At 49.2% G+C, this 141,937-nt stretch overlaps 4 protein-coding genes and 1 pseudogene across 9 annotated transcripts; 2 read left to right on the plus strand and 3 right to left on the minus strand.

Annotated features, from left to right (window-relative positions):
• Positions 1-2,173: 2,173 nt before the first annotated feature.
• On the plus strand, positions 2,174-42,617 carry SNPH (syntaphilin). 6 transcript variants are annotated; one of them, XM_019755185.2, is made up of 7 exons: positions 2,174-2,358; positions 2,605-2,711; positions 29,330-29,357; positions 30,143-30,781; positions 31,397-31,603; positions 34,769-34,918; positions 38,297-42,617. In XM_019755185.2, the coding sequence occupies exons 4-7, from the start codon at positions 30,600-30,602 to the stop codon at positions 39,468-39,470; spliced, it is 1,713 nt and encodes a 570-aa protein (XP_019610744.1). In that variant the 5' UTR covers positions 2,174-2,358; positions 2,605-2,711; positions 29,330-29,357; positions 30,143-30,599; the 3' UTR covers positions 39,471-42,617. The 6 variants fall into 6 exon arrangements, with proteins under 6 accessions (XP_019610744.1, XP_019610745.1, XP_019610746.1 ...); XM_019755189.2 differs by having other exon boundaries at positions 2,178-2,358; positions 31,496-31,603; XM_019755186.2 differs by lacking the exon at positions 29,330-29,357.
• Positions 42,618-43,196: 579 nt separating this feature from the next.
• SDCBP2 (syndecan binding protein 2) lies at positions 43,197-60,241 on the minus strand. The gene is made up of 9 exons (XM_019755207.2): positions 60,115-60,241; positions 52,119-52,191; positions 51,407-51,476; positions 50,612-50,712; positions 47,076-47,234; positions 46,330-46,505; positions 46,080-46,251; positions 44,017-44,108; positions 43,197-43,720 (listed from the first exon to the last, which is right to left on the minus strand). Exons 2-9 carry the CDS (start codon positions 52,170-52,172, stop codon positions 43,666-43,668), a joined length of 879 nt encoding a protein of 292 aa, XP_019610766.1. The 5' UTR covers positions 52,173-52,191; positions 60,115-60,241; the 3' UTR covers positions 43,197-43,665.
• Positions 60,242-82,209: 21,968 nt separating this feature from the next.
• Positions 82,210-106,935, minus strand: FKBP1A (FKBP prolyl isomerase 1A). The gene is made up of 5 exons (XM_019755192.2): positions 106,782-106,935; positions 106,653-106,700; positions 88,499-88,611; positions 85,213-85,382; positions 82,210-83,291 (listed from the first exon to the last, which is right to left on the minus strand). The coding sequence occupies exons 1-4, from the start codon at positions 106,816-106,818 to the stop codon at positions 85,254-85,256; spliced, it is 327 nt and encodes a 108-aa protein (XP_019610751.1). The 5' UTR covers positions 106,819-106,935; the 3' UTR covers positions 82,210-83,291; positions 85,213-85,253.
• LOC109460109 (large ribosomal subunit protein eL15) lies at positions 93,600-94,367 on the plus strand (annotated as a pseudogene).
• Positions 106,936-118,404: 11,469 nt separating the features above from the next.
• On the minus strand, positions 118,405-141,275 carry NSFL1C (NSFL1 cofactor). The gene is made up of 9 exons (XM_019755196.2): positions 141,116-141,275; positions 138,259-138,356; positions 132,771-132,845; positions 130,144-130,309; positions 129,414-129,506; positions 127,873-127,982; positions 127,335-127,472; positions 120,671-120,835; positions 118,405-118,886 (listed from the first exon to the last, which is right to left on the minus strand). The coding sequence occupies exons 1-9, from the start codon at positions 141,218-141,220 to the stop codon at positions 118,724-118,726; spliced, it is 1,113 nt and encodes a 370-aa protein (XP_019610755.1). The 5' UTR covers positions 141,221-141,275; the 3' UTR covers positions 118,405-118,723.
• Between the last annotated feature and the right edge of the window lie 662 nt (positions 141,276-141,937).

The following is a 141,937-nucleotide window of genomic DNA, read 5'->3' on the forward strand; positions in this document are numbered from 1 at the left end:
TGGCCTTCTTCCCCAACTTGCCTGCTAGGATTTTCTCTTTAGAATCCTCAAGCAGTTGCTCCCTGCATTTAGCTCAGGTTTTATTTTATTACAACATTCAGTGGGAGGAGTGTGCTTACCCAGAATTGGAACCAAAATTGCTTTGAAACTAAATAAATGTAAGTATTTCCCAATTAGTATAAAACTACTGATTTCTTTAGAATAATTTTGTTTTACACTTAAAATCCTAATTTGTCGCAATTTACATTATAACTAAACACTAGTTCTCTTCTCAATCACATGCTTTATGATGCTGAGGAGAGAATTCTTTACAAGTTAACACCATTCCAGATGGTAGTATTGTGGATGGAGGTGCTCTCTAGTTTTGAGGAAGTTCCTTGTGGAGGTTTCTGGGAAATGTAGTCTTCTAAGTACCAAGCAAAAAAACATGGGAGACAAATAAAAATATATACATATTTTTTAATGAGGATCTCAAATTATCTCCTGATAAACAAGCAGTAATTACATGACTTCCTTTGCTTTTGCTTTAAGTGTAAAGAAGTCACTTATATAATTATGTGGGCCTTAGGGAGATAAAACATTTCATCAATTAACTTGCTAATATAACATTAGTTTTTGTTTAGACAGCAGGCCTTATTTCCCATGGCTTTTTCAACTACAGTTTCCTGTTCCTAGTACAATTGTTCTACCATGTTTTCCCACAAAGCATAGTATAATGATGGTCATCTGACAGGAAAATTCAAGTTAATTAAATAGAGGGAAAAATATAACCAATGCCAAAAAAAAATGTATAGGCCTTTATTGCAAAATTATAGGCATTGTTATTGAGTGATAGATTTACCACAAATCAGAGCTACAGAGAAAGATTTAACTCTGAAAGGTAACAGTTAATTTAAAATCATTATTTCTTCATGTACTTTATAAATAGTCTTTCTCACCAGGCCAGTATTGCAGTCATGATACAAAGTCAGTGAAGTCACTTTACAAATTCTTCTCTTGGAAAAGTCCGCTTAGAGTAGAGAGTAGAGGGTACCAAGTTCAACCTTGCCAAAAGAAAACAGGCTTAAAGAGACCAGGATGGCATCTGGCCTAGTGTTCTTACAGAAGATTTGGGCCTGGCACAATGTGTGCTTGCTTTGTCATTCACTTTGTCAATATTTATTGAGCACCTAATATGTGTTAGTCTATTATTGTAGGCTCTGAGGATATAGTAGGGGACAAAACAGTTCCTTCCCTCATGGAGTATACATTCTAGGGCGGGTGATAATGACAGACTAACAAATAGTAAATACACAACACATCAGCTGGTGGCAAAATACAGCAACACTAGAGCACAGGGAGTGGGGGAGACAGGGGTTACTGTTTTCTTTGGAGTGGTCAAGGAAGGCTTCCCTGAAACTGTGACATTTGAGCAGAGACCTAGAAGTGAGGGATGGTTTTGAGCAGAGGAATGACTGATCAGATAGGGCTGCTTCAGAAGGAAGCAGCCCCTTCCCACTGCGCCCCACTTAGGAAACTGTGACATTTGATAACTCTTATGGAGGTAACTCATGGAGATACCACTTGTTGCATGGCTAGAAGTGCAAGGACTAGGCAGAAATACAGTTTTCTGGACTTTTCCTCTCTTGTTTTTCCCCTCGTTTCCCCTGTGATCGTGATAGAAGACAGAAGGGGAAGGTGTTTCAGGAACACTTACTTCAGGTTGTGTTTGTTTAGCTTTCCACCTTTCCAATGATTCACCATCTTAACTTCCAAGAAAAACATTTTCATTTTCAGACATTTAAGAATCTTGCTCTCATTTTTCTTAGTAGTTCAAGCGCAGGTTGCGTTAAATAACCCCGGTTCTCAGAGGTACGTAGTTTGGGGGGTGAAAAATGTTCCTAAGGAATTCAGATCAAATTACTATTTAACGTAAGTTGTGAGCCAGGCAGCGAGATTACTGTCACCACTCCATATTATAGACCAGAAAGCCGAGGCCCAGAGAGGGGAAGGGACTTGCACAGGTTCCCACAGTCAGTCCTTCCCTGGACCCACGCGCTTTCTGCGATGCCCCACGGCCCCCTCTACGTACAGGCTGGCGGGAGGGGACCCGGCTTTGCGTGCTCGCATCTCGGCTCCCACGCCCTCCGGAGCAGGATGCCAACTATCTCTTTAAGAAGGAAAGTGCAGACCGGCCGCTTACGCAGCTGCCGGCGAGCCGCCGACTGGCTCATCCCTTCCATCCACCTCACCCTCCCCTCCCCGCCCTCCCGGCAGCCCCAGCCCCGGCGAGCACCCGGTTAGCCTCCTCCAGCAGGGACTCCGGGGAGCAGGTCGGCAGCCCCGGCAGGGCGGCTGAAGCCATGGAAGCCTCCGCAGGTGATGACAGGGACCCCGGGGGCCTCCGGGCCCACCGCCCAGCTGCGCCTGCCGCAGCCCCGAGCGCCAAGTTCGGGATGGGGGGGAGGGGCGGCGCGGGGGAGCGGACGGGGCGCCGGGCAGGCAGCCTGCTGCCCCCCAGGCTTTCTGGCTGCGGTGGCCCAGCTGTCAGCGGCCGTGGGCTCGGCTGCCTGGGTGTCCCCGCCCGCGTTCACCCGCACCTGTCTTTTTTCCCCACCGCCGCAGGTTGCTGATCAGGGCCAGGCAGCTGCAGCAGCGACTGCAGACGCGCTGCGCCAAGCCGGGCCGAAGTGGGGCGAGCCGGCGGGGCTGCGGAGGGCGAGTGGACTCAGGTGAGGAGGCCGCGGCGAGCGGGAGGGGGCCCTGCGCTGCACCGCGGCGGGTGGGGGCCGCTTGCTGCGGTAGAATCCTCAGAGGGCCCCGGCCGAGGAGGGGTTAACTGTGACTCATTCTTACCCTTCCCTCGTTCCCCTACATCCTTCTGACTGCACCCCCACCTCCACCATGAGATTCACAATTAGAGAACGCTGATCACAACAGGGAAAATGCCCAAGAGGGGCGATTAGGAGCATTTTAGGGACCACCCCGTTCCTATTTGTCTGCCACTTCCAGCATATGGCAAGCATTTAAGCCTCTTTCCTGTTGGCGGAGGAGCAAGGGTACCTGGGGGTGGGGGAAGGATGGAACCCCACATCCAACCCAAGGTCAAGTGCCAGTGACTGCCTCCTTCCCACCTACCCCCTGAGAAGCACCAGGGCCCTGCAGCAGATACTGAAAAAATGCCCATGACCTCTCGAGTGGGAGATGTGAGCCTCAGTCTCCCAGGAGCTTCCATGGGATATGATGCTTTCTCCTTCCACTGCCCAGCAGGGAGCTGCCTTGTTTGGAACCCCTAGCCTGATAAGCCAGGTACCTGCTTCCTCAACCCTGCAGATGAGAAGAGGCCTGGCCAGGGCTGCCTGTTTCCTCTGCCCCTCTGGTGGTGTGGGGTGGGCTGGAGTTGCTTCCCAGAAAACGGTGATCTCTGCAGGCAGGGTGATGCAGGGAAAGTGCCAGAGAATGAGGTTCTAGTCCTTTAGTTTGCTAGTAGCCATTTTAAAATTCTTTAGGTGTGGATGTCTGTCTGCTCATCTGTTCAATGTGGGTGTTGGAATAGATGGTCTGCACAATTTTAATATGTCACCCAAGCATCTATTACACGTCAGGAGGACCCCTCTATTAAAGCAACCCAGGATTTAAACTTGAGTCTATGAAATATTTGGGGTTTCCTCAGTGGAATTCCCAAGTGTAACATTGACCTTGTGGGCTTCCTGGAACTGGAGACACCAGACAGCCCTACACGGGCATCCCTGCGCCATCACGGGGGTGACCTTTGTCAAGTAACTTCCCTTCCCCAAACTGCAGTTTCCTTATCTGCAAATCTGGGAAGAAGGGTACGTGTCTAAGAGGGTTGATGTGAGGATTAAATGAGATGTGTATGGAAAACCTAAAATCGTGCCTGTTCCTGGCACATAGTAGATTCCCGGGGATGCAGGACTCTGGGAGATAGACTGGAGAAGAGAGGAGCTGCTTTGAGACTTCTCCTCTCTCCACTCCCCCACCCCTCCGGTCTCTTCCACATCCCTGCTTGTGATGTCCCTGCCAGGGGAGAATGAATGCTGGAGTGTGTTGGGCTGCTGGGCTGAGGGCCTAGGAAGCAAACAGGAGGTGCAAACATTTCCACTGCAAGGGCTGTGACATCCTTCTAGCAAGTGATGGTCCCAAGGAGGCATATATAGTCCAGTCCTGGGTTTGGAGAATCTTGGCATCTGAGGGCAGAGTCCCTAAAGGGGCAGGAGCATGAGAATCGTGTTGGGAGGGGGCAGGAGGGGGCAGGGACCAGGGATTCTTGATTTCCTGGGGACCTCACTGCTGCTCCCTTGCCCTCCCTGGAGTCTCTCACTAGAATCTCCCTGAGACAAGGCAGTCAAGTTTTTGGTGTCCATATTTTCTGTTCTTTATCTTCCCTCCTGCTTCACATTTACCCTTTCTTGCCCCGGTTTATTCCACAGATCCCTTCTGCCCCTTACCGGCCTGATAAAGAAGCCTCCCCACAGGGTGGGGCAGGGCATTTTGCTGCTGCATCATTGGGGCCAAAAGAAGTTGTGATGTCCCCACCTGCCCTACATCCCCATTAGATTGTGAGCTCCTCCTGGCAGAGGCCCTGTCTTTTTCCTCTGTGTCGCCAACCTCTAGCCTGTGGCAAGGCACAAAGTAGGTCCTCAGTAAGTTTGAGGAAATGATGTCCCTGAGCCAGCTAGGTAAGGGAGAAACTGCGGGAACGTGTTGACGGTGTGAGTGAAATCACTTTTAAGTATAGGGCACTGGGCAGGTTGTTGGTGGCCGTCATTATTGCTGTTACTGATACTATAATTACTATTGCCAGTGGCCAGTGGTGGTTTTACCGTCTCCTTGAGTCAGGCTTGAGGGGGCCAGATGTGCCTGGGAGAGTGGTGACGATGATGCTAAGATGAACGTGAAGGAAAGAGGGTTGGGAAGCGTGTGAGCCCAGCCACTTGCTGTGTTTGGGGAGGAAGAACGGCAAGGAGAATCAAGTGGGCCAAAAGGATGCACAGGAGAAAATCAGGAGACCCAGTCCCAGGTCTCATTGTGTGACCTTGGGCCAAGCATACCTCCTCTCAAGACCGCTAGGTCCCCAGCTATAAAACGAAAGGTCTGGACTACATGATCCCTCAGATCCCTTCTGGTTCTGACATTTTGTCAAGTGGATTTTGTTCAATAAAAAGGGAGCAACTGGTATCACTCTCAGTATCCTTTATGGGCTAGACCAATCCCTAGCTCGGGTAATACTCATAACACATTATACGTATTTGAAAGATGGTGAAACTGAGGCTTAGAGAGATTGACGTGCCTAAGATTACACACCTGGAAGCGGCAGAACTGTTATCTGACACCAGGTCTCGCTGACTCGTGCTGTCTCAGAAGTCACCACTGTGAGTTGTGTGTACACTGCATGCGTAGGAGTTTGGAGAAGGGCAAGCTGTGAACGATTCCTGACTCCCCAGAGTGATTGCTGCAGGGCACTTGATGGGGTGACGAGTGTTTAAGTCAGTGCTGAAAAGTTTTCCTTTCACAATGAGCTCTGCTTTGCTGGTGGGTGGTGGGTGCCCCTTTACCAAGAATGGCTAGGAATGAAGGACAGTCGGACAGACACACTTTTTGAGCACTTCCTCTGTGCTGTGCTGTTTTTCACAGGTTCACTTACTTACTCCTCAGACAATCCAGTGATGTACACACTATAACTTTACTCATTTTATAAGGGACAAAGCCAGGTCAGAGAGGCAAAGAGTCTCGCCCAGAGTTACACAGCTAATGTGTGGCAGAACCTGAGAAAGTTTAGCTGGAAGCTCGCTGTACTGGGAGTCAAAAGGGTTGCTTTTAGTCGAAGCCCTCTCATTGACTGCGCGTGTAGCTTTGGGTAAGCCAGTTCTCTCTAAATGCCAGTGTTCCCGTTCCCCAAAGAGACTGGATGCGTTCCCCAAACAGACTAGCTCTAAAAGGCCCAGGTGCCACCTTGTCCCGGGATAGGAGTGGAGGGGATTCCTTATCTAAGCAAACATCAATCAGCTTGGGTTATTGTTTGTTAGCCAGGCCCTGGGATAAATGCACGGGATACAAGAAAGAGTAAGAGTTGCTCTTTAGTTTCAAGAAGCTCACAACTGCCACAGGGAGACACATACCTAAACATGTAGGTATGATAAGCCATCTAGGACCTGTGATAATAGTGAAATGGGATGTAATGGGACAGGGAGAGGACAATGGTCTTTGCTACTCAGAGGTCAGGAAAGCTTTAGAGAGACGATACCATTGTTATCTCCTCATCTTCAGCATTGAGTTTGTAGGTATGACGATGATGATGGTGATGATAGATGTTCTACCCAGCGTAGCACATTCCCAACAGTTGTAAAGAATTGTTGGCGCTTGACCTCAGCGACCCAAAAAATGGCCACAGAGGCTGGGGACCATTCAGGCTCACTCTTGGCACAGTTCCAATGGAAACATCCATTTGTCCCAGGTAGGCCGGAAGCTTTCCTGTACTTAGAGGCTTCTAGAGGCAGGACTCAGACATTGCTCTTAGACGGCCTATCTAGTACCTACAACCATCCAGTAGGCTTGGGGAATTCTTCCCCGTATCAGTTCTCAGCATCCCTCCTGTCTGGAGCACCTAACACCTGCAGGGGTGAAGGCATTTACCCAGGATTACTCAGCAAAGCTGGAATCACGACTCTGGCCTAAGGGGGCCTGCATTTCTCAGCCATATGCGGTCTTTCTACATCCAGGTCACCAGGGGCCCGAGGGGCCATTTCTTCATTTGATGGGCACCTCACACAGAGTGAAGGTTTGATGCAGGTGATATGAAGCCCGAGGTGAGGGTCCTTGGAGAGGGGGAGGCCTGTGTTCCCTGGGCTGCTTTGCACCCCTTAATAGACAGATATTTATGAAGTGTTTGTCACATGCTCAGTATTGTCCCCTGAAATGAAGTGCTGAGTCAACCAAAAGGGAGTGTCTGGGAAGCCGCCTGGTGCAGTGGAAAGAGCCAGCACTGAGGAGTGGGGAGACGCACCTCACCTCGCTCTGCTCTGCCATCGACTCCCTGGGTGGCCTGAGACAAGGCCCTTTGCTTTTCTGCACCTGCAAAATGAGAGCCAGAAGTGTGGGTCTCTAAGGGCTTTTCAAGCTCTGACTAGCTGACAATTCAGCAACTCTTTCTTCTGTTCTGTAACCACTTTGGGGGGTACAAGAGTGGATAGGATACAGACAACTGTAACTTGAGGAAGAAGGAGATAAATATAACAAGAGGCATGAACAAGTGCTCTGTGGGTTTGCTGAAGGGAGGGGGCTTGGGAAAAGCTGAGTTCTAAAGCCACCTCTCCAGAGATAGGATGAGATGCTGATAGAGGTGGGTTGGATTTTTTGAAGCAGGAGGGGTAGCAGAAGCTGTCGTTCTGGGACAGAAAGGCTGGCTAGCAGGGCGGCAGTCCTCAGATTTAGATTCCAAACATCAGTACATGTGGGAATCTATCCTAGGTTAGCCATCTGTTTATTTTGCCAGATAAGGACATTCAAATGACACTTAGAGTCCTGTTTACTACCACTATCATATATAGAGAGAAAGAGCATTTTGACACCTCTAACTCCAAAGAAAGAAGGCTATACTATATCAGGAAAAAAAGGTACTCCTTCAAATTGAATGCATTAGGTTTTATTAAAAACTCACTGCATCGTCTGTATTTTGCTTGTTTTGCCACAGACTAGTATCCTCGTGTTTGGCTCTGGAGTCAGGCTGCTTGCATTCGAATCCTGAGCCTCTGTTTCCTCATTTGTAAAATGGGGACCTCGTAAGGTCATTACAAGGTCTGTTTGCCATAATAAAGCTTGTAAAGCTAGGGGCCTCAACCCCGGTTATCTACGGAGGCAAAACAAGTTGGGCTGTTTGGGGGTTATAGCAAATTGTAAAGTGCTTGCTTGAAAGAGGCAGCTGCTAGCCTGCTCCCGCCATCCTTGCCATGTAAGAATGTGGGCCCGACGTTGTCAGATCTTCCGATTTATAAGACAGACATCTGGATGTTCGTGACATCTCTTGAGTTTATAAATGTTGTCAACTAGGCAGCATTTTTAAATGCGCATGTTAAAATAGGTCTGTGGCAAGCCATCAGTCTGTGTCCTCTGATGTCAAGTTCTAGATGCCAGGCACACACTAGTGCTCAGTAGTTGTTGGCTAAGTGTGAGGGCGGAGAAGGGACACAAGGCTGGGACGGTGGCCTGGCCAGGGCATGCCTTGTCTGCAAGCCCAGGTAACACACTACTTTGGCAGCTTGTGATCTGCTGCTGCTGGGCTGCCAGCTTCAAAGGCCCTATTTGTGTTTCTGCCCTTTCAGCAGCATTGTCAGGATCGAGTCTCTGGGGACCAAGGCCCCCAGACATCTCTGTGCCCCCTTGAAGTTGGCACTCGCTGGGCCTCCCCACCTCAGAGTCTCTGGAAGTCTGGTCGGCAGCCTCAGAAGAAGGAACTTGGCTAACGGCCTGTGAAGCCTGGCACAGCCACCACTTTTGAGGGACCCATAGGAAGAGTGGCTCTGGCCGCTCCTGTTCTCTGGAAGCCAGGCTTAGGAGGAGGAACCCCACTTATATGGTTTCAGGGCATCCTGGGATTCAGACTAAAGCCGCTCATGACCTTTTACGTTCTTGTAGCTCCTGTTAATCAAATATTTATCAAGCACCTACTGTGATAAGGGTTGATGCTGGCCGCTGTGGGGGAATGCAAAGAACTGTGTTTACATCCATTCATTCCACCAATATGTACGGAGTGTCTACTCTGAGGCAAGAACCAAGATGTGGTCCCTACCATCAGGGAGCTTTCTAACCTGCTAAAGTTACACGGATGGTGCACAGGCCCTGGCTCGCAGAGGTGTCACTAGCAGCTGCCCTTGGCTTGTGTGCCTCTGTGCGTGAGGTGCTAGCACACAGTACCTTTTAGAGGGTGGATGTGGGGATTGGATGAAGCGCTTAGCACTCTGCCCAACACACAGGGATGCTCAGTGAGAGGGTAGCTGCATTAAATAGTGTTAACCTGGAAAACTGGGCAGATCCAGGAGAAAGGCCAAGATGTACATGGGTCAGCGGGAACAAGAAGAAGCAAAACAGTTCAGGCCCATTTAGCAGATGTTATACTCATTTTACAGATGAGGACAGTGAGGCTTAGAGAGGGGCCGTAGTTTGTTCAGTTACACAGCTGTGGCGTAGCAGAGCCTGCACTTCATGGCTGGTCTGTTTGGCATCGAAGCTGTGTTCTTTCTTCTAAGCCTTCTTGTCTCTAAAGAAGTGACTGATGAGCAAAATAATAAAACTACCACACACGCCGGTGAGGCACAAAGCTACCTGGTGAGGTAGGCAGTTTTTATAGTTGAGGAAACTGGGACTCCTAGAAAGAAGAAATTGGCCAGACTTATATATGAAGTGGTGGAGTCAGGACCCCAATCCGGGTGTACTGGACGTGGCTTCCCACACTGTCGGGACAGGGTAATAGTCTTCAGGACTTAATGATAATTGTCTACAGATACTGAAAGCACAGTCACGGGAGAGGCTTCCCCAGGCTCCAAGGGGCAGACCCCAGACCAGTACTTACAAGTGCCAGCCAGGGAGACAAATTTTGGCTCTGTTCCAGGAAGAACATTCTAAAGTGAAAAAGCATCTAACAGTGAAACAGTATGTGTTGAGAGCTAGTTCCTCATTTCTGGGCTGCTCACATAGGCCTGGACATTCAAGAAGGAATTCTTACAATGGGACAGAGTTTGGAATGTCTGTGTTTGACAGTCTTGTAATCCTAGTAGGACCGGTCACAGGTGATACAAGCAGTGGGTGCTCCTGGCGTTCCAAGGAGAGAGAGTAACTGCAGGCTGGGGCTATCTGGGAAGACTTCCTGGAGGAGGAGGAAGAACCAGCACAGGATCTAAAGGGCTGGCAGAGTAAGGGCTGGGGAAAGGGAGAGGCGTGCGACTGAGTAAGATGAACCAAGTCCTAGGGCAGTGAGCCCACCAGTCTCGCTGGTGGCCCTCAGCAAAGGGCATTCCCCTGTTCTCTTGGGCTTTTTAAATGGTGACAATGGAGACCCAGTGCATTCTAGGTCTTTCCCAAAGCCTCATTAGGAGACCGCTTTGGTACCATTTACCCTCCTGCCACCCCCACTTCCCTTTGTTGTATCACTCACCTACCTCCCATCCTCCCTTTCAGAAGTGGCAGACTTTGGACATTGAGCTTAAGTAGGAGAAAGTCATGCCATACTTAGCCTCTGCAGTGAGGTGAGGGCCCTGGGGCAGCCGCAGGCGTCTGACCATGGCCACCTTCCATTTGGGGCACAGAGCCAGAGTGGGGGGAGCCTTGGCTCCTCCCACTGAAGCAGCCCTGGGCCTCCTAGGAGCTACTTGCTGCTCGGGGTGAGCAGTGGCTTCAGAGTCAGGCCTGGCTCATCTCCAGTTCTGCGGCTTATTAGCTTGGACCTCAGACAAATTGCCTTAACCCCTGGGCCACGTTCTCATCTACCAAAGAGGTATCGATGGTTCCTCCCTGAAAGGAGAAGGGGTGATGTGCTGAGATCCTCTGTGGAAGGGCCCGGTGGGCAGCAGATATACCCAATGTCCCTCTTCTCTACAAGCCTCTGTGGCTTCTCTGGCCCTCGGAGACCCAGCTCTCGTCCAGGTGAATGATAACAGCTACGCTACACACCAGGCACAGGGACATGTGGCCTTGTAGCATCCTCTGACAGCTCTGTTGAGGAAAATATTGTTATAGAAGAGAAAACTGACTTACAGGGAATCTAAGCAACTTGTCCAAGGTCCCTCAGCTATTACATGTGGTTGAGCTACCAAATATCTGATACCAGAGCCCACGTTCTCCCCGCTCCCCTTTTTCTCCCTTTGTTCTCTCATTCCTCTCTCTCTTTCTGTCCTCGTAGGCCTGTGAATGTCCATTCCTTCCTCCTCAGCCCTTTACTGGGCTATTAAGAGCAAGATTAGCAGCCCTGGGCCTGATGGGAGCAAGCCGGACTAAGAACTACAGAAGGGCACTTTGAAGCTTTGTTATTTCAGAAATATCCCTAAAGGGGACCCTTAGATGCGTTCTACCCCAGGTCGGCATTATTTCCTCCATGGGCCATTCCTTTTCACCTCAATTACTTTTACTCACCGCGTTCCCTCTGCCTGAACTTTTCTTCACACCGCTACAGCTATCTCCCCACGTTCCAGTCTATCTTAAGGCCCAGCTCAAATGCCATCTTTCAGGGGCCCCTCTTCTGACTCCCACAGCCCCTTCACAGGGCCTGGGCTCGTCGTCACCACTCCACGCTTTGTGCTCAGAGGACGGAGAGCACCTGACCCCTTTACCACCACCCATTCCGTGCGCCGCAGAGACCGGGCCATGCTGGGTGGCACCCGGGGCTTAGATTGGAGCGGTAGGTCCACTGGAGCCAACTCCCTGTTTTGTGGCTTCCTTCTGGAAGGCCCCTCTCCATCCCCGGTGGAGGGGCTCCTTACTCTGAGGGCTCAGTGCCTGGGAGAGACTGGCAGGAGATCTCTGTCCTAAGGAATATCAGAGGCCAACTTCCCCCTGAGGGAGAGCAGAATCTAAGCCCGCACAGCAGGAGACCCCTCGACCTCCTCTCTGAGTGGGCGGGAATGGAGAGCACAGACTTTGGAGTTGGACACACTTGGACTGCCATCTCAGTCTCCACCATAGCCTTCACTCTGTGACCGGGGGAGCAAGTCACCTGATTTCCTGACCCCGTGTTTCCTCAGTAGTAAAGACAGCATCATAATCATGATCCCAGCCTCACAGGAGCAAAGCTGGCCTGAGAATTAAACTAGATTAGAAATCTCACACGTGTAAAGCCCTCTGCACAGGGTGGAGGACACAGTAGGTGCTTAATAAATGCCAGTACCCTTCCATGCACGGTTAGAAAGGAAGACCTTTATAACTTCTCTAGTTTTCCAAAGAGCCAATGCATCTTCAGTTGGTAGTGAGCTCCCTTCTCACTGGAGGTATTCAAACGGGGCCTGAGGGGCTGCAGAGCAGGAATGTTGTTGTTCAGAGAAATGGAGCTTCAAACAGATGGATGTTGGGCTTTGAAACCCTCAGATTCTTTCCTGCCCTGAATTCTTGTGACTCTGCAAAGACTTGACTCAGATCTCATTAGTCAATTATTAGAAACCAGTTGGGCTTCTGCTTGGATGTCTGTTTAGCACAGATAAAAGACAGAATTCTGCTGGAATTGTGGGCTAATTGAAGGCTTTCTCCCAAGAGGTGGCAAGGCTAGAAAGAAAAATCAGGTCCGAGAAGACCTCTAATTCTGTGAAGGGAGCTTGGCTGGGGCGTTTGGGGCATGGGGCTAAATTCAGGTTGGATTTTAGGACGGCTACACCACGGCGGATAGAATGAACTGACTAGGGCGGGGACTGTGTGTGATTTCCCTCTGAACCCCCAGCGCCCAGCACAAGCCAGGCACACAGGAAGTGCCCTGGAAAAATAAAAGGAGCAAATGAAAAGTAGCCTGGTGTGCCTCGCAGATAGGATCCTGGGTTGGGAGATTCTTAGAGCGTCCCTAGAGGCCACATGGCAGTTTCATGCTCCACGTAAGTCTGTGAGTGTGGCCTGGCTGCCTCAGAAAGACTCATCCTGCCAGCTGCTGCTGCTCCTTCCCCTTCCCCTTCCCCTTCCCCTCCTTCTTGTTCCAGCTTTATTGAACTCTAGTCAGCATACCACAAGCTGAACATATTGAAAGTGTACAATTGGTAAGTTTTGACATAGTATGTAACCCACGACACCATCATAATGAATAATAAACGTATCCATTATCCCCCATAATTGCAAAGGGGCACGTTTCCTCTTGCCCCTTTGCAATTCTCCCTCTCGTGCCTTCCCCTCCTCTCTCACCGCCAGGCAACCATCACTGTAGATCGGCTTTCCATCACTATAGATTACTGTGCTTTTTTTTTTTTTTTTTTTTTTTTTTTTAGAATTTTAAATGGAATCATACAGCCTGTGCTTGTTTTTGGTCTGGCTCCTTTCACGCAGCATGATTATTTTGAGATTCATGTTGTATATGTCAATAGGTGATTCCTTTTCATTGCTGAGTAGTATTCCATTGCATGGAAGGATAAAACATGATTTGTTTATCCCTTCATTTGATGGACATTTTGGTTGTTTTTGCTTTTAGAAATAAAGCTGCTGCGAACATTTGTGTATAAATCTTTGTGTGGGCATATACCTCCCCTTGGGTAAATACCTAGGAGTGAAATGGCTGGATTACTCGGTAAATATATAGTTAACTTCTTAAGAAACTGCCCAGTATTTCCGAAGGGGTTGTCCCATTTTACCTTCCCCTCATCAATACGAGAGCTCTGGTCCTCCACACACTCACCGGCGCTTGGGAGGGTCAGTCTTTTAATTTCAACCATTCTACCAGGTGTGCAGTAGCAGCTCCTTATGGCTTTAATTCGCATTTTTCAATAAGTTATGATGTTGAGCATCTTTTGTGTGCTTGTTTGTCACCCGTCTATCGTCTTAGGTGAAGTGTCTGTGCAAATGTTTTGCCCACTTTTAAATCTAACCATTGGGTTGTTGGTTGTCTTATTATTGAGTTGTGAGAGTACATTTTGGATACAAGTTCTGTGTCAAATACATATTTTGCAGATACTTTCTCCCAATCTGTGTCTTGCCCTGGAGGGCGCTGGGGGAGTTTCAAATGCTGTGCATATGTGTGTGTGCCCGTGTGAATGTGTGGGGCTGAAAGGGAGAGAGACTCAGAGAGAGACTGGTTTTCTGAGGGACTCCTGCTTCTGAATTCAGTTCTTCCCTAGTAACATCTAGAATCACAGAAAGACAGTACCCAGAGGTACTTCAAGTTCATGCCTCAACATCTTCATGTTGCAAACAAGGAGCCCGAGTCCCTAAGATCCTGTAGGGTGTAATGTTAGAGCCCACACAGACCTCTGACCTCTAGCGGAAGTGGGCCCAGAGCTCGGTATCTCGATTCCTTTTATGCCTGTGATCCTAGGAGAGTCAGGTAACTTTTCTGAGCTTCTCTCACCTTGTCTGTAAAATGGTCTCAGCAGTGCCTTCCTAGGAGTGGGAGGCTAGAGCGGAGCTCTCGAGCTGACCATCCCAACCTCAAGGATGAGGAATGTGTGTTGGCACCATCTATTGCCATCAAAAGGCATTTTGGAAGCAGAGGAGGGGGAGCCATGGATTCATTAAGGCAGGTTTGCTGAGCTCCACACCGGGCAAGGTTTGGGGAGGCACCGGCTGGGCAGCCTTTTCTGTTTTGCTCTGGGTTGTGTGGAGCCTGGTTGAGGCATCATCACCTCTTCTGCCAGAGCCCTTTGCAGCTCACCAGCAGCACACACGCTGCTTAAGCTAAATGCCTGTGTGTGTAGAAACCCTCAAAAGCTGGAAGACTGGGGTCCACAGCTGGAGACGTGTGCAAACAGCCTGTGTCCTGTCGCTGTAAGAAGTGCTCCAGAAGAAGCATGTGCAGTGGGGCCACCATGGAGGGAGCCATAACTCTGTCTCCTGGGAAGCTGTGCCCAGGTATCCATGCTAGAATTGCTCTTGGAAGATAAGTAGGTGGAAGAACCATGGAAGGGTTTTCCACACAGAGGGCAGCACACAGGCAAAAGCGTGGTGAATCCACAAAGTGAGCTCAGTGAAGATGGTTGGGAAGGTGTGATGGGAGACAAGCTGGCAAGGCAGGCAGGGGTCAGGTTGTCCCAACAGCTCTGTGAGGTGGGTGATGTTATCTCCATTTCATAGATGGGGAGACTGAGGTACTAAGAAGTGTGCCCTTAGGCCTGTGAGTCTGTGGCAGAGCTGAGAGTCCTGGATCCCAGACTGTGCTCTGTCTGCTGTGTCCCGGGAGAGACGGGCTGTGGAGCTCTCTCAGGGCCCCTTTGCCTGGTCCCTAGACAATGAGTGGAGTTCCCAGGACTCCCAGGTCATCTGGTTGCCTGCCTAACTTCCTTCAGTGGGTGTTTGCTAGGCCTTGAGTCTCGATCCAGCCCTTTCCTGGCACCTCGGACGACTTGGAGTCCCTGAAGGCATGATGCCCACCTGTCCTAGGGCCCTTGCAGGCTAAATGACAACTATCATGATTCGTAAGCCCCGGTGCGCTCTCAGCGCACAGGCCAGAACTGCCGCCGTCACTCTGGGTACCTGTGTGTTTTAAGCTGATACAATATATTGCCAACCTTGAGTGAAAATGGGGTTCTGTCGTTAAGGGCAAAGGGGGTGAACTGCACATGGGGTGCGCAGTGATTAGTGTCCATCACCCCCAACCTACCCAGAGGCCTGGGCATCCGCATGGTTCTTCCCTCTCCCGCATTCCCCACAGCCTAGCTCTTTGGAAGCTAGGTAGGTAGAAGAGGGTTGGAAGGGTTTTCCACGCAGAGGGCGGCACATGGGCAAAAGCGTGGTGAATCCACAAAGGGAGCTCAGTGAAGAGTCTGCCTCCTCCATTTTTCTTTAATCCACCTTTGCTTCTCTCACGTCCTCTCTTCTACTCCCATCTTAGCTCCCCTGGTGCCTCTCATCTCTTCCCAGTCCAGTCTTAGCAGAGCTGCTGCAGGCCTGTCTTCTATCATGTAAACCTGGCCTTGTCATTCCTCTGCCCAGAACTTTTTTCTGATGGCACTCCCCCAGCACCCAGCCCTCCTCCCTTCTCCCCTCTGTCCCCACACTGTCTGGTCGCGTGGTACCCAGCCCCTTGTCCTCCTATTCTGCCACGCCTCTGCCATGGTAACCCTGCCCACTGCCTTGAATCTGTAGTGCTGTTCCACAGACAACTCTGCAGCCCATCCTTCAGAACCCTGCTCAAGGATACCTCCTTCTGAGTTCTGCAGAGACTCACTCCTTCCTCTGCCCAACCCCTCCCTGACCTGTGTGGGCTTCAATTACTGGGACTGTCAGGGGAGGACACAGCACAATAGACACTTGATAAATATTGACTGAAGTGGCCCTGCCAGAACTGCCACACAGATAAGAAGTGCTATAATTAGGAGAGGGGAGAAGCTTTAGGGGACTTGCTCTCAATCTTGGAGCTCAGGCCTGAGTTTCCCGCTTTGCCACAAGGCCGAAAAGACACAGAAAGATCATCTCGGATAATTCTTGTGTCTGAACTTGAACTCCTGGCCTTTTAGGAGGCAAAGCTATGTACCAAGGGTTTTAACAAGTGAAAAACACAGCCGATACGTGTATGTTATGGGAGAAGAGAGTCAATTGGCAACTCAACCCTTTTTGACCCTATAAATCTACTGGGTATCCATCCTGAGGAAATAATTCTAAATAAAGAAAATAATTATTTCAAAAATATCTATTTTAGCATTCTTTTTGATAGGGAGAAAGTCTAAATGTTCAACAGGGGAGACGTTAACCACGATGGACCCATAAAAGGAAATATTATGCAGCCCGTAAAATACTTGTTATCAAGCATATTCCGTATCATGGGCAATTCTTAAACCATATAAAATGTTTTAAAGATATAAAGGTGCATATATGCCATGGTTATAACTATATAAAACAAACATCCTGCACCCCAGCCTCCCCAAAAAGGTTTTTTTCTGTGCTTATAAAAAAAACTACAAGGGGCAGCAATAAAATTAATCCATGGTTTTTCTTTGGGTAGGAAAACTGGAGGTTTTTCAAAAAGGGTGTGTGCTACTTTTAGAACTATAATAAGTACTTTCATACATGTAAGTCTATTTAACGTTTAAAAAATATCCAGTCAGAGCTAAGGGAGCCCATTTTAATTCATGACCTTCGTGGGGTGAGTTATTCACTTGTCTCTGGGCCTTGGTTTATAAAATATAGGAAAGAAGCGAGTGTTCATTGAGTAGGGTGTGCCAGGCTCTTCACAGACATTATCTAATTAAACCTTCACAATGAAAACACTGCGTTTCAGATGTGAAAGCTCAAGTTCGTGGTCAATCTGCTTAGAACTAGGTTTCCAGCTGGGCCCTGCAATAGGACAAAGCCCCTGGTCCGCAGGCCAAGCCTGGGGCCCCTATGATTATGAAGAGCTCTGGCTGCTCTGGGAACAGGCGAGAGGGAGGGACACCTGAGAGCACTGTGTCAACAGAGCCCGTGCAGGAGTTTATCTTACAGGGTGGGGGAGGGCAGTGTTTGCCAGCAGGTGGGTAGAAGAGAGCTTTTTGCTGACGACAGCCAGAGCTGGTGTTCTGTGCTGTACCTCTCCCACCTGGCAGCCTTTTCCTGCACAGGACGTCCCCCTCGCCCAAGTCCCCTAGTCTGTGTTCCCAGCCTCCTTGTACATCCCAGTGTCCTGGATTCAGAGCTGCCAGCCTGAACTGAGTCCCAGCTCGACCACTAATTTACTGTCCACCCCCGACCTCAGAAACATCTGCCTATAAGATGGGATTGACTAGACTAGAGATTCCAAACTCCAAAGCTAAGCAGCTAACAAAACAGCCCAGGTATAAGAGCGCTGGAAAGAACGCTGGCGAAAAGGAACCACTTCTCGCGCCAGCCCAGCATTGCCATGCAGGCACGCAGACACAGAGCCGCTGGATCTTTTGGGTTGTTTATGACAAGCCAGAAATCTGGATTTATTAGAATATGAAATCTCTCTGTTTATAAATGTTAACTGAATTGAAAACATATACACATGCAGGCCAAATGAAAGTGGTCTACAGGCCTGACCGGGCCCATGGGCCTGCCTGTTTGGGACCTCAGAGAGCCTTGTGGCTTTGACCCACTGGACTTCTGGTCTACAAACCAGAAGTGGCTTTGACCCTCTGGACTTCTGGTCTACAAACACTGCTGGCGATAGTGCTGGGCAGAATGAGGCCCAGGCCTGCAAGGGCAGAAAGGTCAGGCTGCTAAGGAGAAGGAAGCCTTACATTCGTTTGGCTCTCCTCCCCCCCCCCCCCCCCCCCCCCCCCCCGTACATGCCCTAGGCAAATACATAGGCCTTAAAAGGTTCTGTCCTGCTTCCTGCCAGAAACACTTTCCCAGCTGTGGCTTGTGGCTTGTTGCGTGCTAGGTGCTGTGCTTGGCAGTGTGACCTGCACTACCTCACCTCATGGTCATGACAATGATTAACCCTCACATACATCTAAGGAAATTGGCCTTGTGTGTGACTGGCCTGAAGGCACACTACTCCCTGCTGTGCTGGGATTGGAATGCAGCAGTGTCAGACTCTAGCCCAGAGCTCTTTTGCATAGTCATCACGCCTCCTCCTCCTTGGAGGGGACTGCTGGTGGCGGTGCGAGTGTCAGTGTTTAGTACACACAGCAGAAAACACCCAGATGAGTGTGATAATGTGTGCACACTTGGGCATAAACACAACTAGACCTAGTGTGTGTGAATCTGTGTATTGGATAGCTGTGCTCAATACAGTCGATTGTCGTGATTTGTAATAGTTATGTTCTATAAAGCTGCTGCAAACCCTGTGTACTGAGCCATTGTGCCTAAGGCTAGGTTCCCGGGAGCCCATGGTCACGACTGTTTCTCTAACCGATCCATACATAACACATCCCTGTTGTATGTGTGTTTCTGTTTGAAGGCACCTTCTTTAATATATATTGTTCATTCACTCACATTGAACTCATGCTGACAGCACTATAAGTCCTACCTGAAGAAGCTTATCTGACACACGTCCCAGGCTCCTTGCGCATAGGAACGCTACACAGCATGTCAGCACTACACTTGTGGGCCATTTTAAACAGCAAAATCAGCAAAAAGCACAGAAGTATTACTAAACAACATTTATATTACTAAATATCTAAGTAAATATGGCACTAAATAGACCACATTAAGGACGCTTTTTTACAGGATGAGAAATGAAACGAGAAGGTTGCCTGGTCCCACCTCAGCTGAGAACGTGAACATCAGGCAACTCAAAATTTTCACTGCTCCACTCATGTGCAAGAAGGAAGGTGCAAGAACTGCGAATATTGATATGGAGGCTACAAATACATTTTAGGGAGTAGGTGAATTCACAAATACAGAATCCACAAATAATTAGGACCCATTGTAACTGTATCGTTCAACTTTCTCTGGGGCTGCTGTGAGGATTTGGGTTGTCGACACAACTAATCGGATTTTCTGAGTGCGGAGATATCATTTGGCGTCAGTTCTGAGTTCCACTCTCAGCATTGCCACCTACTTGCCACGCGCCCTCATGCAAGCTCACTGGCCTCTGCAGCCTGAGCTTCCTCCCAAGTAAAATGGAGAGAATACCCTTTAACCTGCAGGGGTGGGGCGTAAGGGTGAGTTGAGAGAATAGATGACGAATACCTGGGACAGTACCTGTGAGCCGATGGCAGCTTTAAAATTGTGCTTTCTTTTTTTTTTTTCCCCTTTCTTTCGCCTCCCCCTGACCCCACACTCCAGTTCAAGACGTTGTTTCTCAGTCTAGTTGTGTAGGAGACAGCTCCCTGGTCCACGCTGGTGTTATGAGTTTGCGCTCCCCCCGGGCTGAGGCCATCGGTGGCCAGTCGGCCGCTCACAACAGCTCATGGCAGCTCTTGCCGGCTGCCGGCCACTCACTGGCCGCTTATGGCAGCACACAGTAGCCCACGGCTCCTGGTAGCCCACGCCAACCCCCAGCTGCACACGGCAGCCCAGCTGCAGGGAGAGCTGTTGTTCACAATCTTAGCTGTAGAGGGCACAGCTCACTGGCTCATGTGGGAATCGAACCTGCGACCTCGGCATTAGGAGCCCGGCGCTCCAGCCACCTGAGCCACCTGGCCGGCCCTAAAACTGTGCTGCTTTCATGCTTTCCTTTAAGATCCAGTTATTAAGAGTGTTGTAGTCAAGACCCTGCTAGTACTGAAGATTCAGAATGTCTAAGACCCTTTTAGCTCATAATCCAGTGGGAGAGACAAGCCCACCTAAGTAGGGTACTGTGTGTAAAAAGACTATAATATAAACAAAGTGCCACAGAGTTTTGTTGTGCTGCTTTTTTTTTGTTTTGTTTTTGGGGTTGTTGGGTTTTTTTTTTTGCCCTTTTTTTTATTTGCTAAGAAGCTTGCACTAACTTGGGTGGTGACATCAATGAGTGTAGACCTGCATATTCATTCTGCAAATGTTTATTGAAGGCCTATGGTGTACTAGGCACTGGGAATTAAATAGAAAAATGGGCAAATATTCTTACCTCTCTGGAGTTCATATTCTAGAGACAACAAACAAAATAAATACAAAAATATATATTAGCTGTTGCTAAGGACTGTGGAGAAAGTAAAGCATGGGAAGAAAGAGAGGGAATGCTGGGGAGTGAGGGTTGCAATTTAAATAAAGTATTTAAAGGATAGTCCCTGAGAAGGTGACATTGTAGCAAAGACCTGAGGGAGAGAGAGAATATTCTGGGCAGAGGGATCTGGGAGAACATTGCAGGCAGAGGAAGTAGCATGTGCAAAGGCCCTGGGTTGAAGTGTGCGAGGAAGCAGTGTGGCTAGAGCAGTGTGAATGGGGTTGGGGGTAGGTGAGGTCAGAGAACCAAGGGGGATGGGCACAGGATGAAGGGCTTTACATCAACCAACGTAAGGACTTGGGCTTCTATTCCAAGACGGGACCATTGGGAAAATTTTGAGCAGAGGAGTGACATGATCTGGTTCATATCCTAAAAGGATCCCTGTAGAGGTTGTAGGGGTTCCATCATCCAGGAGAGAGGTGGTGGCTTGGACCAGGGAGGGAGCAGTTAAATGCTGAGTGGTGTCACATTCAAATCAGGAGTTCATATTTTGGGCATATTGATTTTAAGATGCTCTGTTAGATCAAAGTGGCAATGTCCTGGAATTCTGATGTTTAGTAGACAATGAGGGGTTTGTGATTGTTTTAACTTTTAAAAGTGTTTTGCACTTAGACCTAAGTAGATATAAATGATTCTGTAGTCAAGGACCCCTGAGATACAAACTATTATAATATTTCAAATTAGGATTTTGGAGTGGGATAAAGATATTAATATATATGAAGAACATTACGAGTAAGACTATATTTAGCTGACTAAATAATTACTACTGTTTATGGAGTGCTTGCCCTATGCCAGGACCTTGCTGGGCATTTAGCATGCGTTATTGTTTACCATGCCGGTATTCTTGCACAACTGTAATTAGCCGCATCTTACAGGTGAGACTCAGGCTTAGAGAAATGAAGTGTATTCCCGCTGTCATAAAGATAGTGGGTGGTGAACTTTGGAATTCAAATCGAGGCGCATTTGAACCTAAAGCCATGGTTTCTTTCTGTTAGCTTAGTCGGTGAAAGGGAAAATCTCATTCTGAGACAAAAGGGCTTTTTAAATAGCACATAAATATTTGAAGAATCTCCCTTTTAAAGCATTTTTAAATGTTTACTTTAGCTGAATTAAGGCATGGAGCATCTTCTCCAGAGAGGAAAGACTTCTTGGGCGAGGGGTTTATAATTACCCACCTTCTTCCAGCAAGCATGCGCCATGTTGGGCCCTGTCAAAGGCCCTTAACGAAGGCAAAAGAATTCAGCTAGGCATCGGAAATGGCATTGGAAATCAGCTGGGCAGGAATCAGCTGCTGAGGATGGCAGGGAAGCTGGCGGCTGGAGAAGGAAAGAGGATCTGGGAGGGGGGATGAAGGATGCTGACGTGGGATCAGCATGGCTCCTGGGCAAAAACAGGAATGGCTGGGTGAGCTGGGCAGGCATCCCCATGCACAGCCTCAAAGAGCAAGATGAGACTTGGCTTCCAACGGGAGCAGCGTGCCCAGAGTGGTTGGCGGGACGGGAGTCAGCTGGCTTTCTGCCTCCCCTTTCTCCTATAGCTCACACTGTGGCCTTTGGCAAGTCCTCTGTTCTCTGCTTAGAAAATGTGGCAGTTGGATTAGATCGTCATGAAATGCCAGGAGAGAGAGAGAGAGAGAGAGAGAGAGAGAGAGAGAGAGAGAGAGAGAGAGAGAATAGGAATATGAATGAGAGGCTATGAATGAGAGTGAGTGTATATGGTTCCCTGTTTAGGATTCCCAGAAAGACAGACGCTCTCTGATTTCAGGTTGAGTCACGGCTCTCTCTGTGGAAAGGGGCAGTGATCCCAGGCAGATCAGATGACATCTCCACATCCCCACAAGCCCTTTGGAACTTGTGTTCCAGGGGTCCGTCGCTCTCCTGTCAGCACAACACACACAGGGTGACTTGGGTGAGCTCTGAGGGCACCGTCTTTTCTCTATCTGAGGACCCTCCTTGCAGGTGCCTATTCCCTTACAGCACATCTCATGCAAATGTGTTTCTTGTAGCATTCATTTTAGGGAGGTCTTTATTTCTCCTGAAGAATTAGTCTGCTTCCTGCTCTCCCTTAACCATGAGAACAAGAAGACCGGGCATAATTTCTCTTTTTGCATCGGTGGCCAGGAAGCTCCGAGTCAAATCTGAACCTTGTTATTGCTGCCATGTTTGTGTCTGTGGTCAGGCTGTGGTGTTCCCTTCTTCCTGGGCCTTGGTTTCAATGTGTATTTTACTGCATGTCGTTTGTGAGCTGCCTTCAAGTTGGTGGGACTTCTGGGTTGCCCCTAGACTTTCCTTCCATGACTTCTTTACTCAAAAAGCTACCCTTTGTTCTTGTTTTACTGAATTTTGCCTGGATTCAAGTGCAAACGAGGGGTGGAGGCTGCGGTGCCTCCTCACTGGGTCAGGAGTTGAGTTCCCAGCCCAGGCTGTCCCCCACTTGCTGGGCAATCTCAGACACATCACATGCTCTCTCTCGTAAAATGATGGGCTATGACAAAATCTACCCAAGATCCTTTCCATTCTAGAATTCCGAGAGCATGTTAGCCCCTGTTGGTACTTGGGATAAATGCAGGCAGGGCATTTATGACTGAAGGATCCTAAGAACCAAGACAGAGATCTGGAAAAAAGGGAGAATCCATAGAGATGGAGGCCTCATCTTCTTCCTCTTCCTGTGATGGTTTCGAGCTGGAACCTCGGGAGGAGGAACAGAGAGAGACACTGGTTAGAGAGGACACATGAAGAATTTCTTGCTAACAGTCTTCCTTGCCCTGCTTACCTCCTGTTTCTGTGATGTCTGTGTGTACGGAAGCACGGGGAGGCCAGGATGTAGGGATGCACGGAAGCCCTTCATCTCACCATGGTCTCAGAGTCTCCTGGGAGAGTAGATTTTCCTCTTTTCTGCAGGATAATGATAGGGGTCCCTGATCCCTTGTATCGTGAGACCTCCATGATGCAGCAGAAATAGAGGCACTCACGACCTGGAAGCTCAAGGTGGCTCCGTGAGTGATCGTGCCACCTCTGCAGCCTCAGGTTTCCCACGTGTCAGATGGAGTAATCTCTACCTGGCCTCCCTCCACAGGAAACTTGTGAGAATCAGATGGGGTGTGGACTTGCCCCTTCACAAGGGGCAGCCTCAGTTGCCTGTGTCCTCCAGGCTGACCCAGAATCAGGAACATCAGGGAAACTCCCTGGGCCCGGCTGCCTGAGTCAGGCAGAGCGAGAAGGGCTGGTTTGATGAGGGTGGTGCGAAAGTCTTTGCGGTTTAAAAGGTTAAAAATAATTGCAAAAACTGCAAGTACTTTTGCACCAGCCTAATAGCTCCTGTCCCGTTGCAGTTCCCTTCCCCTTCTGGCACCACGCCTGTCCTTTTACAACTGTCCATTTCAAAAATAGATTATGTAGGTTTTAATTTGTTTTGATTGAGATATAATGCATGTACTGAAAAATTCACCCTTTTAAAATGTACAATTCAAGGGTTTTCAGTATATTCACATAGTTGTGTATCCATCACCACTACTTAATTCTAAAACATTTTTAGCAACCCAGAAAGAAACCTCATACACTTCAACAGCCATTTCCTGTTCCTCCTTCCCTCAGGTCTTGGTAGCCACAAATCTGCCTTCTGTCTCTATGGATTTACCTATTCTGGACATTTCATATAAATGGAATTATACAATACGTGGCTTTTTTTTTGTCCGGCTTTCATTTAGCATAATGTTGTCAAGGTTCGTCCATGTGGTAGCAGATGTCAGTATTTCATTACATTTTTTTTTTGGAGATTTTATTGGGGAAGGGGAACAGGACTTTATTGGGGAACAGTGTGTACTTCCAGGACTTTTTTCCAAGTCAAGTTGTCCTTTCAATCTTAGTTGTGGAGGGCGCAGCTCAGCTCCAGGTCCAGTTGCCGTTTCTAGTTGCAGGGGGCACAGCCCACCATCCCCTGCGGGAGTCGAACCAGCAACCTTGTGGTTGAGAGGACATGCTCCAACCAACTGAGCCATCTGGGAGCTCAGCGGCAGCTCAGCTCAAGGTGCCTGTTCAATCTTAGTTGCGGGGGGCGCTGCCCACCATCCCTGCGGGAGTCAACGAATTGAACTGGCAACCTTGTGGTTGAGAGCCCACTGGCCCATGTGGGAATCCAACCGGCAGCCCTCAGGGTCAGGAGCACAGAACTCTAACCGCCTGAGCCACCGGGCTGGCCCCATTTCATTACTTTTTATGACTAAATGATATTCCATTTTATATCACATTGGTTTATCCATTCATCCGTTAATGGACATTTGGGTTGTTTCCTCCTTTTGGCTATTGTGAATAGTGCTGCTATGAAGTTTTTGTTTGAGCACCTATTTTCTATTCTTTGGGGCAGCACCCACCAGTGGAATTGGTGGGTCATGTGGTAATTCTGTGTTTAACTCTTGTTAAACCTAGGAACTGCCAGACTCTTTTTCACGGCAGCTGCATTATTTTACATTCCCCCCTGTGATGCATGAGGGTTCCCATTTCTCTCTACCCTCGCCTATACTTGTTATTGTCCATCTTTTTTATTACAGCCATCCCAGTGGGTGTGAGCCAGTATCTTATTATGGGAAATATGTGCTTCATAGACTTTAACCTGCCAAACCCTTTTTTTTAAAAAAAGTCTTGCTTCAGACCATCCATATGTAGAACAGGTATAAGAGGAGCCTATTCAGATGAAGTGGGAGACCCACCCCCTCAGCCATCCCAGAGGCAAGTTCTCTGGGTGGTTTGAGGACTGCTGGCCTCCATGCTGTCCAAGCTCTGGAATCCCAGTGTGACCACCAGAGACTTGCTATGTAGCAGCCACCTGAGACCACAGTCCCATCTTGGTTACCTTGGGAAGCCAGGCAGCATTTGGATGAGTTGTGGGTCTAGATGCCCTGCCCCTGTCCTGGGGTTGCCACAGCGAGAAGGAGTCCCCTCTATGGTTCCTGCTGAGGGAAGCTTGGGCGGGAAACAGGAAGCAAGCTGGAGACATACCCCCACTGCGTCCCTTCCCAAGTCCAGGAAGAAAGGTCCTGGGTGTCACTGACAGTGCAGAGGAGCGTGGTGGCAGATGAGGTTGTGAAGCCAGTGGAAGGTTTACTGAACTCCTCAGCTGTCAATCACCCTCATAGCACTGATCCTCTGAGATCCAGAGTGTGGCTGCTAAAACACTCCCAGCTCGGTCTTCCATCTCCCACTTCTCTCCGCATTAGCATCCTAGGAGCACCAGGAGCTCTGCTATTTGACAGGTGGTATGCTCTGCATTCTAGTGTCGTCTTAGCAGAGAGGTTCCCCACCCACCCACCTCAAGTTCTGTTCTGTTGGTTGCAATGCTGTGCTTCCCACAGCTGTCAGAGGCTTGAGTCATCAGACACAGATTGTTCTGTTCCCTTGGATTTTAGGATAGCTTTCTTCTTTTATTGATGGCTAATTCTTTGAAAAAAGATAATTGATCGTGTATGCAGGGACTTTCACTTAGCTAGAATATTAGATTGACCCAAGTACCTGGTTTCTCCCCCGTGACTTGCTGATGGAGTAAAATGCCAGAGTGTCTCTTTAAAGAATGCAGCTTCCAATTTTACAAATGTGGAAACGGAGTCCTAGTAATTGAAGGGGAAGAAGGCATCAATTGGACATTCATCATTTCATTAACAGCCCTAGAATTATAGAATCAGAGAATGTTGGATCCAGAAGCATCTTAGAGACCATCTAATCCAACCCCTTGGTCTGTCCAACGTGCCTCTTTAAACCATCGTGTTACTTACAGTTGTGTGTGGATTGTGTTTATTTTTATGAAGTTCCCCCAGAGGGTGGTGTTTTACCACAAGACATGGCATGTTAAGTGGTCGAGACAGTAAGTGACGGGAGAAGTCCCAGAGTGTGATGTATGTATGAGGGCAGGGCAGGGACGGTGCTGCAGGGCTGGACAAACAGCCAGTGCAGAGATGTGGGAGCAACGAACAGCGCTTTCCTGAGGGTTCAGTAGGCAGCAGAGAGCAGACTGGAAAACGTATAGAAGGCAGGGCCTTGAACGCCAGGATCAAGACTTTTGCCCCGATTTTTACTGATGACTTTTGAGGAAGTTCCAGACCCTCTTCTCCATTGCTCCTGCGGCTGCCTGACCTGGGCCTTCCTAATTTCTCCCCTGCTTGTGTTTCATAACTTCCTACCTCTGTTCTTGTCCCTTCCCAGCCACACTCCACAAAGGCCTCCTACCCAAGGACTTTCTAAAATGCAAATCTGATTATGTCCCTCCACCTTTTGAGGTCCTTCCATGGCTCCCTGCTGCCCACAAAACAAGATCCTGGCCCCTGGAGCTCTGTGTGGTCTGGCCCCGCCCCCTGCTGCAGCCTCACCCCCAATGTGACTCTGCCCTCACCACGCCCCTTAGTTTCCTGAGCAGCTGTGCTGTTGAATCACTCACTGCCTTTGCCCAGGCTTCTTCCTTCCCACTGGTGAACTCCTATTCACCCTTCAAGACCCAGTGTAAACTTCTTTTTGGAAAAGCTTTCCTTGACCTTCCTGAGGCCACCATTATGCCTTGAATGCATTTCTGTTTTGAAGTTCACATTACAGTGCAATTACGTACTTCCAAAATACAGTGGTACCTCGGTTTTCTAATGTAATCCATTCCGGAAGACCGTTTGAGTTCTGAAATGTTCGAAAACTGAGGCACGGTTTCCCCATAGAAAGTAATGCAAAATGGATTAATCCGTTCCAGACCTTTAAAATCAACCCCTAAAACTGCAAATTTAGCATGACTTTTACTATCTAATGATACCATAGATCCATAAAATTTACGGCATTCGTAAACCTAAATGTTCGTCAACAGAGATGTTTGAAAACCGAGGTACCACCGTACTGGCAATACCCATGTTTGAGTGTTTGTTGTGTGATGGGCACAGGGCTAAGCCCCATGCATGCTTTATCCCGTGTCATTCTCACAGTAGCCATATGAGGCGCATTCTGTCATAGCCCCACTTACAGATGAGGGAGCTCAGACTCAGAGAAGTAGCATGACTTATCCAAGGCATGCAGCTGGAGGGTGACAGAGCTGAGATTTCAGCCCAGGTCTGTTGGACTCTATCTCTGCATCTTCCGTCTCTTGTTCCCTAGATCCTTCTGGATCCCCCGGAGCCCCATAGGTCCTCAGGAAACGCTGAGCACGTGAGGGACTGATCAAAGGGGTAGATACAGCAGGGTTGCCATGGTGTGGCAGGATGGGGAAATAGAGGGAGGCTGGAGTGAGAAGGGGCGGGGTCTACGACTACTCTGGGGCTGAGGTGATGAGAGACTACGAGCAGTTTCCCATAGCTAAGGGTTTCCTTTCTAACCTCCATTCTAAGTGGCAGCCTCTGGCCACCTGGGGACAGGCCTGCGGGACTCCAGGCCAAGCAGGCGGCATGGTGACAAACACCATGGCAACCTGTTTCCTCTCTGGGGCCTAGAGGGGAGGGAAGAACTGAGCGAGCACAGGCCCCACACTAGGTTTCGCCGCGTTATTCTGGAGAGGTGGCTCCCTTTGGCCTGGGTGGCTTCTGCCCTCCCACGAGGGACCCCTGCCTGCAAAGTCTCCGCAGGGGAAATGCCACTTCCACCTCCGTCCTGGATGAATGGCTGGCTCTGGCCTCCCAAGAGACTGTTGGCTCCATCCAGGTATAAACACCATCCCATTCCCACCCCCAGATCAGAGAGGAAGGAAGAGGGAGCTCAAAAGGAGGAGGCGTGGGATTGCCAAGCGAGGTAGGGGCAGGGACAGCGGGGACAAAGCCCTCATTGTACCAGACCCACACACAGCTCCAAGGCAAGCCAGGCATCCTGCCTGCCTCCCAAGACCTAGGCCTAGAATTCCACCTGACCTTTCCTACCCTGTTTCCCCAAAAATAAGACCTAGCCAGACAATCATCACTAGTGCGTCTTTTGGAGCAAAAATTAATATAAGACCCGGTATGACTATATTATATTATATTATATTATATTATTATATTATATTATATTATATTATATTATATTATATTACCCGGTCTTATATTACAGTAAAATAAGACCGGGTCTTATATTACAGTAAAATAAGACCGGGTCTTATATTAATTTTTGTTCCAGAAGACACATGAGAGCTGATGGTCCGGCTAGGTCTTATTTTCGGGGAAACACGGTAGCTCCTTAGCAGCACTCGCCCAAGCTGGCTTGGAAGAGTGAGGCCCATCCTCAGATCTGAGTGCTGCCTCTGCTGAGAAGTGCTCCCAAAGGCACAGCCTCCTCTTTGCATCCTCTCAAAAGCCGAAAGGGAGGGAGTAGTGATGGGAAGACACCAGTGAAGCCAGGCTGACGGGGGCTAGAAGCCAGGGTCTGTTAGACCTGCAGCTGAGGGCCCCTGGCCCAAATGTGATAACAAATCCTGCCTGCCTTGAAGGATTGATATTTGAAGAAATGGGCCAGGGCACACAAACGTACTCCGCGTGGTCGCCTGGCCACGAAAAGGCTCAGTCAATGACAGGTGATCCCTGAAGGCCTGGCCCACCCATGAGGAAGGACAGTCACCCTGCCCTGTCCCAGCTACTCCCTAGTCCAGCCCCCCCTGTGCTCACGAGGCAGGAGGCCATGAGCCATGGAGGGGTTTTCTTGACACAAGTGTGGGGGCGCCCTTTCGCCCCAGCCCCATCCCATGGTTCCTCCTCAGGTGCCAACCCTATAGTTCCAGGAGGCCCTGCCTGGGTGATTGGGGCGTGATGGGTGGGATGCATGGCCAAGTGGGGGCGAGCTGCTCAGGTGACAGGCATGGTGTCGGCAGCTCCTGTACCGGCACCCGACACCTCCGGGCAGACAATACTGGCTGTGTCCTGGCCCTCCAGGGGAACAGGCTGCATCTGTGTCACAGCCAGGAAACAGGCCACCTGAGTAGTGCCTTTGTCTGCTCAGGAGGCAGCCCTAGCACTGGCCAGGATGACCAGGCTCCGCAGAGGCCCTGACATGGGAAGGGGTGGTGCCCTGGGCTGGGGACTCCACGGTTTGCGATCCAGCCCCTCAGCATCTGGTGTGGGTCCTGCCACAGACGGGGGATGTGTCTTGAGCAAGTTCCTTCCCTCTCGGATTCCTCCTCTGTAACAGGACTAATCACAGCACTTCCTTATAGGGTTTTTGGGAGGAGTCGGTGGCATAATGTATGTAACGTGCTTGCGTTCTGGCATCGAGTGGGGCTTGGTGAATGCTTGTTTCCCCGCATGGAGGAAGGTCTGGGGTACAACGTCCTCAGCTCAGTCTCCTGTCACCCAGGCTATGGTCCTTAGTCCCTGCTCTGAGCAGGGAAGAAGGGAACTGGGGTCCCTGGAGCTGGCACAGGACTAGCATGGTGGCTACAAAGAGCTCAGGCCCCTCCACCTCGGACTCCAGGAGTTCTGGGCTGATGCCTAGGCCAGGCCTCCTCCCCACAGCGGCCTACACCCAGCCCAGCATGGGGCCTCCCCTCCTTAAACCCCTGTAGGGCTGCCCTTGGAGCCCAAGTCCCTTCTCAGGAGTGGGGCTTAGGGGTCCTGGGCAGGAGCCAAAAGACCTGAGTCCCCCTACCCACTTGTCCAGAGCACCAATGATGGGTCTCTGCAGATACGGTCCCTTTCTACCTGGGCCCAGCCCACTGAGACGCCCCCTGGGGGCGGGCTTCTGTTCCTACCCCTCCCCCCATCCTTCATCTGCTATGAGCCTGTGCCCCGAGTCCGTGGTGCATCCTGTCAGCATGTGCTTTTCATGGATGGGCGCTGGCCTGCCTGTGTGCCGCACATGTGCGGGAGGCCCAGCTGCATGGCCTGCATGGTGGACAGGCCCCCTGAGCACGAGAACTGTGTGGCATGTCTTGGAATGTCAGGGATGTGCTGCCCCTTCGTGATCATGTGTATCCATATGTCTTTCTACACGTGTGCTGGTATGTTGGTCTGTCTTGTCTCCCCTGTAGACGGGAAGCCCCGAGCCACGCGCCAACGGGCACTCTGGGAAGGTGACGTCAAGACTAGCCCAGCATAATTTGGGGTTCCTGGTCCAGCTCCAGGAGTCCTCCGGCCTGCAGCCCCCACCGAGGAGGGAGGATTGAGCAGCACAGGGGTGGGGGTCCGAGTGTCAGGGACCCAGGGGGCCTGGCTCATAGTAGACAAGGCTCAGAGCTGCGCCGCCGCCAGTCAGGAAACTGTCCCCATACGTGTGTCACCTTGGCAAGCTCTTCGCTCTCTGTGGGGCACATCCACTCATCTGGAGAACGCAGGGCTGGTCTGGCTGCCCTGAGACTCTGCTGATCATTTGAAGTTGGGTGGCAGGAACCTGCTACATTGGCTGGTGGAGGCAGCTGTGGCCAGAACCTGGCCTGCCAGGACCTCCCTCAGTCCTGGGTGTCCTGCCGAAGGGTGAGAGGAGAAGCCATGCCGGGCAGCGGCCCCAGCGAGAGGATGACGTGGCCCGGCCCAGCCCTCCCCGCGGCACCCCCAACGCGCCCTCTTTCCTCAGCCCCAGGGACACCACTCATCCCACCACTCACCCGGACCCGCAGCCTCATGGCCATGTCCCTGTCGGGCAGTAGACGGGCCTCTGCTGGATCCCGCAGGTGAGTCTTCCCCTGGCCCAGAACCTTAGCCTCGGAGGGTGGCAGGAGGGTGGGTCTCTGTCCCCACTCTGCCACCAACCGGCAGAAGGTCTTTGAGCAAGTCGTTTCCCTAGTTTTCTCATCTTTAAAATGGGCTTGCTGACATTCACCTCCTCCTGGAACTATTTAAGGGCTCACATGACACTGGATATGAAGTTCTCTGAAGACGTGCCCATTGCATTCCTGCCATCATCAGCGTTGTTGTTTGAGCTTCACAATTACGGGAGGGATGTCGTGTAGTACTCCACTCGGGTCACCTGGCCGACCTTGATTTTCACCCCTGCTCCTCTTTCTGTCCTGATACCTGCCTGCCCCATTCTCCTCCACCTCTGTCTCAGCCCATGAAGCGACCTTCTCCTCTGTGCTTGGGGGACCTGGAAGTTGAGGCCTGTTGGCAGGGGCAGATGGGGCCCCACCCTGGGCCTGCAGCCCTGCCCAACCTCCACTGTTGTCCTGGGGAGCCAGGAGGGCTGGACTCCTTCTGGGTTTCCATCTTGATTTGCGCTGTCTGTTCTGTCACCCCTGTCTGTGCATCCCCCTCCCCCTTCTGCTTCTCTCTCGGCGGTGACCCCGAAGTGGGGGCCCTTTGGGCCGCAGCGGCCTGGCGGTGTTTGCCCAGTGTCCGCAGCTGCCCACCAGCCAGAACGAGCACCTGCCTCTTCTTCCTGCCTCCAGGCGCACCTCTCCACCTGTGAGCGTGCGGGATGCCTACGGCACCTCTTCTCTCAGCAGCAGCAGTAACTCGGGCTCCTGCAAGGGCAGTGACAGCAGCCCCACACCCAGGTAACTGGCCCTTCCCCTTGGCCCCGCTGTCTGGAAGCTGCGTCCCTGGGGAAGAGAGGAAGGTGGCTGTTCTATCCACCCCAACACTCACTGGCTGTGCGACCTTGAGCAGGTCACTTCCTCTTGCTGAGCTTCAGTTCCTGCCTATAAGATGGATGAGATCCTTTCCAGCTGCACATAACCAAAGTCTGTAACTTAGACAAACTAGGGGTGGTTGCTTTTAGAACAAGGGGCCAGAGGCAGGCAGCTCTCTGAAGTGTCAGGGACCCCATTTCCTGTCTTTGTGCGCCACCATCCTTGGTGTGAGCTTTTGTACTTGTCATTACAAGATGGCTCCTACACCTCCACAGAGCAGGTTGATGTCCAAGAAGGAAAAGGGTAGAAAGCCCAAAGCCTCCCAGCCCCCAGGCCCCCAGGAGCTCACGTTTTCTGACAAGGGACACCTTCCCCAGGAAATTCTTTCTACACCTTCCTGGCAGGACCTGGGTGATGTGATTGGGACTGTAGTACGGGGACAGTTAGTGTTCTCCCTGGTATGATGTCACCCCACACAAAATTGGGGTTCTGTGGGGTAAGAGGCAAGAATGGATATTGGAAAGTAACTCGCAGTGTCTGCCATGTTGCTTTTCTCAGGGGGACACTTTGAGGGTAGCAGAGATGGAGTTGGTCTGGAAAGCAAAGGGTGTTACAAATGCAGCATATGCTAAGTTGTGCTCTCAGGGAAGGTGGACCCAGACTTAAAAAGCAAGGTAGGGTAGAGGAAGCAGGTAAAGGAGAGCTGTGGATCCTCCAAGACCAGAAGTTAGAGCTGTACTGACTGCACCATCCTGTTTTCCTGGAAATACAAGTGGAAGTAGAAGAATGTGGCTTGGGTGGGTTGATATGTGTAGGTGGCCCATAGCTGGTACCTGCCGTCATTAGGTCCATTTGGTCCAACTTGAGAGTTGTGGGCAAGAGGCCAGGAGACTCTGGCCTGCAGCTCCCATGGCCAGAGGACCCCCGAGGCAGGCTTGTCTTGCCCTTTCCAGTGGAAAGGGTATCATTTGTGTGAAATGATCTCTGGATGGTGCTGAGACAACAGTTCTCAGAGTTTTCCACCATGACACATGTGGTGGATGGGTGACGTGTGTGGAGGACCCATGCCCCAGCCTTCTGTCTGTAACCGCATCGCAGAACACAGGGGGCCCGCGTGAAACTGATGTGTTAACGTACATGTTGAAAAGCATATGCTTAATGACTTTAATACTTTTTCCTTAGTAGCAGGTTTTTGTAATGCATGTCATAACTACAGCCCACGGGGGGGCAGTCCCAGGCCTGAGGTTGACAATGACTTCCACGGCAGGGTGTTCTTGCCCATCATGAGAGTGAGGCCTCAGCTGTGGCCTCACTGCAAATAAGCAGGCGTCCCAAAGCATGAGCAGCTGAGAGAATCATCAGAGTCTGTTTTCCTTCTTACATGTATATAATTTTCCCCCACAAAGACAGAGCTATGACAGCAAATGTGTGAGTGTTAAATGTTACATTGGAGGAAAACACTCATGAAGTAAATGGGAAACGTTAAAATCGTTCCTTGCTCTCTAATTCTCACCTCTTACTAGTTTAATCCTGGTTCCTCCACCCCTGGGCATGGGGAGAAGAAGACCTTCTTTTACACCACAAATCGGCGCCCCTCTAGCCAAAGTCCTTGCAGGTACCAGGATGTCTGCAGGATGAGCTCCTGGGGCGTCAGGCCATCTGGGGTCCACAGCACTTGCTGGCTTGCTTCTCTTTTGGAAAGAGGGTTTTTAGAGCCCACCAGAGAGGGCACCCCAAGCTCCCACCCCACGCCACATAGAAAGCCCCTTGCCACCTAGAAAGCAGGCCCACATGTGACTTGACTGGAGTTAAACCTAGTGACCATGAGGTGAGTACGTAGAAGAGAATCATTTCTTTCTGTCCGTGTCTATTGCCGCTTTCTCTTCAACAATTTACAAATACTTTTTCCTCAGTAAACATTAAACAGCTTCCACAAAGCTTTTAAGCTTGCCTCCACCTTGGCTGCTGCAGCAACGGGCCTCACCAGAGCCTGTCTTTTCCGGGCCCATAATACGTCATTGCCCTTCTGTTGACCTGGGGTTCCCTGTCCCCTAAAGGAGCCGAGTTGGGTGGCAGCAAGGCTTCTGCCAAGTTGTGTGAGGTGTTTAAGCCAAGATGCAAGGGGGTTTCTTTGTGAACAGAGCAAGCGACAGGCGGGAAGCTGGGAGTCGAGGAGGCCGGGATATGATCTGTTGGTGGAATTGGGGTGCCCTCCTTCCCTGGGTGAAAGCCTCCACCCTCCTCCCTCCACTGGGTGGGAATTCTGCCTCCTCTGCACCAGGGGGACCAGGGTCTGCTCACTGCACATGTACGTCTGTGCCACTCCGCGCAGGGGAGCAAGTGGCCTCCAGAGCCGTGCATATGCAGCCTGCTGCCACCTCAGGGTACAGCTGTTAACGGGTTGGTGCCCAGAGACAGCAGTGTTCATGTGCGTGCTCACATGTGCCCCAGAGTAAAGGGTTTGCATGCATTTTGTGTGAACACATGCGTGGGCTGGTGTCCTAGTACATGAGAGTGCCTGTGGGGATGCACGGGTACGGGTGTGTATTCGCACGTGTGGGCATGCGGGCAAAAGTGGACCAGCAATAAGTGGGCTCAGATGTGCACTCGAAGTAAGCAGGTGTGCAGGTGACCGGGAGGGAGAGGCCCTCCCACCCCAGCCTCCAGCCCCAAACTTGTTCTCAGCATCAGGAGACGGGACACCGGCGCTCTCTCTTCGCAGGTACCACTGGGGATGTCGTCATCATTTGTCTACAACGATGGGGTGGTAATAGGTAGAATGCCCGGCATGGTTGTCAGGCGCGTGCTCTGTAATAGGTCCCCCCACCCCCAACTAGAGGAGCCCCGAGATCCCCACCCGGGTGCTGTGGTCTTCAGTCAGAAGAGGTTTAATAAAACGCTCCTTCCAGAAGGGCTGAGTGTTCTCATGCCCGTGTGAGCCCTGACTCCTGACGGGAGGCCTGGCCTGCAGCCCTCTGGTGGCTATGGGACCAGGATGGTGAGGCTGGTGTCCCCTTGCCTCCGGGAGGCACAGCACCTGTGCCTTGCTGTCCTTTCCATCCCTCCTGGCTGACGAGCATCCCCTTACAGGCGCTCCATGAAGTACACACTGTGCAGCGACAACCATGGCATCAAGCCGCCGACCCCCGAGCAGTACCTGACCCCGCTGCAGCAGAAGGAGGTGTGCATCCGGCACCTGAAGGCTCGGCTGAAGGACACGCAGGACCGGCTCCAGGACCGGTGAGCGGGCAGCCAGGGACAGCCCGGCGCAGCCCTGGGGACACGCCACCAGCTCCACACTCCAAGGAACTAGGGCCCGGGGGCATCTCTGGGAGGAAAGAGGGGCTGGGGGCTCCTTTCCTAGCAAAGTCCTGTGGGAGCCCATTTCCAGAGCCCCCACCTGCCCTTGCTCTCCCCTCAGCGGCTCCCTTTGATTACTGCACGTAGCTGCTGGGACCAGGCCGGAGCCGTTCGCCCTGTGAGTGCTTGTCAGACTTCCCACCGAGAGCTGCACTCTTCCAGTTTTCGCCTGGCAGCCCCTTTTGGCCACTTCTTATCCCTGGCTTCTTTCCACCTGGGGAGTAGGAACACAGGGCATTCTTCCTGGCTTTCCTTCTCTGTGGGAGAAACAAGCCATTGGCTCAGCTTTGCTTCCTCCCAGGGAGTCAGCGGGGGGCTCTGGGCCCCCAGGAGCCTTCCTTCTCATCTACTTGTACGTGATGTACCATCAGGAGAAGACTTTCACTGAGCTCCCACCTAGCCGGGGTCTCCCAGCAGCCCCTTCAGGCCTGTGTGAGCACATTCGTTGGACCTGAGGGCCAATCCTGATGCTCCCAGCCTCTCCCTTCCCAGGCTGGTGGCGTCATCTTTATGATGGAAGCTTCAGGGCTGCCCTCTGACCTCTTCCTCATCTTAACCATCTTCTCCAGACTCTGTCATTTCAAATATGCAGGGGACTGTGAGCTACAGGAGGTGCTGTGCGGGGCCCTGGAGGTCGAGGCAGGCCACGATAACCACATTTTCCTTCTTTTTTTATATAACCGTTTTATTGAGCTGTAATTCACATACCATACAATGTGATGATTCTCCTTATACTCGTGGAACGGTGCAACCATCACCAGTATCTAATTCTGGAACATTTCATCACCCCAAAAAGAAATCCCACTCCCAGTAGCAATCACCCCTCCGCACCATTTCTCCCCAACCATTCCAGTGCCTGGCAGCCACGAATCTTTCAGTCTCAATGGATTTGTCACCTCCGATGTGGCCAGTAAACGCTTGTCCACGTCTTTCTTGACCAGAGCGCTGCCAATCAGCTTGAATTGGTTGTGGGTTTGACCTATGGGGGGTTGCACGCGGCGTTCTGTGGGCCTCCTTGTCTGTAGAGCGAGGGTTTCTATTTTTGTTTCTCCTCGTCCTCTCAGTGATGCCCTGCGTCTACTTGGCTCTTTGCACTAATGTCCTCAGGAAGCAGACGGCCCATCTCCCAGCTTCCTTTCTAGGGCTGGCCCTGCAGCTCAGAGCCGGCCATCTGCCCTGTGTGGTTTGGGCAGGATGCCCAATCGTGGACAAGCCTGCATCTCAGATCCCTAGCCACTCTGCCTGCTACCGTTTCTGGGACCTGTGGCAGTTCTTTACTTGCTATATGGTCACACTCGCCATGTATGCAGTTTGATACGTGTCAGTCTCGCAATAACCTACCTTCTCCTCGAAATCCTTTTACACTCTGCTGTCGTATGCCATGTCCCTACTTCCTATGATGCCCTTTCCCCATCTTGCTTCCTTGGCAAACTCGTCCTTCAAGACTCAGTTCAAATGTAATGACCTAGGCAGGGCTGCAAAGCCATAACTCCCCGGGGTCCTGGTGGCTCCAAGGAGAGGGGCCGAGCATGCCCAGTTCCTTCTTCCAAACGTACTCTTCCTCTCATGGCTCCATGTGTCAGTGAGAAGAGTCACCCTAGAGTGAGCCCCCACCCTGAGGTGGGAGGAGCGAAGAACAAGTGCCCTCATACCTGTCAGCATGTCTGTTGCCGTCAGTCTGAGCAGCTCTGGTTCCCGCTGCCGTCCCAAGCTCTGTCCTGTCAGCGGTCCATCCCCAGCCACACAATGCCATTGCTGACTTCCTGGCCACTGCAGACTTTCTGCCCAGGCCCTCCCCTGTATTGTGACATGAGATTCCTGGGCCCATTTCCTGAACTGAGTTTCCAGTCTGACTGAAAAGTACATGGTGCTTAATCTGGGACCATCACTCTGCTGGGCTCATAAACCCCGAGGTGACGTTGTGCCATTTGTGGATTTTATTGACGTGAATGCAGGGTTTGGGCTGGTACGGTGTGGGCCGTATCACCGACAGGTGTGCTGGAGGATCCCCCAGCATGCGCTTTCCAGTCTCGGGAAGGATTTTCCTCCTTTCTCACTGCTTTTAATCCGTCCTGTCCAGTTGCACCTTGGTGTTACCTCTGGCTTGACGGCATCTTTTTCTAACTGGCCTCCTTCCCCTGTGCCCTTGCCCCACCCTGGATTAATCTGTGACTCATGGATTTAAAAAGCCTGAGAGTTTCTGGACAAGAGTCTGCCAACTGTCTGGTTTGCCTGGCACTTGCCTCTCCTTTCAGGTAAGGTTTCCAGGCGGGAATTCCCACCCGTTCTCAGGAATTTTTTTTCGCTTTCCCGTTCCCAAATTCCGAGATATAAACTGTTTTCTGTTCTCCACGATGAATTATTTCCACAAAGTGGCGGCCGATACTACCAACCACCAGGGTTCAAGGAGCCGATTTTCCCGATTTCCTGACCAACTTTTCTCGGGATTTGGAAACGGGAAAGCGAAAAAAATTCCTGAGAACGGGCGGGATTTCCTGTCTGGAAACCCTACTCTCCAGGGTAGCTCTGTGCCTTTTTCATCCATCATTTTGACTTTCCTCTTTACAGTAGATACCAAAAAGAAACCTCTGGCCTGAATAAAGGAGGGCCACCCTGTTTTCGTCATTCTCCTCTGATTCATCCACCACTTCTCCCTCTACTTGAGGGAAGATGGAAAATTATCAGCTTCCCCCCACACACACACACTGAAGGCGGTAGTTTCTCTCTTAAAAAGTAAGTGGGCCACCTCCTTCTTCCCAGGGTCTCTGGCCAAATATTGCCCCATTTAAAATTTCTACAACCAGCTTTAGTAGGAGGCCACATCCCTTTCCATAGAGCAGAGATTTCAGGTTTCATTTTTATTGTTTTATGTCAAGATTTTAATATGGCTGTATCAGGTTTTGATAGCAGTAGCATTTTAAAGCTGAGAATCGGTATTGTCTAGTCTCTTCCATAGGTAACGGATCTAAATTAAGCCAGGGGTCGATGGGGGTGCCATGTGTGGTGTCTGCTATCGCCATGTCTTCTGCCCCCACCCAGGAGGAGGCCTCTCCTCTCTTCACCCCTCGGCCCCTCCCCCCACACCTCTCCTCCTGTGGAATAAAGAGAAGGAGGAAGGGACATTGAGTTGTTCCTTTTGGTCTTAGCTCTGAGTGGCAGCAGCACAGGCCCTCTGTCCTGGGGGCAGCCTGCTCCTCGCCTGTCCTTGGTGGCTGTGACAGGCCAGGCAGTGAGCGTGTGTGTCTCGTCTGCTCGCAGGGACACGGAGATCGACGACCTCAAGACGCAGCTGTCCCGCATGCAGGAAGACTGGATCGAGGAGGAGTGCCACCGCGTGGAGGCCCAGCTGGCGCTGAAGGAGGCCCGCAAGGAGATCAAGCAGCTCAAGCAGGTCATCGACACGGTCAAGAACAACCTGATGGACAAGGACAAAGGGCTGCAGAAGTACTTTGTGGACATCAACATCCAGAACAAGAAGCTGGAGACGCTGCTGCACAGCATGGAGGTGGCCCAGGACGGCACGGCCAAGGAGGACGGCCCTGGGGAGTCCGCGGGCGGCTCTCCCGCGCGCTCCCTCACCCGAAGCTCCACCTACACCAAGCTGAGTGACCCCGCCGTCTGCGGTGACCTCCCGCCTGGGGACCACCCTGGCTCCTCCACTGAGGATGGGGCTGACAGTGGCTTCGTGGCGAATGATGACACAATGAGCCGGACGGACGCGCTGGAGGCCAGCAGCCTGCTGTCATCAGGGGTGGACTGTGGCCCTGAGGAGACCTCGCTGCACAGCTCCTTAAGCCTGGGCCCCCGCTTCCCTGCCAGCAACACCTACGAGAAGCTGCTGTGTGGCATGGAGGCTGGCGTGCAGGCCAGCTGCATGCAGGAGCGTGCCATCCAGACGGATTTGGTGCCATACCAGCCTGACCTGGACACCATCCTGGAGAAGGTGACCAAGGCCCAGGTCTGCGGGACAGGCCCCGCGTCAGGGGACAGGTGCCCGGAGCCAGATCCCCACCCTTCAGGGCCCAGAGACCCCAACTCAGCAGTGGTGGTGACGGTGGGTGATGAGCTTGAGGCCCCGGAGCCCATCACCCGTGGGCCCACCCCCCATGGGCCTGGTGCCAACCCCAACCCCGGCCTGTCGGTGAGTGTGGCGTGCCCCATGGAAGAGGAGGAGGAGGCGGCCGCAGCCGAGAAGGAGCCCAAGAGCTACTGGAGCCGCCACTACATCGTGGATCTGCTGGCCGTGGTGGTGCCGGCCGTGCCCACGGTGGCCTGGCTCTGCCGCTCCCAGCGGCGCCAGGGCCAGCCCATTTACAACATCAGCTCCCTGCTGCGGGGCTGCTGCACCGTGGCCTTGCACTCCATCCGCAGAATCAGCTGCCGCTCGCTGAGCCAGCAGGGCCCAGGCACAGCCGGCGGCTCCCAGCTCTGAGGAGCCCCATCGGCCAGTGGCTCCGGCAGCTGATTGTAGGGGTGCCGTCCTCCCTCTCACACATTCCCGTGGGGCATCATCTTATTTATTTAGTTTTGGGCTTGGAAGTGGTTTTTTTCAGGATGTTAGCAGTGTCAGGGAGCTGGGAGCCAGCGTTGGGGAAAGGCATCCCCAAGCTTGGACAGGGGAGAAGGGAGGAGAGACCCGGGGCAGGGAGGCACACTGGTTGGACAAACCACAGGGAGGGTAGGTGGTGAGGTCCCGAACCCAGCCCCCACCCACCTGGCCCTTCACAAGGACAGCCGCTGCTCAGGAAGTCTCCAGTATGTTGATTTGGGGAGGCTGGGCCCAAGTAGCCTCCCCTTCCCCCCCAACCCCATATCCTGGCCAGTTCCCTGCTCACTCCAGGCCTTCTCTCCCAGGCCACCCCTTGCCCTCAGCCCGGCTCCTGGGCCAGTATTATGTCCTCACATGGAGGCAGCTGCAGTCCAAAGTACAGGCCCCTGACCCAGGACTCCAAGCAGGGTCTGGAACCACTGGGCCTGGGCTGGAGCTCCAGCCTCCTCAAGCTGCTCCCCACTTTGGGATTCAGAAGCATAGTCAAGATCACGGGCTGGAGGAAAGACAGTGATGGGCAAGAGGTAGCCGAGGGCAGTATGGGTCCTACATGTGTCTGTTCATCCCGGATCTTCTCCACGCTCCACTTTCCTCCTGCGCTTCTGGGTGTGTCCGATAATTCTTCCTGCGAGAGCTAAGCCGGACAGGCTCGTCGCTGAGGTAGGAATGCTCCCTTCCAGAGAGTCTGCCAGCACAAGGAGAGGAGGCAGGGGCTGCAGCTCCGGGGCTCCTCCAGCCTTCTGAGGTGAGGCTAGGGAGCCAGGGCTGGACTCAGCAGTCCTCAGCAGGTGTGAAAAGCCGGAGGCCACGATGGCCCCTGGAGCTGGACCCGTTTTCCCAGGGGCTTCAGCCCAACTTCTGTTTTGCACTTTGTTCATTTTGGGGCTTGGTTCTCACACTTCCCAAGATCTCCTGTGAAGTGGCTGCTTGCTTTCTAGGGTGATGGTTCCTGAATCTTAGATCTATCTGCCCGGGAGAGGCGGGGCAAGATTCAGCAGGATGAATGGCAAGATGGGGTACAGAAGCCATGATGTTATCTAGGACAAAGCAGGGTGCCCTGGGATGTGTCCTGAGCAGGGACAGGGTAGGGACAGTGGGAGCCCTACAGCTTCCCTGCTCCCAACCTGAGCCCAGTTGGCCTGGGAAAGTTCTCTGTCCCCCCTCCTTCCCTGGGACCATATCTGGGCTCCCTGGCAAAGCTGCTGACATTTTATTACCATTGTTATTTTACAAAGTAAATCCGCTCCTCTTCTCCTGCAGGGTTTACACCCATCTGGTCGTCCCACCTACTCTTCAGAGTTAGGCCCCACATTTTAGGGGGTTGGTGGGACCCTGTGTCCTACTCACCCCTCTGGCCTAGGGGACACTCTGGTTCTCTGCCAAGGTTGCTTGCCTGCCCCTGCTGCTCCAACAGCCGTTGCCTGACTCATGGGCTCTGCCCTTCCTCTCTGTGCCCTCCCTTTGAGACAGGGCACCTGCATGCACTGGGAGTGGGCAGCCAGCCCAGCCATCGGGGCCACTGCCCCTTCTGCCACGCGCTTTGTGCCTCCAAAGCTCCCCCACCTCGGTCGGGGCCTCAGACCAGCCATCCTTTGTGGAGCGCCCCCTGCCCCAGCCGAACCAAACCCGAACTCCTGGGGGCTGCCCCCAGGACACTGGGGTCACGACATGGAGGGGCCGTGGACAAACCCAATCCAAAGCCAAGCCAGGACTGGCCGTGGACCCAGCCTCCTGTGCTGTGTACTCACGGAGCTGCGTAGTGAGTGTCTCCTTAGAAATAGTCAAAGCTTTGCCGAGAAAATAAATGTATGACTCTATTTGACAACCTAAAATCTATATATTTTTCACCACTGGAATTTAGTGGAGCTGCGTAGCCCCTCTGCTCCTGTCCGTGTCTTGCTGTCTGTGGCCTTCCTATTGTGTCTTGTGTTTTGGTGGACGTGGTCAGGGCTGGGGCCACAGTCCACGCCGTCCCTGCTGCTGGAGAAGCCGCTGGTAAAGGGCTGTCCTGGGCCTGGACCCAGGGCCTCTGGATGAGGTGAGTGGGGCCGGCTGCCGCCCTTCAGTCCTGCTCTGGCCCGAGACCTGCCTGCCTATCTGGGTCACAGGGGCCCTCGCCCACAGTGCTGAGGGTCCTCTCTTTGGGGAGTCCAATTGGACCTTCCACAGGCTTCTCTTCATGTCAGTGGAGGAGGCAACTCACTGGCCAGCCCTGGGACGGACCCTGGGAGACCATTTGGTTGGTGGTCCCGGGGGCTCCTACGTGTGTGCATGTGTGTGCTCAGCGTCCACATCTATGCAAAAGGTGCAGCGCCAGGAGGCAGAGGCATGGCAGCCGGAGCCCCTGTCTATGCAGGGCACAGGATGCGGGGCTGCAGGGCAAGGCCAGGGGCTGGGCCATGGAGTGCTCAGCCTCCACATACCTGCTTAATACCTCCTCCTGGTGGCTGTGACCTTTCCCTCCCGCCCTCAGCTTCTGGAGCAGAAATCTTTGGGGCATCCCCACTCCCCAGCCTCTGGCCAGAGCTGATTAGATCCGAAGAGGCCCCTTGCAGCTCAACAGCCAGAAGTGGCCTCTTAGCTGTAGGGCCCGGCGCCCGAGTGGCCCTGCTGCTCCCCTGATCCAGACTCCGGCAGGAGTCAGAGTCGGGGGCCAGGACTCTGCACACAGAGCTGGCCTCGAGCGGAGTTTACCAAATATCTCCCAAAGGGATAACTTAGCTTTTCACTGAACACCCTTCCCAATCACCACGAGACAGGGGCATCTGACAGCCCCCTGGGGAGGGGTGGGCACATGACAAGGTTCTGAGCAAAGGCCCACTGAGGGGCCTCTGCCTGGTGACCTCCTGATTCCCTCTCTGACCTGGGCACAGTGCACTCTCATATTCGGCCATCCCCTTGACAGAAGTCAGGGGATTCAGGAAGGAGGGAGGTGGGGAGGGGTCTTCACTTTGGTCTCCTTTGTCTTTTTGTTCAGACAGAGTTGTACCTACAACAGACAGCTCTGAATTAAAGCATGAAAACACACAAGACCCTCAGCCTGTGTTCTTTATATCGTCTTTTTTCAGGGGGAGGGGTGAAGAGGGCTCCAACTGTCCCCGCCTGCATGGGACACATCATGTGCACGCTGGAAAAAGCCAAGCAGCAGCGATCTCTTCCAAGGTCAAAGGAACGAGAGCTTCATGCTGGTCTAGTTCTGCCGTGCGGCTGATGTGGGCAGCGGGGCCCACGCCCCTCCCAGGGTTAGACAAAGGATCTAGAAGCGTCTCCCTGGGTCCCCCTGAGTGTCAGACCCTCTAATGTCATGCATTCCCTCCTCTCCAGCACCCGTGAGGTGGTTCTCAGGCCCATTCTGCACATGCAGAAGCAGTCTGTGGCCACTGAGCAGGGGTGCTCAAAGCCAGGGCCCCCGCTTCCAGAGTCTCACACTGGCCCCCCACGCTCGTCATCCAGATTGGCAGGCAGCCTGTGACAGTGGCAGAGCCAAATCACTGCTCTCAGAGGCAGTGTGTAGAAAAGGCCTTGGTCTCGCGATTGCTTAAAAGAAAACCAGCCCTGGCAAATCATGGACTGAAACTCTGAAATTTTCAATTACTTTTGAGGAAGGAATTTTATTTAAAATCAAATCTTTATTTAAAAGAGAGCGTGGGATTATAAATATATACAGTTTGTGACAAAGATCAAGTAGAGGAAAAAGAGAAAAATTCTCACAAAGAATGTATTTCTGTTTTCTCGAAACATGGAACTGTTTTTCTGGTAGAGACAAAATCTTGTAAGGGACCCAGCTGTAACTTCAAGAAGTGTTTAGCCGGCCTGCCTATGTGCCCAGCATTTAAACCAGCACAGAGAACTGGCTGCCTGTAGGCCCTGCCACTGCCTTAGTCCAGTGATGAGTCTGAGGCACTGAGGAGGCCTGTGTTATAAATGACAGGCGACGTGATCTGATGTCACCCCACCTGGAATATGACCCCGTCAAGACATCCCCACCCTGAGACAGCAGGCCTCTGCAACCTGTCATCCTTGAGGACTCGCCCTTTCCTGCAGGAGGCGGGGAGGATTGAGCTGCCATCCAGTGGCTTCAGACATCTGGGATGGAGTGGTCCATGGTGTGGTGAAGCAGAGTCGGGGACAACCTGGATACAGCAACGATGACAGTGGCCAAAATGAGCAATGCCTTCCCCTCTTCCCCACACCCTGTGCATCCCATGTAGGCACATCAGCTTTTATTTCTAAGACTTTCAAATCACCAGAAGCCACCAGCCACCCTGAAGGGAGGGGAGGGGAGAGGAAGGAAGGGGAAGGGAGGGGAAAGGAGAGGAGAAGGGGAGGGGAGGGGAAGAAAAAGGAGGGGAAGGGAGGGGAGGGAGGGAGGGAGGGAGGGGGGGAGGGGAGGGGAGGGGAGGGGAAAGGAAGGAAGGAGCAGCCTTACTTTTTGACCATGTGCTCGTAGATCACAGTGGGGATGACGGTCAGGGTGACAACATTCCCGGCCCTGGCCAGAATCTCTGTGACTTCTTTATCCTGGAAAGGAGGTGAGTGAACTGTCACCCCGGGGGCCAGAGGCAACTCTGCAGGCCCCTCTGTGGAGAGGTCAGCATGGTCCCTGCTGAGGGACCTGATTGCAGGGGCAGAGTCCCAGGCAGACACCCAGGTGAGGCCTTGCTTGAGCAAGAACATGGGCCTCCGCCGGGACATGTCCTTGGTGAAATGAGCATGAAACGACCCTCACCTGGAGGGCCTGTCTGTGGGCCAAACCCTAACAGGGCCTCCCAAACCTTCCTCCCCTTCCTTCCCTCACAGAGCCCCGGAGTCTCACCAAGCCCACGTCTCCCTGACCCGTCACACTTGGGCTCTGGCCCCAAAGCAGGAAGACAATGACCATGGTGGGGGACATCAGATGTACCCACCACCGCTGGGCTCCTGTCGGCCAGCCAAGCTGAGCCAAGCCCACACAGGACCTCTTCCTCTTACATTTTGTTCACCCGTAAAAAGAGAAAGGCCTGCAGAAGCCATTGTATCCTGGGGAGCACAGAAAACGAAAAGTCTCTAAGTAAAGTGTGCCAAACAGTCCAAAAGCTAAACCATGGCAACAGGACATCCTTGGGCCATTATTCAGAGACCGGTGACCTTGACTTTGCTGGTGTCTCTAACTTGGTTTGTGTTTTCTTAGTTGTTCCAGGATAAATGGGAGAAGATATGCGAGATAAGACTAGAGATGGCCACAGAGTGAAAATAGATCAACTTTGAAAAGATAGATGACCTCAAGAAGCATAGCTATCTGGGGCCATTCAGAAAAGGGACAAGGCCAGTCCTAAGCACCTCCCAACACCTGCTTTGGCAGGGTCACCGGTAAGTGCACAGTGAGGCCGTGAGCCCTCAGGGAGGATGAGAGGGTCTGCAGCACACGCAGAGGGACTGCTCTCCAGAACAGTTAAGATCCAAAAACTGGAATGCTTTGAAAGTAGTGAATTCACTAGTATCTGAAAGAACCGGCTACTCAGAATTGGTATTAGTGTACTCAACGGTTTACGTGTAGTGGGTCCCCTCTGGATGGTCACGCCTGATCCCCGAGGGAGAGGAGACAGACGTGAGAAGGAACTTCCTGACCATAATGCTCATGAGCCACCGGAACAAGCTCCAGGGACGGTGGGGGAGACTGTCAAGCACAGGGAAGCAGATATGTGACAAGAATGGCTTGTGATGGCCCTTGTGACGGGTGGGGAATGGCTTAGAAGACTGTCAGCTTCGGCGGGATTGCCCCTGCCTAGGACACTTCTGTGGGGCAGGGTGGGGGGGCGACAGGGGGACCTGCCCCTTGAGACTCGAAGCCGCGGCTGCAGGAAGGAAAGGACCCTCACTCTGCGTCACAACTGGGATTGAGAAATACTCTCAGTCCAGGCGACATCAGGTCAGGACAAAAACACTGTCACTTGTTCAGAGACCAGAAGCCACATGACTCCTTCTCCGCGGTCCATTCCCTGAAGGCACGCACCCCTCGGGCCACGTTCACAGCACCGACACTAGAATACTTGCTCCTCCTCGTTTTTCCAAGGTAAAGCTCGCTGCACACACACACTCAAAAAATGAACATAGGTCAGGAATGGATTTCTAAATAGCAATTTTCTAAAATACGCCGATTAGTAAACATGATCCAGGATGCAAAGAGAAGCATCACACAGAGTAGGGAGGGATCCACGCAGCCAGTAGCCACCTGGGCACGTGTCCTTACACAAGTCCTCACACGCTCTCTTTCTGTCCCACCTCTGGCCTCCATGCAATACATAAATAGTATTTATTGAGCATTTACTATGTGCCTGGCACGGTGCTCAGAGCTCTATGCACCTGGCCTTATTGAATCCTCACAACGACCTTCCGATTGGGGAACCTGAGGCTCAGGTGGGGGCGGCAGCCTTGCCGCAGACATGGAGTCTCCCTCCACCCAGCAGTCCCGCCCCCCTCCCCGCCCCCGAGAAGTTCCGGCCACCAGCCCACCTTCAGCCCGATGACATTCTGCCCGTTCACTTCACACAGGTAGTGGTTGGTGAGGAGCCCGTTGCGGGCCGCAGAACTCCCTTTGACCACAGAGACCACCTTTCCCTTCTTGATGACAAAGCCAGCGTGGCCCGTGCTGTCCTTGTGCATGGTGACAGTCCGCTGGAAAGGTCTGACAGGAAGGGGGAGTTAGCTGGGCCTGGGACGTGGCTGGGGGTGGACAGGGAGTCTCTTGGGGCTGGCTCCTCACCTGTCGCGAACGACCATGACGATCTTCTCGGCCGATGCCTTCTTCACCGCCCGGTGGGCTTTGTCTGTGCTCCACCCGGCACAGTCACGCCCATCAATCTGCAAGATCTGGTCCCCAAAGCGCAGCCCCACGAGGGACGCAGGAGTATTGGCCTGGACCAGCTGCACAAAGAGCCCCTGGGAAAGGCCGGTCCCGGTCAGTTCCCTTCACCACGGCCCAAGCTGTTGTTTTCCTCCCGGTCCTGGCCGGTCCTACAGGGCACTAGGACTACAGCTCTGCCAGCAGGTGCTCGGGTTACCCGGTTGTCCTGGGGAGGAAGCATTCCAGGCCACGCAGCTAGGGAGCAGCTGAGTCAACGGTGGCTGGAGGCTGCACCCCAAACCCCTGGACTGCACGGCCTCTCACAATGGCATCAAGGCCCTGACTTCCACTGGGGGTGGGGGGGGGCGGGGCTCGGCGACAGGAACCCACGGAGGGGCAGGTGGCTTGTCCCTGCCACAACCCAGCGCCAGCCCTGGGGCCTTGGGGGAGGGGGTTGCGAGGAAGAGCCTGGGCTCGGGGGTTAGGTGGGCCTCGCTCCCAGTCCCTCTGCCTTCCATTCCCGCGTTGCCCCCTCTCGGGCCGGTGGGCGGTGCAGCCAAAGCCCTGAAGGCGCTCCGGCGGCTCGGGGCTGCTGACTGGCGCTGACCAGCACGCGCACCGCCCTCCGTGGGGCCCCTCCTCCCCAGCCCCGCCCTCAGCCCCACCTTGTCGATGGCCCGCAGCCGCAGCCCAGTCTTGCCACGCTCGTCCTTGCACAGGTGGATCTCGCGCACCCCGGGCTTGATCTCGGCACGCCGTGTGCCCAGGCAGTTCCCCGACACCGGCGCCACCACCTGGCCTGGCGAAGGGTCCGAGACCGCCGTCTGCAGGCACCAGGGGAGTAAGGTGTCAGCCGGCCCCTGGGGCCTCGTAGGGATGCGGAAAGAAGGACAGAGTGGTCCCTGGGGCCCACCCCATCCCCAGACCACACGCTTCTCTGCTGGGGTTGAGAGGGGACATGACTTCATGAAACCACTAGGGGGCATCAGAGTCCACGCCCCTGAAAACTAAGAACATGGGGAAAGAAGAGGGGTACACAGAAAAGAGGATTTCGTTTTCCAAGGCAAATTGGTATCAGAGACAGACCCCTTGAAAAGTCACTTAAAAATAGAAGAAAGATTTTACAGCAATAATGAGCAAAGGGGAAAGAGGGGCTCGATTTGATTTTTGTCTTGAAAGAAAATTAAGCTAAAAGTGTACGAATGAATGCTTTCTCCCTAAGACCCAGAACAGGGAAGATGTCCAAGGTCTCACAAGTATTGACTATAGTACTGGAAACACTAGCCAGAGCAATAATGCAAGAAGAGGAAATAAAAGGCATACGGCTCGGAAAAGAAGAAATGAAATGGTCCTTATTTGCCGATGACATGAGGGTCTACTAGAAAATTTCAAGGAATATACAAGTAAACTCCTAACTTACTAATAAGTAAGTTCACCAAGGTCACAGGATACAGGATCAACATCCAAACATGAAGTGTGCTTCTACATACTAAAAATGCACACGTGGAAACTGAAATTAAAAATGTAATACCACTTACAGCCACTCAAAAAAACCTTAGGTGTAAATCAAACAAAACGTGTAGAAATTGTATGCTTAATATCACAAAACACTGATAAAAGGTGTCAAAGAAGATTTAAATAGAAAGATATTCTGTATTCATAGATTGGAAGAACGTAGTAAAGCTGTCAAATGTCCCCAAATTGATATACAGATTTAAGGCAATTTCCATCAAAATCTCTACAAGATGTTTTGTAGACATAGGCAAGGTTAATCTGAACTTTATGTGAAAAGACAAAGGAACTAGAATAGCTAAAACTATCCTGACAAAAGGAATAAAGTGAGAGGAAACATTCAAACAAATTTTAGACTTATTATATAACTACAGTAATCAAGACAGTGTGGTATTGGCAGAGGGACGGATACATGGATCAATGGAACAGAATAGAGAATCGAGAAATAGCCTCACACAAATGGGGACAACTGCTTTTTCACAGAGGTGCAAGAGAAGTTCAATACAGAACGAATAATCTTTTCAACAAATGGTGTGAGAGCAACTGAACATCCACAGGCCAAAATATGAACCTTGACCTGAATTTCACACCTTATAAAAAAATAACTCAAATTCAATCATAAATTTGAATGTAAAACATAAAACTATAACGGTTTTAGAAGAAAATAACAAAACATCTTCAGGACCTAGGGCTTGGTGAAAATTTCTTAGGACACCAAAGCATGACCCACAAAAGAAAAAACAAATCAATAAATTTGACCCCATCAAAATTAAAAACTTTTGCTCTGCAAGAAACCCCTTGAATAGAATAAAAAGAGAAACTACACACTGGGGAAAAAATATTTACAAGCCACGTATCTAATGAAGGACTTTAGAATAAAGAATTCTTAAAACTTCAAAAAAACAATCAATTTAGAAAATGAGCAAAAGCTATGAAGAAACATTTTACTGAAAAGAATACACAGATGGTAAATAAATACATGAAAAGAAGTTTAGTATCACTAGCCATTAGGGAAATGCAAATTAAAACCATGATGAGACATCACTACACACTCTTAAACATTCATTTATCATACAACCTACCAATTGCACTCTTGGGCATCTACCTCAGAGAAATGAAAACTTGTGTCCGTACAAAAACCTGTACACAAATATCCAATATAGATTAATCTGTAATAGACAAAAACTGGAAACAACTAAAATGTCCCTCAACAGGTTAAGCAAACTGTGGTACATCCATACCATGGAATACTCCTCAGCAATAAAAAGGGATGCACTACTGCCTGACACACACGACAACCTGGAAGGGTCTCCAGGGCATTACACTGAATGAAAAAAAAAGCTCATCTGAAAAGGTCACGCACTATAGGATTCCACTTACATGACATTCTGAAATGACAAAGTTATAGGGACGGAAAGCAGACAAGTGGTTGCCAGGGGTTAGGGATGGTGGGGGCAGTGGACATGGTTATTAAGGGGCAGCGCGTGGGAGACCTTTGTGGTGATGAAACACTGTAGCATCTTGATTGCGCTGGTTACAGTATCATCTATGCAGGTGATCAAATGACATAGAACTATAGCTGCACATTGTACCAGTGAAAATGCCTGCTTTGATATTGTACTATTGTTACGTAAAATGTAGCCACTGGGTGAAGGGTACAATCTTCTCCACCCCTCTCTGTACTACCTTTGCAACTTCCTGTGACTCTACGATTATTTAAAAATGAATAAAAAACAATTAAAATTTGTAAATATTATAAAAATACATTCAGATGTCACATTTTTGTCAAACTCGGGTTAAATGTATTTATGTCCTAGTTATTGGAACAAAGAGGGATTAAATCAACGGATTAAAATTAAAGTATATAAACATGACGTTCTTTGCTTCATGTTTGTACTTTACAGCCTAAGTATCAAGGGGCTCATTTTAGAGAAACGCTCCAGGGTGTCACCAGCTTTTCTCAGGGTCCCACATGTCCTCATCCTAATCGATTTTCTCCTGTGAGATTCGTATTTGTCAGTGACTTTGTCTGTGGCAGCGGCAGTTCTTGTCACTTCCACTAACTTCGTGAAGTCCTCCAGCCTTGGCAAGATTTCCAGTTGCACTATGCCATTGATTTTCACCAGCTCAGCAAGAGGCCGACAGACAAAGACACTGAGAAATGGCCGGGATGCTGGAGCTCACTGAGAGGGATGGGGGTGGGGATGAGTCTACCAGTGAACACATGTGCAGGAGTGAGTGTTTCTGCATCAGGATTCCTTTTGCTCCCTGAGCCATGGAGAGCAGGAATCAAACAATGTTATTTCATATGGGGACCAGAGCTGGGTGACAAGCTCTGCCCTGCTCCACTCTGCCTGCCCGTGCAGCTGCTCTCAAGTCCTTCACGAGAAGCCCCCAGGCTCAGGTGGGGTTTAATGTTCTCCCTTCTCATCCAGCAGGCGCAGGCCAGCAGCCTAAAGCCAGAGGTCAAAGGGCAGGCCGTGGCCCTCCAACCCCAAGCCCCGCGGAACACCAGGAAATCCCACGGCACTTCTGATGAAGGCTCAAAATGAAAAGTGCCATCAAGAAACTGCTCCACAGGAATGCTGGGGAACCAGGAGATCCAAATCTGTTTCCATGGCAAGACCAAGCTGGAGGGAGAGCTGGAAGAAACATCTGTGCCCACGTCAGTTAAGAGATGAATACCTACACTGGTCCCTTCTAGAATCTGAGGCAGGTTCTGTTGGACTTCTTGGCTGGAGAGGGAAAGACCCATGTAATTTTCCAATTCTGCCAGGTTTGGGTACAAAACTGATGGGAAGGGGAGAAGGAAGAAGAAAGGTATTACTCAAGGGCATGAGTTTAGCCACACCTGCCTGGCTTCCATGTGGTCGCTCATTTTGATTAAGAAGCAGGGCCTGGAAATGCTGTCTATTCCCAAGAATACAGTGTCTCCCACGGGGGCTGTGGGAGACGAAAGCAGGGACACTCGCTGGTGTGGTCCTCTCCTCAGAAGTCTGAGGGGCAGGGGTCTGACTTCCTCCAGGAGCAGCCTGGGACCCCGAGTCCCTCATGTACCACTTTGTGCTCAATTAACTGACCTTATTTGGCACCAGCCCGACATCCAGCACAAGTACAGGGCTGGAGCTGGGGCCAGGAGGCCCTGCTCTTAAGAAATCCACAGGCCGAGGGAGGCAGGTGTCTGGCCCAAGGGCAGCTCCTGGGGAAGCGTGCCCAGTGAGGAGGGGAAGAGTACGCTGCCACAGGACCCGAACCAAGACCACCACGAACAACCCTAGGGGCTACCGCAGACATCCTGGTCCCCTCATGCCGCACCTCAGGGATGTCAGTGCCCTCACTGAGTCACAATTTTCTCCACATCCCCCTCAAAGGGTTCTGGTGACTATGAACAGTGTACAGCACAGAGGCAGGCAAGAGACCAGCGCTTGGAAATGGCCAGAAGAGGTCACTCTCAGTCAGGTGCACCCCCACCCCACTCACTCACCTGCAGGCTGGGAGGCAGCTGTCTCCTGGACTGGCAGGAAGGGCATCCTGGGTGTGACTTGGGCCTGTGCCTAGGGAAGGGTGGGGGGTTGCTGGTCAGCTATGGCATGAACACCCCAGAACCCTTAGAGCCTGGGCGTCAGGGCATTACGTATCCTGGCGTGCCTGAGGTGCGTTGTTCATGAACCTTCTAGGTTGTGTGCAAATGTGGCCTCTGCAGGTGTCCGTGTTTCTGGGGGGAGGTTCTTCTGGGGCCCACGGCCCACCAAATGTCATGACCCATTTGCTCCCTGAGGCAGTCAGAACATTGAGGCCCAATTCCCAATTAAGTTCTCAGTTGAAAAGTCCCAAATTCTCAAAAACTCTCTGGGACAACAGGTGAGGTGGAAGGTGGGAGGGAAGGAAGGGGTTTCTGGGGGCTGAGCAGGCCAAACACCATGCCCGGGAGTTGAGTCTGGAAACCTGCTCTACAGTGTGGGGTCCACTTGAACTTGGGTGAAAGAAGCGCTGGAATAGAGCAGCCACGAGAGAGGCCTGACTGCAGCTGTGTGGTCTTTGCCATCCCACTGCCTTGGCCTCTGGGGACCTGCTCCAGCCAGCAGGCCCTGCATGCCTGGGGCTCTCAACGCCCATCGCCTTCTGAGACCAGGCTACCATAGTTACCCTGGGCTGCCCCACCAGGGGTCCAGGCTGACGTGTGCCTGGTGGCTTACCTGAATGATCTGGTCCACCTTCAGGTCCTCCAGAGATGGGTACAGGGCCGACATGGCTGCTCCGTAGAATACCCTGCAGGGCACAGAGGGTAAAGGGTGAGAGGAGGCACAGATGCCCACCTCCTGCCCGCATGTGCCGCTCAGCACTCAGGATGAGAAAGATATCAACAAGGCATAATTATACCCATTTGGGAAATGAGGGAACTGGGATTTTCACCCAAGTCGGTTTGGTCCCCAAGCCCGTGATCTCCACCCCTGCAGAATTCCATCCCACCACAGTCAACTGATTCTGGGCTTTAGAACCCGGACCTAGGGGACCACCCAGGACACGCTGCCCAAGAAAAGCAGGACTAGGGGCCATGTCCTTCCGTGTTCTGTTTCAAAGGTCAGACAGGCTTACAAGGTCTGATCACCTGAGACCCACATTCAATCCAGGAGATGCGTAGTGAGTTCCTGCTGCATACTGACCTACGTTAGGGATTTGCATAGCATCGTCCCACAGCTACACAGAATTCCGTCCAGTGCCAAGTGGGCGGGGACTTAATATGACAACAGAAAGGCAACAAGCCCTTTAGAACTCCTTCCCCACCCCTTACACCTCTCTTCACTTCTGGGCATTTGAGTTCTTACTGTATACCACTTATTTCCAGCCTTGATCTTGGCCATGGTGAAGTAAGACCAATGGAAATTCTTAAAAACAGACACACAAACTGTAGCAGAATTTAAACACGAAACAGAGCATTGCTCCTAAGGGACGAGGAAATGGAGGTTTGGGGGAGCCATGAACATTTACTAAGCACCTTCTAACTATTGCAGGGGAGAAACAGTAGGACCTTGGAGCAAGGTACCTAAAGAAATTCAAAGGAATTACCTCACAAATCATGCTTTATTTCCTTCTATATGAAATGTGAGGAAGAAGCTATTTTCAGATCCTTGAATTAATCAAGTTTTTCCCTGTCTCCAGGCCTTTGCATGTGTTATTCCCTCTCTCTGGAATACTCCTCCCACCCCTTCCACTTCCCGCCTGGCTAACTCCTAATCATTTTCTTTTCAATATATATTTTTTATTTTTCAATTACAGTTGACATACAATATTCTATTATTATAGTTTCAGGCATACAACATAGTGATTAAACATATCACTGATTAGTGATTAGATGAGTATAACTTATGATCACCCCAATTAAATCTAGTACCCATCTGACACCATCCATAGTTATTACGTTATTGACTATATTTCTTATGCTATACTTTACATCCCTATGACTATTTTGTAACTACCAATTTGTGCTTCTTACTCTTTTTACCTTTTTTACTCCTAATCATTTTAAAGTTGCAGACCAGAGGACTCTTCTTTCAGGAAGCCTTCCTTGATTTGTGCTCTCCCCCCACACCCGTATCCCATGTCCTTATTCTTGTTTATTATTCACTATTTCTGTAGTTGTCTCTACTTGTCAATCTACCTTGTTCAATTGGGCATCCCTAAAGGGCAGAAACTGGGCCTTCTCATTTCCTTCCCTAGCCCCTAGTATGGACACTAACTCAGTAATATCGCCAGAAGCCTGGGCTCCCACTTTTCTCCTTTAAAGTAAAGCTCTGATATCTTAAGGACATCTACTTTCCTAGGATGGAAACAAGGCCCAGAGGTCCCAAATGTGTTTTGCTTGCCTCTTACAGTCTTGTTTTTTGTTTTCTGGGTGTTATTTGAATTAGTGCCAACATTTTTAAATATGGAAATATAAAATTCTTCACGTCTAACTTGTATTGAAAAAATAAAAATATTTGGCAATGCAAGAGCATGGCAACACTCACTCAGCCAGGGCTGAGTTGCAGCCTACCTCATAGATGGGGCTGCATGTGCTTTCCTATTTCCCGAAGCACCCATCCAGCCGATTTCGACTACCTGCTTGGCTCCTGGAGGCAGGCAGTTCCAGATCCGTGCCCTAGCCTGGCCTTGGGGGCAGAAATGATCATCTCAAGAGGACAGGTATTGTCCTAGGGGGCAGGGGGAAACTGGCTGACTTCCTTTACACCAGCTCGGGGTGGGGGGGACCCCTTTCTCTGTGGCCTTCCCCACTGTGTGCACACACACTGGGAGATTTTTATGGTACCTCAGAAGGTACCATTTGCCAAAAATATGCCCTGCCACCAGGATCACACATGAACAGCAGATGTGAAAATAAGAGGCCACCCCTGCCCTGCTTTTTCTAACCCTGAAGCAGCAGAGTGTTTTTATTTTTAGCAGCTGCCCTCTGGGAGAGCAGAATCGGAGATCCACTTCCTGGAAACCACTCTCAGGCCAGGCCCACACAACCCTTTCTCTGTACCTGCGACCTTTTCACCACTGCCACCTTCACTGGATCCCAGCTCAATTTTGGGGTCTGAGCAGAATTAGGAAGCAGGTATTCATTCCCCAGCCTTTAGGCAGTTCACGATATGGTGGGGACTGGCTCTGTCAGCAAACACGCTCTCTGTCTCATTCAATTCTCTATTAATACTTATTCACATTTGAGTGCCTACGGTGTGCCAGAGACCCGGGAGCTGTTTCGGTCATGCTGGTCCCTCTACTTGGCACACCATCGTTCCCTGGGTGGTGCACGTTCAAGGCTCAGCTCAAATGCTACCTTCTGGTTGGCTTTTTGAGGCCATGGGACCCCTGCTAGTAGGCTGGGTCTTCTTGTGTTCCTAACCCTGACTTTTACTGCCCCTATTGTCAAGCTATTTATCATATGATTACTATCTGGGTATTTACTCCTACGGGACCCAACCTCAGAACGGCAGGGGCTGTTTCCTGCTCACCACATTATGCCTCCGCATTAAAAGTTCCCAGCACATGAATGCTGGTAAAAATTGTTTGACTGAATAAATCAGTGGTTTTCCAAGGAACAGAGTAGAATTCGTGTGGGCCTTTTTGGGTGTCACAAGACTGGGGAAACACGATTAGCCTTTAGGCAGCAGGGAGATCAGGACCTCTCCTCATGCACAGATTAGTTCACCACAACAAACTGTCCTCTGTCCTGCACAGCTTTCAAATGTCCTACCAAGTTTCATGTAGGAAAAACGCCGGTTTGTAAATTGTCTTATATACAAATACGAGCTTTACCCCGGTTTTAATGTACAATTTATTATTATGCAGAAATGCATATACCAGATTGAGCGAAGTTATCCTTTGTTTTACCATTTTGGAAAATCATTGTCAATCTTTGTCACCATAGGTGAGTCACCAGAACACACCCATGTGTGTTTGCATTTGTAGCTGTCACAGTGATTTCACATCTGTAGACAAATACATTTAGCCTTTGACTTAAGATGTCAAATATAAATTGTTGGCAAAATTCACTTGAACGTTCTATTAAATCCAAACTTACTCGTTTTGAATTAGGTACAAGATCGGGTTTGATCCAGTCTGAGCTTTTACATAGTGAAATGTATATTCTCTTATTATAAATTATTTTCATTGCCCTCATTTCTCCTTTGTAATAAAGACAGGGCATCATACTGATTTTTTTTACCCAAGGGAACCTGCCCTCACCCTCAGCTTCAATTCCCGCTTTGTGAACTGGAAGCCGCCTGTTATTCACCCAAGGCCTCAGTTTCCCAATCTGTCACACCGTTCAATGATTTCCAAACGACTCCCATTCCGACCCACCCGTCGCTTCACACCCAGCTGGACCCGAGCTCTCCGTGGTGCTATAGGCCGAGGCGACTGCGCAGAGACCACCCACGCCGGGCCGCGAGGTCGCGCTGCGGCGCTTTGAGCGCATGCGCCTCACGCACTCTGGCCTGCGCAAGGCTCCGGGCGGCTCCCAGGATGCCCCGCAGCTGCGGGGTGAAAAATGGCGGCTTCCTTGCCACATGGGTTGCGGGCGTAGTGGGTCGCTATAGTCCACCTGGCCTCTCGCTTTCATCAGGCGCCTGTGGGTGGCGCCGTCGTCCACAAGAGATCAGGTAAAGCAGCAGGTAAGGGGGAGGAAGGCTCGGTCAGGCTCCGCATCCCCTCTTTACCGGGCTGGAGCCTGCGCGGGTCACATCGCGCTTTAAAGGGGCAAGTGTCCCTTGGCCTCCCCACGCTCCCGACTTCCGAGGGCCATTTACAGCCTCCGAAGAAGGAGGATGCTGTTGAGGAACCGCTGTACTAAGGCAGCTGTGGGAGGGGAGGAAAGCAAAGTCAACAGGCCTGCGCTCCCCGCCCCCTGTTGCTCGAACTTTAAAGGAAGCCGTCCCTTGCTCCCTACGGAAGCGCCTTCAACCCCCTGTTTCCTACCCTTTGTGATGTCAGCGTTCCTCCCGCTCTAACCGATTTCTTGCCTGGCCCTGACTCCTGACCCGGGTGCTGAGCTGCAAGTGCCCTCGCTGCCCCACTCCACGCAGATTTACCCTGAGATCCCACCGTGGAGCTGAATGATTTGAGCCCCTGCTGCCCGGGGTGGGGGACTTGTGGTTGGCTGGGCAGATCACTTCCCACAGCAAAATTGGACCCACTGCTTTGTAGAAGGGATTCAGGCAGTTGGGCCTGTGGGGCGGGGTGCAGGACAAAAGGCTAGGGCAACCAGGAAGGCCTCCTGGAGGAGGAAAGGAGACCCTGAGTGGACCGTGAAGTATGAAGGTTCAGAAAGGTAGGAATGGAATGTGTTATTCCAGGGATAGGGAGGCCCAGGCCTAAGAGTCCAGCCGCCTTCCAGATCTTTACTACCTCCTGAACTCGTTTCCCCCCAGCTTTGCTGCCCCTGTAACAGCAGCCGCACCAAGTTCACATGGTCAGAACCAGAAATCTGGCTGTTATCCTCATCTGCTCTTGAAGTCATACCCAGCTGCTGCCCTGAGAATAAATCTCAAACTTCAACTTTGCATACAAATCTCCATGACCTGACTCTGGGTACCTCTCTAGTCAGGTCTCCTCACTCTTCCACACTCACCCTCTATTTCATTCATTCCAGACTGCTTTCTGATCCTAAAACTCACGCAGCTTGTTCATGACTCCCTACTTTTACAGGTGCTATTCCCTTTATCTTGAATGCTATTCACACCTTTTCCCTCCTTATTCATCTGGTGAGCTCCAGTTCTAAGTTTCCCCCCAAATCCCCACACCCACAGCCTCGCTTCTCCAAACCACAGAATCTCATATTCACCAATTCATCATTCATTCATTCCACTAATGCTGAATAAGCACCTACTGTGGTCAGGACCTTTGGCATTTCCTGGGTTGGATTTCCACTGTGCTGTATTTCTTTCCCTGTTTCCCTCTCTGGTCAGGAATGTCTCTGATGTCTGAATCCTCAGTGCTGAGCCCAGTGCCTGCACCCAGCAGGCATCCAGTTACTGTTTCTTAAGGGAGTGGAAAAGCAGATACAGGGAAGAGAAAGCCCAAAAAAGTCCTTTGGAAAAAAAACCCTGGGCCTAGAAGGGGAGAAAAATCACTGCGTTAATGAGGCAGATTGAAAGGCTGGCTCCTACAATCTGACAATGGAAGAAAGCTCAAGAGTTTTCTCAGTTTGGTGCTGATGGGTTCCCGCAATTTGCCTCTGAAAGGAAAAGAACCCACCTAACCCATCTCTCTCAGAGAAATTTTCCTCTCCCACTTCATTTTCCAGAATTTTCATCCCTCAACGTCTGTACTTCTTGATATTATGAGCAATAACAATACCCAACCCAGCAATCAGGGCCTCAAAGATCAGCAGGGCTGAAGCGGGGTTGTCAGCCCCCATCGTTGGACTTGGAATGAGAACACGCCTCTGGAACACTTTGTTCCAAAGAGCTGAAACTAAGGGACTCCCACGTGTTCCTGTGGACAACTCATCCATCCTTCAGAAGACTGTGCGGGAGGGATGCGTAGGTTAGACTGTCAGAGGAATAGCTCCTGAAAGGCCAAATTAGCCCAGGGAAATGGTGAGTCGGAAAGAAAGAGGCTGTTGCTAGGCCACCAGTACATATCCACCACCTCCTCCCAGCGTGTACTGCCTGCTGGAGAAAAGCTGTGGACTTCTTCAGGGAATGCAGACACCCCCGAATCCAGGCCCCAGAGAAACAGCAGGAGCAAGGACCTTGGAGGGAGGCAGGGAGGACCGGGTTCAGATTGCTGCCTCTAACTTGTGAGAGCAAGCATGGACAAGTCCCTTTTGAATATCATTTCTTCTTTTGTAATATGGATAACAATACTTGCATCACAGAGTTATTGCAGAGAGTAAAAGATTCTTTAAAAGAGATAAGCAATAGGGGCGGCCGGATGGCTCAGTTGGTTAGAGTGTGAGCTCTGAACAACAGGGTTGCTGGTTCAATTCCCACATGAGCCAGTGAGCTGCGCCCCCTGCAACTAAAGATTGAAAACGGCGACGGGACTTGGAGCTGAGCTGCGCCCTCCACAAGTAGATTGAAGGACAACGATTTAGAGCTGATGGGCCCTGGAGAAACACTGTTCCCCAATATTCCCCAATAAAATTTATATAAAAAAAACGAAAAGCTATGTGTGGAAAGCACTTAGCCCCGTACCTAGCACATAAAGGCCACACAAAAGCCATGCAATAATCATTAGCTGTTGTTTAGCTGTTGTTCGTTCAGTACATTTACTGAGTGCCTAAGTCCCAGTACTGTTCTAGGTGCCAGTAATAAGGCAGTGAACTGGGGCCGGCCTGGTGGCTCAGGCGGTTGGAGCTCCGTGCTCCTAATGCCGAAGGCTGCCGGTTCGATTCCCACATGGGCCAGTGGGCTCTCAACCACAAGGTTGCCGGTTTGACTCCCACAAGGGATGGTGGGCTGTGCCCCCTGCAACTAACAATGGCAACTGGGCCTGGAGCTGAGCTGCGCCCTCCACAACTAAGACTGAAAGGACAACAACTTGACTTGGAAAAAGTCCTGGAAATACACACTGTTCCCCAGTAAACTCCTGTTCCTCTTCCCCAATCTGCCCTTGAGGAGTGTTGCTTTCTAGCTGGATAAATAAGTGTGTATGCTGTGTTTGATGGGGAGAAAGATAATGGAAGATGTCGGCCAGAGAGCATGGGGAGGTCCAGAGAGCCTCATTGCTGGGGGGTGATGGGTGACGAGTAAAAGCCTAAAGGGTAGGGAAGAGCATTCAGTCTGAGGGCAGAGCCACTGCAGCAGCCCTGAGGTGGGAGTAACTGCGTTTAGGGAACATCTGACCAGTGCGACTGAAGTCGGTGGTTCAGAGGGAAAGTAGCAGGAGAGGAGGTTGGGGAAGTAGTGAGAGGGGCCGGATCCTGGAGGGCTGTGGGTCATAGCAAGGACTTCGCATTTACTGCAGTGAGACGGGAACCACTGGAGACTTGAGCACCAGAGTGATGTGGTCCAACTTTCATTTTAACAGGCCCCCTCTGGCTGATGTTTGGGGAATAGACTAGAGGAGCCAGTGTGGATGCAGGGAGTCCAGGTGGGAAGTGACGGCGGTGTAAGGATTGTTCCTAGTTTGGGCCACTGCACATAAAGCAGCCAATGCAGTGCCTGCCTGGCACATTAGCCTTGTTCTAAGCTCTTTCTGGGACTCAGCTGTGTGGAGGGCACATACTGGCCCCTTATATCCATTCTCTCATTCAGTTCTGACGGGGGATATTTCCAGTCTCCAAATGAGGAAACCAGTTCTTAGAGAGGGTAAGCCACCAACCCAGTTCCCCAGCACGTTTTCCTTGCGTGGTAGGGAAGTGGTTGATAGAAACAGCTTCAGGCAGAGAAGTAGCAGGCTGGCACTCTCAGTTCCTTGTGAAAATTGGCTTTTTGCCTTTCAAGGAGCAAAGAAAGGTGGGTCCCATCTCCTTGAGCACCCTCAGAGGCAGTCAGAAGGAGCCTGGAGCCATTGTCTGAATAAATACCTCGCATCCCTCAAACCTGGCCCAGGGCTGGGATCAGAAGAGGAACCCCAGTTTACACATCACTCCCAGAGTGAAGCACCTTGAAAGGAAACGGCCTGGGAAGTCCCAGGAGGGTCCCGACAGGCTGAGAGCAAGTCTCATCTCAGCCCAGCCCAAATGGGGGCCCCGGATCTTACCTGCAGGCTACAGCTGCTGCACGTCCGTCTCCTGCCACTGCTGAGAGAGTCTGTCTCCCTCCCTGGAAGGTGGTGGCCCTTGTCCCAGCTGAGTTCCTGCTCTGGGAAGGGTGGTGCCCGCTCCCTGGTCAGCTGACTCACCCGGGACTGGGACAGGCCCAGGTAGTTCTCTGTGGCTGGGTACACAGCAGGTCACCAGGCCCAGAGGAGGACTTTTGACTTAGTCTAGATGTGGAGGCGGGGTAGCTGTTGAGAGGAGTTTGAGCTAAGATGTCTTGGTGTTGAGGAAATCACACTTGGATTAGACACCAGTCCTGAACATGAGGGCAGTTTTTTGGGTTTCCACAGTCTTAAAAATTGTGACCCAGCATTTTCTCTTCTAGGAATTCGTTACAAGAAAATAAACAGGTAGGCAGTGAGGTCCCAGGGCCTACCACCATGTTACTGATAATAGGGAAATCTAGAATCCCAAATGCCCATCACAGGTCTGGTTAAATAAGTGTCTGGAATACCAGCACAGCTATCAGAGTCATTTAAGGAAGAAGCCATAAGGAAATGGCCCCGAGACACTGGCAAGGTACTGAAAAATAAACATTGTGATACTGAAAAATCAACATTGTGATACTTGTTTTGTTTTCGTTGTTTGAAAAGTGGGTATGTATTGAAAACAGTCAGGGAGGGCATATACTAAAATGCTGAAATCTGGATGGCGGGATTACGGGTAGGGTTTTTGGCTTGTACTTTTGGATGTATTCCGAGGTGGCAGTGGGGGGGGTTGTTTTGTTTTGCTTTGAATGCTTATGCTTTTTGTAAGGGGAGAGCAAATTAAATTTAATTGTTTTAAAAAGGAATTAAGATTGGTTGTCCCCAGTAAGGGGAACTTAAGGGTTGTGTGCTGGGCTGGGAGGGGACTTTTTTTTTTAATAGCACACATTTTGGTGCCTTTTACATTTTGAAAAATTTGTATTATTGAGCCCAAAAAATAATCATATAAAATTAAACAGAAAAGGGGGAGGAATTTAATTTAGGTCCTGGTAGGTTTGGTTGTACAGAGGTGACTGTCACACTTGGTGCCTGGGAAGAGACTGGGACCACGTGCTGGGAAATCCCTTCGGAATGACGCAGGGCACCCCCACAGGGTGGGGTGAGTGTCAGGGCTGCTCAGCAGGCCAAGCAGGCCCAAGTCCCCGTCCCCAGCACAAGCCTGGGTGGAGTTGCACTAGCTTTGGGCATCAGATCCTGACCAGGGGCCCAGCTGGTGTCTGGCCCCACCGGAGGGGATAACAGGAAACACAGCAGGAACAATGGCAAGAAAGGCAGTTGCCACTAATTGAGCACTTTCTGCCCCAGAGCAACAGATCTGCCTCAGGTGCTTTCAAGGCATCATCTCCATGGCTCCTTTCATCCCTGGGAAGCAGGTGCGAGAGGCAGAGTCCCTCTGTGTTACACAGCTGGAAAGTGGCGCCAAGGTCACGTTTTCTCTTCTGTGAGACAAGTGCCCTTGAAGCTGAGGTGTGGACACACCCCAGGGCTGAGCCACATGGTCCTGGAGCATGAGGTAAACCATGGCGACAGGTCTTGAAGGCCAAAGAAAAGTAGAAAACAGAGACCCTGACAGAACCAAGTGACATACCAGCACCCCCCCCACACACACACACAGACTGCAATTCATTCAACCATGGTCTGAAAGTGCCTTTAAGAGAAGAAGAAAAAGGACTTGCCTGTGGTCAGAGCACATCCGCATAGATCTGGGACTAGGCCCCAGGGCCCCGAACCCCACCTGCGTGGGGCTCTCTTTCCATTCCGTGGTGTTCTAGCCACTCCCCTGACTTCTCCCTGTTCCAACCACCAAAAAGTACCTTTCATTGGGCATAACCTTGCTCAAAGTCTTCAGTGGCCCCCTACTAAAGGGTCAAAGAGGGCAGGTTAGGGTCAGGACTAAATTCCCAGACCTGACATTGAGGCCTCTGAGGTCCCCACCCCTCCCCCGCCCCTGTGGCCTTTTCAACCTTGTCCCTCCAGCACCTCTACCCCAGCCAGACTGGAATCCTCTCCACTCACACCCACTTCACACCTTCATACCTTTGCCTGGTGCTGTTGCTTCCAGTATGTCTCCCGCCTGCCCCCACTCCACCTAGCCAAGTCTTCTGAGCTCCTCTTCCAGGAAGCCTCCCTGGTCGTCCCCGTCGTGTGGCCTGTCCTGCCTCTAAACTCTGGATCAGACTTTACAGTTTGTTCTTCAGTGGTAATCACCTTGTATTCATGTAGACTGTAGGCTGCCAGCTAGACCTTAAGTTCCCTGAGGGCAAGGCCTAGTTATTAGATCTACAGTGGCAATTTTCAAAATAAAAATTGGAACCTGTGCTCTGACCGGGATGTATTTCTGCTTTCTTACACTTTTTTATGAACAATCTTCAGAAGTCTAAAACACGGGTGTCTACTATTCAGCCTACACGCAGAAACGCCCTAACAGCACCCCTGGCAGACCTGGGTAATCAGCCATGGTACTCTCCGCCAAGCCCAGGCCTGACTCAGTCCTCTCACAAGAATGTCACAGGCGGATATTGCCACCTGGATTTGGCCCATGAGGTGAAACCTCTGTGCCACCCGATGGGTGTTCCATGAGGACGGGCTTGTCTGTGGGGTTCTTACCCCTAAGGCCTAGCACACAGTAGGCTCAGTGCCAGGCACACAGTAGGCTCAGTAAGGCTCAGTAAGTCTATTGAACGAATAAATGCCCCTCCTAGAAAAGCCAATCACAGTTATAAACGTAATGGCTCGCTTATTGAGGAGATAGGCTGGGCTGGGCGGGGGCATCAGGTCTGAGCCCCAGATCGGACGCTGCAGTTACTACACCTCTGAGCGACAGTTTCCACATCTACAAATGGGAATATTGGCACCTGCTTTACTGACTTGTCCTGAGGATTATTTAGTCATTACAGCACCTAGGACGCAGCTGGCACTCAATAAATGTTAGTTTCCGACTTCATGGAATCAGTCCAGCTATAAGCTACAGAAATACAAGTTATCTGCAGGTGAAAATGCTCTTACCTGAAGAAGGGAGGATGAATGGTTGCTGCTGGGTAGAGAGAAGCACCAGCGATGTGCTCTTACCCTCTACGTGGAATCTGGATGGTGCAGCAAAACCCAGGTTATGTCACCATGGTTGTACCGTGCCATCAGATGATGACAGGGAGAGTTCCCCTTGTTGAGCTCCTTCTCCACGTTGGGTGCTTTGCTGGGGATGGGATGTACCCTGATCTCTGTTCACAGCAGCCCCACATGCAGAGGGAGGCAGCTTGCCCAAGGCCGCACAGCCCGAGTGGCAAGGCCAGGTCTTGACTAGGAACTGAATGGGGCATCCAGGGCTCCAGGAGTCTCCCATCGGGCACAGCTGGGTCAGTTTTCCAGGTGGTAGCCGAGGGCCCTAGTGAGCAGAGGCCCAGCGGGCTGATGGCCCACACTCCCTCACACGTGTACCCCACTTAGTCCCACCCGGTACCTCAGCCCCTGCCAGAGACTCCAACTTGTAACACCCTCACTGTACCCCAAGGTAACATCCTGAAGGGGGCACAGCTTACTGCATGGGCTGTGGAATCCCAGGCTGCCTGGGCTCAAATCCCTCCTCTTAGGCTGTGTGACCCTGGGCAAGTGACCCTACCTCTCTGGGCCTCGTTTCCTCACCGGTGAGATGGGGAGAATGATTTCATTTTGTTTTGTTTTTTTTGTTTTTTGTTTTTTGGGGCACAGAGAAAGTACTTGCTTAATGCCTGACTCATGGGAAGTGCTAACTAAATTTGAACAATTATATTTCCATCCACGTTGTTGGATTATTGCATTGTCCAAGTGAGAAAATGTATCCATTACTGTTCTAAATGTGATTGAAGATCAAACATACAGAAATTACCTGCATCCTTTCAGGATCATGAGTTTAGGTTGGACTCTCCCTGCGATGGTTACTGTAGAAGCTTCCAGCGAGAGGCAGGCTAGCACCCTGAGAGGCCCCACCACCTGGTGGCCCAGCCATCTGGGCCCTCACATCCTCCATCCATCCCCTTCATTCCCCCTCCATTCTTCTTATATTTCTCCAAGTGCAGTGGCCCCAGCCACCTGCGGCAGAGACCTCTAGGCAGGGGACACTTGTTAAAAATGCAGATCCCAGGGGCCCACCCGCCTTGCTGCCTCTGACTTACCTCTCCAGGTGACTCTGGTGCAAATATTAATAACATTCTGACCCAGTTTCTTCTCAAATCCAATGCCTACAATGTGCTAGGCATGGGGCAAGGGGCTTTCCATCCCTCACCTCCTTTAAACCTGCTGGAGCGTTGTGACAGATAAGGACACTGAGGTATGCTGTGGGCCCAAGACCACACCTGTAAGTCATGGAGCTGGGGTTCGAACCCAGAACCTGCCTGGTTTTCCCTTGCAAAGGAGTACCCCCAGTAATGTGGTTTGTGCGACCCTGGGCCTGGGCCTGGGTCCCATTTTGGATTTCCCTGGTGGAAGCCGGCCAGAGGCCCAGGAGGAACAGCTGCATCCAGCCCCCGGGGTGGGGGCAGGTCAGCAGTTAGAGAACAGCCTGAAAAGGCACTGTCAGCAGCATTTGGGCCTGGGAATCAGTGGGGGTTTGTGGTCACTATCAACAGAAACAGGCTGTGGGTGCCTGAAGCAGGAAAGGAACTTATTCAAAGCCAGTGGGGAGACCACAGCCCTGGGGAATCAGAGAAACCAGCTTGGCGGGCTCATGGCCTCAGCCCCCTACCCTAGGGCACTGACATGGCAGCCTGTCCCGCTGACACCCCGACTTGGTCAGTCCCTGCAGAACCTGTCCCCCAGGGCTCCAGACACCGGATGCAGGCACTGCCAGAACGGGTCTATATGTCCCTGCCTTCTTAGGTCATGGATTCCTCCAAAGGTCGGCGCTGGGGGCGTGTGATTGGTGGAGCTTGGGTCATGTGCCCAGACTCTCATAGCAAAGCATGCTGGTAAATTGGGGCTCCTCTATTGGAAGCATCATTGTGTGGGAGATTCACCCCACATAGGAAGGGGGTTTGAAAACAGGATGGCCAATAAGAATACAAATGTCCACTAAGACCAGCAATGCTGGGGGAAGACCCACCATTTAAGAGGGCTGCTATGTGCCAGGCAGTTCACATCCGTTGGTGTTAATCCCTGTCTACAGGAATAACGCCCAGTTTACAGGTGAGGAAGCTTAGGCTCAGGGTCACAAATACCCAGGTCCATCAGACGCCTGAGCCTGGACTCCTGACCCCCAAGGTGTGTCATAGCTTTTCGCTTCCTATGACGGGGACTAGTCCACACAGGCAGACTGCACACTTGCCTTTCCTTCCCTGCCTCCTGCCTGCCTCCCAGCTCAAAGCAGGATGGCCCCATAGCACTCCTGGGAGGGAGAGAGGGCCAGTATTATGCCTCCTTTTATAGACGGGGGACCTGAGTAGGGGTTGGGGTACATTGTCTAGCGCACAGAGCAGCAGTCACTGCAAGGCTGGTGTCTCTCCACTGGGCTTCTCTCACTCTTTGCTCCACATCTTGGGGAGTCCTGGCCACCCTTCTGAAGGCTGCTTGGAGAGCCAGCTGGGAAAACCCTCCCTCTTCCTACCTTTGCCTGGCAGAGAGCCAGCTTCTGAAGAAGGCTGTGGGGTGGGAAGGGTGGGGGTCTTGGGAGGACTTGGGCAGGAGAAAGAAGGCGTAGAGAATGCTAGAATGTATGTTCAAAGCCCCACTTCACCAGCTGTCGGAGTTGCTTTGCCCAAGAGTTGCCCTCCTTCATGGCTGGAGCAAATGTCCTCAGGCCCCCTCAGCCAATCCAGAGATAACTCTTGCAGGCCCCTGCTGTGACTTACCTGATACAGGAAGACTCCCCTAGCTGGGCACAAAACCACATCAGACTCGTGGCACATCTTCCATTTTACAGGAGATTTTATGAAGCATTTATTATATACTAAAACATCTCTGTCGTCACAGTTTGCAGGCTTACTGTGTATTAACCTGCACCACCCAAGATGGCTGCTGGTGCTGCAGACATGACAGCTACATTCCAGACATCAGGAAAAGGAAGCAGAAGAACAAAAAGTTGATTTCCCATTGAGTCGGCCTCCCCTAGCAGGCCCACCAGGAAGCCCAGGTAGACTTCAACTTAGGTGGCAGGAATTTAATCCCATGACCACACTGCTGCATGAGAGGCTGGGAAATGGAGTCTGTGGGCTGGGCACATTGTCAGATAATATTGGGGTTCTGTTATGAAGGAACAAGGGGAGCATGAATACCGGGTAGGCTGCAAGCAGTGTCAGCCACTCATGCCAAGATGTGCTAAGATCCAACCAAAGACCAACTCAGCCTTACCCCAGTGGGAAGACCCTTTGCCCTACTGAGCCCTTTGATGAATTTGGGTGGGCAAATTTGAGAGCAGGAGCTTGGCAAAGAAGGGCTTGAGGGCGGCAGGTTGGAGGGGGGCTTATTCTAAGACTGTGTGTGCTCACAGAAGCACAATATATTCCTAAGATGTCTTTGAGGTGACTATTTGGGATGGCTTTGGGGGAGTCAATGGAGATTAACTCCCCACACCTGCCGACATTGAAACTGGGAACAGAGCAATTGTTCTGTGTAACAGGGAAGATTTGGGGATCCATGTGACGGGTCACAAGACCGGGGAACCTAAGAGAGGAGCAGAAGGAAGGCAGTGTGATGGACAGAGGCCAGTAGGCACCATAACCTCCAGGGAAAGTCTCCAGGGAACCTGAAGGCAGAAGGAGGTACTCTGAGAACAGGGTTAGGCTTTGAAGTTGTGATGTGAGGTAAGCCCCAGTGCCTTCTCAAATCTTGAGTCAACTCCCTCTATTGACAGGAGGTTTTCTCCTGCTCCATGGACACTCGACATGCTGCCGTCCATGTCATGTCAAAGCCAGCCAGTAGACTCTCACTTCCCCAAACAGGGGGGTGGGAAGAAAACATATCAAACGCCAGGTCCAGGCCTGCCCAGCGCAGACAAACAGGCTGCTAGGGCTCGGCTTTACTCTCCAGATGTCTCAAATAGCCAGCCTCAGTTTGGTGGCACAGTTCCTTTTCTGAGCAGAGAAATGGGGAAGAGGGTGGCAGATGACAAAAGGAACATCTGGAGATCAGGAGTTCTCACATTAATCTACATACCATTTGCAGATAAGACAAACTGAGCAGTGGAGGGGTCAAACAGCTATCTCATTGTAACCTAGCCAGCCAGTGGTACAGCCAGAGGGAGGAGCCACAACTGCCTTTCTAAACCAATAGAGAGGGGACACTGGGGCCCAGAGGGGGAAGGCCCTTTCCAAGGTCACACAGCAATTCAGTAGCACAGACTATCCAGATCCTGGTCTGTTCCAGCTGCCAGCCTGGGAAAGCTGCCCAACCTTTTCACCCACTTTTTGCTTGGTGCTGGGGGAGGGAGGTTATAGGGGAGGGAGGTTATAGGGAGAAGCGGCAAGATCTTCCGAGAAATCTGTGCTGGCCGACATTAGGGGCTGAATCAGTGCCCCTGCACCCCAGCTGGGAGTGGCATTCTGAGAGCTGACCTGAGACAGTACTTCTGAGGACAGGTGCTCCAGGTGGGAAGCCAGGCCTGGTGCTCAGCCTCCTGCATATGTGATCTCACTGAACCCTCATTTGGCCCTGTGAGGTGGGCATCTCTGTGTTTTCTGTTTTCAAGAGAGGAAACTGAGGTGAGTAGGATTGAGGCCCCAGGACTCTCAGTTCAGTCCTCACCCTCCCCAGACAGGCAGGAGGGCCCTGGCTGAGTGCCCATAAGGGGGCGGGGACAGTTGCGCAGAGCCCGGGTGCTTTTCCAGCCTAGACTAGAGCTGCTCCCGCCGGATTCTGGGAGCAGCCAGAGCCGGAAGGCAGGAACAATGGGCAGCTGGCAGCAGTGGGGTGCTTGGTTCCGGAGCCAGGGTGGAGCCTGCTGGAGGAATGAAGACCCTGCACAGGAGACTAACAAGATTAACCACTAACATTGTTTGAGCATTTACTAAATGCCAGGACTGGAGTTAAATGCCTTATATGGATTATCTCATGGAATCCTCACTTTTCCTCCATTTTAGCCCCATTTTACAGATGAAGAAATTGAGGCATAGAGAGTTTAAGTAAAATACCCAAGGTAAATAAGAGGTGAAAACGAAATTTGAACCTAAGCAATCTAGCTCCAGATCCTATGCTCTTAACCACTGTTAATTTTACACACACACACACACACACACACACACACACTCATGCTATATATATTCATAATTTTCCTTTTTCATTTGTATTAACGGCTTTCTGTCATAAATATTGTCCTCTCAGTTATCATCCTTGTTTAAAGTCCTACCATGCTGGGAAGGTCTCCATGCACCCTGTTCCCACCCCATACATCTTCCCCACCAGCTGAGGGGTCTGGATTTCCGCCACAGGTGCCGTCTTGAATTTAGGTATGCTTCCTCTAATTTAAATTGGTAATGACGATGGTGGTACCAAGGAGTGGGCTGGTGGGTCCTTAATCCCCTCTTAACTCCCTCAGAAGACGCTCTACCACCCGAAAATGTGCACCTAGATAAAATGTTTATTATGCAAATGAAGCTTTAAGACAAGCCCCTCCCACCACCAATCAGATGGCTGCACCCAAGCCCCTCCCACAGAGAATTTCCCACGACATGGTGGCTTCATACTTGCTTGGTTCCGGCTTTGAACACAAGATGTGGAAACACTGTAGAGAAGTCTGGAAGCATCAGACTTAGGAGGGTTGACAGCGGGAATTGCTGACAGCCATCTTGCCTCCACTGGGAATGAAGCCATGGCAGAGAAGGCAGAGCTGGGGGCAGAGCGACCAGGGCCTGCTGATGCAGCTTAATCCGTTCAGTCCAGTTTGTGCCTGAAGCCAACTGCCTACCCTTACTTAGGCGGTTCAGGTTCCAGAGCCAATGAAATGCCTTTTCACTTAATTCAGTTTGAAATGGGTTTTCTGTTGCTCGCAACCAGAAGAATCTTGACTGTTTTTCTGGATTTACTTAATTCGATGGCACCATCAATTATAAGATGATTTTTAAAAGGAAGATATATCTATTTAATGACTTTTGGATGGAAAAAAAGCGTATCTGGGTGCCCCTTTAAAACACGGACAATAGTATGTTTTTATTCATAAAATTGCACATCACGGTCTCCTTTGGTGATTTGAATAATATTCTAAACTGTTTTTGATTGGATTTGGCAATTTTTACTTCTTCTAATTGTATTGCCTGGCCGGTGATAACCCTCGTACACTCGTAACCTTTTATTTCCACGCAGCATCATTGTAGAGGTCATTTTAGGTGAAACTTGGGATCTGGTAAAATTCCATCAGGCTTGATCACAGCCATCTGAGCAGTTGGATGGCAGACACTGAAGCACCTAAGTCACCCTCCATTGGTTGGCTGGTTGGCACATTCTTTTGGCATCAATTGTGGGGCACATCCTCATTCCAGAAACGTTAATATGTGTGTGTGGGGCGTGTGTCAGAACGAGTTGTGATCACAGCTACCATTTCCTGTGAGTCAGGCACTGAGCTCAGCAAAACAGAGGTATGACATGGGGCAAGTAACCTCACCACTCCTGTTCGCAAGTGCCACATCTGTGAGTGACAATAATAGCTTCATAGAGGAGGTGGGAAGGTTTAATGAGAAAAATTAATATAAAATTCTCAGAACAGTGTTGGCATGTCAGACTTGTCCAGTAAGTATCAGGTATTATTATTTTGTTGAATTTCACAACTACCCTTTAAGGTCAATACTGATGAGCCTACTTTATTGTGTAGGACACCGAGATTGGGGACAAGAAGTGGCATGTCCGAGATCACTCATCTGGGTAGGAGGTGGTGGGCCTGGAACTGCAGGCCAGGCTTATGTCCTTAGCCACGATGCGCTCTGGACTTCGATCTAGGGGCTGGGCTCCTAACTCCAGAGGTGCACGGGGTGGGGGTGCGCCCGGGGAGCTGGGTGTCCAGCTCTTAGACATGGACTGGATTAGGTCATACTCACCAGCCAAGCTCACTGCCCAGGGCACCACTGTCTAAGCCTGATCTGTGGGATCCTTTGAAAACTCCAGAGAGGGAACTCCATGGCCATATAGGTGGGGACAGGGCTTGAGCTGGAACCTCCGTTCCCTGGCTCCTCATGTCATCCTGATGCCTCACTGTAGACGTCTCTCCCAGCACCCCATCCTCCAAGAAGCCCTCCTTGACCGCCCTGCTCCACGTCCCCGTGTCTTGCTCTGGCAGGGTCTCAACACTCACTGGCATTTCGGACATGCGCTTTGGAGGCTGGCTGACCTTGGGTTTGAATCCTCCTTCTGTCAGTTATTACCTGGCAGAATCCTGGGTTCATTGCTCCCCATCACTGAGCCTCAGTATCCTCACTGTAAAAGGGGCGACAAAAACTCATCTCATGAGGTCGATGTGAAGTTTCCAGTGAAGTCAGCCTGACACGGAGTTAGCCTTCATGCACCAGCTGTTTTCTACCCACCGCCATGCAACATAATTATTTATAATCACAAATAATCATTAATAATCACAAAATAAAATGAGTGATAAGAATGACCAGAAAAATGCAGATAGTGAAATTTTTCCTTTATTGGATTTCACACATATATAATTGTGGCAGGGAAAAATAACTAAATACAATATAGTACAAAAAGGGAAAATAGTAATGAAGTAATACTTTTAAGTCACATTAATGTCTTTTTTTTTTTTTTTTTGCAAAAAGGAAACAACACATTAAGAAACACTCGCAAAAGAGTGAGCCCATGAGGTTCAGAGTGTGATGTGCACATGGCATGACAGCGTGAGGTCACTCCAGCTCTTTGCCTCTCACAACCACAGTGCTGCCATTGCTTATTTCACATGTGCTGTTTAAAGGCAGGGTGTGTGCAACACCGGATGGAGCAGCACCTGTGCCTGAAGCGAGTTTAACCACTCCAAATTGTTACCAAACTTGAAACAAATGCCTGTAGCTGAGTCGGGTGAGTTGGGAGCCAAGTGTATAATGAAGTTCTCCGGATTAACGACCATGTGGAATGCAGTGTTTATTACAGGAAAAGCAGTTTTATTTATTGTTTAATTTAATTTTTTTCAATTACTGTTGACATTCAATATTATTTTATATTAGCTTCAGGTGTACAGTGTAGTGGTTACATATTTATGTAATGTATGAAGCGATCCCCTCCAATAACGCTAGTGCCCACCTTGCCCACCTGGCACTCTGCATACTTATTACCACATTATAGGCTATATTCCCCATGCTGTACATTACATCCCCGTGACTATTTGTAACTGTCAATTTGTTCTTCTTAATCCCTTCACTATTTCACCCTGCCCCCCAACCCCCTCCCATTTATCACCCCAACAAATCTAGTATCCTTCTTAGCAACTTTCAAATATGCAGTATAGTATTTATAAACTAAACATGCTGTACATTACTGCCCTATGACTCACTTTTAGTTGGAAGTCTGTACTTTTTAACTTTCTTCACCCATTTTGCCCCCTGCCGCCCTGGCCTCTGGCAACCATCAATCTGTTGTCTGTATTTATGAGCTCGGGGCTTGTTTTTTTGTAGATTCCACATTTAAGTGAGATTATGTGGTCTTTGTCTTTCTCTGTCTTATTTCACTTAGCATAAGGTCCATCTATGTTGTGGCAAATGGCAAGATTTCATTCTTTTTTTTATGGCTGAATAATATTCCAATAATATCCCAAAGTTTATTCATTTTATAAGTGGAAGTTTGTACCCTTTGACCGATATTTCCCAATTTCTCCACCCAGCCCCTGGAAACCATTCTATTCTCTGTCTCTATGAGTTTGTCTTTCAGTGCATACTATTTTAGCATTTTTATGTCTTCTTGGTTTGGGGTTCACTCAGTTTCTTAAATCTGTTGGCTTGTCTTTTGCTAAATTTGGGAAGTTTTTAGCTATTACTTTTTTAGTGTATTTACTGCAGTCCACTCTTTCTCCTCTCCGTCTGGGACTCCAATGACGTAAGCGTATTTTAGTACTGTTCCACAGGCCCCGAAGTTGTTCATTTTTTTCATCTATTGTTTCTCTGTTCAGGTTGTATAATTTTCATTGGTCTATCTTCAAGTTCACTGCTTCTTTCCTCTGTCATCTCCATGCTGCCACTGTGTCCATCCAGTAAGTTTGTTTCTGTTATTGTATTTTCAGTTCTAAAACTTCCATTTTTTTTCTAAATTTGTATTTCTTTCTTAAAACTTTCCATTTTTGTTTCAAGAGTGTGTATAGTTACTTGTTGAAGCTTTTATTTTTCTTTCTTTTTTAAATTTTTATTATGATAGCTGCTTTAAAGTCCTTGGCAGCCAATCCCAACATCTGTGTCACCTTGACGTTCGCATGTGTTGATTGCCCTTTCTCATTCCAGTGAGACCTTTTGGGTTTTGGGACGACAAGTAATATTTGATTTTATCCTGGACTTTTTGGGTATTATGTTACAAGACTCTGGTTTCTTTTAAAGTCTTCTACTTTGGCATGTATTCAACTTGTTTAAGTTCAGAACATGCACATTACGGCTCACTTTTGTGCTCTGTGAATTTGAATGTCAATTTAGTTTCAAACTCAGTTATATTTTGGTCTGCTGTGCTTGTGTGCTACTCAGAGGCCAATCTGAAACCATGCAGTATTCCACATCACAGTACATTTGTCAAAGCTTTTGCTACGTTGATTCTGGTGGGTTCACACATAGGCACCTGGGGGTGTGCCCAGACTTCATACACAAATGAAGACTCTCTTTCTGTAGTTCCCTCTTCTCTGTAACCTTCTGCACACACCCTAGCTGTGCGGGGATGGGTGCTACCTCTTGGTTACCTTTGCTTAGCCCAGGGCAAGGATAGTGACAGGCTCCCACCTTCAGTCTCCATAGTGCTCTGTGAGGAGGGGAGGGCGAGGGGCAGCCCCTCTGTTCACATCAGTGCAAAGTGGAGCTGATGGAGCTGCACATCGGTCATCACCGGTAAGAAGTGGAGGGCTGCCCGCACATTAGTGCATCGTACGGAGGGCCAACAAGCTCCACACCAGTCTCTGCAGAGCCTGCGGAGAGGGAGGGCCACGGCTCCTTTCACAGTGTTTGCCTGGAGAAGAGCAAGTATTGTCAAAAGATCTGTCCTTGGGGCCGGTCCGGTGGCTCAGGCGGTTAGAGCTCCATGCTCCTAACTCCGAAGGCTGCCGGTTGGATTCCCACATGGGCCAGTGGGCTCTCAACCACAAGGTTGCCAGTTCGATTCCTCGAGTCCCACAAGGGATGGTGGGCTCCGCCCCCTGCAACTAAGACTGAACATGGCACCTTGAGCTGAGCTGCCGCTGAGCTCCCAGATGGCTCAGTTAGTTGGAGACCGTCCTCTCAACCACAAGGTTGCCAGTTCAACTCCCGCAACGGGTGGTGGGCTGTGCCCCTGCAACTAGAAACGGCAACTGGACCTGGAGCTGAGCTGCGCCCTCCACATCTAAGACTGAAAGGACAACAACTTGACTTGGAAAAAAGGCCTGGAAGTACACACTGTTCCCCAATAAAGTCCTGTTCCCCTTCCCTAATAAAATCTTAAAAAAAAAAAAAAAAAATCTGTCCTTCATTGCTTCATCTTCCCAGTCCTCCGAAACAAGAAAGCAGGCTGTCCTTGGGACTTTGTGCCTGGTGGTAGTTTTGGGTTGTGGTTTTCTCTAGTGCCCAGGCTGGGATTTAGGAAGAGGTACAGACATTGAAGACCCCCAGCTAGGTCATCCCTTGAGACCCGAGTTTCCTCGCCAGTCCACCTTCTTTTTTCCACCATCAGAATACTCTAATAGCTAGCTGCTTTATGTATTTTGTCAAATTTTCAGTTGTAATAAGTGGAAGGAATACGGTGGAATCCATTTACTACATCTTGTCTGGAAATGGAAGACCCAGATGTTTTCTTTAAAAAATCAACTTTTTATGGTAGAATTTACATGCAATAAAAAGTACCCACGTAAAGGATACATTTCCATGAGCTTTGACAAATATATACACCCATGTAACCACAGTCAAGATAAAGAACATTTCCATCACCCCAAAAGGCTCCTGCATGCCCCTTCCCAGTTAATTCTCCCCATCACAGGCTTCAGACAAGCACTGATCTGCTTTGTCATTATGGATTCGAGCTGTCTTTTCTAGAGTTTCAGATAAAGAAAACCACACAGAATGTACTCTGATAAAAGTCTGCCTTCTACTCAGTATATCTGTGAGATTCATCCATATCTTTGGGTGTATTGGCAGTTCATTCCTTTTTATTGCTGAGTACCAATCCATTATATTTTTGTCTGTGTTTTCATTTGGATTCTCACTATCCACTGCTCTGGCCTGACAGACCCCAAGAGCCAATGGACCACAGCTGCTCCTGCCACCACTGCTGCTGTCGTTCTGCTCTCAAAGTCCCTGTTCGTTGATCCAAGGGAGAAAAATTTTGATACATCACTTAGTACTCATTCCAAGGCATGGGCAGGATAAAATTTTAGAGTAAAAGGGTGGTTTCTTCTGGATTCCTGAATTGATCTGCTCCATCAGATACTTACTAATCACATGCTCAGACCAAAGTACATAAAAAACAGTCATTCTCTCGCTAGGGAATTTTAGGGCTTTGTAACTTTGGTCTTGCATTGCTGTCTATGGTCTCTGAGTTAGTAATAGGAAGGTGGACATGCTCTTCTTCATCGTGTGCAAGAATAACCTCCAGATCACAGTCCTGTGTACCTGTCACCGTCCCTTCATGTGGAATACCTAGTGCCTTGTGATGAGCTGAGTATCTCACCAAACAGTCTTATCCACACCCGCAGGTTCTCGAAGCTTTGTCTTCTGTCCAATCCACGCACTCACGTCCCTGGTGGGAGAAGTTCGTTTCTCTGGGCAACTGATTCACTTTGCAATGGCAATTGTCAGACCAGTTGTGGATTCTTTCTTGGTTGGTTTTATTCACGTAGTGGATACATGATTTCTCTGACAGCTCTCTTCACAAAATTATACATTCAGACTTCCAAATGAAGTGCTAAGTGGTTTTTATACAAAGTCAATTTTATTTTCTACCAATGCAAGGCTGGATATATGCTTTTCAAGAAAGGTGACTGAATATTTCCCATTTAGCAAAGTCCTAAGATAAAAAGATGGTTGCCAGGTTTCTAGTTATATTGGTTTCTGTACTATCTGTTCAGACACAAGTTCCTTTTAAAATGTGCCTGGTCGGAATTTCTTCATATACTTCAACTAAAACAACACATTGCAACAGATGGAATACAGAAGTAATGCGAGAATTCAGCTGTCTTCTATTAAGTCAAGCATTAAAGAGATTTACAAAAATGTAAAATAACACCACTCTTCTAACGTTTTGTGAGAAAATATATTTGTGAAAAATATAGCTATCAAAGAAATAATATACAAACTTCTAAACTGAAGGACACATGTTTCCAGACTAAAATGACTTTCCAAATGCCCAAAAACTGCAAGAGGGGGAAATAAAAGAAGGAAAAAAGAAGACTCACACAAGGCCGTATTATAAAATTTCATCATACCATAGATAACCAGAAGACCCGGAAAGATTTCAGAGAGGACTAAGAGACCACATACAAAGAAACAGAAATTAAAATGGCATCACGTTTCTCAACACTGGAAACGACAAGACAATGCAGCAAGGCCATTACTCTTAGGGAAAATAAGTCCCAATCCAGAATAATAGTCCCAGCCAAACTACCAATCAATCGTGAGGGTAGAAGACATCATTAGACATCATGTGATTGTTCTAATGGTCCCCAGTGAATCACACCTGCCTATAGCCACACCACTGTGTGATGTGACTTTGTTAGTCCTTCCAGTGAGTTAGTCTATTTCTTCATCTGCTTGAATCTGGGCTGGCCTTGTGAATTTTTTTGGACCAATAGAATGTGGCAACAATGGCACTAGGTGGTTTCCACAGCCAAGGCTTTAAAGAGGCCATGAAGTGTCTCTTCTCATCTTCTTGGAAGCTGTGAAGAAGCCTGGGCTTGTGTACTGGAGGATGAGAGGCCACATGGGAAGATGTTTAAAAGTGATACATTATGACGCAGCAACATAAAGTAAAATTCTTAGAGCAGCTTAACGTTGTTTTCCACTGGATTGTCTTTCTCTTTAGAATTGCTTATATATTTAGTGTACGAGTATGAGAGTTATATTTTACAAATATATTTTTCTCCATCAAGTCTCAGCTTTTAACTGTTTTAGGTATTTTCTATGATACAGAACTTTTGTTTTTTCCTTTTAATTTTTGGTGGTCGTATCTACTAAAGTTTTGTTTCTTGATTAAGATAAAGGCTCCTTCCACTCAAAGGTTTACTTTAATCTTTCTTTCTTAAAAACAAACCAACAAAACCCCCCAGTATTAAGCAACTCATGCAATATGGTGGTAACTGTAAGAACAAAGAGCTAAGAGTTTAAAATAATTGTCTCTTCGGAGTGGTCTGGAGTGAGGAGGGCCAGGCAAGGAAACACTGCTTTTCTGTTGTGACTCTTTCCCTCACAGTCCAGCCTGAAAGTTACACTGATAAAGTGTATCATGAAGTTGACCACTTACTACCCTCATTTCTACCAGTCTGGCCAAAGCCTCCGTCATCTCTTACCTAAATGATGCCCCCAGCCGGCTCACTGGTGTCCTGCTTCCAGCCCTCCTGCCCCAGTTTCAGTTATTTATTGCTATGAAATACACCACTTCAAAACCAATTTATGAAATCTCCTAATTATGTGATTTTCCTGAGCTGAAGGTGGTGTTCTTCTATTCATGTGGTATTGCTGGGGCTGTGGACATCTGTGGGCTAAACTGGGCAAAATGTCCAGGTGGCTCACTCAACCTGGCTGGTCATTGGTGCTGGCCAATTGGCTGGGTCCTTAGCTGGAACTGTGGGCCGTAGGTTTCAATTCTGCTCCATGTGGCCTCTCTCTGTAGCTTGAGGCCAAGAGCTAGTGTTCCAAGAGGAAGGAAATAGAAGCTGGCAGTCCTCTGAAGGCCTGGGCTTGGAAGTTCCAGAACATCCCTTTCACTCCCTGCTAATGCTAAAAGCTGTCAGGAGGCCAGCCCAGACTCCAGGGGCGTGGGGGAATCATTGGGGGCCATCTTCGGAGACTAGCTACCATGATCCCCTTCGGGCAATTTTCCAGTTTCTTGAGACATGTTTTAAAAAACAAGTATCACTCCCCTACTGAAATCCACCAATGGCATCATTACACTCACTATACCTGTAACGTCACGCATTGTCTTACCTGGCCCCTGCCCAAGTCTGTCCTTCACGTCTCTGCTTTCCCCATACTGGGCTTGTTTTCCCAGCACTCCTAATTCACCACTCCTCAAAGTGGGTTGGAAGGCCTTTGCACTTGCTGTTCCATAGCCTACAATTATTTCCCTCCAAGCGTTCACTGGCTACTTCACTCTCCTCCTTGCTTTCACACTCTGGATAGCTGACATTATTTATTTATTCCTGTTTCCGGTCTCCACTAGAATGGAAGGTCTTTGCGGGCTGCGCCTCTTTGTCCTACTCTGGACTCACTCCTAGCACCGAGAGCAGCAGTGATCACAGGGATGGCATACCATAAATATATTGTACAGGTTTAGGGAATTTATTTCCCTACATCTTGGGCATGTACTACATTGAGAAATATATGAATTCATTCCAAAATAGGAAAAAATCTACGGTGGTAATTAGTAGACAGATTCAATAATATTCCAGTCTTACATACTCACTGGCAAGTGTTTCTACCTTCTTAATAAAAACTGACAGCTGTTTTCCTGTGTGCCCGGTGGGGCAGCTGCTGCGGCAAGCCCAGCCTCTGACAGGTCCGTAACCAATCTGCCCTATGCATGTACGGAACTCGAGGAACTCAACTGACACACTCTGGGCAAAAGCCAGAGGAGTACTGCCCTTGGCATTTTAATTTTAATCCATTTTTGGTTCCAGCTGTCCCTCATTAACTCTGGATTTAATTAGAGGGCTGAACGAGAATCCCTAAACTATGGTTTCTCAATGGTTCCTAAGAAGCTAGTGCAGTCCAAGGCTGTCACCCAAAGCAAATCCACATTTATCCAGGAATCAGGAGCATGTCAAAGGCAGAATTCTTATATACACATCCTACATGTGTCAAAGATAAATCTAAGAACAACACAAAATTAATAAAGCCTGTTCATAAGTGTGAGGCAAGAAAAGCCTTCTGCCATCACCTTTGTTTCAGGAGGGGTTCAAAAGTGTTAAAGAATATGTTTCTTCAAGTAAGGACATACTGACAAATTGCCTCTTTGGAAAACATCCTGTTAGGGTAGGGTTTGTGGAATGAGGGACACTAACTGGTCTTTGAGTATATTTGGCCACCCGAGGTTAGTGGCAAGGGGGCAAGCAAGCAGTTTGGGGACATTTCAAAAGAGGAGGGGTGGGGGGTTTTCTGTTGCCAGCCACTTCCTGGAATAAGTGGGGGTCAATGGGTTGCCTTTTGGTAGGCAAGCTGTCATCATGGTTATCGAGGGGGAGAGCTTGTGTGGATGCCACGGCAGAAGTTTCTCACAAGACCATCAAACTTAAAATAATTACAATTTTGGAGCTGGAAGTTATCTTAAGTTCATCTGGTCACTTTGACCCGCCAACCCGACCCCAAGTCCATTCAACAAATGGAAAAACCCAGAAACAGGGTAATGTGGTGTCTAAGCCTTAGCAGAGGTCAGGAACAGAATTAGAAAGGTTTTTCTGAATCGTAGGACTGTGACTATAACTATAATGCATCTCAGAAAAAAGATAAAAATGTCAGTAGCAACATATGCCAGTGCCAGCCGGCCCCACTGGTGCCCCCACTTCTTGAACAGAATCCTGATCCCATTCTGGGGCTCAGGGGCTCGGAGCTTCCAGGAGCCTGAGCCCATCCCCATCAATAATGGAAATGGGGAGGGGGCGTGTCTCAATTGGTCCAGATCAGTCAATTCTCCAGATTTAATTCTGGCCAATGAACGTGAGGGGAAAGTGGGTAGGTGGGACGGTACCAGGCAACACCGTGTAAGACTTTGAAGTAGGTTCTGCCCCTCCCCGATAACTGGGTGTTCCAGCTAGCCCTCTCTTCTGGGTCATCCCCACCTTCCACCCTCTTTCAGCTACTTTACAATGACGTAAATTGAGGAAAACGAAGAATGCAGGCGAGTCTTGTCCACAGGAATGCAAATTGCATCCAGTAGAATGTCACTGAGCATTGCTTTGCGGATATTGGCCAATTCTGCCAGGTTTGTATCCTACTGGTATTACATAGCAGGTCCTTGAATAATGTGGTTTTGTTGTAAGGAACAAATAAGAAAATAAAATCGATTGCCCGTCAGGGCCACTGTCTGTGTGGGTTTGCTCCCACATCCCAGAGGTGCACGTTAGGTGCATTGATGTCTCAATTGTCGTAGTGTGTGTGTGTGGGAGTGTGTGGGAAGGTGTCCTGTCCAGGCTGGGTTCCCACCTTGGGCTTTGCGCTGCCAGGAGAGGCTCCTACTGGAGACTGAGCCGGAGTGAGTTGGAAGATAACCCTCATCTATTCATCTTTCTTAAGTGTACACATAGCTCACGTTTATTTCAATGGTTAATATTAGATGTTTTGGGTATTTAGTGCTGTTTTTGGGACCAGAAATATGCAGTAGGAATGTAACTCTTGCTTGTATCAATTAGCCTAGGGTAGAATTGGTTTCATTATACTGTTTCGCTTCAAGTTGCAATTTCCCAGGACCTATGCATGACAGGAAGTGAGGCGTTACTGTGTATTTATCTGCTCTGTGGAGTCTCCTTTGAACCAAATAAAACATCTTGCTGGTTCTCTCACTAATTAACAAGTTAAATAAACTCTTTAACATGTATTTTTGTATTTGAATCACGATTTTACCTTAAAAAAGTTTTTTTATCCTTTAACAAGGTGTTTAAATAAGTGTAGTACATTCATTTGATTTTACTTACAGCCCTCTTCAAATAGTTATAAAGACCATACAGCAAGATGGACAGATACTCTTGATAAAACATTAAGTGGGGAAAAAAGTAGAATGTAAAATTTGTACTAGATTGTGATTAAAACTAACAACTATAAGCATCTAGGACAAGAATGGAAATGGAAGGAGAAAATATGGAAGTCTGACTTGTTAGGGTGGTACCTTCTGGAGGTTTTCAAAAAATCCTGATTTGGGTTATTCTGTTCTGTTACCCACGAAAACTAAAACGAAGGCCCTGTACTAGTTTCCTTTTGTCGCTGTAACAAATGACCATAAACAGTGGCTTTAAACAACACAGATTCATCATCTGACAGTGCTGGAGGTCAGAAGTCCAAACTGAGTCTCACTGCGCTAAAACCAAAGTGTGGGCAGGCTGGTTCCTTCTGGAGCCCAGAGAATTCATTTCCTTGCCTTTTCCACCTTCTAGAGGCCACCGGCATTCCTTGGCTCAGCCTCTTCTTCCATGTTCAAAGCAGCAGCATGACATCTTCGGATGTTTCTGTACTTACATCTCTGATTCACGTAAGGAGCTGGTGATCACAACGGAGCCACCCACATAATCCATGATAATCTCATCACCTCAGGGTCCTTGACGTAATGCTTCTGCAAATTCCCTTTTGCCATCCATGTAAGGTAACACTTCTCAGGCTATAGGAATGAGAATGTGGGCATCTTTGGGCCCCTCGGTTCTACCTGTCAGACTCCTGTTCCCGACCCATAGGACTTCTCTGAACAACTACCAGCTTCCCTATGTACGCATCCGAGTGAAGGTGCCACACTAAGCTCTGAGCGTAAGAGGACATAATGGAGGACCCCATTTAAATTCTGTAACAGGCAACACTATGGTAGCAAAAATGAAAACAACTGCCTCCTCTGGGGTGGGTGGGGACTGACTGGGAGAAAGGACATAAGAACACTTTGAGCAGACGGCTACATTCTATCTTGATAGGGTTTTAGGTAGAAAAATGTAAACAAATACGGAATTCTAATGATGTGTATTTAGGAGGAACTGTAGTGATGTCTGCCGCTTATTTTGAAATGTGATATAAAAGGATGGATAAGTATGTGATAAACAGATACAGTAACATGTTTTATACTAGAAGCTAGGTGATAGGTAGGTATATGGGTGCTCACTGTAAGAATCCTCTGTTGACAGTCTTTCTAAAAGAATTTTGGAGGGGCCGGCCTGGTGGCTCAGGCAGTTAGAGCTCCGTGCTCCTAACTCCGAAGGCTACCGGTTCGATTCCCACATGGGCCAGTGGGCTCTCAACCACAAGGTTGCCGGTTGGACTCCTCGACTCCCACCAAGGGATGGTGGGCTGCACCCCCTGCAACTAACAACGGCAACTGGACCTGGAGCTGAGCTGCACCCTCCACAACTAAGACTGAAAGGACAACTTGACTTGGAAAAATACTATTCTGGTAACTTAAATTAATAAAGGGATGGATTTGGAAAATCAAGCAAATACTAGGGCAACCTATTTAAAATCTAAGGTTCTTAACCAGGGCAATTTTGGAAAGCCTATGAAGGTATGGGGGCATTTTGGGGATTCTCTGTGATGAGGAAGGAGGGGGTGTCACCAGCATATGCAGAACAGGGGCCAGGAAGGTATTGCAACCACCCAGGACCTCCACACCCAGCATCACTGAGGAGCACCAGTTTAAAACCACATCTTCCCTTGGTAACTATCAATTCGCTGGTAGCACATCTCCAATTGGTCGTAGCTCATTTCTTGAGAGTTGGTTACACCTCCCATTTCTTGGTAACGCAGAGAACCTAGCACAGTGCTCTCCTCAGAACACGTAGTTAATAAACATTTGAGGACAGGTGAGGAGATGCCTCCTGCCAACCCCAGCCTGACCTCCCGGTAGTTCCCTGCACCGGTGAAGATGCAAACCTGCTGCCTCCCGCCGCCCAGGGAGGCCAACAGGAAAGGGGGACCCTGCGGCAGTTCTTCTGCCAAGACACAACGTCTGCCGCTACACCCCCCACTGTCACATTTCCAACCCCATCCCCCCTGCACCAAATGGCAGGGGAGGCACCTGAAAGTAACCACCATCACACAGAGCTGAGAAAAGCCAGCGTAAAGCACTTTTATTGCAATAATAAAACTTGAAACTCATATGTAGTGCGGAGGGTGGGGTGGCAGTAGGCAGCAATAATTCCTCTCACCAAATCACTACACAGGACAGCAAAGGAGTGAGAGGGGCGAAGGAAAAGCCAGGAAACTTTGAGATGAGCAGGGGGAGCTGAGCATCAAAAAGCAGGAGATGCTGAAGCTGTGATGACCAGCATCGTTTTCTTAGGACAACACTCAAGGATTGGTCATGATGGCTGGGCTTTCATTGGGAGTTAAGTGGCTACAAACAGCACCTGCAATTGAAACTTTCAATTCAAGTTCTGAAAATTTAGGAAGTGGAGCCTGGATAGCTATGAGATTATAAAAGTCCTGACTATCCATTAGAAAAACCACAGGATGGGGTGGGCTGAGCCAGGCCACGAAGGCGGCAGCGGTCCCTGCTGGCCCGGGACAGAGAGCTGTAGTGTTCAGCAATGCAGTGAAAACGATTTGCTTTTAAAAGGCAGAGGGTTTCAGGGGAGAGTGCGATGGGGCAGTGGAGGCGAGGGCTCTCCCCCTCCCCACTTCAGTTTTGGGTAGGGCTCTTAATTCAACCCAAGGACATTTCTCAACTTGGAGAATAATTCGGCCCTCAACAGCGCCTCAAATCTGCTATGGCTTTGCAGCGCAGCAGCAAGAATGTTTAATATATAATAGATAAAAATTTAATCCAAAAAAATAAAATAAAATAAAGATTCTTGCATCCCCCCCACACCAATTCCTAGTCTAAAGTTAACCCTTTACTTGTGCTGTTAATACTTGACTAATACTTAATTGGGAACCTAGATCCAAAAGACTGAAACTGAATCTTCACCCCAAAACGAAAACAAAATAAAATGAGTAACTTGAGGTTTATGGCATATAGTTTAGGTCAACACACATACGAGGAGAAAGGGGAAGAGCAAAGCTGGAGGACAGAACACATTCAGTCGGGGTAGATGTTTATACAAAGAGTGTAGTGGAACATCAGGAAAAGCTCCGTACAGATTCGCGTGTGCGCGTCTGGGGGCGCCAGATCCCTCCATGGCACATCTGTTGGGGATAGAAAATCTGTGAGTTCCAGTAACTCAGAGCTCTTTGTGTGCAATGGGGACAGCTACAAGGCTGGCCACCGCACCAAGTCCCTTCCCCAATAGCTGCGAGGTCTCACTTGGACCCTTCTGCTCCAACTGGGGAGAGCCAGCTGGGCTCGGGCTGGATTCCAAGGTGAGCAAGCTCCCTCCTGCTTCAATTGGTTGTTTTTTTTTCCTTAAACCTAAGGTTAAATTTACCTGCTTGCTAAGGACAGCAGGAGAGCAGTGCTCCGTCCAGGTGTGGCCTGGCCTTCAGGGAAGTCTCACAAGCTTCCCAGGTGATTTTCCTGTGCAAAGCCCTGGGCTGATATTCCCCATGTTAAAAATGTCTGCTGTCTTCATTCATTCACTCAAATCTATAACTTTCTGGGTTTGTCCTTGGGCTTTCCTTCAAGACCTTTCCAAGAAGCTGTTCTGTTCTTTGGCAGTGCACGGGGAGGCCTAGGCCAGGGTGACTCGCAGCCCTTCATCCCTCTCTCCTGCCCCACCCTCCATCCTACCAGATTTACAGAAAGTCTGTTCCCAAATCAGGATAACGCCAAGGCTCCCTCAAGTACATTTATGTTCCAAGGACTCAGCTCTCAAAGAGCAGCAAAGAGGGTCTGGAGTAGGTGTAGACCTTTGGGCAGAGGGAGGCTGTGCAAAATGTCAGAGGCTCTTTCCTGGTAGGAATGACAGGTGGAGGAGCCAGAGTCCTCAAACCTGACCAGGACTGCATGATCCAGGTGTGCAGAACTCAAACCACTAAGAAAGAAAAACAGCTAATAATAAAAACGAGCCCTCCTCCTTAAAGAAGTCCACAACAGGACCAGGTTACACCGTCACAAACAGGCTGGTAGCCACTTGTTGCAGCTTTCAAACAAAAGCATTCTCACTCAGCCCCTGGCTGTGGCCCTCATTTCTAGGAAACCAAACTCAGTGTCCTAATGGCACATGACTTTTCTTGTGGGTGTTCAAATCATAAAACACATGAACACTGTCATCTTCTTTCCTCTGGTCCCAGGGGAAGGACGGAAGCAAAGGTAGAGGTCTGGGCCAACTGGATAGAAGATGACAACGTTCATGTGCTTTATGATTTGAACACCCATACGAAAAGTCATGTGCCATTAGGACACTGAGTTTGGTTTCCTAGATATGAGGGCAATGGGAGAAAAACAAGTCCAGGGCAGGACAGCAGGAAAGGGCTTCTGGTCCTCCTTTGCCACTGCCTGGATGTGACCTTGAGTAAGGCCTTTCTCCTGGGCCTCAGTTTCCTCACCTGTTGCACAGGAAGGCCGAGTCAGGTCCCTAAGACGCCCCCTGGCCCAGGACTGTCTGAGAGCACCCTCTACACTTCAGATACCCGCTGGTCTCGTGTTTCAACCCCCTGGTAACAAGCTGGCCTGATGGCCTCAACTGTCCTGGGCTCGCTCCCTGAGGCAGGTGGCCCAGGTGGTAATGCCTCTCCTATCATTTAACAGGCAGTGACCACAAGCTATGGGTCAGGGAGGTGCACAGACTAGGAACGGGTAAGCAAAGTCATCAACAGTCTTAGCTCTAAAGAACTAAAATGTTGGCACTACGAATGTGGCCTATGTTTCCACTTTACAACTGAGTTTTAGGGTATAAGCTACATATAAAAATACTTCATTTAAACGGCTACCATAAGCTGCCCCATCCCGTTTTAGTATATTCCAGAACACATGCCATCCCTTTCCATAAAGTGACTGACTTTTACATTCAAGGTGTACACTGATAACTGCAAGGATACCCGATAGAGGCAGAATGTAGGGATAAGAAAACCCAGGGCATTTGTGGTTCTCCCTGTTGCCCACCATACACTGGGCCTAACACAGGAAGAGCAAAGGTAGCTAAAGGCCCCTCAGCATTAAGTTCCTTACCCAAGAACAGGGAGCTCAGGGAGGAGGCCAAGCCATTCCTGTCATTCCAGTTTTAGAAGCTCCACGTCAAAGACGAGAGTGGCATTTGGTGGGATGATGCCTGGGTGCCCAGTGGCGCCATAGGCATAGTCTGGGGAGATAGTCAGTTTGGCTCTCTGACCCACACTCATCTGCGAAAAAAACAAGGAAGAAAGAATCAGCTGGACACACTCCCCAACTGTCTCCCTCAGAAGCAGAGCTGTTTACCTGGGTGTCCCTTGGCCAGGACGGTGTGACTAAGACCTTCCAGTGTCTGTGCAGCTGCCTGGGCGCCAGGTAGCCCCCTGCCCTATGCAGGACGTGGAGGCTGGCAGCCAGACTGGACAAACCCTGCATCTGGTTCCCAGCGGCCCAGGGGTAAATGAAAACCCCTCAATTCCCAAAACGGTCAGGCCCCCTGCCCAGGTGTTTCTGACCTGACTCTATCCAGAAGGGTCACCACCTAACCCTTCAAGTGGCCTGTCTGTCAAAGGACATGTGACGTGGCATCTACGCACTTAAAAAAGGAGTATTTTAATCAAAACTCTGCTACACACACACACATACGCATGCACACACACCGGGTAACATTTGGGGGTAGTCTGCTTTTCTGTACTTTCTATATTTATACTCATAGTTCAGAAATATAGAAAAAGTAAAAAGACTATGCTTTTTTTTCAGAGGTACAAAGCAGCATGTACACTATGCCACCACTTGTGTGAAAAAGAAGACACTATTTCTGTATTTGTACCTGCCTATATAAGCCAGTGTTTTTCTATGCAGAGGCTTGAGTATAGTGGCCAGGGTAGAGGGAAAATTTTCACTTTAAAAAATACATTTGGGGGCGACTGGTTAGCTCAGTTGGTTAGAGCACCGTGCTCTTTAACAACAAGGTTGCCAGTTTGATCCCCACATGGGTTTCTGTGAGCTGCGCCCTCCACAACTAGATGGAAACGATTTGACTTGGAGCTGATGGGTCCTGGAAAAACACACTTAAAATAAATAAAAGTTAAAATATATATTTGTATGTTTTCCATTTTCTAAACAAATACAAACTAAGTTTAAATGTCTATTTTCTGAAGAGCGAGCACATTCTCTGCCGTATCTCCATTCTTCAGCCTATCTTTTAAGTCTCCACCTGTGCACTCGAGGCTCTCTGACCCAGCCCAAGACACGGTGACCAGGGCGGAAGCAGAGGGCTGCAATGAAGTTTCTAATGCAACTCAGAAGTTTCACTTCCCATAGCTCCCTTCAGGAACAGGGACATCCTGGACCAAGGTGGTTAAGTAAGGACAGTTAAAAGCATAGGGCTTAATACAACAAAACTCAAAATGATCCCATCCTTTTACCCAGCAATTCCACTTCCAGAATCTTCTGCTAACAACCCAAATGCCCATTACGAGGGGAGTATGTCAAAGGCACATCTACACCACGGATTAGCCACTAGAAAGAATCTAGTGGCCTTAAATGTAAAAGAAGCCCCAAGTACATCAGTAGATGAAGAAGGCAAGCTCTGAAACAGTACTTGAAGCAGGACCGCACACCTGTAAACATGTAAAACCAGAATACCAATATCAGGAGAAACCGGGAAGGGGCACGAAACAACCCCCTTCTTCCTGTGCTTGAAGACGTGTTCTGTGGAGGAGTTTAAAAGAAGATGCCCCACGTCGCTCTCAGACCACCCAGATTTCTCAAGCGACAGAGCTGTGATTGACCCCAAAGCACACTGGGTCCAGGGGGAGACTGGGCATCTCCCCAACACCCTGCCATGCTTTGTGCCAAGCCTGGGATGTGAAATAGGCTGACAACATGATCTCAGGGGCAGTTCATGGCTCCTGGAACACACAATGATTGTTCCAGTGCTGGAACAGCAACAGAAGATGAGCTGTGGTGCGGACAATGGTTGGCACGAGAGATGGGGGATGGGCTACAGACTCAAGAGCTGGCCAGACGCAGGGGGTGGGAGACAGGATGAGACAGAAAGGTATGGTTGGCGAGGTTTCCAAAGGGAAGTAAACCACAAAGACCGTGTCCTTGTACTGCCAACCCTCTGCCCTGCAGGGACAGATATCTAGACACCTGGGAGGGGGATGGCTCAATGTTTCTGAGAGTTAAGCAATTTATTTGGAGATAATTCAGGGATATTTTATAGAGGAAGTAGAGCAATGTCTACTCCGGAAAAAAAGAAAGACAGAAATCTCTCTCTCCACTTTGGTTAAATCTCCAATCATCGTTGGTGAGAGGGAAATAGGCTAATTACCCATCATGCACGGCCTCATTATAATATAAAGCCCCCTGGGTCTCGGGCCACTGTAAACATCCCTTTACCTGGTCAGTGCCAAGAAAAAAATTCCTGGGCTCCATGGAAGGACAGAATTCAACTGAAATTTGGCAACCCTGGGTCCCCTATTGTCTACTGGGAATTTCATAGTGTTGGCAGAACAAAAGCTGTTTACACAAATGGGGTGGGGAGAGGTGAAGAAACAGATTCAAGACAAACAAAATGACTTTCTCCATGAATATGACCTCTCAGAAGTGGTCTGACACAACTGGTCTGACACAACATGGTCAATAAGACAAATACAAGTCACAACTACACCCAGACAACATTTTACTCATTACAGTGTCCTGAAGCCCAAAGTTTCACAACCCACTGTACTGACGGGACTGGGAGGAGACAGGAGCCTTCGAGCCCGCTGGTGGCAGCTCAGTGTAGTCGCTACAGATGGCCGCTTGGCAACATGCCAAAGACTGCACACAACCACCGAGCCACTCACTTCACTACCGAGAATCTGCCTGTGGCAACACTTGCACAAGTGTAAAATAAAGTCCACTCAAGATTAGTCACTGTAGCACTGTTTACAAGAGCAAAATACTAGAAACAACCGAAATGGCCCCCATTGGGTACTGGTCACATAAACAGGAGTCCGCCACTGACGGAAACAAAATGCAGCTGTAAGAGAGCTTCTTGCATTTTGTCCTGGTACATAAAGTGTCAGAGACAGATTAAGTGGAAAAGCAAAGCGCAGAACAATGTGTGCATACGTCTAAAAGTAAAAGAAAAGAAGACAGGCGCTATGTTTTATATACTCGTGTGCTTAAAGAAACTCCACAAGACACACTCATAACAGGAATTACTTGCAGGTGGGGTGGGAGTGAAATTTTTCACTTGTACCTTTTTTGATTTTTGAACCATATGAATGTCCTACCCATAAACATAGTTTAAAAGGCAGACACTAAGAAACAAAACAAACAAATGAGAGCATACCTGGGCAACCCCTTCTTCCCAGCCTCGGATCACTTCCTGCTTGCCTAGCATAAACTTAAAGGGCTTGTTTCTGTCCCGGGAGGAATCAAATTTCTTTCCATCTTCAAGCATCCCTGTGAAAAAGGGCAGTTGTAACATGAGCAACAAGGAGTAATGACACGAGGCAAGTCAGAAGCCAGCAGCAGAGTGCAAATCCCAGATGCCAGCCCTGAAGGGCCTGGCAGGGGGCCCCGGGCTGAGGAGAAACTGCAGCGTCCAGGGAGGGTGTCCTGTGTCCTCAGCGGGCCCCTACGGAGCTGAGGTGGACACTCTGCCCGGGCTTGTGGATGCTCTTCCCGACTCGGAGCAGCACGCGGACCACCAGAGGCAGGAGCGATCTCCCTCGGTCTGGAGGACGGGGAAGTGTACACACTCCTGGCGTGAATTTCCAACACCCTGAAGATTTCCTCCCAGACTAAGAATAACTGTAGGCCCCTCAGGTGCACATAATGGCTGAAAGTCACAGACAGTAAAAGAAACAATATTCCTTCCTCGATTCACCTGTCACCTTTTACAGAAATGTGGGTAGTGTCAGAACTGAACTGAATTGTAGGATACCAGCTGGTGTCAGAGAATCAGAGAAGTGGCGTGGGAAAAGACACAGAAAACCTCTTTCAGTGAACAGCTAACAACTCCAGTTGGCCATTCTGGAAGCAGTTCTGGGGGCAGGGAATGGGCGAGGCACCTTCCACGCATAAACGTTTTTAATCCTCCCCACGACACTGTCCCCATTTCACAGATGAAGGTACTGAGGCAGAATGAAGTGAAGTAACTTGCTGAACTAGTAATGCTAGACTTGAACCATGTTCATTCTACTATCCCAGTTTCCCAGAAGCCAGACAACCACGATGGCACTCGCTACTAAAAGGGGGAATTCCAGAGGGCGAGTGCCACGAGCAAAGAGGAACAGACATCTGCAACTTCTGGTCCAGAAAGAACATCACACCGGTTTCTCAGGAAGTCAGTGTCAGCCAACGTGAGAGCTGTCTGTGACTCAGGTTCTGAAAACTGGCGCCCTGCAATCCCAGACTGGAAGGGTCAGCCAGGTATTGCCACATCATTAACACGAAGCTGCCTCCCTTAGAGTCTGAGAGTGGGCACCCCCCATGGTTCTAAGTACCACTCAAGACACAGCAAAATACAGAATTCTGCTGTTTGTATTTTTTAGAGGAGGAAAATCCCAATCTAAAAAATGTCACCATTTGTAAGTGGGATGAGGAAGCAGAGATCAATTGAGAGCTTTATCACAGCCACCAGACTAGCTGTACTTTGACAAAATAGGAAATGGGGACGGAAGTGCTATCCTAACAGAGCAGGACGGGAGATGTCCTGAGGACAGAGAGGCTGTCGCACTGCCTGGAGCTAGGAGCTAAGGACTGAGGGACAGGAGAATGGAGGTCCACCCGCACCGAGTCAGGGCAGAGCCAGGAACTGGTACCAGAACTAGCCAGCTGGGATGCACACGAAGCACGGCTTTACCAGAACCAATCACGACTTGATTAAAGAAATGGCAGGTGGCAGGACTTGAACAGTTTTCTGTAAGTGAGTAACTGGGAGAGCAGGTTTCCACGCTCCACATACTCACTGCAGACACACATCCCCTTTGCCCCATTTTGAGCTTTACTTCATACACTGAATCCAATCCAACTGAACTAAGCGTGAAGGGTGAGAGCAGGCAATGAACAGCTAGGATTCTCAGATCCTTTCTTGGCCAGGCAGGGAGCCTTTCCATCCACCCCCGAGACTGCTTGTAACAGAAATAAGGGCACCAACTCCCAGGCTCAGTGACCCGCTTAAGGTCAGAGCCAGTGGGCAGTGGGGTCTGGCTCGAGCAAAGGGCTTTATTTAGCCCAATGGGGGCTGTAAGCTACAAAGGAGACTGACGCCCAGATATAGCCTCTTCCTGGTATGCGCTCTTCAGAGCAGACCTGGAGTTGAGTCCTGGGGCTTTCTGAGCAGCCATGATGGATAAGTCACTAGATGAAGAACCCTTCTGGGGAAGGGCCAAGGATGAGAGAGTGGACCCTGGCTCCTGAGCCCTGACTAGCTGCACAAAACCCACGGAGAAAAACCTGCCCAGAGGGGCCCCAGGAACCCAGTCTGTGCCACATTCTAGACCTTGGAAAGTCCAGACTCGGTACTCCCACCCCCCTTCCTAACCAAGTATCAACTTTCCAGGAGCAGCAAAAGCCTGGCCCGACAGATGAACTGGAGTCAATCTGAGCCTTTCTCCTATACCGGGGTTGATGCTGGGTGGGCATGTGGGCCAGTTTGGGCACTGAGACCAACTGTGAAGTCTACTGGAATCTTGCAGGAAAGACCTGACTCACTGGTTAAAAAGAAAAACACACTCAGGAAGAAAGCTCCTGCCCTCCCTTCCTGTTGCATGCTGTCGTGTGAGGATGTGATGTCTGGAGCCATGGCAGCCACCTACCTGGTAAGCACGAAAAGGTCAGGAGCAGCACAGACTAGCCATCCCATCGGTCTGAACCAGCCCCAAACCACCTCCAAGACTTGTGTTCTAAGGTGATTAAAAGTCTGCTTTGCCTTAAGTCAGGTTTCCAATTACTTGTAACCCAACTGGTATGAAGGAAATCTTTACTGGACATTTACCTCACTGACTGTAGTGTTGCCATGAGGACTAAGAGAAATGGAACTCAACAAGCCACGCCACAAAGAGCTATCACTGACTGTGATGACAGACCAGCGTGTGACATCAGGACCCAGCACATACATACATGTACATAAACAAAACAACGTTTACATGAAGTAGTTACTCTATGGGACACAATTCTCACTTTTTAAAAGTATTCTGAGGGGTGGCGGGATGGCTCAGTTGATTAGAGCGTGAGCTCTCAACAACAAGGTTGCAGGTTCAATTCCCACATGGGATGGTGGGCTGCGCCTCCTGCAACTAAAGATTGAAAACGGCGACTGGACTTGGAGCTGAGCTGCGCCCTCCACAACTAGATTGAAGGACAACGACTTGGAGCTGATGGGCCCTGGAGAAACACACTGTTCCCCAATATTCCCCAATTAAAAAAATAATAAAAAAGAAGCAATAAAAAGAGTGCTGACTGTGACCCCTAACTTTATTTCATGATACACTAATGGGTTGCAACTCAGTTTTAAAAATACAGTATACCTACAAAAGAATTATCCTATTTCTTGCCAAATTTGAACATGTCCCCAACCAGGGCAAGATAGCATTTAAGTGCAATGAAAACCACAGGGTCTTGAGACATATTCCTTAAACTTGCTTTTATTCCTGACCCAATGCATTGCCAAGCAACCTCCAGATGTTACACGCATCCATCCCACTTTGCCTGCAGGTGAGATGCTTCAGTGCCTGACTGGTAACCAGCTGGGAGCACAAGGTGTGGCCCAGCCTCTACCCGCTGCTGAGCAGCCCTGGAGAAGCAGATGCTCTTCAGTGAAGAGACTGTGGGTCTGGGAGATGTCTGTCTAACCTCAGCTCTCTGAAGCGCTCCTGGGACATTGAGGGGTGATGCCTCTTCTTATTTTAAATAACCGTAAATGCCAACAAGTAGAATTTCTGAGTAGAGGGGCTTTAAGCAGCTTTGCCAAGGACCTTGTTCTCCTCCCCTATTTCAGATGAACTACTGTCCCTGGGAAGAGGACATGAGCCTTGCTCCAGAACTTCAGGCCAGTTACCGACCGTCAATCTCACCTACTTTCTAGGAGAAATCTTCATCACAGGAAGGGCTGGGTGCTGGTGTTGGTAATGGCGGAGTCCCTTAGGCCTGAGGAGGGGATTTCCTATAATCTAAGTCCAAAAGGTTAACAATATCTCCAGAGCTGAGCAGGATATCACACGGCTGGCACAGGCTGTAGGGCACCGGGGTGCTGGAAGGAGGGCCTCCCCCAGTGGGGAGAGCAGACCACTGAATGTATGGCTGTAAGCTGTCAGACCGGGGGAGGAGCTGATGCAGGAGGCGAAACAGTGTCCATGAAGCAGGAACGACTGCGCATACAGTGTTTTCTGGAGCGGGAATTAGGCTGGTCCGTGCTGAATGCAGAATGTAAGAGAAGCTATGACATCAAAACAGGTCACAGTTTGGGCCAAGATGGAGGAACAGGATTAGGTTTACTCTCCCACCTAAATAACCCAAAACAAAAAATCCCAAACAAATAAAAAACAAAACAACCCCCCCACGCACACACACAAAGGGAGAGGAACCAGCCAGATAATGGCTTAAACAATGGTTCTTAAGACACTGGACACTGCAATGAAGGACAGTGACCCCTCAGGGATGGGAAACTAACAAGGCGAGCCCTGACTGCCCCGGCTTACATCCCTGGGAGTTTCCAGAGACAGGGTACTGGCATGGAGCTCAAGGCAGCTTGAGTCCACAGGACACGTACCAGGGAGAGGAGTTATTGAGGGATTCCCCAGAGGTTTGCAGAGGGTCCCCTTAAGCATTCAGCAGAGTACTAATCAATACACGTGTATAAGGAAACCACTCAAGGCCAGGAAAATAACCCCCCAAAAGGTTCGGAAGGATCAGTGCCTGTTCCCACTAGAAAGACAGGAGAAGGGCACGGTTCACGAGGCACTGGCAGGCTACCCAGGAAGAGCTCACCTTCCAAACCTAGTGGGGAGTAACTAGCCTGACACTGAGCACTGCTCCACATCCAACTAACAAATCATAAACGCAAGACCCAGACGATCAAACTATTTCCAAGTAACTTAAGCACTTCCCAGTACAAAGCCCAGGATGACTTACAGGAATAAAACTATCCAGCACCCCAAAAGGTGAAATTCACAATGTCTAGCATCCAAAGATTACCAAGCACGCAGAAACAGGGGAACATGTCCCAAATGAGGAAACTGATCAATCCATGGAAACCAACCCAGGACTGGCACAATGTTAGAATTAGTAAGGACAGGAAGATGCAAATCAAACTTCCAGAGGTGAGAACTATAATGCCCAAGATGAAAAATGCACTGGGCTGGAACGATTGGATATCCACAGACAAAAACTTGTGGAGAGAAAGGTTCTTTCTTTCCCACCTGTCCGCAGCCATCAGGTAAGCCAAGATGGGCGCTTACGAGTACATCCAGGAGCTATGGAGGAAGAAGCAGTCGATGTAATGGGCTTTCTTCTCAGGGTGCACTGCTTGCAGTACTGCCAGCTCTCTGAGCTCCACAGCCCCCTCGGCCCCCTTCCCCCAGCCCAATAAAGTGCATAGGATGAGATGAAAGGCCAAACTAGGTTATGTCACATATCGGATTCATGTGTGCCGTGGTGGGCACAGACGCCGGGTTCCTCAGAGTGGAACCTACGTCAAGCCTGTCCATCACGGTGTTAACCAGCTGAAGTTTGCTGGAAGCCTTCAGTCTGCTGCCCAGGAGCAAGCTGGACGCCACTGTGGGGCTGTGAGAGTCCTGAATTCTTACTGGGTTGGTGAAGATCCCACGTACAAATTCTGTGAGCTTATCGTCATTGATCCATTCCATAAAGCTGTCAGACGGAATCCTGACACCCAGTGGATCACCAAACCAGTCCCCAAGCGCAGGGTGATGCGAAGGCCGACATCCTCGGGCCGCAAGAGCTGTGGCCTTGGAAAGGGCCACAAGTTCCACCATACCATCGGTGGTTTGCGCCGTGCAGCTTGGAGAAGGCGCGATACTCTCCAAGCTCCACCGTCACCGCTAGTATAAGTAATGGTTGTAAAATTCTTACCTAATAAACGATTTAGGACAAGGACAGTCATGTCTGCTTAAAAGTGTTCTGGCTGTTAAAACTAGTTGTCTGCAGATTGTTTCATGTGTGCGTTGTCAAATTATGAAAGTTAAAGTGCAATAATGTTTGAAGACTATAAGTGATGGTGTATCTTGTTTCTCAGAAGATAAGCACTTTTGTCTTTGCTTTATCTTATTAGGGAGTTTATGTGTCAGGGTGTAAGATGTTTGGTATAACAGGTGTAAAGTAAATTCTGTGAAAGAGGAAAAAAGTAAAAACTTGGATCTATATATTTCATATCAAATCAGTATCAACTCAAGATGGATAATAGGCCTGAAGGCAAACAAGAAACCTGTAAAACTTCTAGAAGAAAACATAGGAAAATAATTTTGTGACTACGTCTTAGATAGGTTTCTTAAAATATAAAGCCAAAAAGCCTAACCCATAAAAGGATAAATTGAACTTCATCAAAATTAAAAAACTTGCACACTTTAAAAGATGCTTTTAAGAGAATGCAAAGTCAAGCCACAGACTGGGAGAAAATCTTTGCAAAGCATATATCTGACAAAGGACTTGTGACCAGAATATATAAAGAGCTCTCAAAATTCAACAATAAGAAAACAACTCAATTAAAAAAGGGCAAAAAATTTGAACAGATACTTCACTGAAAAAGATACACAGATGGCAAGTAAACACATGAAAAGATGCTCAACATTATTAGTCATTAAAAAATACAAAGTAATACCACTATGAGACATGACTACTGCCGATTAGAATGAGTACAAGTAGGAAGACTGATCATAATATGTATTGGCAAGGAACTGGAGGAACTGGAATTGTCATACATTGATGGTTGAAATATACAATGGAATAACCGCTTCGGAAAATAGCTTGGCAGTTTAAATTATACATACACCTCCCATATGACCCAGCCATTCTACTCCTGGATATTTATCCAAGAGAAATGACAGCCTGTGTCCATACCAAAAGACTTACATACAAACATTAATAGCAGACTTACTTGTAATAAATAGCCCAAAACTGGAACAACACAGATATCTGCCAACTGGTGAATGGATAAACAAATATATCATACAATAGAAAATTATTCAGTAATAAATAGGAATGAACTACTGACACATGGAATAACAAAATAATCTAAAAATAATCATGCCAAGTGAAAATCAGGCAGAAAGAGTACCTACTGACACCTGAAACTAATATAATATAGACTGATGTAATTGAAAACATTTACAAAAAAGCATATACTGTATAATTCCATCTATATAAAGCTTTAGAAAATGCAAACTAATCTACAGACAAAAGCATATCAGTGGTTGTTGGAGATGGGAAATGGGGGAGGTTTCAAAGGGTAACAAAGAAACACATCAAAACTTATGAAATTGTACACATTAGATATGAACAGTTTATTGGACGTCAGTTATGCCTCTGTAAAACTTTTTTTTAAAAAAAGAAGTGAAAAAGTGAGATTTACTAAAATTCTATGTATGTTCACCTCCTACATCCAACCTGGCAGTGGATGGCAAGGCGCTTCCTCTTCTGGGTAAGGAGCAGGTGAAGCAGGCAGCAAGCCTCAGCGGCTGCTCTCATTTTAACTCTGGCCGTCTCTGTGGCAGGACTGGAGCCCTTTAACAGTGCAACCACCTGCCAAGTTAAGGCCGTGATTTCCTAGAGAAAGCACGCTCTGCTGAGCAAAGGCAACTGAGGTTACAATTCAGACATGACAGCTGACACTCTGTAAGCTCCAAAGGCCACTCTAAGCAAAAATCATCACCAGCGTGACCTATTGGCAGAACTAACCGATTTCACTTCTGACTACACACAAACCTATATACCTCATGACCCAGAATCTGCCTGGGATAGTTCCACATTCCCGATTTCAAGAACTGTCTCAAGGTCACAGATCTGGACTCAGAGTTCTGTGTCCCTGTGGCACTCAGCTCAAACCCTGGCAACTCACACAACGCTGGCACTCAAGAGCACTTTCAGATTTGCTTCACTTGCACGGTTTTTAAGAACCAGCAGGGCAGGACAAGCACAAGGCTTCCATATTTAGACTTCTTCCCTATATGGCAGGAAGAAGCTGCGGGGTAATCCCAGAATGGAACTTTTTACTTTTCACACCTTTAAAATGCTAATCAGTGAGAACACTGTGAAAGTTTGGGGGTCTCCAGTTAAAAGCACAAGACCATGAAAAGAGTGAAAGCTACAGTTGCATGAGGGACTATCAAAGCAGCTTCTGGCTGCAAGGCAGTTGCTATCACCTTTGCTTGGGTCTCCTCCCAAAATGTTTAGCGGTTCTTGTGGGGAAGAACCAGACTCAAATCCTTGGAGAGGGAGCAGGAGGGCTTAAAAAAAAAAAGACAGGCGTGGGGACGCCTTGAGTTCATGTGCCCATTGGCAGGCTGCTCCTTCCTGCTGCTCATCTGTGTGAGTGTCTCGCGCAGAAGGAAGCCACAGATGCTGAGCAAAGTGGCCCAAGTCACAGAAGCAGTGGTCAAGACCCAAGGCCGAGACTTGGAGATTCAAGAGGACCACGGGGTTGTTATTTCGCTAACAGTCTAACAGAAATGGAGCCAATTCCAGAACATTCTGTTTCATGGAAGGCAGAGTTGTCATATGCCCTCAACCGGGTAAGGGAAGATGACTGAAGAAGGCACCTGTGGAGTTAGGGCTTTAGCACTTGTAGATACAGCTCATGACTCACAATGTGGTTTTTAGCTGCTGACGGATCTTTGCAGGTGGTTTTCACAGGCAGCATTTTACAGGGTCCAAAATATGGAAAGTTTTAAGATTTGAAAAAACACAAAAACAACAAACAAAAACCTCACACCTAAGTCAAACAATGACAACAAAACACATCATCTCAAGCCCTAAACTTTCAAAACCAAAGAAAGTTCTTCCCATTTACAGCTGGGGTAGGGAGAAAAGCTTTCTACTTACAACTCAACAGGTAGTTTCCTAAGTACAAAGTGCAATGTTTGAATGGTGGTAGGAAATCCAAATTCAAAAGTTGCCAATTTTCCTGCAGATGTGCATCTGAAGCCACTTGGAACATTCCCAAGTGGATGTACTATCCTAGGTGTAAATGGGCAGTGACTTAGGCTTAGCGATTTCCCTCCCTTCTTCTTCTCACAAGCAGCAGCTCTCTCACACACCTTTCACTTAACTGCCTTGGCAGAGACACTTAAAAGAACTACAGCCTGTACAGCACCAGCCTGGTGAAAGCTCCTTCATGCCCCAGTCTCTCGCTTACTCTCACTCCTCCTTTCCCATGTAGTTTTATGCTTACCAAGGGTCAGTGAGCTATGTTTATTCCCAAATCTACTTATGTCAGTTTTACTTACTGAGTATTCATCACATAATTAAATAGCATGCAAATAAATGATATGACTGTGAATAGAGAAACAGTGGTCCTAAATGACTGCTGGGAAAGACTCAATAAAAGCAAGTCACCAAAAAATATTGCTGGTGAATAACTGTGTGTGGATGAGACTAATGTATGTTTGGAGAAGGAAATCTTAAAAATCTAGAAAGGGTTGGCATTTAGATGACCTCACAACAGTCCTTGATCTACTTCAAAAGAGTCCTGGCTCTACTTCAAAAGCCAGAATTAGGTTTTGCAAGAACCTTGATGGGAAACTCTACCAAAGGGCCATCCTCAAAGAAAGACATGGCCCTTTAGTCAATGATTTATGTTTCGATTTGAAATAAAATATGTACAGACGCCATGTTACTTTTATGATTAACGTATCAACTATCCACTTGTCCCAACCATGACGGGTGAAGAGAGTCTACACACCGAGGTAACTAAGGTATTAACTCAAAACTCACGTCTTTGTCCCATTTCCCGGCCTTGGTGGTTGATTCACAGGGCAACCTTCCTGGATTGGAGTTCTAAGAACTGACACGTGGTATGATCAAAGATTGAATGCCTACCCAAAGAAAAAACCAGCTTCTTCCTCTCTATTACATAAACTGAGTGCAAGAATATTTCCCATCTGGAAATGCTTCTAACCTTTGGCTAAAATCCCTTTAGATTCTATGACCAAAGTGTATTTTCAAAGGAGGGCCCATGAGGGGAAGAACACAAATGATCCCAGAATACAAACCAGAGTGCATGTCCTTCTGGGCAAGCCTTTCCATTTCCCACTTTATCACAATGCAAATAAGAGGACTGCCACATTATGTCTCATGGGGGAGAGGGCAGGGTCTACAGAAGGAAACACAGTTCAACAGTGGCTGTCTGGAAATAGTAAAAATATGCATAGTCCTTAGCTTTCTTTTCTTTTTTCCGTTTTCCAGAAAACACAGAGGCAGGAGGCTGTAGGGCACAGTGGTTCAAGGCATGAGCTCTGGTGCCAGGCTCCAGATTATTACAGTAATTCCCTCCCTGGCCGCCCTGCTTCTGCCCTTCCTCTCCTACAGTTTAAACTTGACTCAACAGCCAGAGGAACATTGTTTTAAAATACAAGTCAGACCCTATTACTTCTCTGCTCAAAACACTCCCATGGCTCCCATCTCACCTCAGAATAGAAGCTGAAGTCCTTAACACTTTGTAAGCGGGCATTTTCCCGCCAAATCGCGTCATAACGCGGGGCTTTTTTGACATTTTCTCGCCAAAATTAGACTTTCCGTAAAATATTCATATCTTTCGATCTATTTGATATTTTTCTATGAAACTTTCAGTGTTTTAGTTTAAAAAGAGGTCTCTATTTATTTACTTTGCAAAATTTTGCCGGTTCCAACTAGAGGCGATATGACGAGTTTACTCGTTTCCCACAAACAATGTGTTAACACATGTTTCCCCGAAAATACGACCTCGCCTACAAAGCGTTAGAGCTGCCATGCCATAGCGCCATCTGACTTCATCTGACTTCTCTACTCCAAGAACATTGTTTCCCTGTTCTGTATACACACCAGGGATACTCTCACTGCAGGGCGTCTTTGCTGTTCCCTCTGCCTAAAATGCTCTTACCCAGATAGGCACACGGATTACTCCCTTACCTCCTCCTTCAGGTCTTTGTTCAAATGTCCCTTTCTCATTGAGGCCCTCACGGGTCTAAAATCTCAACTTTCTCCTGTCCCCTCCTTAAGTGCTTCCTGGCTAATGTACAATATATTTCTGCTTATTAATCATATGTGTTCTGTCTTTCCCATTACAGTATAAATGTGTCTTTTTCTTCGATATTCTTGGTACCAAGAACAGTGCCTTGTATATGCGAGATGGTCAATACGATGTGTGATCAAAAAATACGGTGAATGTTTAAATTTTTAAAATTACAGTAAAAGACACATTGCTATTACTCCCCCTCAAAAATGTAAACATTCACCGTATTTTCTGATCACACCTCGTAAGTACTTGTAGAAAAACCAAAGGCACCTTCCCCCCATTCCATCCAGGCTTTTGCACACACCTGACTAGACTTTTCCTCTCGCCTGAGCCAGACACATCCAAAACCACGTGGCACTTCTAGCCCCAGGGGTGGGCTGCTCAAGGCACTTCCCCTGTAACCTAAGCGCAAGGGAAGGCCCTCCCTCCCAGGTAAGCCCTCGAGGGAAGGCTGAGGCTTCTTCTCCCAGCTCCTAACACGTTTATCGACTGACTGAGGAAAGGGTTTGGTGTGCTGACCTGTGTGCAGTGGGTGTGAGAGGAAGGAGTGGTCCCACTTTCATTAATCCTAGGGATTGGGCAAAGTCCAAAATGTTGTAAATATTCTTTCTGATTCTAACCTAAAGGAAACAGGAACATCTAACCACTCATTCAGCCACTGGGTACCTACTCCATGCCAGGCACCGATGGGGAGAGACCCTGGAGACCACCACCAGTGCGGCTCTGGCCTCCTGGCGAAAGACTAGACACAACCACACGCAGCCTGACTGTGAGGAAGGCTAAGGAGGAAATGGACGGTTGCCGTGTTAGAGAATCAGGTGTGTGTGTACATGTGTAAAGAACCACTGGAGCCATGCGTCAGGAGCGACCCAGTGACAAGGTGTCATTGAAGCTGTGATAGCAGCCTGTCTTGTGATGTGGAGTGGGGGCAGAGGGGTGGCACCTAAGCCTAATACGAACAGAGACCTTCCGGGGGGCGGGGGGGAGCTTGGTGTGTGTGAGGAACTGAATGCAGGCCAGGGTGGCCTGAGCTCCTGGGAGAGAAAGAGTAAAGGCAACGAGAGCAGAGCAGCACCCGGGAGCTGAGGCTTTCTCCCGCTCTCTCCCTGTCCTCCTACTTTCTGAACTGTGAGAACTGATCTGGTCCAAGTTAAAGGGGGATAAAGGAAGGAAAGCAAGGACTCAGTTCAGTTCCTCAGTAGGTAAAAAACCAGGAGAGGAAATATAAAAATAAAAACAAGCAAACACTGCCATGAGCACCAAAGGGAGAACTGGACAGTAGACGCATTAAGTTATCCAAAATACCCCCGGTCTTTTCCATAGGAAACAGCAGGTGACAATACTATTTTTAGAGAAAATCTGAAGGCAGACAAATGATTCTCCAGTTTACAGATATAATGAACACATTAATAACACTTCACAAAAATCAGTTTTTAACTACTGAAAAATCAATGTGAGGATTCCTCTAGATTGATACTACAGATATAATACCCAACCACAATAAATAAACCTCAACTGAATTCTGGTTTTAAAAACAAAAGTTACAAAAAAACACTTTGAAGACAACTGTGATAATTTCAATATGAATTTGGTTTTAGATAATACTGAATCATTTTCAATTTTCTTAGATGTGACCAGTAGAAGGATAAAGAGAATATTCTCATTCTTAAGAGTATGCTCAAGTATTTACAGGTAGTGTCATGATGTCTGTAACTCTAATGGTTCAGCAAAAAACAAAACAAAACCCCCAAAACATATAGTATATTCTGTAAGGTAGAAATGGCCAATATGATAAAATGTCAACCATCGTGGACTCTAGGTGGTGAGCACATGGATATTTATTATTCTACTTTGATTTTTCTCTATTTCTGAAAACGTCACAACAAGAGTCGCACATATACACGAGAATGCTGTGTGGCCTCTGGTTCACTTACGACCAGCGAGCCTTCTGCCCTCACCTGTGGAAGAGAACGGCACCGGCGGGATCTGTATTTCGGTGATCGCAACTCCAGAGGAAAGGAAATAATGTTTCCATAACAAGATCTATTTTCAAAATGTTCAAATTCCATGATGTTAAGGAAACTTGAGGAGAAAAAGGAATGACACCGTAACTTGTTCACACAGCCAAGCTGGCACAGCCCAACTGTGCCCCTCTCATACCCACAAGAAACAACAACAAACAGTAAAAACCTCCCCTGGTCCTCAAATTGAAGAGAATGGCTGTGGCTTTCTTAACCAATATACTCTGTAGGCAACATGCAGGCCTGGGTTAAGATGAATCCAGACTCAGGTTCATCTCTTTTGTGTAGGTGCCCATCTCTCCATCTGTACAATGAAAGGAGGGTGAGGTCTCAGCCCATCCACCTCCACTGACCCTCAACTGCACGTACAATTGGGCCACTCCAGGAGCTGCAGTGCTGAGACCAGGGCGCTGCCTTTCTCCCTCTTTAGACACAAGAGGCGCCGGGTGGATGAAGGACGGGGCAGTGCCTGGGACACAAGGCCTTACCGACAGCATGTGCAGTAACAGCATCACGCCCGCTGCTGCCCCTCCCGGAATGCACTCGCCCCAGCCACTCCTCACAGCAGCCGTCATCACTCCCATTTTACAGACGGCACATGGAAGCTAAGAAAAGTGCACAATTTGCCAAGCTCTCAATATGCTACATGGCAGAGGCAAGATGTGAACCAAGCAAAGGACCCACATCTTTGGCGCTCATGTCCACCTGGCACCATCTCTGCCATCTGCCCAGGATGGCACACTCTACACACCTAAGGTATTACCAGAGCCCTGTTTCTGCCCCTGGCCCCAACAGCTCAAGGCCCACAAAGTAGCCAGAAGAGAGGGCCTGTTAAAACCCAAGCCAGCCCGTGACCCTCCAATGATCCCACCTTATTCAGAGAGGAAGCCAATGATCCTATGCAACAACCTGCACGGCTCCACCATCACGTTATCTCCTGCCACTTCCCCCTCACCGGTTTCCTTGCTGTGCCTGTAACACACCAAGCTCCAGCCTCAGAGCCTCTCCACTAGCTCTTCTCCTGCCTGGAATTCTCTTCCTCTAGACAGCCATGTCCCTCACTCCCCAACTTCCTTTGGGTAAATACTGAAATGTCATTTTGGCAGAGGCCTTTTTCAACTGCCCTTATTGAAGCCAGCGCCGCCCGCCGACACCCTCACCCTGCTTTCATCTCCCCACAGTGCTTCTCACCACCTCATGCTATTATTAGTCTTGTCACCGGAGGTAAGCCCCACCAGATCAGGGCTTTGTCTATTTAGTTCACTGGCCATGTCCCTAGTGCCTGACTTGTTGCTGTTGCTCAATAAACATCTGCTGTAGGAAGGAAGGGTCCTGTCACAGCCCAGCCCAAATAGTTACAGCCTGTCTATGTGAAGACGGCACAGGGGAAAAGCCATCTGCGGAGTCTCTGCTGGGAGTAAGCCTTCCTCCAGACATCAGCTCATCAGCCGAGAAACACCAGCGGAGGAGTGGACGGAATAAAACGGAAAGGAGAGGAGACAGAGGCTAAAGAAAAGCAAGGGGCTAGAGGCGTGGGGGGCAGGGAGGCTGCAGGCAAGTGGTCACACCTGCCCTGGGAGCTTGTTCAGCTGCCCAAGTGGATCTTTTGAGGAGACGGGGGTGCTGAGGGACCACCCTTGGTTTTTCTCAAGTCAGAAGCCAGGCTACTGACAAACCTGATCTCAAGGAGAAGATGTCAATTACTATTTAAGAGATTAAAAAGAAAATTCCTGGGGCCGGCCCGGTGGCTCAGGTGGTTAGAGCTCCATGCTCCTAACTCCGAAGGCTGCCGGTTCGATTCCCACATGGGCCAGTGGGCTCTCAACCACAAGGTTGCCAGTTCAATTCCTCGAGTCCCGCAAGGGATGGTGGGCAGCGCTCCCTGCAACTAAGATTGAACAGGCACCTTGAGCTGAGCTGCCGCTGAGCTCCCAGATGGCTCAGTTGGTTGGAGCGCGTCCTTTCAACCACAAGGTCGCCGGTTCGACTCCCGCAAGGGATGGTGCGCTGTGCCCCCTGCAACTAGAAAGGGCAACTGGACCTGGAGCTGAGCTGCGCCCCCTGCAACTAAGACTGAAAGGACAACAACTTGAAGCTGAACGGCACCCTCCACAACTAAGACTGAAAGGACAACAACTTGACTTGGAACAAAGGCCTGGAAGTGCACACTGTTCCCCAATCAAGTCCTGTTCCCCTTCCCCAATAAAAAGCTTTAAAAAAAAAAGAATTCCTTCCATCCACTTGAGGTTGCTCTGACAATGGCAGGCACGTGGCTGCTGACGTGAGTAAAAGGGATGTAAGCCTCGCTGTCAGGACAAGCTCCATGACGGAGATGCAGAAGCTACCATAGGCGAGGGAGCCGTGAGAATGCACTTGGTCCTCCAGGCACATATCTGGCAGGTTACCTTTCCACCTCCTTCCTCCTACCTCAATGCCTGTCATGCTGCTAGGAGGTACTTGGCTGGCGACAGTCAAGTTTTCATTTTCCCTTTTGGTACCACAAAGAGGTGACGCAGGCCTTTCTTTGAGGCCATGCTCATGCTGTACTCTGCTGGAGGCCACACAGAAGGCACCAGAGGGTAGCATCAGGGCTACTACGGGCAGCCACCAGTAACATTTAAAACATCCCTGCGGGAAAAGTCTATGCTATGCATACCTCAGGTGGCTGAGGGGGGATTTTGGCAAGTACCTGCCTTCCACTGTTCCCAAATGAGCAGTAGTGAACGCCTGGCCAGAGCGTACTAGATCAAGAGTGTTCACCTTCCCAGAACCTGGGTCAATCAGACTCTCCCTCCTAGAAACTGTAATCGGTGGAGTCACACAGCCAAGCAATCTGAGCTAGACACCCAAAAGGAGACAGAGAAACTGGGCATGGAGGAGGGGTTTGGAGGGGGGGTTTGGAGGAAGGTGGGTGGGCACACAGGGGACTTCTACCATCCACCTGGGAGAAACAGAAAAAACAGCAATCTGTAATAGGAAACTACTGAGGCAGCCAGCTAGAGAAAAGCAGACATGAAAAGTAGGGGCATCATGAGAATTTCTTCTCCGTTCTTAAGGCCCAGTGGGCTTCCTGCCTTTGAAGACCTTTGAATCTTAAGATCCTTTCGCTTCCCCCGCCCCCAATCATGTTCTCTCAAATGGATTCTGTTCCAGGTTGCTTAAAAGCCTTAACTGCTACAGATGAAATCTCAAAGTGCCTTACCCATTCCTCTCACGCCCCCACAGGTCTCAAACAGGTTCCTCCTTGGAGGCTGGCGGCAAAGACCCACAGGAACAAAGCCGCCGCCTAAGAACAGCCTATTCTGTGAGCAGGAGGCAAAGGCTGACATCTCACTAAGGCGTCATTGTAGGGCTTATCAAAAATGAAATTAAAAAGAAAGCTTTTGTCCAAATGGATGCCAGGGTCCTGCTGCTGTTCTGGGAACGTGTGTGTGGGTGCCACACGCAAAGAAAACACAGACTTGGAGAAGAGGCACAGGGCGCCCTGATGGTGCTCTGGGTCCCAGGGCCATCTGTTCTCGCAGAGAAAGGCTCCAGACATGCTGTGTGGGGACATTTCACCAAGAGGCACAGTGAAGTGGAGTTCTGCCTACATGCTGATGTCCCAGTCCTGCCATCAGCACCAGAAGTGGCTAAGCCAAGGACGAGGGGCACAGACCTGGAAGTGGGGTCACCTCCTCGCCTGAGTCCCAGTCTGCAGTTGGCTGTGGGAAGTGACTGAACTGCCCACTCACCCCAGCGCTGCAAAAGGAAACGATTACTCTTCTCATCCCACTGATCAAAAACCACCCAACCGATGAGCTTTCTTCCACTAGACCCCCTAGGCTCAGGTGCTGACCACGGTTTAAAAAGACAGTCATTTCAAATGTCAAAAACCACTTTCCCTTTTCGTTCACGGGCATGAGACTGTTCCCTACAAAGATGGATTTCAATACCTTCTCCTTTTGTAGCCTTTTTAAAGGTTCTAGTCCTTAACTCCCTCCACCTCTTGCCCCCATTTCTACCCATGGAGAAGGGCCAAAGAAATAACAGAGCCAGAAAAATAAAAGGGCACATGAAAAGGGAATGGTAGATGCCTTTTTTCCCTTCTTAATGAAAGTCATTTCCCTCAACAGAGTCCCCCCTACACACCCCCAAGATCTGGGAGAGAAGAGCAGGGCATAGAAGGGTAGAGCTTATCCCTGAGCAGCTCCCTCAGAAAGAACTTCCTACAGCCTACTACCCAGGAGGAGGAGGAACAGAGAAAGGGTGGGAAGGTGGAGAAAGGGGAAAGAGGAGAGGGAGGGAAAATTATTCATATCAGCAATTGTGGCTACACCAATCACCACCACCCCCACCTCCAGCCTCCAGCCAGGGAGTCGCGCCAGCTTAGTCTCCCCACCCCCTCCCCAATACAACACAGGAAGACCTTGTAAGGGCATGGAGTAAAACAAGGTCTCACAGGCACCAGACTATGATGTCTGAATTCTGGCTGAAAGTCTACAATTTCCTTTGGCGTACATTACTGTTTATTACCCTAACTGGCCTCAGTTTCCTTATCTTTAAAATGGGGATGAGAAAGTCTCTACTCCTAGAAGGGTTGCGGGACTAAATTACATATTTCGTCAGCCTGGGCCATCATTGCCACTGAGGCTTGGGTGTGTAAGTGGCTGAAAAGTAAAAAGAGGAAAAAAGCCCACGCAGATCTAGTTCCTCCAAGGCCAGGCTGAGCCCAAGCAATGACCTAGGGACTGGGAAGTTTCTCCACCCGCGGCAGAGGGACAAAGCCCGACTTCCCGGAGGGGGGAAGGGGCAGCGCGCAGACTGGGAAGTACCTCGCCCTTCTTATCTCCATCGAAGGGAGGGCCGGGCCGGAAGGGGGGAAGGGTGTCAACCGGGACAGAGAAATGGCACAAATCCTTTCTGAGGGTCGCTGGCCGGGTTCTGCCCATTCTTGAGCGTGTGACCTTGGACAAGCGACTTCGCCTCCCCAAGCCTCAGTTTCCCCATCTGTGCAGTGGGAATAAGGGGAGCATCTGAGGCACAGAATCCCTTGTGAAGGGTGAGATAACACCCGGCACGCAATCAGCGCTCACAAGCGCCGGCTCAGACAGTCTCGGGGACCGCAGGCCCGAGGCTGCCCCCTCGGGGGCGCTGCCACCGCCCAGGCCTCAGCCTCGGGCCACGCGGGCCTCGCTGCCACCACTCCCCGGGCCTTTGCCCCCAGGCCGCCCCCGGGTTGGGGCCCCCACCCCGCGGGCCCGCCGACTCACCCGTATAGTGCACCACGCAGGTCTGGCCGCGCTTCGGGAAGGTGCGCCCTGAAGAGACAGACAGACGGGTGCGGTGAGCGGATGCTCCCGGCGGCGGGGCCTTCGGGACCGCCGGGCGCGCCTACTCACCGTCTCCGGGGGAGATGGTCTCCACCTGCACTCCCATGGCGGCAGCGGCGGCGGACGCGGGGCGGGCGGGCGGGCGGCGCGACGGGCGGCGTGGACCAAGACCGGACCTGGCGGCGATTCTGCGGCTCTGCTTCGTCCCTCAGCGCGACGCCTGCGCACGCGCGCGCCCCCGCACGCCCCGCCCTGCGTGCGCGCCCCACACGGCGCGCACGTCCCCGAGCCCAGGCAGCGGGGTCCAGGAACCGGAAGCCCGGAAGCCCCGAGGCCTTCGGATGCAGCCGTCTGGATGGCCGCCTTGCCTTCCCCCATCCTTCCTTTCTCTGTGGTTTCAGACATGGCGGCATCAGGTTGCCGCATCTAAGAAATGGGAGGAATATTTGGGTGTCCTTTAGTGACTGACTGGGTGACTTTGAGCAGGATCACACATCTAAGTACATACATACCCATCCTGTAAAAAGGACGGTTGCGAGAAGTCCGTGCAGATGTGCGTTCGTGGTAGCTTTCAATAAATGGTTCAAGACAGTGAGCTCTGCTTTCCTGCGTTGGAGGAGGAGTCAGTATTTACACTGGATTCATTTATTGCATTTATACCCTTCATTGCGCACCTGCTATATGCCATGCCCTGTGCTAGGTGCTGGGGAAACAGCAATGTAAGAGACAGACTCAGTTCCTGACCTCACAGAACTTAACATTCTGGTGAGGGAGAGACAACCAAAAACCATACAGATAAATGTAACGTTTTAAATCTATAAGTGCTGTGAGAGTGATCCAAGGTGTTATGGTATGAGAGACACATAACAGAGATGTGTAACTCCGACTGGACTGTAGTGAAATGCTTCCCTGAGGTGACCAGGGTTAGCCATGATCTGAAGGAGTTGACCAGCTGTGTGTGTGTTGGGGTGGGAGAGGTGAAAGGAACAACCTGAGGCACGGGCCAGAGACAGTGTCGGGACACAGCCCAGGAGCTGAGGGAGGCAGATGTGGACTTACCCTTCTCTGGGTCCCCATACATGTGCTCCTGAGGGATTTGAAACATGACCTCAAAGTTCTTTGACACTCTTCCGATCATCTGCGTCCCCTTCCCTAGAATCTCAGTGACCTTGTGACTGAAATTACTGTCTCATTCTTATAACAGTCCAGAGGCAGGTAGGACAGCTGGGCTTCACAGGCTGCCCAGAGACCCATGCTCCTTCTACTTGTGCCTCTCTGTCCTTAGGATCCACCCCTCCAATGCATGGTCCAAACAGTGGAAAGGGGGTGGGGGTGGAACGTGAGGGCATATCCCTCTTCCCTTAAGTGCATGACCTAAGTACATACATCTCTCCCCTTCACTCCTCTTTGGCTACAATCTAGTGGTCTGGCCAAATGTAGCTGCAGGGGAGGCTGGGAAACATAATCTTCATTCTGGGTGGCATGTGCCTACCTGGAAATAGGGGTTGTGTGCCTATAGAAGAAGGGAAGAATGGATATTAAGAGACAAAATCAAAAAGGGAGAGAGCCCAACAGTCGCCAGGACACTGTTCCTGCCCCTCCCTCCCCCACCACACACCACCTTGGCCACCACCTAGAGAAAGTCAGACTGCAGAAAGTTCCTGGGTCCAGTTTTCCCTGAAGCCCAGCAGCATGTGGCTTCCCTCACTTTCATTCTGTGATCCACTGGTTCTCTGAGGGCTGTAGATTGGGCATCAGTTCAAAACAGACCAGCTTTTGAGTCAGTGTGCATCCCAATCCACGGTAATAAGACTTCGTTTACCTTTTACTGCGGTGATTCACCAAGAACCTCACACTCGCACCACCTTTTCTTCACTGTTTTGCAGAAAAGAAACGTGACTACCATGTCAACTATCCGTGGTGATATGTAACAGGCCTAAGATGAATCGGACCCCAGGACTGATGTGTGTTGTGCAACACAAGGGACTTACTAAACATTTGCAAGATTTTGTTTTTAGAGACAAAATAATCATACCTTTTAATAACCACATTTTTTCCATTTGAAGTAAACATTTATTTATTTTTTTTCACTTTCCAACGTTCTCAAAATGGAGTCGCAGCTTATAATCAGTATCAGGAGAAACTTGCTAGCTAACACACATCGTACAATCGTGGTAAATTGGAATAGAGGGGGCGGAAATGTATTTCAAGGCTGTTCCTGAAGCTCACAAGATGCTTCACCTAGGGTAGTCTAAACTTCACAGTGCATCTTACAGAGACAGTATGTGTAGACTTTTCTGGTTTGTTATCGAAAGGGCTTAACATAATCTGGTTACTTTTAGCCACACTGATTTATGGGAAAGGAAATTTAGGGGCAACATTCATAAGGTTTTTTAAATAACTGGGAGAGTTTCTCTCCATGTTGATTTTGATTCTATGTTCATATATAGCCTAGTTATTAATTTTTTTTCACGAAATTTTCTTATGAGACAATTTGTTATTTTAAGCCTAGTTTTTAATTAATAAAAATGTTCTCTCTTCATAGATGGTTTGCCTTTACTTGGTGGAGCATTTTTATAGTAGCTGCTTTAAAGACTGTCAGATAATTCCAACAGCGGTGTGATCTCAGCATTGGCATCTGTTGACTGTCTTTTCCCGTGTGAGTTGAGATTTTCACGCTTCTTCATATATCAGGTAATATCGGAATATATCCTGGACATTCTCAATATCATGTTATAATACTCAGTGTCTTTTTAAAATCCTATGGGGAATGGTGATATTTTTGTTTTAGCAGTCAATTGACTAGACTGGGCTCAGACTGTGAGGTCCAAGCAGACTCCTGTGGGTTGTGACTTCAATGTCATTTCTATTTTCAGAGACTTTCCCATGCCATTTAGATCTGTCCTGTGTGTGCACCACTCAGTGGGCTATTTGGGACCTGGGCAGTAATCTGTCTTGTAGTAAGTTCTCAAAGTCTATGTGAACTGTTTAGTATTTAATTCACACATACAAAACAGGGGGATGAGCCCAGGTGTTCATAAATAATTTTATTAACTTGCTTTCCTGAGCTCTTCCCTCTTGTGATTGCCTCAGTGAGTTTTTGGCTTGCTGGGGCTCCTCTTTTTGGTCCTCCAATCAGAAATCTGGGACCTTATTTACCCTGTTATCTGTGTTTGGGACCAATCAATGAGTGAACAGAGAGAAAGAAAAAGCAACGGGAGTTTGCCCTGCCTTTTTGGGACCATAGCTCCTGTGATTGGCAGGGAAGGGTCCCATGTCACAGGGATTTAGGGTCCTGCTGATGCAGGCCATGTTGTAGCTGCCACCCTCACCATGGGATTTCTTGGGGCCTTGGGTGCAAGTGAATGGAAAAAAGAAAAAAAAAAAAACCTGGGAAATCTCCCAAAGAAATCAGGTCCTAATCCTTGAAACCTATAAATGTTACCTTACATGGAAACAGGAGCTTTGCAGATGTGGTGAAATTAAGGATCTTGAGATGGGGAGATAATCCTGGGTTATCAGGGGGGGCCCTAAATGTAATTGTATGTATATAAGAAGAAAGCAGAGAGGTCTCTCTCTCTCTCTCTCTCTCTCTCTCTCTCTCTCTCTCTCTCTCTCTCTCTCACACACACACACACACACGAAGGTGATATGACCACAGAATTGAGAGATTTGAAAATGCTGGCCTTGAACACTGGAGTGAGGCAGCCACAAGCAAACGAGTAACAGTCACCAGAAGCTGGAAGATACAGGGAACAGATTCACGCTTCGAGCCTCCAGAAGGAGCGTGGCTCTGTCAACACCTTGGTTTGGCCCCAGCCATACAAGTTTTGGACTTCTGGCTTCCAGAACTGTGAGAGAATACATTTCTGTTGTTTTAAGCCACCCAGTCAGTCTGTGGTAATTTGCTACAACAGCCTTGGAAAATAACACAGCACATAGAGCCAGAAATGTGCCCAGGTCGGTCTGGCCCCAGTGACTCTGCTGCTTTCTGAGTGCTGTGCAGCCACAGGGGAAGAATATAAATGCTACTCATATGATGGGCACAAGTGGAGGTAGAGTGAACATGGAGAATCTATATGAGATCATTATATTTGGCTTGGCGATATGGTGTTCTTTTAAAAAATTGTTATTATGAAGATTGACTTTGTTACATTGGGTGGTCTGAAGATGCTCATTGGTTCTGTCTTCTGAGTAACTGAGGACCCACCCCAGTGGCTCCTGAGGAGGGTGGGGGCAAGAACAACCAAGGATGAGGGGAGCACGAGGGGACAATCGTGCTGACGGGAAAGTAATATTATCAGACAGGCTAACGGAGTCCAAGTACAGGAGCTGCCACGTTAGAGTGCCATCTGTTGTAGGGTTAGCAGGTAGGAACACATCAAGCCCCACTAGACTAGATTGGGATGGTTTATTATTAACATAGACAGCGAAAGCAAGAGCAGCAGTGGTGTCAGCTCCCACATGCCTTGTCCATAGGATACACTGAACAAAAGGGGCCAGATCAAATGCAATGGGAGTGATGGGCCCAAGTCCGTGCTGCAGCTAAGCAGTTTGACAGCCTGTAGCTGTACCCCGCTGGGAGGAGGGCAGGGGGCGCTGGGGTGGGGAAGCACTACCTCATCAGAACCAGGGAGGCAGATGAGAAACAGCCTATGACTGCAGCCTCCATGAAGATAGGAATGGCCTTGTGGCAGCTCCTCTCAACACCAGCTGACTTCTCATGTTCGGGGAGGACCCCAGAGCATTTCACCAAGGCTTAGATCAGCTGTGGTTAAGCCTTGCCTACGTGGCCTAGGCAGACGTATGCAAGGTGGTCAGGGAACCAGCACAGAGCAGTTCCCCTGCAGATATGAGCCCGGCACGGAGAAGAAGAAACACAAGGGACTCTGAAAGTTTCCAGGGCGAGGTGGGTAGTGCAGTGGGAAAGCTGCGGGCAGAGAGGCAGGAGTCACTTGCATTCTTGGCACTGTTCTAGGGTCAGGGATGACGGAGTGATTGGAGAAGACATGGTCCCTCCCTCCACGAAGCTTCTGGAGAGGGATGGAAAAGACACACACACACTTTAAGTGACCAGTCTAGGAAGAAAATTAGGGCAGGGTAAAGGAAAGCAAGGGGTGAAGGGTATTGCTTTAGCCAGGAAAGGCCTCTTTGAGGAGGTGACATTTGAGCAGCCACCTGAATGAATTCAAGGGAGGCGATCATGCAGTTATCTCATGGAAAACCATGTGTGGCAAAGGGAACAGCAGATGCAAATGCCCGAGATGCGCTCTTGCTGGGTCAGTCCCAGGGGCAGCCAGAAGGGCAGTGTGGCTACAGTGTGTGTGTGTGTGTGTGTGTGTGTGTGTGAGAGAGAGAGAGAGAGAGAGAGAGAGAGAGAGAGAGAGAGAGAGCCAGAGGGAGGGAGGGAGGGAGGGAGAGATGCAGGGTGGGAGAGGTGGTTGAGGTACTGCAGTGAGGCCTTGGTTTTAATTTGAATGTGAAGGAAGCCACTAGAGGGTTTTGAGCCAGCGAGAGACAAGATTTGATTTGCCATTTTAGAGCGTTCCATCTCTCACATTTTAACAGGACTTACAGTCTGTCCAGCCTATTAATAGCATGGATTCTCTGAAGGATGGGAATGATTACTTCCATTTTACAGGGAAAAAAAATTAAAGCTCAGACAGTGGCAATGGCTTACCCAGCGAGATCAGCTTCGCCAGGATTAGACCCGGGTCTCCCGGCTCCCAGAGCAGTCAGTACCTGTTCCATCACGGGTGCCTGGATCTTCCCGCTGTTGCCTGTCCCGAGGACTGGTGGCACTGATCACAAGTGACATGCAGGGGTCCCCACACTGGAGGACCTCGAATCCGCACTTGCAGTATTCACAGTGGCCTGGAGACTGACGTGTTTTGACATAACACAGACGGCTGGAAGGGGCAGGAGCGGGGGCTCTGGGCAGAGCAAGGAGCAGGGCCGGGACGTGGACGTCAGGTTCAAGGATGTGCCCTCTGGACTGATTCCTCGCTCTCAGGCCTGGGTCCCCGCACACTCTCAGTTCCCCCTGAGCGTGAACTCCTGGGCCTGCTCTGCTGGCCAGGCTGTGAGCTTCCTGGGGTGTTGCCGAGTGGCGCTGACCACGGTGGCGGCAGGTGGGGGTGCCAGGGGAAGAACACAGGATTTGGGCAGGACTCCACATTACCATGTGCTCCTGTGTGACATTGGGCAGGTGACCTTACTCTGAGTGTCACTTTCCTCCTCTGTAAAATGAGACAGGCACTCACTCATCATTTGAGGGAATAGGTATTAGAATGGCCTTTCAAGAAGGTAGTTTGGCGACACACATCCATAGCATTAAACATGCACTTACTGGACTTCTGGTCAGACAAGATGACAGAGACCCATTCCTTCCTGCTCCTCCCCGTTAAACACAACGATAAAGCAAGAAGCAACTCAAAGAGCTCTGTGACAGGTGGTAGAGGAAGGTGGACTGGTTTGGGAGCCCAGGACTGGGGGAACAATACAGAAGTAGGTATCTTATGTCCCCCCACCCCACAGAAGAAGGAACCCTGACATGGCATTTCCTGACCCCAACCTAGCAGCAGAAGGCAGCCCACGTAGGCAGTCCTGGATTCAATGGGGGCACCTCTGTAAACGTCCAGCGTGCCCAACACAACTGACAAGGGAGATTGATGGGGAACCCTGTTAATAAGAAGCACATGGGGGAAGCACTCTCCTTCCCACAGTGAGACACAGGGTGAGAAGGTGGAACAAGCAGGAGAAACCTCACCACCACAAGCAACAACCACATGTCTGACACTTCCCTCCCCGCCAAGAGACACACGATGGCCAGCCTCGGGGAAACCCCTTCCACCCTCATAACAGCAGGAACAGAGGCCAGGGGAAGACCCAGTAACACCCGACAAACCACGCGGACCAAAATAATACCGCAAAGCCTCTGACAACTAAACTGTCATTGGAATCATAGCCCCCAAAAGTAGTCCAGGACTTGTGTGTTAAATCTACTCAGGGTGATTGCCTGCTAAAATGAAGGCTTTAAATAGGATCCAGAGTTTCCGGACATAAGAGACAAAATGACCAGGATACAACCGAAAATCACCCATCATAATAAGAACGAAAAAAATCACAGCTTGAATGAGAAAACAATCAACTGATTCCAACATTGAGATGAATCAAACGTTAGAATTATGTGACAAGGGTTTGAAAGCAGCCATCATAAAAATACTTCAATAATCCTTACAAATTCCCTTGAAACAAACAACAAAACAAACCCCAGAAAAATCTCAGCAAAGAAATAGACATTATGAAAAAGAGCCTTCATGTTTAAGAGCTCATGTTTAATTTAATATATAGATGGTTACATACAGGAATACTTATGGATATTATAGGTTCGTATACAGGCATACGTATATTTCTTTGGTCTGTTAGTTTAGATGGCCTAAAAGAAAGACACCCAAAAAGAACTGGGTGCCCAGATCTTGGTTTCTAATACGACTCCGCAATGAAAGAAGCCAGGGCTCCTTGTAAAAATGGCTGATTCTATGACTGGCGTAGAAAACTTACAAGATAATCCTGGAGCAGCTTGTTGTGATAGAAAGTAATAAAGTGCTCATTAAAACCCACTAACTTAACAAAAAAACAAGATCTAGCAAAGGAAGCTGGGAGGGGGCAGGTGAGTGAGAGTAGAGTGTCCTAGAAGACAACGGTAGAGGTGGTAGGGATGGTGGTGGGGGTAAAGGTGATGGGGGAGGGGAGGGTGCTAAGGGAGGATGTGGTGGAAGATGGTGGAGATGGTGATGGAGGAGGTGATGCAGGCAGTTTTGCACATAGTTAGACGCATTTCATCTTGTGACCACTTGGAAATGGACACCTTATGAATCCTCTGACCCTCTCTAAGAGGGACACGTATTTGAGATTCTGTAGTGAGACTACATTGAGTTTCTTCGTGAATCATCCATTTCCTTGTGTCTACCCCCTCGATCATGGTACAGACAGGCCCCAGCAGCCCTCACTGCAACTGCCTGGCAGCCTCCAGATGACTTACTATAACTTGGCCCTTGACCTAACCCCTCCTAAAGCCAAGGGCTCAGGCAGTCAGGGATTCACATCTTGCTTCCGCCTTCTACTTGGGGTGTGACTTCAGTTAAGTTCCTTCATGACCCTAAGCCTCAGTGTCTTCCTCCATAAAATGGGCTAACCATGGTAACTTTGGGTGTCAAAGTGCAGGTCAGGTACATACAGGGCCCTATACCAAGTTATGCTCAAATAATGGCAGGTGCTATTATCGTCAGTAGTGGCTGAAGACCGGGTCCTGGCATCGAGCGTCTCGGGCTCAATATAGAGGGTAATTGGCCCTTAAACTTCCAAGTCCAGTCCAGGCAGGGCAGGAAAGTGCTGGGTGCAGTCCTTTCACGTCCTGCTCTCCCACCCCACATACACATCAGCTTTCAGCTTCATCCATCTTCTCTTAGTGTCTTTGCTGGAAGAACCTGGAAACCTTTGATGGAAGCCCCAGGTGCCCTTTAGAACGATGCCCCCCTGTGGCTGAATGAGAACCTGCTTTGGGAGGAAGGGAGGGCGCGGTTACCTAAGCGTTGCTACCTGGGACGCTAAGGCATCATAGCCTTCATTCTTTAGACAGGGAGGTCTTATCTCCATTTCACAGGTCCATCTAACCAGTTATGTGTTGAGGACCTACTATGTGTCAGGCACTGTGCCAGGTGCTCAGGGTATGAGTGAAGAACACAAAACCGCCTGCGTTCATGGCGCTGATAACCCAGTGGAAGGATGAAGGAAACAAACCAGAGTATATGCTGCATCAGATGGAGACAGCATAAGAAGGAAAATAAGGCAGGACAAAGGGATAGTGAGTGATGGCCAGGGGCCAGGTCCTGCGGAGCTCTTTAGGGACAGAGGTCACTGCAGTTGTTGAGAGGCTGGGCCTGGGAGATCGCAGGGGAGAGACAATGAATGGCTGGATTTGGGAAGCATTTGCAGCAGAACCTAGAGAACTTGCTGATGGACTGGACGTGGGGTGAGGCATGGGCCAGCGAAAGGGATGTAGTCACACAGCACAGCGGCTGGCTCAGCCTGGGACCCAGACTGGACACTAGAAGGCAACAATGTGTTTTCTGTTCTGCTTCCCTGTCCTGGTCTGGAAAAGAGTGGACCTGGAAGAGGCGGGATGGGAGGCCACAGCTACAGCTCATGACAGGAGCAAAACCCATTCTGAAGAAGGAAGACCTCCTTTTAATGGGTCCTGGGAGCAAGTCCCAACAGCCGTCAGTTCCCTCTGAAAATGCTAGTGGCTGGGATAGAGAGAGCAGCATGAAACCCACACTTCTGCACCAGGAACTTCCCCGAATGAGCTCAGCCAACTTCAAGCGCCTGGTGGGAACTGGCAAGCTTTGTACTGCTGGTGGGCACACCAAGGGACACTGTTGCTCTGGAAGGCACTTCGGCAATGCCAAAGCCATAGAATAGATGTGCCCCGATCTCGCTCCACATGCCTGCTTCTTCCCATGGCCGTCTGCTGAGGAAGCCACCAGTTGTGGCCCAAACTGGACTGACAGGGTTGTTTGGCATGGTGTATAGTTTACAAGACCAAACAGAAACACCACACGTCTCATAGTAGATACCAGTTTAACATGAACTTGTTAGAGAGGATACCATCATGGCCGCTAACTTGCTTTTTTCACTGTGATCAATTTTGGACCTTTCCATCAGGACACGTCCCATGCATTGCAATATATTCTTGGCCGGCTCATTTAATGCTGGGAGGTTCCCTTACTTGCCAACCAATTTTTGGGATGACCCAAAATGCTCCCACTGATTAACAAAATGCCTGTTGAGATCAACTGCTGCTCTGAATTCAGAAGCAGAATCAGTGTCTGCTGAGTATCCTTTTTAAAAAAGAAACTGTGACAGGCTTTCTGGGTGGATGGACCTTTCCCTCTGGGCCACCCAGAAAAGAAGACGAGAACTGAAAACATCCTTACACAGCCTGGATCCGGTGCGGTCCCTGGCTGTGGCTGGCAATCCCTCTGACCTGGGGCCACACACCCAGCTGGTCTGAACTGTGGTGGCTGCAACAATTAGATCACTTCCCAGGGCCAGGTGGGAATCCCGGGAGGTCTTGTACTTTCCTAGATGCAGGTTTTAAGCGGTGTTTTTGTGATTGCTGGTGGTGTGTACTAATGAGCTTAAGCGGAAATCTTGAAGCGGGGTGGGAGGGGTGAGGGTATGTGTCCATGGCGGGGTTGGAGACAGAGTGTACGTACAAGGGGCACGGTGGTTAAGAGCACAGTGCTTTGGAAGCAGACAGACCTTGTCCCTTACCAGCTCTGAGACCCAGACGCCAGGTTTTGCACTGTAAAATGGGACTGTTGAGAGGCACTGCAGTACTTACAATGGCTGCTATTAAAAAACTTCAAAGCAACCCATTAGAAAGTACAAAACTCCGTTGTCCTCATTCTGGTTTTTAATGATCAAGGTAACAATAATTTACAGTTTTTCCAGATCTGCATTTAGTTGCCTCCATCTGCTGGAGGACACTCTGTGGCAGATGCTGTCGCCCTGGCAGGCTCCTGCCAGTTTGGGATCAGAAGCACCAAGCCATGTCCCTTTCTCAGAATGGGCCTTGGCTGCAACCCAAGCCCTTCCCCAGCTCTGGGTGGAAGTAGTGTTGATTCTTGGCTTGCCGCAAGGTGTGAAGCAGGACTGGTTGGTGGGTGATGATGCTTGGAAAGAGGACTGAGGCACGTTATGATTCAAAATCAGGAGATTCTGAGTTGGTGATGATTCTAAGTCTGTGGTTCCCTTAACAGGGAGGTGGAAAGGCTTCCAAGACCCCAGTGATCCTCCCCTCCCCTCCCAAACTTGCACAGAAAGCACCCTTCTGGGGGAGCTCTTGACCGGGCTGGGACTACTGCCCAAGTTGACGCAAGTCCGAACAGGGCAGGGCAGAGAACCTTAGGTGGAACCTGCATACCAAAGCCAGGCACTGACGTTACACTCACCCTCAAAATTTACTCAGCAGAGGCCTCTTGTAAATGCTACACAGGAAAAGGTGCTGGTAGCACAGGGAACCCCACTTCTTTAATATTTGGTTTGCTACGCACATTATTAGTGAACAGCTCAGTGATTTTTTGATTCTGTTGTTAAGGTACCGACTCTTAACTCTTTTGGGTTGGCATGAGCTGTTTCCCAATGAAAAGATACCCGTCTAACCTCCTAGGTACAGATTTCTCCACGTAGAGTACAATGATGGTGTAGCTGAGAACCACCAGGGTGAGAGCAGCCTGGATGAGGGGGGAGAGGAGGGCTGGGCAGGCAGGTGTAATTAGAATCCCAACTGGCCAAGGCCTGGGAGCTCAAATTTCCCAGGTTTGAGCAAAAGGAGCACAGGCAAGTGTTTTATTTTCATCTGAAGGGGTTGTGTGCATCTAGATCTGATCTCTCACTTCAGGAGACTCTTGCTGCTGCCTGGTTTTGTCTCGGCAAGATTTGTTCCTATGGGAATGAGTGGCCGCAAAGCCTCTTTCTACAAGTCCTTTCACTTCTTTCCCTATAAATGGGGAAATCCTCCACTAGTCATGACGAGGGCGGCAGGTGGACACAATAGTGGATGGGCATTGTGTGCCACAAGCAATTTTTATGCAGAGAGCACGGAAGGAAGGCTCTTTCCACACGCTTTGGAGATAAACATGACTTTAAAGCAATCAGAGCCTGCTTCAGTGGGAGAGGCTCCGTATAACATGCTGGTGATATTCCTTCAATTTTTTTGGTTTGTTTTTATTTTTTTCTTTAAAGTCCATTGATCGTCACAAAAACCCAGGAAATGCAACTAAAGAGAAAACAAATGTCCAACTGAGATCTAAGAACCCAGAGCTACGGAGGAGACGTGGCGCTGGACTGCTGGGTGTGCAGGAGGGGCTGGGAGGGGTGGTCCCCACGGGGCAGCTGGCCACAGGGGACCCAGGAGGAAGGTGAGGCCGCCCAGCAGGGGGCGGTTATGTTAACCTCTGCACAATGACGGCGTTGAGCAGGTTGGCTTCCTTAAGGGTCTGGTTCTCATCAGCCAGCTCTTTGTTCGGGAAGGTAGTCATGAGGACAAAGCTGGTGGCAGCCATGGCCGGCCGGGCGTCCACGATGTAGAGTCGGATGTCACTGATCCTGGGGGAGCGGCGGTGAGTGGAGAGGTGGGTGAGCAGAGCCTTTCTCAGCGGTACACAAAACCCAACCCAAAGGAAGGCTGCCTCACCGCCCCCCAGCCCCAGCCCCAGCCCCTCCCTTCTGCACATCCAAAGCTCTCCTCTGGAAGCACACCGGGTCGGTCACTCCCTTGCCTAAAACCCTTCGTGGTTGCTCCCATTTTCTTTGGGAGAAACACCAGCCTCCTTACTGTGGTTCCAAGGCCTAATTTTATACCACCCTCCTTCGCCTTGTTCTCCTTTCCGTTCTTCATCATGCCTGCTCCCTCTCTACATTTGGGTCCCTCTTTCTCGAGGTTCCTCTGCCTGATGCTTTTTCCTGCAATCCTAATGCAGCCTCAGGCCTCGTCCTCAGGGCAGCCTTCTCCGAAAGCTCCTGGTCTCCGTTCCCTGATCTTGCTTTCATGGTACTGATCAAATTTGTAATCAAATGATTCTGGGCTATGGTTAATGTCTGTCTCCTGCTGTACATCATGAATTCCACAAGGGCAGAAAATATTATGTCTCTTTTGTATATCACTGAAACTATTAGTGAGAAGAATTACTGAAGGTCAACAACTTCTGAGTGCCAGGAGTCCCTTCTCTAGACACTGCCTGTGTCCTACACCTTGTGATCATGCGACCGGAGTCACCTGAAACAGACAGCCCTGTCCTTTAGGGCACTTACATAGAAGTTTCTTTCTGCCCCCAACCCTTAAAATCCATGCCATCCACAATTTGGCACATCTAAGGGAGTGGATGGACATCCATGATCAGAGACTTGCATCAAACAGACAGCCTCTCAGCCCCAGCTGGTAAGCTCCTGGGATGGGCTGTCCACCCTGGGGAACAAGCAGTTGTGCTGAAAGGCTGGAGTTAATGAGGGAAATGAAACGGAGGCAAAGGACTCAGACCAATGAGATGGATTCATCCCCTTACATGCAAAGCACCTGAAGTACAGTGAATGGTTCCTATTGAACAAGAAGGGTTTGAACAAAGCCTCTGTGCATTCCCGGAGCTTGTTTTGCAACTTACTCCACATATGAACCTTGTCAGCACTCAAGGACTATCAAGCCATTCCCTGAGTCCCATCCACATGTGCATTCTGGTTTAGCTGATCTATGATTGATAAAATTTAGACACTGCTATTCTAGAAAAAAGAGTTGCCAAATATATTTACTGGCAACAATCCTCCCCTACTAACCACTTCATCACTCTGTGCCTCAGTTTTCCTTCTTTAATATGGGCGAGGCACAGTTTGCTTTGATCCAGCCCAGGTGATCTGAGATAGTAGAGCAGGTATTCTAGAATTCTCAAAAGCCAGATCTGGAAGACCTTAATAACCTAGTGGTTTTCAGAGTCCCTTGTGGGGAGGGAGGTGGAAGAAGCCGTGGGTGGGATGCTGGCACTGTGTCCCTCTCCCCTCCATCAACTACAATTACTCAAATTTTATCTGTTCTATACTTGGACTTTAGCATGAGATTTCCTTTGAACAAAGAGTTTGGTGGCTAAAAACTGCCTTAGGACTCCAATCCCCTAATTTTACAGATGAGGAAGGAGACCCCCACGAGGGAAGTGAGCAGTCACTGGCTACATTTAATCGAAGTGGGGACCAGAACCAAAGGCTTCAGACTTGCATACCTTCCTTTGAGGAAAGCATGGAGTGCCTGCTGGTGTGAGGAGGAAGAACAGCTCCCCGCTTCCCACCCATTTGTGGGAGTCTCTGGGACCCTCCTAGAATAAGCTAGGCCACACAACGCAAGGTACCTGTGGCTGTGATTAAACTTCTGCACCAGCCTCCCGCCGTCGGCAAGCCGTATTTGGATGTTTGTGGTAGGCTGTGACTCGTCGATTGAGATGGAGGAGCTGGCTTTGGCTTCGTTTTCTGCCTGTTGGGCTGCAGAGCTGGTATTCAACACCTGGGGGGCAGTGCTGAGGAGAGAGGACTGTGTCAGGGCATGACAGAAACAAGGCCCCTAGCAGGAAGGGGACCCTGCCTCATATTTACCGAGCCTTTGCTGCACTTAGCACTGTGTTTGGTGCTGCTGAACAGGAGTGACCAAGACACAATGCCTGCCGCAATGGAACGTACAGATCCAGCAGAACTCACGTCAAACTCTGAGTTACTGCCAGCACTCGCTTCTAGTGATCTTGGGTGTGTTACTAAACCCCTCTTCCTCTGTGTCCTCACCTGAACAAAGGCTTGAAGGGAGGAGAGCAGTATGCATGGCATGACAGCGTGGGGCAGGAGACTGGGCCCTAGGGCTGGAGGACCCAACAGACCAGAATGCATTTTAGTCTCAATGGAGAGGCTGCAGGCAGAATGGGGAGGGGGCACTCCACGTCTGCAGTGGAGGGGGCTTGACACTGCCTGGTAGCAGCCGATGGGTAAGGGATGAGTCTGGTCTCTTTCCCTGTAATGGAATATTCAGACCTGCATTCCCGACTGCAGTCTCACTTATGTGCATATTTCATACTTATGTGTCAACTATGGGGGGGGCGGTGAGATTTCCTGAAGGCCAGTGTAAGTGCCCGGCACCACCGGAATTCGTTATACAATAGGAACAGGACATGGTGTCTGTTGCAATGGGTAGAGCTCAGCTCTTAGAATCAGATGGACTGGGGTTGGAATTCACTCAATGGCTGAGGTGTTGAGCAAGTCCAATTCCCTTCGTTTCAACAAGGGTAGTAACGAGGATCCTTAATCTTTAACAGGGATTAAGGCTACCTGCCTTACTCAATTTTTGTGGGGATTAAAGGGATTACATAAAGCACTTAGGGTGGCTGACATCACAAAATACACACAGAACTCCCAATTCTCTACACCGTTTGGAGCCTTCACCTCTCCTGTAAACCACCATACATTTCATTCTCAGCCCTTCCCTTAGCAGATGCTCTGGCCTAGACCTCGAACTTGCTTGCTTCTCCCTAAAGCCTCTAATTACACCTCTCCCTTCCCTCTGATCTTTAAATCTAGAAAGGGTATTCTTAGTAAATACAACTAGAAGTACTTCTCCAAGTGTGTTTCCTGGAACCCTAGTCTGTTGAGATGATCTCCGGGAAGGTTTCAGAAATGCCACCTATTACACCAGCAGCATCACAGGCCACTAGCATATTAAAGGTCTTGAGAGAGATCGTGCAGTTAAGGCAAACTTATGAGTCACCACTACGTCCTTTTTACATGTTACACTTGTTAACTTCTTGCAGATGATTTCATGGAACACATTTTGCAAAACACTGCCCCACAACATATAACTAGGAACAAAGAACTAAAAAGTGAAATTCTTTTCTGCAAATGTGAAAAATACAGGCTTAGAGAATTACAAAGTGGAACGCAGAAGAGAATGCTGGCTACGCTTACTAGCTATGAGAGGAGCTGCCCCTATGCATCAGCCTCACAGCACATGGGACTGCAATGTGGGCTGGGACACAGATAAGTCACACCACCACATGCCTTCAGAGATGCCTGGGAATAGTGGAAAGTTAAGCGTTCCCCCTGTAAGTGCCTGAGATCTACTGTGTTTTGTTCATTAGTTTTATGGGTGTTAGGTTGACTCTCCAACTGTGCTGTAGGCAGCCTGTCCCTCAATTGTTTATAACAATTCCAAGGAAACGACAGGTACTCATTGAAGCTACTGTCTGTCAGAAAGGAGCTCTCACATTTTCAGTTAATTAACCTAAAATGAGAAAAAGCTGTCATTCCAAAGTAGTTGACATATCAGTTCAGGCAAGGGTGGGGGTGGGAAAGAGGGAAAACAGAAATGATATTGAAACTACATTTGTGCAGGCACTGCCGCGGGTTTTTTTAATACCCACGGCCTCACCGAATCACTACAGCCGTCCTTTGAGATGAGCATTATTTCCATTTTATAGATGAGAAAAGAGAAGCACATGTTGTAGAGCAGTTTTTACATTTTTAATAAACCAGCTTTCTCGCTCTCTATTCTGTGTATTCCTACCAGCCAGGTCTTTGACAAGCTTTACTTTCTATGGTTAATTTAGGAAAACAAGTTACACTGAAAATGTCTTCTCAAACTTCTGTTCCCAGAGAATCTGACATACCCTTCACTTATGAGCTGTGTGCCCCAGCAAGTTACTGTACATCTTGGCTTCCCAATTGCCTTTTCTGTACAATGGGAATACTATCCCTACTGACTTTGTACCTTGCAGGGTAGGCAGTCCACTAAATGGCAGATGCTATCATTACGGAGAGTCAGTGTGATGCTGGGGAAACAGCACAAGGCCCACTGCCTGGTCCCAGCTCTACCACTAAACTGAACAAGGTGTGGCCTTGAGCGAGTCATTCCTCTTCCCGGGGCTCCAGTGCCTCCACATGTACGTAGCCCGGAAACTGCTCTGCTGGGAGGAGTAGCTGAGGTAATGTACGCAGCAGGCCCGACACAGGACATTCAGGAAGTCCCCCACACAGGAGGTGAACGATGTTTCTGGCTTTCTTCCTGCACAGCCTCCTGCATAGAGCTGGTGCTCAGCATCTGAAGGTCAAGAAAAGCCTGATACGTGGCCCTGGCTGGTTGCGCGTGATGGTTTCCCTCACAGGCCTGAAGGTAAGGTGGGTGGGGAGGCACGAGGAACACAGTGTACACTGTGAAGCGTGCATCACCGAGCTGGGCCCTACGCTGACTACTTTACACTATTAGTTCACTTAATCCTCACCACAGCCCGTCAGGAAGGGATTCATTCATCATCTCCACTTTATAAACAAGGCACAGTGGGATTAAGCAACGTGCCCACGATCCCAGTGTCGCTTCAAGGGGAAGCTGGGATACAATCCAAGCTGTCTGAATCTAGGTTCCTGTGTTCCTAACTCCAGCCACACTCGCCCCCAGGCCTGGAAGTCAGGCAGACATAGACCTGATTTCAGGAACACTACCCCAAGATGACGTTTCCTCATCAATAAAATGGGAGTTAAATAAAATCTCTCATAGTTCAGGCAATAGCTTCAGAATAATGCAGCATACCCAGAATACAGTCGAAGCAGAAATAAAAGTCTATGTATCTATGCAGGAACATCTAGGCTGCAGGGCAGCATGGTGGAAAAGAGCAGAGACTGGACGGAGCCCAGCTCTGCACTGGCCAGCAGTGTGGCCTTGGCTGTGACGACCGTACGCCTCATAATCCTTATTTGTAGAATGGGGATCAAAACAGGATCAAAAGCCATAATACATGTGAAATGCTTAGTATAGTGCTTAGCTAACAGCAGAAAAACACTCAAACAGCCAATTACTAACATTCTTCAAGATCCTGTTCCACTTATATTAGGTTGCTGCAAAAATAACTGCGGTTTAAAAGGTTAAAAATAATTGCAAAAACCGCAATTACTTTTGCCAACCTAGTATTTGCTTACAGTCTGGACCCAAATCACTCCGAGACGCTACTGTCTACCCATGGGCTCTACGTGGAAGGTCAGCTGAGAGGCGCTCGCACCCATGCTGCCCTCATGGAGGGTGAGGAGTGGAGGAGAAACCTCAATGCCGGCCTCGTGCTTCTTATTTGGAGCATCACACTCAAAGAGCATTAGTTCCAAACTGCTGTCATCATCGTGCAGGACAGCCACGTGCATGCAAGGGAACCAGCCTGTCTGGCACTTCTTAAGGACTGCTTTCACCTGAGCCATTCCTCTCCAGCAGTGGCTGGAACGTCTGTAGCAGTGAGGGCATCTCACCCAGGGGCAGGCATGGTCAGGTCAGATCAGACATCTATAGAAAGGAGTTTCTTTACCATCTCCCTGCAAATATCATTTAATGAGTCACAGGGAAATCGAGTCTTATTCAGCTCAAGAGTCTCAATCACCTGACTGCTCACTTCCTTTGTAGTGGCAAAGAAGCAGGCACTAAGGTGCTTTGTTGCCACAGTTGTAAGTCCTGAGACCCTGCCATCCCCTTTACAGAAATGACCGCTACAGAAAGCACAGTGACCAGCCAAAGCTCATCCCCGCCCCTTGGCTGCAATGACCCCACCCCACCCAAGTGCACTCTTGGTATTTGCTACTCAAACTCTGTCTTTCCCAAACCTTCAGACTGATTCCTATCCAAACAAACAAATCCAACACCTAAAACAACAAAAAAACCTTTAATGTAACTGAAAGAATTTTTTCAACTGAAAACAATCTATTCTTTCACTTTAAAATTTTTCCAGATTATCAGAGAAAAACCCCAACACTGACTGATTTTTGAGGCAAACCTGAGAAAATTTTCTTAAACCTTTGGCTCTTAATCATTTCAGTTGACAAGATGACAAAGGAAAACACACTAAAATTTATGGGAAAAACTAAAAACACTGTCCATCTGCTTTAGAGTAAAAAGCTAAAATCCCATTGCACTTAGCTGTATAAAACTTTTTAAAAGGTGATTTTTTCATAAAAAGCCAGAACTGACGTAAAATGAAAGTGGAACTGGCAATGAACATTTATTTAGCTAACACCACACCTGATTATCTAGCTCTGTCTCAACCTGTGGGGTTCATCTGCCACACTAACGAAGTATGTATTCCCATCTTGCTAAAATCGACTTCCTTAAAAATATCATTTTTTGAGATGTGGATTCTTACACACATTATATAGTTAGAACTTCCAATAGTAAAAGCATTTCCTGTTAGTATCATGAAACCAAACAAACCCAACTGCATGGTGTTCTGAGTTCTGAGACCTTCCCTATAATTGCTGGCAGGTAAAAAATGGATACAATCTTTTTGGAGGGCAATTTGACAACATCTTAAAAAGGTGAAGCTGTTTGGAGCCAGCCATTTCACTTCTAGCCCAGGAAGAAAGGGCACACAAAGATTTAGTTAGAGACAGTCACTGCAATACTGTTCATCATACTGATGGCTGCCTAAAATGTCTACCAGCAGGGCCTGGGCAAATTACAGCACATAAACAGGACAGAAAATTGCTAGCACTGCAAATAATACTGTAGAACTACATCTACTGATACGGAATGACAGCCTTACTACTTTGATCAGGCAAAATAGCAAGTAATAAAACAGCATGTGTTCTCGTCCCCCCCCCGGCCCCCCAAGTAAGACTGAAAGGAAACTTCCCAGATACTAACTGGATATATCTGGGAGTTAGGTTTAAGAACAGTTCTTATCGTTTATCTGTATTTTCTTCTTCCTTTTAAAATTATAAACACATTTCATTTTAATAATAAAAGAAAAAAATCATCTGTGCTCTACAAAGTTGACAAGAGAAGCTGTAGATGGACCACCCTGAGCACAGCTGTCCTGGACTAACCCACAGGCCCTAACAACGGAGGAGAAATGCGAGAACAGGGTGGGCGGAACTAGGTTGGTCCTGAGCTATGACCCTTGCTCCTGAGGAGGTATGAATGGCCGACAGGGAGGTCGGGACTCTAGGAGAGGGCCAGCCAGCATCGCAAAGAGCACTGCTGATGGCGGACCACACTCTGATCCCTGCAGATGAGGGTGAGGTGAGCAAGGGCAGTGACTAGTTCAAGACCTGCCACATCTAGGTCAGAGAGGGTGAATGCTGGGCAGGAGGGTGGGAAGCAGTGCCAGTCAGAACGCCTAGGGTCCAGTCCCGACTCTACCACATACCAGTCACGCACGCAAGGGTAACCCTTCAAGTCCACGAGCCTCAGTGTTCCCTTTGTAAAGTAAGGTCTGTACTGTGCTCTGAGCGCCTCTCATGTGCACAGTTCCCTCTGACGAATACTGACCAAGTGACGCCATGGCCAAAGGTGAGTGGGGGGGCGGGCGGAGGAGGGGGCAGAAATGCAATGGGGTCAACACACAGTGACTATCAACCAATCAGATCCTATCAGGGGTTTGAATGCAAGAGGGAGGCAGTGGTAGAGGCCACAAGGCAAAAAGCACACAAGTGACAGAGTGTCACGAAGGGCCACAGAAGTAGAGATGAGCTGTCATCATGGTGGATCAGCAGCCTGTTGAGGGCAACAATGCCCTCGAGTTTCTTTGGATCCTGCACCATGCCACACGGGGCTTGCTGGGAGACCGTCTGGGATTCCGTATTCCCTCTGAATCCTGATTTCAGGTGACCCAAATATGTGTGTGTGTTTCAGCCTAAGCCATCAAGGCCACCCCTGCCCTGAACTCCCCAGATTACTGAGTCAAAGCAGCTTACACTGACGGGGGCAGTGCTCTTTGTGCTCCCAACGATAATCAAGGCGGTAAGGACTCTGAACAATTCCATTTTATAGCTGGGCAAACTGAGGCTATGCAGTCCAAGGTCATATGGCTAAAAAGGAGAGATTTTTAAACTCAGGTCTGTTAATGTCAAAGCCTGTGTTCTCCATATTCTCCTTCCCACAAAAATAAAATGTGAAGTACTGTGTAAAGAGCGGAGGTTCATACAAAGTGAGGGGTAAACAGGGAGGGTCTGCTGCACCTGGCAGGAACGACCGACGCAGTCCCGCTGCCCCGTGCTCCTCCTTACCTGCCCAGTTTCTGGCCCTCGCCGGTGAAGGCTTTGAAGGCTCCCTTGGGCTTCACGAAGTCCTCATCCCGATGGTCCTCCATGTCCAAATTCACCTGCCCACCGTGAGCTAACCTCCGCAGCTCCGCCGGCACCTCCCTGCGGGAGGAAAGGCCATGCTGGGGTCCACACAGAGCAGGATGGGGATGAGTGATGGTGTGAGAACACACTTCTCAGTTCCCACTGTGAAAACTGCTGGGCCCCCACAGAGAGCTGGCTATTCTAGTGGCTCCTATCTGCCTCCCCCTTCTCCTGCCTGCTCAAAGTCAAGGCCGAGGCCTGATGTCACTTAAGTCACTTGGCTCTGCCCCAGGCCCACAGGGGAAAAATCAGACACACAAGATTTTTGGAGCAGATTTGTGAATCTGTATCTCAGCTGTGCTAAATCTGCTTAAAAACATTTACTTCTTAAACGGTAAACATTCGGATCAGCCTTTTCTTTCCCATCTGCCATCTTACTCACTGACATGGAACCTGGAGGAAGGCTTTTCTTGCTCACCCTCTGCGGATAGACTCCAGAAACTGGGCATTGGATGGGTCTTGGTAGCTTCTGAGTTCGCCATTGTCCAGGCTGAATCCACTCTTCCAGAGCTTCAACACTACATGAACCTGTGACAACAGGAGGCAAGCAGTCCACACACGGTCAGCAACCTGGCAAGCACACCACTGTGAACCTGCACGCTCGGGAGTTTTTACTATTTTACTGTGTCATTATTAGCACACAGACGCACTCCTACACACACACACGAGGAAACAACCAACAACCATCGAATAAGTATTAATAAAAAATAAGAAGCTAATATGGCACAGGTTAAGAGCAGCGGGTTTTGATTTAAGCAGCCCAGGGTCTGTGCCTTCCTTTTGCCACTCACTAGCTCAGTGGGTCTGGGCAGGTGACTCAATCAAAGCGGTGGCTTCACCTGTAGGGCTGCCAGTGTGCTTGGCACGTAGCCCGTGCTCTACTATACTCAGGGATTATTTTGCAGTCATCAGAAGTGATATTTATAACTCCCTGTACATAGTCACAGAAGAGGGTCTAGAAGGCTAAAAATGAATGTTTTAGCAGCTGTTGCCTCAGGTGGATAGAATTTTTATTTTCTTCTTGCTGCCTTTACTTGGAATAAACCCAAAATGATTAAAAACAAATATAGACGTACAGAGCGATAGTGGATGGGGGGAGGGGGGTTCACACAGTGTGAGGGATATAAATGATAAACGTCTAAGTTTTGCTTTGTCTTGTGCACCTGAAACTAATAAAAATAAATAAATAAAAAAACAAAAAACAAAAACAAAACAAATATAGAAACTAACGGTGACAAAGCTGTATGAAAAAGTTTATGGCATAATATTAAATTTAAAAAGCTTAAAATTGTTTATATAGTATGATTACTGTTGCTGGAGGGGGCACCCTTATGTACAGGGAAAACAGGACTGGAAAATAACAAGGAAAACTATTTTAAAGTTGCATTTCAGTCCTCTTTGGGTGGTCTGAAGATCAAATTCCTTTTTTAAAAAAAAATTAGTTTCAGGTGTACAAAACAATGTAATAGACATTTATACCCCTCATAAAGTGATAACCCCCCTCACCCAATCTACTACCCCTCTGACATCGTATATAGCTATTACAGTTCCACTGACTCTATTGCTTATGCTGTACTCCACATCCTGTGACCACACACACACACACACACACACACAAAATTATAGTTGACATTCATTATTATTCAGCTTCAAGACCAAATTCTTTAGCTATGCTCATACCACTAGAAAACTGTCCCTCTGCCTGAGGTCTGTGGTATGTCCAGAAAAGTCCTTCAATTGTCTATCCCCTCTGCCCACCCCTTCTCATGAGGCCCCTGCCCAACCAGACGAGAGCTGCCTTTGATTTTTCAAGTAAGCCTCTGTACAGGAACCAGAGCAAGGGCACCGTCTCCTTCTTTTCAGAGACTGCTGGTTCACGCACAACATGTGACCAATCCCTTCCCCAAAATGGCAGAACAGTTCACAAGCTCCCCCTAAGGAAGGTAGATGCACACTCACATCTTGGCCAGAATGCCGCCTCCTTTCTCCTGCCACGTAGGCAGACTCTTCCTCTGGCGCTGCCCCAAGGCGGTAGCCACCCCCTGCAAATGGCTATAGAAGGCAAATTCATAAACACTTGAGGAGTGGGTCAGTGGTGGTGGGATTACTCAGATAAAATGATGTACAGAAAGCTTAACTACCGGACATACTTTCTCTGGGTATCAAACTCAAGAGTTACAGGCCCCGGCAGTGCTGCAGGGCCAGCTACATGCCCGGCCATTGAGAGGTGAGGATTGGGGCGAGACGTGCTGCTGGGCTAAAGGGAACAGGTGCTACTAGCACTAGTTAATCACGGCCATGTAGGTATCTGCAGGATAACACTGAAGAATTTTTGATTTTCCCAAAGAAGACAGAAATCCAGAATTATGTAAAACAGGTGGCTATTAATTCAACGATAACAAAATAAAGCAAAAAACTGAGTAAGTCAAATTGGATAGGCTACATAAAACACATGTGTAGGATCTGATCCAGATCATAGGTCACACGTTTGAAAACTCTGCCCCAAATCTTGATTTCATAGTAAAGGATGGGAGAAACCGAGCTGCTCTTCTGCATCTGACAGTAAGTGAGCAAATGAAAACAAAACACAACGAATTTAGTCACTACTGGGCCGTGGATGAGGAAGGCCTCATTCTCCCACTCTGGAACCTGAGTCCTGTGGACACAGACAAGGACCCTCCATGCTCACTCTCGGTTTACTGGTCTCTCCAGGGCTCTTGGTCACTCGCTCCACAGCGACAGCTCCATGCTCCTTGGCACCTTTAAAGAGATCATCCACCAGCTCGTTGGGACTTTTCTTCCTGGGAGGGCCAACAATCTGCTGTCCACTTCTCTCTGAGCCTCCAGCATAAAACCTGTGCAGAAAATACACATCTAACACCGAATGCACTTGGAAAACATGAACAGAGCATGTGCCAGGCTCTGGGCTAGGTGCTGGGCACACTGAGGCAAAGGGTACCAAGCCCAGCTCTAAGAACTTACTATCTACTTAGGGACACATGTAAGGAGGCAGGCAGGCACAATGCAGTGTGAACAGCAATAGAGGTCAGTCTAAGGGGTGCTCTGGGAACACTGAACTGGGGAGGACAGTCAAGGCTTCCTAAGAAGGTGTCTTCTGGGCTGAGTCTGGAGAAGGAAGATGAGCTACCAGGGGAAGAAATCAGGGAAGGGCATTCCAGGCATGCACGATAGCACGTGCCAGCTGGGAATTCTCCGGCCGGTGGCCAGCACCTCTCCAGGACACTGCAGCTATGGTCACAATCAGAAGCAGCTACCACTAGCAGCTCTGGGTTAATGGTGGCAGCGGCACGTTAGTACAAGCAGCAAGGCTCTAGTGTGGGCTCTGCTGCTGAGCGACGCTGGGCAAGCCAGTGCATCGCCCCGAACCTCACTTTCCTTGTCTCTGACACGGGAGGGAAGGACCACATGCCCTACCTACCTGCTCCTTAAGTCAGGGCCATGAGGTTCAAATCAGCAGATGTATGCAAAAGAACAAGCACAGAGTAATGCACACATGTAAGGGGGTGTGACACCACACTGAGAGCTCACCCAAGCCTTGCTTTGCTACTCTTGTGACAGACACTGAGGGAACTGAGGACAGGGGACTAGCGAAGGTCAGGGAAGCTCAAATCCAGGCCCCAAGATACCCACACTGGGCTTTGCAAGGAGCCAAGCATGGCTTGAGAATAAGTAGCACTTTTTTTTAACCTGGGTCTGAAAACCAGTAGTCACATAGCCTGGCTAACTGCCCCCTTATCACTCCTATTCACAGTAAGTCAGAAGCACGTCCCTGGGTGGGGACAATGGAGAACCTACAAACATTAGTCTCAGCCTTCTATTTCCTGACATTCCCGGTGGAATGCAAGGCAGAGCCATAGGCCTTGGCGAGGACACCACCCAGTGTCATCAGGTCTGAAATGCTGAGAGGCGAGGAAGGAGTCAGGATGTGAAATAAAGATAGACCAATGCCTGGAAGATACGACAGGATGGGAGGAGGAGGTCATTTAGGGGCTGGGCATTCACATACGTGGTAACATTGCCTGGCACTCAAGGAGTGTAAAACCCTACCCTGAAATTAGTATTTATTTCTGAACTTTGAGTGTACCTAAGAAGGCCCTGAGGCAGCGTAAAGTGTATGTGGATGAAAACAGAGACTAGAACTCATGTAATTTCTCAGGCCACTTCCCCAAGAGTGTCCATGATGAGGTAACCGCATTTCCATCATGGTCATCACACAGTGTTCCTTAGGAATGTGTGGCAGATTGAGGCAGAGCCCACGGAGAAGCAAAACCTGTGAAATGAGGCTGCAGCCAGTTCATTCTTGTTCATTCCAGGTAGATGAAGTTCTACTTAATGGACTATAAGGTCTTTATTAAGGAATCTCAAAGTGTTGGCTTAAGAACTAGGAGCCTGTGATCAACTGCCTTAAAAATATTCATGCCCTTGACCTAGTATTTTCATTTCTAGAAGCTATTCTAAGAAAATAATCTGAAATGAAGTCCAAGATTAATAGATGGAGATGTTGACAGCACTGATATTTACAGTGGTAAAAAAATGAAAACAATCTAAATGCCAGACATCCCATATAATGGATTATCATTGTAGTAACTGAAAACACTTATGAAGAATTTTAATGACATGGAGAAGTGTTCAAGATGTAGCATTAATCCAACGAAAGCAAGCAACCAAATAATCTGAACTTCACCATGTGAAATGCAACATAAAACAAAGTATGTGTATACTCATACACAGAACCAAGACTGGGTGGAAATATGCCAAAATATTAACTAACTGTAGTTACCAAATGGTAGATGTTATATTTTTTCATTACACTGTGTATTTTCTACAATGGACACTAACTTCACTAACATTCCTTAAGGTTAAAAACAAACAAACAAATGTTTGTGCATATTGGGGGAATAAACATTTATAAGCCTTTTATTCTGTTTATTATGTGATGCATTGCTTTTTCAATTAAAAAGAAAAAGCTGGAAACACCAAAAATGTTACTGATACCTGGTTACCTCTTGCATCCTCTGGGTTGTGTATTACAAATGCCTTTTTTCTTTGTTTCCCTTCCCATAATACTCTTCAATAAATACACCTTATTTTAACAATTAAAACCAAAAACAAACCCAGAATCCCCCAAAAGAAAACAGTAACACGGGACAGGATCACTTTTAAGCTGAAGGCCGTATGTGCATGACCAGCCCACAGCAGTGACGGCTGCTGATAACCCAGCGTGTTCACCCTTCTAGATGATTTACACATTATCACGGACTTTCCCGTGGCCTGTGCCACCCACCAAAGACTCACCTCTGGCCCTCTTCCTCCTCTTCCTCCTCATCTTGATCATGAATGAGGTCTCTGAAGGATGTTACCCTATTATCGCTGGAGACACAGAAAAAAGCAAAATGATCGCCGGGGGATTTAAAGCAAGGTAACGCCTGTCATCAGCTGTTAAGGGGTTGAGGATACTGGGCTTAGATATTTTTGGTAGGGCAAAATGATCTTTGTGGAAAAGGGTTTATCTCTCTAAGTTTATGTGCAAAATAATGCGGCATTTATTTCTTCAAGGTCACACAGGACTGAGAATCAATTAAAAAAGGGGGGTGGGGGGTCTGTACTACTCTAAAAACTTACTACTGAATAGCTATTTTCATCATTTAATTTTGAAATATTGAGGGAAGGGCTGTGCCTGGCACTTGAACTGGATGCTACGTCTACAAAAATGATAAGACCTAGTTCTTATCCTTGAGTTGCTGACAGACTTGTGGCACTTCAGCCAAGAAACCACTCGTTAAACACTGTGCAATAGGGACTATGACAGAGGGAAGTACACGGGATGTACGAGCACATGTTTTGAGTGGGGATGGAGGAACATCAAGAAAGATTCCCAGAAAAATGCAACATTCGGACTGAGTGCTGAAGAACTGGTGGACAGTCAGCTGGACAAAGGGTGGTGGGGCTGGCAGGGAAAGGGGACCAGCAGGGCACTACAGGAAAGCAGCGTACGCACAGACACAAAGACGAGCAAGAGAAACATTAGAGGAAGGAAACACCGTCCAGATGTAGACATGGAATGAGTATGTGGGCAAGGAGGCCTGTGTGCTTGTACCAAGGTTAGTCAAGAGTATTTATTAGTGTTTAGGAAAAAACGCAGTTGTGTAGGTGTGGTGGCGTGCACACTAAAAATGCGTGTGAGAAGGTTAGCCTTCTCCTCTGACACTGTCTTACACTGCCACTTTTTTCCTAGTTTAGATTTGTCCTCAAGGAACAATCTTAAGTTTTTCAAGGATCACGAGACACATAATTTATAAAAACATTTTCTGTATTTCTTAACACGTTGCGTACGGCGGGGTTTAAATCCCTCGTGAAGATTCTCATGATCCGTACGCAACGTGTTAAGGGAAAATAGTAGTTTCGCTATGATATGGGGGGAAGAGGGTTACACAGATTTAGTGAGGATAGCCAGAGAAGGAGCTGCGTACTAGAAAGCAAGCTCCAGTTCAGTTTTGATTGATTTCAAAGAGACAACCATGGGACAGAAGAGGCTTGGAGGTTCAATCCACTAGAAATGGGAGGACAAACACCAATCAATGAGGCACATACAGCCCTGCTTGAGTCAGCTGAGAGCAACCACCTGGGCATTCCCTGGTGCTCTGCTTGACATGGCTCAAAAAACAACTCTGGAAAAGATGTTCTCTGTTGTTAAACAGCTTCCAATACACACGTGTACACTTGCTTGAGCAAACCACTTGCTCTGGCTATGGGTTTGATTCTTTTCCCAAAAGTTCTCACTCCTAGACTGATAGTATCTGACGCAGACTCCGGTGTCCACATACCTGGGTCTGATCCCCACTGAGCCTCCCACCCTGGCATCTCGGGCACGGTAGTGAAGTTCTCTAAGCCTTCGTTATCGCATGTGAAAATGGAGACAATCAGGGCACCAGCCCCAGGGGCTTTCTGTGAGCAGTCGGGGACTGACGCGTGGTATGGCACATTTCAATACTATCCATGCGCAGTGGTTCTCAAAGTGCTGGTGCTTGGACCAGGCGCACGCGCATGACCTGTGACACTGTGAGAAACGCAAACCCTCAGGACCTACCTGAGACCCACTCAATCGGAAACTCCGGAGGAGGGGCCAGCAATCTGCGTTTAAGGAACCCTCCAAGTAATTCTGCTCCACGCTCAAGTTTGAGAACCACTGCTCTGAGAGTCACTTAATGGTACGGATGTCTTTGGCGACCACCAATTTCAGAATATTTTGTCTATGCCTTCTACAAACTGGCAAAATGTCTCAGAAATTTCCATTTCTCATCATCAAAACTCTACCTCTCAGGCTACCTTGGCAGCCTGAAGGGGCACAAAAGTCCTTTGCAGATCACAGTCTCTGTGGCGTGGAAATTCTGCATTTGCATCGCCCAATGTGGAAACCATTAGTCACATGTGGCTACTGAGCACATGAAATGTGGTGAAGTGCAAATGAATAACGGAATATTTTATTTAAATTTAATTCAGTAAACAGCCACATGAGGCCAGTGGCTACCACATTGGACAGTATAATTTTAAGAGAATCACACAGTGGCAGTCCCTGAAATTCTAAGGAAGTAAGTTTTGTTGGATAAAAGGAAAAAAAAGGAAGACATGAACTGCTATGCCTTGCCTGACCCTGTGCTAGGTACAGGGGTGGGAGGTGCTGGACAGGGAGGAAGCAGCAGCTTTGGATGTAGACAGACTTGGGCTTGCATCTGCCAGAACAGCAGCTGTGAGTTACTCAACCTTTGAAAGACTCAGCATCTTGACCTACGAAATGCTTGGTGAGCACCCTGACTTGCACAGCTCCTGACGCATAAGAAGAGAACGTAGGTGAGAACAGCTGGCAGAGCTAGACAGATGTGGGTGCTCCTGCTACACTAGTCGTCCCATGTCCAGGAACTTAATGATTTACTCAGGGAGAAAAAATAAATTGAATCTCAAGAGAAGAGTTGAAGACAGCACAGGAGATGTCACCGAGCAGTAGAAGGATATGAGTGGGTCACAGAAGCGAACGAACTACACTTGTGACTGGAGGAATGGACGGCGCGTGCTGCTTCTGGGTTGGGGATAACGTACTCAGTAGGGAAGGTGGGGATGGAGCTAAACCTGGACAGAAGCGTGGGATGTGGACAGGCAGAAAGCGAAAGAGTGGGCATGCCCAGTCAGGTGAGAGGCTCAAACAACGGCAGAAGAAAAAATTAGGCAAAATTGAGACACCAAAGAAATCAGTTTGGTTGGAATAAAATTTTAGAAATGAGGAAAAAGGGTTAAGATTAGGACGGTAGGTTCATAGCAAACTCTGGAGGACCCTGAATATCCACAACGAGAGGCATTACGCCGCTCTGGCTGAAAGCTAGAAGCAGAAGCAGCGCTGCATTTAAGTTCCTGCTTTCCTAGCTGTGTGATCTTGGGAATGCTCAGCTTCAGTGCCTTCATCTGTAAAGTGGGGATAACACCCCACTTCAGAGGATTAGAGTGAGGGCTAAACACGTGTATGCAAAGGCTTATTAACCCAGTGCCTGGCACTTGGTAAGTGCTCAGTGCACGACAGCCGTTACCATGGAGGCGTTGCGGCTTTCTCCTATAGCAATGGCTCACCTTTTTATGACCCACAGTCCTTTGAAAATCTGACAAAAGCTAAGAATTTCCTTGCCAGAAAAGATACAACATACACACAAATTTTTGCCTACAATTTCAGGTAATTTATGGACCTTCTCACATCCATTCCATAGATTCTCCAAGGGGTTCAGGGCCTCCACACTAAGAACCCCTGCTCTAGAGTCAAAGGAAGAACTCACTAATTGTCCTTCCATGGCAGCAGTGATGACATGAAAGATATGTGAGATGACAGTGGGGGACAGGGAGAGCCCAGCAGCAGGTCTAACAGGGTTGGGGGTGAAGCAGGCCCCACACAGAATCTCTGAGGTGCGAGCACAAGCATGGCTTCCGAGAATGTAGTAGTTTCCTTCTGCATAAGGACAACGACGCAACGAACTGCCCCCCCCCCCCCCCCAGCACCAAGCCTGAGGCTTAACCAAAGCAATAAAGCAAAGCCTTTAGGCGGGCATGTGTTCAGCTGTTTACTCCTCTCAGCCTTAACATTAAACACTCCTATTTCCTTGATTCTTTTACATTTATGTCTATTTTTTAACATATGTACTTGTGAAATGAGTCAGGGAACACAAAGAATGGGGAAGGTGAGAATGGATGCTAATGATAATAATAAAATGATAACTGCAGCTAACATTTACTGTGCTCTAAGTGCTTCGTAAGTATTAACTAATTTAATCTCCCATGTGGCATTACTAACCATTCCCGTTTGACAAGTGAGGAAAATTGAGGGCCTGAGATGGTAAGTAAGCTGCCCAAGATCACAGATCTCCAGTGGTAGAGCTGGGATTTGAACCTAGGCAGTCAGGCTCCTCGGCCCATGCTTTGTTAAACTACTCCTTTGACAGGGACTCCTAGAGAGGAGGCATGAATATGTGACTGACCTCAGAGGCGAAGTTTCAACTCCTCCGCCTCTGTATTTCTGACATGCCAACACCCCAACAGTAACCTGGAGTGGCTGTGAAAGACTTGCCCCCCAGGAAATCAGGTCTCTATCAGGGCTGCAAGAGCCCTTCCCCTAGCAACCACGTCCCAGGCAGTGCCCTCACCGTCACCTCACAGGTTAGCACTCCCTCTCCCTCAGTTAGTAATAATGAAAAGATCACTTGCCTACTACCCCTCTCCTCTGGAAATGGGAGGAAGGGAACGAAGTTAAGGAAGCAATGAGATCGAGGGTTAGTATTCTTTCAAAGAGAGGAAATGTAATTTAAGGCTCAGATGCCTTTACAGAGAAACACAATTTACGACTTCATCGGCAAAGAAACACTGTATTTGTATTCTGGGGCTGCGTTTAAAACCAAGTAAGTTTGTCTGGTGAAAACGTAGGCCAGAGAATAGAAGCAAATCAGGCTAACGCAGAGAAAGCAGGTGTAGCTCGGCGCCTTTTGTAGGAAGAGGCCTTGCCTGTCTCCTGGAAGACCAGCACTATCTCACTCTGCAGATCGCAGCAGTGATCTGCTGTGGGAACCTTGGAGCCAGGGGGCGGGGGCAGGGGAAGGAAACAGGATCGTAATGCTTAACACAAGTGCGCCTAAGACACGGTCTCTATAATAAATTTTGGAAAAGATGGGTTACACAAGTTTATTTTCTCTAAGACTTCTTAATAGGGTAATAGGCATCCAACAATGTCAAAACAAACAAACAAACAAACAAAAAACACCTTTCTAAAAGTCATCTGGCCTAATCTTTTATATCTACAGCACCCCTGAAAGAAGTCGCCTGGTTTCTACTTAAAACTTCCAGACATGGAGAGGCGACTCCTCACATTTCATAAATAAAAGACACTCCAACATCTTAAATGCAGGTTCTGTGGTTTCCTCCAGGATTAGACCATAAGCCACTTTCAGGTAAGAGTTTCTACCTGAGTGTGCCATGCTTATCTCTAAAGGAAAGGCACAGTCAGGTCAAACAGGGTTGGAGTGGAGGAAGGCAGGCTCCACACAGAATTGCTCAGAGGTGTTGCACAAACTTGGCTTCTGAGAATGCAGTCTGCATTTTCCTTCTGGACAAGGAACTACTACCTACCAGTCCGTCTCTTTCTCCCTCAACTCACTGGTCCCTAGCCCCAGGCCTGAACCCTCTGTCAAGTCAGGAAACAGCTCCTCATCACCACTGGAAGCACACCCATGTAGCAGTAATTAAAGTTGGCCCTTACCTGGGGGCTGTGCCTCTGGACACTGAACTGGGAGTTGCCTGCGAAATGGTCACAATGTCATCGTCCCCTCCATCCTCATAGAAGCTCGCTAGGGCGATCTGAAACAGAGAGGTAGGAACTTGGAATCCTTAACTACGACTTCATCTAACACGTATCTTCTTTGAGCACGAAGGAGCAAAGACACAAAGACATGGCCCACACTTACAAGTAGGTCTCTGGGGAGTCAGAAAATTAGACCCAGAAAAAGGTGAGAGCCCAACTGTTAGTCTTTACATTACCTGAAACAAATTCCGCCTGCTATGGGGCAAAGAAGGCAAGAAGTTGAGATGGAGACACTCCTCATTCTCATTTTATTAGGAAATATGATCTAGTAAAAGCGGTATACGTTTATTGAGCATTCATGTGCCACGTTGTTTGAGTGTAACTATTCACGTTAACTCATTTCATCCTCAAAGAACCCTACGTAATTAGTACTATTATCATCTCATTTTATAGTTGATACAGAAGCACTGAGAAGTTAAGAAAACTGCCCAAGGTCAGGTTCCATCCCAGGTACTCTGCTCAGGCCCTTATTCTCAGTTCTTATGTGACAGCCAGGAGTCAGGAACCGTGAGGCCACTCCCGATCACTACCTTTTACTTTCTCTCCGAGGCCTTGTGAGGACAGAGCCCCAGAAAGCCGTTTCCAGGCTCTCGGCCTCACATAGAAAGGTGCTGGCTCAGGTAGTAAATGGCCATCAACTGTGATTGGATGGCCCTCAGCTGTGGCTAGTTGGCCGTCAGCTGTAACCAGTGAGCCACTGGCCACTAATATAACTGCTGTGGCTATGCTAGCAGCAAATGGGGGCTAGCAAGAAGATGGTGGCTGAGCCTGCAAGCGGTGCAGTGAGGGTTGCGAATTGTATGGCTCCTGTTTCTCCAACCCAGCCGCCAGAGAGAGTATAGTGGTATGACTCCCCTACCTATGGCTCCGTGGGTGTTCCTTTTGGGCCTAGCCACATCCTGCATTCTTATGTGGGGAGTGGGACCAGAGACCCCACAGGCCGCCCCGCACAACACATGGCGTAGTCGGCAGTGTACCCCGCACGACAGGCCTGGTTTCCTAACCTGTGCAATGGGGACTCCCACCCGTACCACCAACCCTGCACAATGGATGAAGGGATCCATTATTTATGCATAGTCATGCCTTAGCTCTATACATACATGAGGAATATAGGAGTCTTTTGGCCATTTGTGGCTGTATGTTTCTCTCATTGAGTCAATGGACAGGCATTTACTTTGCACAAAGGAATAAAGGAACTGAGGTCTAGAGATGGAAAAAACATGGCTCCTGTCCTCAAGGTCACCAGCCTTATAGCAGGCAGTGAGCTGTTGTGGGACATAATCATCCTACAAGTAGTGTGCCTTCATGGCATACAACCAACCTGCTGGAGGCAGTGTGCCTTTGCAGGACATAACAGGCCTGACAGGAAAAAGGTGTCATGGGACACGCACTGACTTGGTGTTGATGGGGGCCTACATTCAAGTACTGGCCCTGCCAGGCCAGTCATATCACATGCATGAGCCTCAGTGTCCCCAACTATAGAGTGAGGAGACTGGGACTGATGACCTGCCAATTATAACACTGTGAGCTTCTAGGTACTTCAGGCAGAAGCTGCATTTTGTATTTCTGCCCTGCACAAAAGCTTCATTCACATTGTGTCTGTAGAGGCGTGATGCTTTATCTAACTCTTACTTTTGGGAAGACCCAGTTCAAAACCCAAACTTAGGACTTCTTGGTTCTGTGGCCTTGGGCATATCATTTATCCTTGGAGTTTGCAATTCCTCATCTATACAATGGGGCTAGTCTTAACTCAGTGTTGCCAGAATTAAGCAAATCAACATATGTAAAGTGCAGGGCACCTGGTTAAGAGTTCAGGCTCTGGAATCCGACGGCACTGAGTTCCAATTCTCTCTTTCACCTGGTGCTAGTGAGGCCCTGAGCAAGTAACTTAACCTCCCTAAACCTCAGCTGCAAAATGCAAACGTTAAATGACTCAGGGCATGTAAAGCAGTTAGAACAGCACCTGGCTCATGGTAGCTCCTCAAATATTAATCATCTACCTAAGATGTAGGAGAGCCAAGAACATTTACAGAATTCTTTCTGCAATTACTGAGTACCTACTATGTGCCGGGCGTTGTTCTAGGCACGGGCGACCCGAGTCTACAAAAACCTCCGCCTCGTGTAGCTCATCTTAATGTCTTAATTAATTAGTAAGTATTTATGAATACTTAATACGTGCCAGTGAACTAGATGACAACCTCCACGAGGCTCCCATTTTACAGATAAGGTAACTAAGAAAAATAGGCTCCAACCTTGCGCCACCACCCCAGAGGCAGTTTTTCCCAGTAATTAGGTAGAAGGGGGCGTGAGCCAAATCCTGGGCCGGGCTTCTCCCTCCACCTGCGGCCGGGGCGACGGAAATGGAAATGAAGGACCACCTCGTCCCCAGCGCTGCTCCACCCAGGAACTGGTCATTCCTGATCCCTTCGAGACTCGGCGCGGCCGCCACGCCCCCAGGCGCCCCCTCTCCACGCGGGTTGCGGCAGTACCCACAGTCTCGCTGGCCCAGCGGACCGGCGAGGCAGAAGGGGAAACTGAGTCAGACACAGCCGGTCGGGGCCGGGGCTGGCCAGCGTTTTCCCACGTCGAAGCCGAGCTGGCGACGCGTGGCAAGCGGCCACAGGCCCCTGAGGCCTGTGTCAGGCCGCGGCCCGGCGGGATGACTGTGCGCTTCGGCTTCCATGGGCTTGACGTGCCAGGCGCCCACGACCCGCAGCCCCCGGCCTGCCCGACACAGCCCGCCTCGTGGCGCTACCTGTAGGTCCCAGCCGGCCGACTCGAGGAAGAAGCGGGCCCGGTCCTCCTCGGTTCCCGTCACCGCCACGAACTCCCTCAGCGACTCCTGCCTCTCGGCCGCCATCTTCGCCCCGTGCACTGCCCAAACCGCTCCGGCCCCAGCCGCACAGCCTCAGCCCTGCAGCCGCGTTCCGCCCCTGGGTGGACCCAGCCCAGCCTAGGGGCGCCCGTCCTTAGGCCCCTCCCCACGCGGTGCCTCACGCAAAGCCCTCCGTGCGGGATCTCCGCGGCTGCGCGCCCTCTGGCGGCCGAGGCGCGGATCCTCAGCCCAACGGCGGGGGGGTGGGAGCGGCGCGGAGGAGGAGAGGCGGGGAGGAACTGAAACACTTGTAGGATGCAGGATAGCTAAAGGAGTCAGTCGCAATTACTCATGAACTAATCCCGTCATTTCATTACTTTATTCATTCGTTCATTCACTCGTTCAGATATTTACTGTTATCAAGAGCCCAGTGCCCTTCCAGGGCTAGGGATGGGCAGCGAGCAAAGCAAAGCCCCTGCCCTCTTGTAGCTCACATTCTAGGGAACAAAACCAGACCTTGAACAACATGTCACTTCTCTCTCCCAACCCTTCCGTGTCTCCCCATCTCACTCTGCGTGAGTCTCAGGGCCTGCAAAACCCATGTAATATGCGCCAACCCCTCCACCTCACCTCCTAGGCTTCTCACTTGCTTCCTCTGCTCCCCGCGCGGCCCTTCTTGCTGTTGCTCGAATGTGCCACACACGCATTTGCATCAGAGTCTTTGCCTTTGCCGCTCCCTTTGTCCGGAGCTTTCCCTTACGG

This window comes from Rhinolophus sinicus, linkage group LG13 (genome assembly GCF_036562045.2).
Source record: "Rhinolophus sinicus isolate RSC01 linkage group LG13, ASM3656204v1, whole genome shotgun sequence".
Lineage (NCBI taxonomy): Eukaryota > Metazoa > Chordata > Mammalia > Chiroptera > Rhinolophidae > Rhinolophus > Rhinolophus sinicus.

Excerpts from the sequence above, each read along its gene's own strand:
- SNPH (XM_019755185.2), top strand. The coding sequence starts at position 30,600 with ATGCCGGGCAGCGGCCCCAGCGAGAGGATGACGTGGCCCGGCCCAGCC. Across the intron at positions 30,782-31,396 it reads GCCTCTGCTGGATCCCGCAG|TGGGGGCCCTTTGGGCCGCA; the intron begins GTGAGTCTTCCC and ends GTGACCCCGAAG. Across the intron at positions 31,604-34,768 it reads GACAGCAGCCCCACACCCAG|GCGCTCCATGAAGTACACAC; the intron begins GTAACTGGCCCT and ends ATCCCCTTACAG.
- SDCBP2 (XM_019755207.2), bottom strand. The coding sequence starts at position 52,172 with ATGTCGGCCCTGTACCCATCTCTGGAGGACCTGAAGGTGGACCAGATC. Across the intron at positions 51,477-52,118 it reads AGGTGGACCAGATCATTCAG|GCACAGGCCCAAGTCACACC; the intron begins GTAAGCCACCAG and ends ACCCTTCCCTAG. Across the intron at positions 44,109-46,079 it reads AGAATGTCATCGGGCTGAAG|GATAAAGAAGTCACAGAGAT; the intron begins GTGGGCTGGTGG and ends CCTCCTTTCCAG.
- FKBP1A (XM_019755192.2), bottom strand. The coding sequence starts at position 106,818 with ATGGGAGTGCAGGTGGAGACCATCTCCCCCGGAGACG. Across the intron at positions 106,701-106,781 it reads GACCATCTCCCCCGGAGACG|GGCGCACCTTCCCGAAGCGC; the intron begins GTGAGTAGGCGC and ends CTGTCTCTTCAG. Across the intron at positions 88,612-106,652 it reads CTGCGTGGTGCACTATACGG|GGATGCTTGAAGATGGAAAG; the intron begins GTGAGTCGGCGG and ends CCTTTTTCACAG.
- NSFL1C (XM_019755196.2), bottom strand. The coding sequence starts at position 141,220 with ATGGCGGCCGAGAGGCAGGAGTCGCTGAGGGAGTTCGTGGCGGTGACG. Across the intron at positions 132,846-138,258 it reads TCCAGAGGCACAGCCCCCAG|CGATAATAGGGTAACATCCT; the intron begins GTAAGGGCCAAC and ends CTGTGTCTCCAG. Across the intron at positions 118,887-120,670 it reads AAGTTTAATCACAGCCACAG|GATCAGTGACATCCGACTCT; the intron begins GTACCTTGCGTT and ends CCGCTCCCCCAG.